Genomic DNA, 144,179 nt, shown 5'->3' with positions numbered 1-144,179 from the left:
TCCTGCTCAGTGGTGACGGCGGAAGTGCTCGCGATCATGGCTCGAAAAATGTCGTTTCCGAATGCAAACAACACTCTTCACTGTCCCAACGTAGTGCTGCAGCCGGTATGGAATTGTATCTTACTGGAGAGTTTTAGTATTGCGCATAGAAGCAAACGCAAGCGGTGTGCATTTGCGTTATAGTTGCGTGCCCCACGTGGTGCGTGCGCCTCATCGCCATGCGCCATCCAAGACCGCAATTTTGGGCTCCGCGCACGCGCAGTGTGGAACACGCAAAGCTGAAACAAACAAAACACACAGCGCTTCCGTTCGCTCGTATACGCAGTACTAAAACTCACTACTGTTTCACCGGCTTCGAAGGCCAACGAAACGTGCTGCAGCGAGCAGACGTGCAAGCAGGTAGGCGTTCCTTTGAACTGGAAAGGCTGAGATTGGCAAAACGAAGGAGCGTAAAAATGAAAGTAATTCAATGTTATAAAAATTTAATAACCAAAAGAGCTTTCTTTTTTTCTTTTTTTACTTTGGGGCATTTGGTCTGAAAGGATATTGGCGGCGACTTTGGACGTTTTGCGGAATGTCAGAAGTCGCGACTTTGTTAGCAAAATATACCTTACCAAATAATGTAATTTTACATGGAGTTCTCACATTAGCTAGAAAGTTTTCATTGACATTAGACTATTTTTATTTTATTACTTGGTAATTAAGAATGCTGCAATTGGCACAAGTGATTATAATTAGCACACTTTTGATTGTCATATTTGTTCGCGCGTTTGAAATTAGAACAAAAGAAACAAATTATATTAGAGCTTGAAAAAGTATGTATTAAAATATCTGAATTTTTATACTATTATTATTTTTAATACAAATCGCGGCAATGTATGCACCCATTTAACGCCAAGGTCACGAAAATGCGCCATTTAACCATAAAAGTCTTTTCCAGAAAGGTGTAATTTTTTTTTTCTTTTTACCAAGCAAAAAATGTTAACATCATTATCAAGCTAGACAAACTATCAAACACTGGATGTAAGATAAAGTACTATGCGTCAAACGTTGCTATAAAAAGCACACACACAATTCAGCTGTCTGACTCGGATTCCGTCTTTGGGTTTTCGCAGTGAGAACAGCGTTTATTAATTTATACGTTTTGTGGACATAATCTAAAAATTAGAATTATTCTCTTATTCTTGTGCTGGAAATAATGTTAAACCAAATAATTATCTTAATACCCAAAGACCCATTAAAAGGCCCGCAGTTCATTATTTCCGATTACAATTATCTGAGCGAGAAAAGGCAGCGAGAACGGACAAATATCAGCGCTGATTTTTTCAACAGCTACAAATATCAGCCTAGATCGAACATGTATGTCACAAAATAAATTTTCTGCGAACAACTTCTCTAACTAAATAATAACGTTGTGAGACGCGGGTGTGTTCAGATAAGGACGGTCATGGCGGGGTCATGCCATGACCGTCCTTATAAGCAGGGGATCAGCCTGCTTATAAGGACGGCTGATCCCGTGCTCACTGTCAAGGAGTGAGCACGGGATCAGCCGAACCATGCGGACCACTACTTTTTTTCATCTTGCTCGTACAGATTTCGGCCTTCCAGTTTCCGGTGCCTGAGTCCCTGCCCAGCCGTGACGCCGCCGTTCTCGTGAGCGGTTCCTCGGATCATCGTGCTGGATAGCCTCGATATCGGCAGGCTGCCACCTATCTGTGGGATAATCTGTAAGCAATCTCTCCTTGTTCCCTCGACCTCAACCGAGCATCGTCAGCGACACTGTCATCTGCGCCGCCTACAAACGCCCATATAAGCAGTTTGGAACGTCTTCAGCCCTTGAGTGAGCACGGGATCAGCCGAACCATGCGGACCACTCATTTTTTCATCTCGCTCGTACAGATTTCGGCCTTCCAGTTTCCGGTGCCTGAGTCCCTGCCCAGCCGTGACGCCGCCGTTCTCGTGAGCGGTTCCTCGGATCATCGTGCTGGATCGCCTCGACATCGGCAGGCTGCCACCTATCTGTGGGATAATCTGTAAGCAATCTCTCCTTGTTCCCTCGACCTCAACCGAGCATCGTCAGCGACACTGTCATCTGCGCCGCCTACAAACGCCCATATAAGCAGTTTGGAACGTCTTCAGCCCTTGAGTGAGCACGGGATCAGCCGAACCATGTGGACCACCAATTTTTTCATCTTGCTCGTACAGATTTCGGCCTTCCAGTTTCCGGTGCCTGAGTCCCTGCCCAGCCGTGACGCCGCCGTTCTCGTGAGCGGTTCCTCGGATCATCGTGCTGGATCGCCTCGACATCGGCAGGCTGCCACCTATCTGTGGGATAATCTGTAAGCAATCTCTCCTTGTTCCCTCGACCTCAACCGAGCATCGTCAGCGACACTGTCATCTGCGCCGCCTACAAACGCCCATATAAGCAGTTTGGAACGTCTTCAGCCCTTGAGTGAGCACGGGATCAGCCGAACCATGCGGACCACTCATTTTTTCATCTTGCTCGTACAGATTTCGGCCTTCCAGTTTCCGGTGCCTGAGTCCCTGCCCAGCCGTGACGCCGCCGTTCTCGTGAGCGGTTCCTCGGATCATCGTGCTGGATCGCCTCGACATCGGCAGGCTGCCACCTATCTGTGGGATAATCTGTAAGCAATCTCTCCTTGTTCCCTCGACCTCAACCGAGCATCGTCAGCGACACTGTCATCTGCGCCGCCTACAAACGCCCATATAAGCAGTTTGGAACGTCTTCAGCCCTTGAGTGAGCACGGGATCAGCCGAACCATGCGGACCACCAATTTTTTCATCTTGCTCGTACAGATTTCGGCCTTCCAGTTTCCGGTGCCTGAGTCCCTGCCCAGCCGTGACGCCGCCGTTCTCGTGAGCGGTTCCTCGGATCATCGTGCTGGATCACCTCGACATCGGCAGGCTGCCACCTATCTGTGGGATAATCTGTAAGCAATCCCTCCTTGTTCCCTCGACCTCAACCGAGCATCGTCAGCGACACTGTCATCTGCGCCGCCTACAAACGCCCATATAAGCAGCTTGGAACGTCTTCAGCCCTAGAGTGAGCACGGGATCAGCCGAACCATGCGGACCACTCATTTTTTCATCTTGCTCGTACAGATTTCGGCCTTCCAGTTTCCGGTGCCTGAGCCTCTGCCCAGCCGTGACGCCGCCGTTCTCGTGAGCGGTTCCTCGGATCATCGTGCTGGATCGCCTCGACATCGGCAGGCTGCCACCTATCTGTGGGATAATCTGTAAGCAATCCCTCCTTGTTCCCTCGACCTCAACCGAGCATCGTCAGCGACACTGTCATCTGCGCCGCCTACAAACGCCCATATAAGCAGTTTGGAACGTCTTCAGCCCTTGAGTGAGCACGGGATCAGCCGAACCATGCGGACCACCAATTTTTTCATCTTGCTCGTACAGATTTCGGCCTTCCAGTTTCCGGTGCCTGAGTCCCTGCCCAGCCGTGACGCCGCCGTTCTCGTGAGCGGTTCCTCGGATCATCGTGCTGGATCACCTCGACATCGGCAGGCTGCCACCTATCTGTGGGATAATCTGTAAGCAATCCCTCCTTGTTCCCTCGACCTCAACCGAGCATCGTCAGCGACACTGTCATCTGCGCCGCCTACAAACGCCCATATAAGCAGCTTGGAACGTCTTCAGCCCTAGAGTGAGCACGGGATCAGCCGAACCATGCGGACCACTCATTTTTTCATCTTGCTCGTACAGATTTCGGCCTTCCAGTTTCCGGTGCCTGAGTCTCTGCCCAGCCGTGACGCCGCCGTTCTCGTGAGCGGTTCCTCGGATCATCGTGCTGGATCGCCTCGACATCGGCAGGCTGCCACCTATCTGTGGGATAATCTGTAAGCAATCCCTCCTTGTTCCCTCGACCTCAACCGAGCATCGTCAGCGACACTGTCATCTGCGCCGCCTACAAACGCCCATATAAGCAGTTTGGAACGTCTTCAGCCCTTGAGTGAGCACGGGATCAGCCGAACCATGCGGACCCCCAATTTTTTCATCTTGCTCGTACAGATTTCGGCCTTCCAGTTTCCGGTGCCTGAGTCCCTGCCCAGCCGTGACGCCGCCGTTCTCGTGAGCGGTTCCTCGGATCATCGTGCTGGATCACCTCGACATCGGCAGGCTGCCACCTATCTGTGGGATAATCTGTAAGCAATCCCTCCTAGTTCCCTCGACCTCAACCGAGCATCGTCAGCGACACTGTCATCTGCGCCGCCTACAAACGCCCATATAAGCAGCTTGGAACGTCTTCAGCCCTAGAGTGAGCACGGGATCAGCCGAACCATGCGGACCACTCATTTTTTCATCTTGCTCGTACAGATTTCGGCCTTCCAGTTTCCGGTGCCTGAGTCTCTGCCCAGCCGTGACGCCGCCGTTCTCGTGAGCGGTTCCTCGGATCATCGTGCTGGATCGCCTCGACATCGGCAGGCTGCCACCTATCTGTGGGATAATCTGTAAGCAATCCCTCCTTGTTCCCTCGACCTCAACCGAGCATCGTCAGCGACACTGTCATCTGCGCCGCCTACAAACGCCCATATAAGCAGCTTGGAACGTCTTCAGCCCTTGAGTGAGCACGGGATCAGCCGAACCATGCGGACCACTCATTTTTTCATCTTGCTCGTACAGATTTCGGCCTTCCAGTTTCCGGTGCCTGAGTCTCTGCCCAGCCGTGACACCGCCGTTCTCGTGAGCGGTTCCTCGGATCATCGTGCTGGATCGCCTCGACATCGGCAGGCTGCCACCTATCTGTGGGATAATCTGTAAGCAATCCCTCCTTGTTCCCTCGACCTCAACCGAGCATCGTCAGCGACACTGTCATCTGCGCCGCCTACAAACGCCCATATAAGCAGCTTGGAACGTCTTCAGCCCTTGAGTCAGCACGGGATCAGCCGAACTATGCGGACCACTCATTTTTTCATCTCGCTCGTACAGATTTCGGCCTTCCAGTTTCCGGTGCCTGAGTCCCTGCCCAGCCGTGACGCCGCCGTTTTAGTGAGCGGTTCCTCGGATCATCGTGCTGGATCGCCTCGACATCGGCAGGCTGCCATTTATCTGTGGGATAATCTGTAAGCAATCCTTCCTTGTTCCCTCGACCTCAACCGAGCATCGTCAGCGACACTGTCATCTGCGCCGCCTACAAACGCCCATATAAGCAGCTTGGAACGTCTTCAGCCCTTGAGTGAGCACGGGATCAGCCGAACCATGCGGACCACTCATTTTTTCACCTTGCTCGTACAGATTTCGGCCTTCCAGTTTCCGGTGCCTGAGTCCCTGCCCAGCCGTGACGCCGCCGTTCTCGTGAGCGGTTCCTCGGATCATCGTGCTGGATCGCCTCGACATCGGCAGGCTGCCATTTATCTGTGGGATAATCTGTAAGCAATCCCTCCTTGTTCCCTCGACCTCAACCGAGCATCGTCAGCGACACTGTCATCTGCGCCGCCTACAAACGCCCATATAAGCAGCTTGGAACGTCTTCAGCCCTTGAGTGAGCACGGGATCAGCCGAACCATGCGGACCACTCATTTTTTCATCTTGCTCGTACAGATTTCGGCCTTCCAGTTTCCGGTGCCTGAGTCCCTGCCCAGCCGTGACGCCGCCGTTCTCGTGAGCGGTTCCTCGGATCATCGTGCTGGATCGCCTCGACATCGGCAGGCTGCCACCTATCTGTGGGGTAATCTGTAAGCAATCCCTCCTTGTTCCCTCGACATCTACCAAGCATCGTCAGCGACACTGTCATCTGCGCCGCCTACAAACGCCCATAGAAGCAGCTTGGAACGTCTTCAGCCCTTGAGTGAGCACGGGATCAGCCGAACCATGCGGACCACTCATTTTGTCATCTTGCTCGTACAGATTTCGGCCTTCCAGTTTCCGGTGCCTGAGTCCCTGCCCAGCCGTGACGCCGCCGTTCTCGTGAGCGGTTCCTCGGATCATCGTGCTGGATCGCCTCCACATCGGCAGGCTGCCACCTATCTGTGGGGTAATCTGTAAGCAATCCCTCCTTGTTCCCTCGACCTCAACCGAGCATCGTCAGCGACACTGTCATCTGCGCCGCCTACAAACGCCCATATAAGCAGCTTGGAACGTCTTCAGCCCTAGAGTGAGCACGGGATCAGCCGAACCATGCGGACCACTCATTTTTTCATCTTGCTCGTACAGATTTCGGCCTTCCAGTTTCCGGTGCCTGAGTCTCTGCCCAGCCGTGACGCCGCCGTTCTCGTGAGCGGTTCCTCGGATCATCGTGCTGGATCGCCTCGACATCGGCAGGCTGCCACCTATCTGTGGGATAATCTGTAAGCAATCCCTCCTTGTTCCCTCGACCTCAACCGAGCATCGTCAGCGACACTGTCATCTGCGCCGCCTACAAACGCCCATATAAGCAGTTTGGAACGTCTTCAGCCCTTGAGTGAGCACGGGATCAGCCGAACCATGCGGACCACCAATTTTTTCATCTTGCTCGTACAGATTTCGGCCTTCCAGTTTCCGGTGCCTGAGTCCCTGCCCAGCCGTGACGCCGCCGTTCTCGTGAGCGGTTGCTCGGATCATCGTGCTGGATCACCTCGACATCGGCAGGCTGCCACCTATCTGTGGGATAATCTGTAAGCAATCCCTCCTTGTTCCCTCGACCTCAACCGAGCATCGTCAGCGACACTGTCATCTGCGCCGCCTACAAACGCCCATATAAGCAGCTTGGAACGTCTTCAGCCCTAGAGTGAGCACGGGATCAGCCGAACCATGCGGACCACTCATTTTTTCATCTTGCTCGTACAGATTTCGGCCTTCCAGTTTCCGGTGCCTGAGTCTCTGCCCAGCCGTGACGCCGCCGTTCTCGTGAGCGGTTCCTCGGATCATCGTGCTGGATCGCCTCGACATCGGCAGGCTGCCACCTATCTGTGGGATAATCTGTAAAAATCCCTCCTTGTTCCCTCGACCTCAACCGAGCATCGTCAGCGACACTGTCATCTGCGCCGCCTACAAACGCCCATATAAGCAGCTTGGAACGTCTTCAGCCCTTGAGTGAGCACGGGATCAGCCGAACCATGCGGACCACTAATTTTTTCATCTTGCTCGTACAGATTTCGGCCTTCCAGTTTCCGGTGCCTGAGTCTCTGCCCAGCCGTGACACCGCCGTTCTCGTGAGCGGTTCCTCGGATCATCGTGCTGGATCGCCTCGACATCGGCAGGCTGCCACCTATCTGTGGGATAATCTGTAAGCAATCCCTCCTTGTTCCCTCGACCTCAACCGAGCATCGTCAGCGACACTGTCATCTGCGCCGCCTACAAACGCCCATATAAGCAGCTTGGAACGTCTTCAGCCCTTGAGTCAGCACGGGATCAGCCGAACCATGCGGACCACTCATTTTTTCATCTCGCTCGTACAGATTTCGGCCTTCCAGTTTCCGGTGCCTGAGTCCCTGCCCAGCCGTGACGCCGCCGTTTTAGTGAGCGGTTCCTCGGATCATCGTGCTGGATCGCCTCGACATCGGCAGGCTGCCATTTATCTGTGGGATAATCTGTAAGCAATCCTTCCTTGTTCCCTCGACCTCAACCGAGCATCGTCAGCGACACTGTCATCTGCGCCGCCTACAAACGCCTATATAAGCAGCTTGGAACGTCTTCAGCCCTTGAGTGAGCACGGGATCAGCCGAACCATGCGGACCACTCATTTTTTCACCTTGCTCGTACAGATTTCGGCCTTCCAGTTTCCGGTGCCTGAGTCCCTGCCCAGCCGTGACGCCGCCGTTTTAGTGAGCGGTTCCTCGGATCATCGTGCTGGATCGCCTCGACATCGGCAGGCTGCCATTTATCTGTGGGATAATCTGTAAGCAATCCCTCCTTGTTCCCTCGACCTCAACCGAGCATCGTCAGCGACACTGTCATCTGCGCCGCCTACAAACGCCCATATAAGCAGCTTGGAACGTCTTCAGCCCTTGAGTGAGCACGGGATCAGCCGAACCATGCGGACCACTCATTTTTTCATCTTGCTCGTACAGATTTCGGCCTTCCAGTTTCCGGTGCCTGAGTCCCTGCCCAGCCGTGACGCCGCCGTTCTCGTGAGCGGTTCCTCGGATCATCGTGCTGGATCGCCTCGACATCGGCAGGCTGCCACCTATCTGTGGGGTAATCTGTAAGCAATCCCTCCTTGTTCCCTCGACATCTACCAAGCATCGTCAGCGACACTGTCATCTGCGCCGCCTACAAACGCCCATAGAAGCAGCTTGGAACGTCTTCAGCCCTTGAGTGAGCACGGGATCAGCCGAACCATGCGGACCACTCATTTTGTCATCTTGCTCGTACAGATTTCGGCCTTCCAGTTTCCGGTGCCTGAGTCCCTGCCCAGCCGTGACGCCGCCGTTCTCGTGAGCGGTTCCTCGGATCATCGTGCTGGATCGCCTCGACATCGGCAGGCTGCCACCTATCTGTGGGGTAATCTGTAAGCAATTCCTCCTTGTTCCCTCGACCTCAACCGAGCATCGTCAGCGACACTGTCATCTGCGCCGCCTACAAACGCCCATATAAGCAGCTTGGAACGTCCTCAGCCCTTGAGTGAGCACGGGATCAGCCGAACCATGCGGACCACTCATTTTTTCATCTTGCTCGTACAGATTTCGGCCTTCCAGTTTCCGGTGCCTGAGTCCCTGCCCAGCCGTGACGCCGCCGTTCTCGTGAGCGGTTCCTCGGATCATCGTGCTGGATCGCCTCGACATCGGCAGGCTGCCACCTATCTGTGGGATAATCTGTAAGCAATCTCTCCTTGTTCCCTCGACCTCAACCGAGCATCGTCAGCGACACTGTCATCTGCGCCGCCTACAAACGCCCATAGAAGCAGCTTGGAACGTCTTCAGCCCTTGAGTGAGCACGGGATCAGCCGAACCATGCGGACCACTCATTTTTTCATCTTGCTCGTACATATTTCGGCCTTCCAGTTTCCGGTGCCTGAGTCTCTGCCCAGCCGTGACGCCGCCGTTCTCGTGAGCGGTTCCTCGGATCATCGTGCTGGATCGCCTCGATATCGGCAGGCTGCCACCTATCTGTGGGATAATCTGTAAGCAATCCCTCCCTGTTCCCTCGACCTCAACCGAGCATCGTCAGCGACACTGTCATCTGCGCCGCCTACAAACGCCCATATAAGCAGCTTGGAACGTCTTCAGCCCTAGAGTGAGCACGGGATCAGCCGAACCATGCGGACCACTCATTTTTTCATCTTGCTCGTACAGATTTCGGCCTTCCAGTTTCCGGTGCCTGAGTCTCTGCCCAGCCGTGACGCCGCCGTTCTCGTGAGCGGTTCCTCGGATCATCGTGCTGGATCGCCTCGACATCGGCAGGCTGCCACCTATCTGTGGGATAATCTGTAAGCAATCCCTCCTTGTTCCCTCGACCTCAACCGAGCATCGTCAGCGACACTGTCATCTGCGCCGCCTACAAACGCCCATATAAGCAGCTTGGAACGTCTTCAGCCCTTGAGTGAGCACGGGATCAGCCGAACCATGCGGACCACTAATTTTTTCATCTTGCTCGTACAGATTTCGGCCTTCCAGTTTCCGGTGCCTGAGTCTCTGCCCAGCCGTGACACCGCCGTTCTCGTGAGCGGTTCCTCGGATCATCGTGCTGGATCGCCTCGACATCGGCAGGCTGCCACCTATCTGTGGGATAATCTGTAAGCAATCCCTCCTTGTTCCCTCGACCTCAACCGAGCATCGTCAGCGACACTGTCATCTGCGCCGCCTACAAACGCCCATATAAGCAGCTTGGAACGTCTTCAGCCCTTGAGTGAGCACGGGATCAGCCGAACCATGCGGACCACTCATTTTTTCATCTCGCTCGTACAGATTTCGGCCTTCCAGTTTCCGGTGCCTGAGTCCCTGCCCAGCCGTGACGCCGCCGTTTTAGTGAGCGGTTCCTCGGATCATCGTGCTGGATCGCCTCGACATCGGCTGGCTGCCATTTATCTGTGGGATAATCTGTAAGCAATCCTTCCTTGTTCCCTCGACCTCAACCGAGCATCGTCAGCGACACTGTCATCTGCGCCGCCTACAAACGCCCATATAAGCAGCTTGGAACGTCTTCAGCCCTTGAGTGACCACGGGATCAGCCGAACCATGCGGACCACTCATTTTTTCATCTCGCTCGTACAGATTTCGGCCTTCCAGTTTCCGGTGCCTGAGTCCCTGCCCAGCCGTGACGCCGCCGTTCTCGTGAGCGGTTCCTCGGATCATCGTGCTGGATCGCCTCGACATCGGCAGGCTGCCATTTATCTGTGGGATAATCTGTAAGCAATCCCTCCTTGTTCCCTCGACCTCAACCGAGCATCGTCAGCGACACTGTCATCTGCGCCGCCTACAAACGCCCATATAAGCAGCTTGGAACGTCTTCAGCCCTTGAGTGAGCACGGGATCAGCCGAACCATGCGGACCACTCATTTTTTCATCTTGCTCGTACAGATTTCGGCCTTCCAGTTTCCGGTGCCTGAGTCCCTGCCCAGCCGTGACGCCGCCGTTCTCGTGAGCGGTTCCTCGGATCATCGTGCTGGATCGCCTCGACATCGGCAGGCTGCCACCTATCTGTGGGATAATCTGTAAGCAATCCCTCCTTGTTCCCTCGACCTCAACCGAGCATCGTCAGCGACACTGTCATCTGCGCCGCCTACAAACGCCCATATAAGCAGCTTGGAACGTCTTCAGCCCTTGAGTGAGCACGGGATCAGCCGAACCATGCGGACCACTCATTTTTTCATCTTGCTCGTACAGATTTCGGCCTTCCAGTTTCCGGTGCCTGAGTCCCTGCCCAGCCGTGACGCCGCCGTTCTCGTGAGCGGTTCCTCGGATCATCGTGCTGGATCGCCTCGACATCGGCAGGCTGCCACCTATCTGTGGGTTAATCTGTAAGCAATCCCTCCTTGTTCCCTCGACATCTACCAAGCATCGTCAGCGACACTGTCATCTGCGCCGCCTACAAACGCCCATAGAAGCAGCTTGGAACGTCTTCAGCCCTTGTGTGAGCACGGGATCAGCCGAACCATGCGGACCACTCATTTTGTCATCTTGCTCGTACAGATTTGGGCCTTCCAGTTTCCGGTGCCTGAGTCCCTGCCCAGCCGTGACGCCGCCGTTCTCGTGAGCGGTTCCTCGGATCATCGTGCTGGATCGCCTCGACATCGGCAGGCTGCCACCTATCTGTGGGGTAATCTGTAAGCAATCCCTCCTTGTTCCCTCGACCTCAACCGAGCATCGTCAGCGACACTGTCATCTGCGCCGCCTACAAACGCCCATATAAGCAGCTTGGAACGTCTTCAGCCCTTGAGTGAGCACGGGATCAGCCGAACCATGCGGACCACTCATTTTTTCATCTTGCTCGTACAGATTTCGGCCTTCCAGTTTCCGGTGCCTGAGTCCCTGCCCAGCCGTGACGCCGCCGTTCTCGTGAGCGGTTCCTCGGATCATCGTGCTGGATCGCCTCGACATCGGCAGGCTGCCACCTATCTGTGGGATAATCTGTAAGCAATCCCTCCTTGTTCCCTCGACCTCAACCGAGCATCGTCAGCGACACTGTCATCTGCGCCGCCTACAAACGCCCATATAAGCAGCTTGGAACGTCTTCAGCCCTTGAGTGAGCACGGGATCAGCCGAACCATGCGGACCACTCATTTTTTCATCTTGCTCGTACAGATTTCGGCCTTCCAGTTTCCGGTGCCTGAGTCTCTGCCCAGCCGTGACGCCGCCGTTCTCGTGAGCGGTTCCTCGGATCATCGTGCTGGATCGCCTCGATATCGACAGGCTGCCACCTATCTGTGGGATAATCTGTAAGCAATCCCTCCCTGTTCCCTCGACCTCAACCGAGCATCGTCAGCGACACTGTCATCTGCGCCGCCTACAAACGCCCATATAAGCAGCTTGGAACGTCTTCAGCCGTAGAGTGAGCACGGGATCAGCCGAACCATGCGGACCACTCATTTTTTCATCTTGCTCGTACAGATTTCGGCCTTCCAGTTTCCGGTGCCTGAGTCTCTGCCCAGCCGTGACGCCGCCGTTCTCGTGAGCGGTTCCTCGGATCATCGTGCTGGATCGCCTCGACATCGGCAGGCTGCCACCTATCTGTGGGATAATCTGTAAGCAATCCCTCCTTGTTCCCTCGACCTCAACCGAGCATCGTCAGCGACACTGTCATCTGCGCCGCCTACAAACACCCATATAAGCAGCTTGGAACGTCTTCAGCCCTTGAGTGAGCACGGGATCAGCCGAACCATGCGGACCACTCATTTTTTCATCTTGCTCGTACAGATTTCGGCCTTCCAGTTTCCGGTGCCTGAGTCCCTGCCCAGCCGTGACGCCGCCGTTCTCGTGAGCGGTTCCTCGGATCATCGTGCTGGATCGCCTCGACATCGGCAGGCTGCCACCTATCTGTGGGATAATCTGTAAGCAATCTCTCCTTGTTCCCTCGACCTCAACCGAGCATCGTCAGCGACACTGTAATCTGCGCCACCTACAAACGCCTAAATAAGCAGCTTCGAACGTCTTCAGCCCTTGAGTGAGCACGGGATCAGCCGAACCATGCGGACCACTCATTTTGTCATCTTGCTCGTACAGATTTCGGCCTTCCAGTTTCCGGTGCCTGAGTCCCTGCCCAGCCGTGACGCCGCCGTTCTCGTGAGCGGTTCCTCGGATCATCGTGCTGGATCGCCTCGACATCGGCAGGCTGCCACCTATCTGTGGGATAATCTGTAAGCAATCTCTCCTTGTTCCCTCGACCTCAACCGAGCATCGTCAGCGACACTGTAATCTGCGCCGCCTACAAACGCCCATATAAGCAGCTTGGAACGTCTTCAGCCCTTGAGTGAGCACGGGATCAGCCGAACCATGCGGACCACTCATTTTGTCATCTTGCTCGTACAGATTTCGGCCTTCCAGTTTCCGGTGCCTGAGTCCCTGCCCAGCCGTGACGCCGCCGTTCTCGTGAGCGGTTCCTCGGATCATCGTGCTGGATCGCCTCGACATTGGCAGGCTGCCACCTATCTGTGGGATAATCTGTAGGCAATCTCTCCTTGTTCCCTCGACCTCAACCGAGCATCGTCAGCGACACTGTCATCTGCGCCTCCTACAAACGCCCATATAAGCAGCTTGGAACGTCTTCAGCCCTTGAGTGAGCACGGGATCAGCCGAACCATGCGGACCACTCATTTTGTCATCTTTCTCGTGCAGGTTGGTCCACCTCCCTCGTTATACGCTAACAAAAACAAGCGATATATGGTTATTGCTGTTTCCGTGGTCACAAGTGTTTCAAAAAACTGTTTGTGACTCAGTTGATGTGGTGTACCTTCTACTAAAAACTTCCGGAGACGTGTAATCTAATCCCGGACCGATGAACGAGGCCCAACTTAAACTGTTTAACGAGATGCACTCAATGCTGACAGCCGTTAACGAGCTCTCCCTTAGGATGGATCAGGCTCAATCGGGTATAATTGCTACACTTAACGAAGTTAAAAAAGTCAAGAATCTATCAAGGGGGCCATAACGGAAATAAAAACGAGACTGAACGAGGTTGAAAATAAAACTGCTGCAGTCCCTAACCTTCAGCTTGAAGTAACCATAGCGCGAAGCTTGGCGGAAGAAGTGCAAAAAGAGAACATAGTACTAAGAACACGCCTAGATGATGCTGAAGATCGTTCACGCCGTGGTAATTTGGTTTTTTTCAGGATGGCTGACATAATATCTGAATCATGGGCGCAGACAGAACAAACAATTATGAACATATTTAGACAGTCCCTTAATCTACAAGTATCGGACGAAGCTAGTGTTCGGGCCCATAGAATCGGCACGTTCTGTCAGAACAAATGCCGCCCAGTCATCGTGAAATTCGCGTCTTACAAATTGAAAGACAACGTTCTTCTCTCAAGGGCCCCCCTGAAAGCAAAACGCATAACAGTAAGCGAAGACTACTCAATTGGGACACGTATCGCTCGAAAAAAATCTAATCGATTTCGCGAAAGAAAAAGGCGGCCCTTTTAAGCTTCGACATAACAGAATTCACATTAACAATAAATGCTATGCTTTTGATCTGACCACCGAAAATGTGTACGAGGTTGGTCCCTCTACTACGCCGGTTGTTACTGTCCCACATAATTCCCTGCCGCTAATGACTCATCTCAGCCATCAACATCGCAATAACAGGCCGCGAGGGGTGAAGTGTCTCTTTCACCTGTCTCTGTAGTATCAGTACTTTATACAAATATTAGAAGCCTCGTTAAAAAACGAGACGACTTGTGTTCTATTGTTGATTCAACAGCTGCTGATGTTGTTTTAACGGAAACTTGGCTCACTGGGACGGTGCGTGATTGCGAACTTTTTTATGGACCTAAAAGGTACAATATTTACAGGAACGATCGGCAAGATAGGTGCGGTGGGGGCGTTTTAGTTGCCATTGCAAGTCATATTGATTATTTTTGTTTAAACATAGCTAGCGATTTGGAAATAGTTTGGGTATGTCTTGGTACTAATCACATAAAGTGGATCATGGGAGTTTGCTATAGGCCGCCCTCGTGCTCAACATCTTTTATTAAAGCTATGCAGGACTCCATAAATCTGGTCGTCATTCGCTTTCCCAGTTCGCCAATTTTCCTGTTGGGAGATTTTAATTATCCTGATATTGTGTGGACAGGTAATAACCCACCAACAGGCACACCCTCATCTGCCTCATCTGAATGCAATGATTTTGTTAGCCTCTGTTTAGATTTTTGTTTCACGCAATTAGTTACTCAACCAACCAGAGTGACCCCTTTGACGGCGAACGTATTGGACCTTGTTCTCGCTACTCATCCTGAACTCGTTTCAACCATCTTCTATCTTCCAGGGCTTAGTGATAATTCCATATTGCATTTAATGTAAAAGCAGCAGTACCAAAACCATCAACTAATGTAAAGCAATTTCGAGATTACGCTAAAGCTAACTTTGATAAAATTAATCTTGACCTTGCAACTTTCCTCGATGAATATTTATCACTCTTCTCAAGTCGCTCAGTAGAAAAAAACGAACTTTTTCAAAACTGAAGTTAATAAACTAACAAATCAGTACATTCCCTTAAGGAGAGTTATCGAAAACTCAGTCACACTGGTTCACCAGAGCCTTAAAACGCTTATCAAACAAAACAAAACGTCTATTTCGCGCCGCAAAATTATCCACGTGCGAGCACCGTTTGTTGCGTTATCGTACTGCTGCTGAAGTGTACAAAAAAGCAATAGAAAACGCCAAACTAGAATTCATGACTCATACCCTACCCGCAATGTTGATCAACAATCCAATAAACAAAAAGACGCAGTCATCTATCACACTAAAAACCGCAAATGGTGATTGTATAGCCAGCGATTAGTGTATAAATTTATTAAATAGTGCTTTTGCAGATTCATTCTCTGCTGATAACATGCACGATTCCCTTCGCTAGAGAGTGCCGATTACTTGCCCATCGGTCCTCTTTTTCTTGATTACGTTGGTGTCGGTCGTATCATAGATAAACTCAAACTGTCATCTTCAGCAGGAGTGGACGGTATTAATTCCAAGTTTTTACAAAACACTAAACAATACTCCTCAATTATTTGAACAAAATTATTTGAACAATCTATAGAAGACGCTGTTCTCCCATCAGACTGGAAGGTAGGAAGGTGCCAGGTGGTACCCATTCACAAGGCTGGAGATAAACATTCCCCTCTTAATTATCGTCCGATCTCAATAACCAGCATTCCTTGCAAACTTCTTGAACATATCATTTTTTCTCACCTCGTAACTTCTATGAATCTAACAACTTCTTCAACAATGCCCAACACGGTTTTCGAAAAACATTTTCATGTGAGACCCAACTACTATCTTTCACGAATGACCTACATCACATTCTGGACCGAGGATCCCAGGCGGACTGCGTTTTCCTGGATTTCGCCAAAGCATTTGACAAAGTTTCTTACAATCTTCTGCTTCTAAAACTTTCCAAACTTAACATAGACAATAACGTTCTCGCATGGATACAGTCTTTTTTTAACTCAACGCTCTCAATTTGTCACTGTGAATAACAATAACTCCTCTTTTGTCAAAGTTGCGTCAGGGGTTCCGCAAGGGACAGTCTTAGGGCCGTCGCTATTCTTAATTTATATTAACGACCTACTCACTAGTGTCTCTTCGTCCGTGTCTCTGTTCGCTGACGACTGTGTACTTTACCGTCAAATTCTCAATCATGACACTTGTATACTCCAATCAGAAATTAATGCTATTTACCGTTGGTCTGACTCGTGGTCTATGAAGCTTAACACTAACAAATGCAAGGTCATGCGTGTGTCTTGCCAGTCCCAGGACTGTCCTATTTCCTTAATAATGCTCATCTAGAACCGGTATCTTCGTACAAATATTTAGGCTTACATATAGACCGTTTTATCGTGGGTAGCGCCATTTTGAGAGCGAGAGAGAAAAGGGGAAAGGGCTACCGGCGCTTTCCCCCTTTCTAATTGTGTAAAAAGAGTAAAAGTCCCGGATGGAGAGGCTTGGCCGGTGTTGGGTGTCTGCTGTGCCCCAACTTCTTTCGCGCGTTCTTTTCTGTTTTAGACTCGCAAACTTAATTAGTGCCACGGGCTTCGATGGCAACAGTGCCCCGGTCATCGGGACACCATTGCTCGGTCATAGGGTGCACGAATAACGACAGAAAGCGTCGAATGCCACCCAAGGACCTCGTAGCTTTCATGGAATTCGGCAAGGCCCGTGCGGCTGCAATGTTTTGAAGTTCCACCGCTTTCCGCGTGACTGGAAATGATGAACCATTCATGAATTTTTGCTTGCAATAGGCCCATTTCAACGCAGCCGTTTTTAGTAATGAACAAGCGATACACAAAAGGGGAACCTCAATTAACTTTTGTAAACACCCGGAGCTGCTACATATCGTTTTGCTGAGCTGCTTTTATCTTGCGTGTCCGTGTTCTCATATTTCATTGTGGTTGAACGACGAAGACGTTCTAGATGTGCTTATATCGAACCGCAGAAAGCGACAAAGCAGCCACGAATTATTTTACTATTTGATGCAACATTTTGAGTAGTAACCTCCAATTTCTATCACTGACACGTTCGCTGCCGCTGTTCCCCCGTTGCCGCACTGGCGGATGCCTTGACTCGGACAAAGAAACGTACACACTGGGCTCGAAGACGCAGATCGCAACACACGAGTCGTACCCTGGAGCGACTATCCAGCGCTTCAAAGCGCCCAATCAACGGAAATAACCCAAAAAACTCACCAGCGGCACTCCAAGGAGCGCTTTTGCCGGCTCTCTGGTATCGCACAGGGGATCGCTATTCAGGAAAACCGATAGAACTACCTTTTCAACAATTTCTAGCCTCACCCGGCGGCGGAAATAAGCCTTCAACTAAGTGTTGTAAGTGATGAAATCGAGTCAGTCACCACTGCAAATTATCAATATTAAGATAAATTCAATTACAAAATTTTACAAGCTGAAACAGCAATTATCACGAGAAAACTGGCACGCACCTTGCGAGCGTACCCCATGTTCATCGGCGGTACAGCGTTCGGTGCGTGCTCCATTCACAAGCTGTTCGAGCACAGTCGAGAAGGTGGTGTTGAGGAAATGTCTTTTCGGTTTACGAACGCAACCCACTGCCCCCAAGACCGGGGTCATGTGGAAAGCGATGGAGCTTAAAGACATTGCAGCCGCTCTCGCCTTGCCGGATTCATTGCAAGCTACATAGGTCCTCGGACAGTATTCGACATTTGCCGTCGTTATTCGTGCACCCTATGACCGAGCAATGGTGTCCCGATGACCGCGGAACTGTTGCCATCGAAGCCCGTTACTCTAATTAAGCTTGCGAGTTCAAAACAAAAAAGAAAGCGCGAACGAAGTTGGGGCACAGCAGACACCCAACACCGGCCAATCCTCCTCATCCGGGACTTTCACTCTTTCTACACAATCAGAGAGGGGGAAAGCGCCGGTAGCCCTTTCCCCTTTTCTCTCTCGCCCTCTTTCAGTAAAACGGTCTATAGGTGACATTCACTTGACGTCACTCGCTAGGTTCGCTGGCATCGCCCACCACGGTCGCCATCTTCGAGGTCTCTTGCTATCGCGAATGCCATCTGGCCGGACCTTTTGAGCGTGGTTTAGCAGTATTTTACAACTTTAAAGGGTCTTTTTGATCGAAACTAGGGGTTATTCTTATACTTTGGTGCTTTTGGAGCGCCGTCGGAGTATTGTTTGTGTGTTTTAGTTAGTTTTTGTCGCTATCGGACTCGTTTACCGCGACCGCGTTGCTCCCTCGGCTCCATGAAACGCTCCGTGTCGCCCGCCGTGCCGACGACTGTAGCTCTTGCAAGAACTAATTTTTCTGCTTTGGCGCTTTCGTAGCACGGTGTGATTACTCTTTGTTTTGTTTTGCTAGTTTCTTTATTGTTTTTCTCTAGCGGATTTTCTGTACTACGGCCGTCTAACCGTGTTGCTCCATCGCCGCTGTGTCGTACATACGTCGTGCCTCCGGTGTTCCTTCCTGTGCAGAAATATACCGTGCGGCTCACAGAGTGCGCAGCTTATGAAAAATGCGGCGCATTTTTCATTAGCCCAAGCGATTTAAAAACCGCGTGTAAGCGATTTGGCGTACGGGAAGAAAAGCGACGGCGACCCGCTTCGCTGTCGCTCGTCTCGTCCCGTCGCTCGCCAAATTGCTTACATGCGGTTCAGCCTTTACACACGGTACTCGGCGGCAACAAGGAAAACGGGGTGGCCCCGAGACCAACTTTTCTTCTCTCTTCTGTTCAACGAAGCTTCAACGATATGAAATTAGCACGCACTAGCAGCGGACGACCGCGTAGCGTACCCAAGAAAGTCAAACCGAGACCTCGAAGATGGCGGATCGACGGTGGCGCTCCCTGGCAAAATCGAACCTGCAGGCTCAGTGAATACCACCTATAGCTACTAACCTTTCATGGAAAACACATATTCAGCATATTTCAGCTAACGCTAACCGCATGTTAGGTTACATCAAGCGAAATTTTTCATTAGCCCCTGTCTCACTGAAATTAACTCTTTACAAAGTTTTAATTCGTCCCAAGTTAGAATATGCAGCTTCTGTCGGGGATCCCGGACTAGTCACTCTCGTATCTACATTGGAAGCCGTTCAGAACATATCCGCTCGTTTCATCCTCACAAACTATCACCGCACCGCTAGCGTCACCTCTATGAAAACAACCTCTCTCGTTACCACCTTTAAGCGCGATCCAAACCAACGCTCCTTTTTGCGCCTGTAGGTCGTGCGGCTGCGGATGTGACGCATTTCGTGGCGTTTTTGCTGTTTCCGGGCGCGCTTTCTGAGTCAGAACCGTGCGCTTTGGTTTGGACGGGCGAAACTTCGGCACGAGCGCACAAGCAAAGTGCAACTGCGCCAGACGCCGAGAGAAAGAGAGAGATCGCGTTGTCATGTTGGAAGAGAATAAAAGGGGGGGAGGAGAGGGCAGCCAGACGGCGAGAAACGCGGAGCCGGAACTAGCTTGCCCTCCACCGATTGGCCGGGACACAGGAGCGTCCTACTACGTCACCGCGCGTTTTTGTGCGCGTTGAGAAGAAGTTGAAATTATCCAACTTTTTTGTGCGCGCCCGGAAGGAGCGAAGAAGTGGCGCAACGTCACGAAAATACGTCATATCCGCAGCCGCACGACCTACAGGCGCAAAAAGAAGCGTTGGTTTGGATCGCGCTTTATCCCTACGTCGTAAAATTTCTCCTCTTTCCCTATTCCATAAAATGTATCACCATAATTCTTTCCTGCGCGACAAAATAATTGCTCGGCCTGTCTATGTCTCCTCCCGTCTTTATCATCAACATAAGGTGGGCATTCCTAACTCTATCACAACCACATTTTATTCATCTTTCGTTTCCCGTACATCCCAGGAGTGTGTGGTTTTCCCCTTTTATGGGGAAAACAGAAGGTTCCTTGGGTCCGGATAAAGACGTGTTTATTTGACTTAGATGCCGCACGCTTGCCCGAAGGCCAACAATGTTGCAGATGACGGCGCTGTCTCTTTTGACAGGATCACCAGTCGGAGTCCGCGCTGCCGCTATTGACAGTATCACGGAGGGGGAGGATCAGAATAGGATATGAAGGCTCCGTCGAGCAGAGCGTCCCCCAGCGAGAGTCACGCCCGTTGGATTAGGGCCTTCTTATATAGCCTGCTGGAATGGACGCGCCCGGGGTGGGTCGGATGTAGGTGGCTCCCCGGAGGGGCGGACGCGTCCAAGTCATGATCCCGGGGGGTGTGCCTTAGGCAAATCACCCGAGAAGGACGAGGGAAGGCCGTCCACCAGGGAATACGGCTTCGCCCTCGCATCCGGGACGCGCCCCCACGTGGCGGGACGCGGACCATTCGTCACATGTCGATTCGTCATAGGACGACTTGTTAACAGGACCATTCGTCGCAGCGGAACATTCGTCATAGGATAACTGGTAACAGGACCATTCGTCACAGCGGAACATTCGTCATAGGATGATTCGTCCACCAGACGATTGGTCACAGACTCACAGCGAGTGTTCTGGGAATGGTATTAGTTTTTAAACCGTAATTTTAAGCAACTGACTATCTTCGCTGAATTGCAGTAACAATAATATCAAGCTATTGTTCATTGTATGTTTGGCAGTACACACATTTGAATTTAAAGACCAACGTATGTATAATAGCATAGGACGGGCGAAATTGTTTGTTCAGTCCGTTGTGCATTGGAGCATGAAATGCTGGTATCAGGCGTTCCGAAATACATGTTCGGAAGACGGAAGACTTGATAGAACAATTTTATTGGAGAGAATCAAAAGGCAAGGTTTCGCGCAAGCGCCCTCAGGCATTCCATGCGGCGGGTGCTGCTGTAGTTTTCGACGATAAATCTGATGCGCTTGTTACAGTCCGCGTGCTTATTTGAGACTCTTGTTAGCGTCGTCCCGCCTTGAGCCTGGGCAATCTTCATCTCGGTCAGAGACTGCTCCTTCTTCAGGCAGTCCAAGAAGAACCAGAGGTTTGGCGCTGTAGAGCCCACGTTCCTCTGAAGAGAAAAAAAAAATCAAAACGACGTTATATATTTAAAAAGTGTAAACTTTAGGACGTAGGAGAGGAATGGCGCATTGAAATTAGCACTACGTGTGCCCGGTTCGTCTCCCTGTTCGCTGTATTCTTTGTGATGTTTCCATTTTGCCGCCAATGTTATGAAGGTAGTACAAAATTGAACCAGCTGGTACACACAAGGTTATCAATATAATTTCCCCCGCCACAACAACTTCAGTATGCATAACCCTAAAAAAGACAATTTAGAACCCATATTCCCATGCAAACAGCATATCATGCTTTCGCTTCTGTCCTCGTTTGTTAATGTGGTAGTTAGCATTACGTACGCATGACGAGTCTCATTATTATGCAATAACCATTCTCACATATACGTATAGCTGGTGCGTAACACCCACTTGCCCAACCTTAGAAAACTTACCTGGAAACCTCTGTGCCACGCCTCGACGCTGTTATTCGTTCTTGGTATGTCCTCCAAAGTCGACTGTCTGATGGACCACACCTACGGCGGAAAGAGTGCGGAGCACAGGCCATTCCGTCGGGGTCTGCCGACGTAGGTGTCCTCAAAATAGTTCGCCACTGGAACTGCCTCCACCGGGATTACCTCCAATAAATCTTGAAAGGCTTCTGGGATTTCAGCGGTCGGGAGAAATGCCAGCGATGGGAACATCCTCATCTGAAGAATGAAAAGAAGAATATTGCTGTATTGGGATTGACATAAAAGAGCTCTCATATCATATTCATCGAAGTTCAGGTCACTCACCAGCACTGCAAAGTCCTCTTGTGTGTCGTATGTACCCTGCAGGCCGGAAGCGGAGACCCTCCGGTACACCGACTGGCTCAGATGGAGAAAACACCCTTGAATCCTGGCGCTAGGTATAAGATCTTGGACGGCATTCATAGCCGCGATCTCAAAGTCCGAGTACACGACTTCAATGCTGTGGCGACCCATGGCGTTGAGAAGAGCAGAAAAAAACCTAGCAAAAGTATAAAAAAAAAAGTTTCCGTCACAAAATTATTTTAAGTAATTATTTCCTACCGCAACCATTTGCTCACTCTAGACAGGAAAACTGCTGTAGGAGAAACGAAACCACTGGTGATACTGCAAAAATACGAGCAATTACCTTCTGTAAGTGTCTTCTGACTTGCTAGGTAGCAGACCGTATGCCATTGGCATTACCACTTCATGAAGTACAGCGTGCACTGTATAAAGCTGGTAGAATAGAGGTGGCGTCACCTTGAAGGTCCCGTCTACTAGCAACACGGTAGACTGAGCCAAGTGGTGCAAGTTCTCGGTTGCGAAGATGAGGATTCTTGCTGAGTCGCCATCTCCACTATCATGCAGGGAAAAGGACTCGCCTTTGCTTGCCACCTGCAATGAGATGCAAAAAGCATTAAGAAAAATCCATACCGCCATCGATCACCAGGTCATTACCTTGAACTCCACGGGGACTTTGATGTCTCCTCTGGTGGACGGAATACTGTAGCTGAATGTCGCGCGCTGCCTAAATTTGCTTCCGTATGACTCGCCGCAGGTACGACGGGGCAGGCATCTGAGAAGCGGTGTCGTCACTGACGGCAGATGCAGCGTCTAAAAGAATTTGGTGTGGAGTTTCGCGGCTCCCCACTGTGACGAAAAAAAAATTGTTAAGAAACCTAATTTTTTTGTACTAAAAAAACTTTTCGGCACAAACCTGCTTTTTCTTTTATCCGATGACGGGTCCTGAGCAGGTTGAGTTCCGTTGGGTCTCCCGCGTGCGTGTGGCTGCTTGAAATGGCAATGATTCGACTGGCATCCGGATCTGTTGTCATTTTCGCCTTGCATTCACCTCTCCTGCGACATATCCAGTAGCACGTTGACTCGCTCTTTCCGCTAAGCATGCATGCGCCTTGTCATGAATTAGATTGTCGTGCATAGCGGCATAGCTCCACAGGGAAAGATGCTGTTTTGGACCATAGGCGGAGAATCCTCAATGTGCTCTGGAGCGGACACAACCACAAACCTGTGCATCAAACATGTTTCGTACATTCGTAGAGTCTGATAGCACCGGCAAGACTCTCCAGGAGTCCTTGCCCCCCCCCCCCCCCCCCCCGGTTTCGCTCTTCCGTTCTCTTTGTTTGTTCTTCCGTGGGAAGGGGCTGTTGTGCCACCACACGAGGAATGACTTTGGTGCTTTTTTTTTACCATCGCCACAAGCCCGGCCGGTTATGTTACACCGCGCAGGGACGCCGCCGGTGTCGCGTATCGCAGCCACGAGTGGGTGAGATGCGATTGCCTTTGCGCGTCGCGTGCGGGTGTAACCTTCGGCCTCCTTTACTGCCATAGGGGAGGGGGGGGGGCTATTACTTATTTTTTTGGCAAGTCTGCCTCAAGAAACACTTGTTTTCCTCCGGCGCCGTCTTCAATTATGCTCCGGCTTGGAGTCCAAATACACCATACTAAACAATGCCATAATATAGCAACGGCTTAACCTTCCGTTCACCCCACACCCTCCCTCAGTCGGGAGAAAAGCTCCTGTAACATCGCTCAGTCCTAGCGGTGCCTAAAACGACGAATCAGATTATTTTGTCAATCAAGTACTCATATTAAATGACTAATTTGAAAAGACAGCAGAACGCACTAATAAGGACCGAATTCGCCGTAAAGCTCAGTATTCATTGGCAATACCAGCGATATCAGCGATTATTTTTCGAGTGCTTCATGGCACATGGGCATTAATATGACCAAGTACGGATACTGTGGCATGCGTCGCCCCTGTACCACAAGTCGTGAAGACAGAAACGCCCCTGCGGTAACTAAGCGACCACGACCTGGTCACACATTTATTTATTTTTCTTTTAAAACAAAATAATGCAACATCTCTTTGCAGATTTGTAATTACTGGTCATCAAGGGCCCATCGGGTAAAATTTAAAGAAAATCGAGAATAATGATTTTTTTTAATTGCCGCACCAAAATCGCAACATTTTGTCTTTTTCGACTATAACGAAATTTACGGGCGCAATGCAGAAAACACTTTCAACAGTATAACGCTAATTAATTTGTTAAAAGTTCACAAAGCACGAAACACTCGACACAAAAAGTTTCAGCTTTAGAACATATATTTAAAGCGACTTAAAAATTTGCTTGAAATCTATAGTCAAATAAGTTAACTTCAACTAATTCTGGAAGACAAGTATGCTTGACTTAGACGTAAAAATGTTGACGGTGTAGAAAGCTGTATTCTCTATTCCTCCGGCCTTCAATGTTGCGTCATCGCGCAGCTGGGAAAATCGTTTTTTCAACCTCCCCTCGAATGAGATTTTTCTCTCGAATACAATGAAGTATCTTGCAATACTAAGGTCTGTCCCGTTGTGTGAACAGGTTTCGCTACTTTATATAAACATTTTATTGAAAACAAAAAATAGGCATGACACCATCATGACCGTCCTTATCTGAACACACCCACGCATCTTGAGTTATGAAAGAATCCGAAATTGAGACCTATAGCGAGAAATTAAATCCAAAATAGATGTTAGTTTCGGTTTCGCTTCAGAATTAAAACGCGCATCCTTCCGTAAATATTCCGCTAAACACAGCTCTTGTTTTCAGGTTAAAGAGGTGACCTGCGCTCATAACACCCTAGCTTACTCGTACAACAAGAAATAATTTGTGTCGCTCAGTGGAGCCAGCACACTAGACAAGCTCAACAGTGGCACGCATCTCCGACCCTCACTATAACCGCCATTTTGGAAAATGAGTCGCGCCACCTTATTTAGTTGGAGGTGCGAATAACGGCCACCAGGATTTCTTAAATGTTTTGCTTTACCCTTCAAAAAAGTTTGAGAAGTTTTTCAAAGTTTTCTAAGGCGTTTGACGTACTCTTTAAGAATTCCTACATGGTTGAGAGACCCCGTCATGATTTTTGAGAGACCACAACTCCCATAAAAATCGTTCGAACGAGTATGTGAGAGAGATCACGTGACCCTACAGGACACTTGCATCGGGGAAGCCGCTTGGCCATTTTGTATCGGGCGTCAGCAACGTCTCTGGGTGTTCTGTGTATGCGCTTCACGGGCTGGACCAGGGACAGCCAAGGACGCGTCCCTACGCACCCTACAGACCAGTGTCCGCGCCAATTCCAGGGCGCCGCCATGTTTATCTACGCTCGCGCCACCACGCGGAGGGAACTGGCAGGCAGGAGGGGGGGCTGCGTTGGCGGCGGTGCTTTGGGCAGCTGGATGCTGCAGGCTGTTCGAATGCACCGGCACATCGTGAACGATGTCTTCACCAGAAGCCTCCGCGACCCGTTCTTCAACAGATAAGATGTCGTGAACATTCGAGAACCCATCTCGATCAAGAAAACAAGAGAAAACCTTTCTTGTCTTAAATGTTCTCGGTGCCTGCTGACCCTTGACATTCGCGTTTCAGTCCGGGTTCATTGCGTAGTAAATATTTCGCTACCGCTTTCTTGTAGCTTTCAGATGCTTGATTGTTGGCTTCTTGTATACGACATTACATTCGTGGCACGTTTGAGACCGATTTTCGCGATCTGCTTGCCTTTCTGTGGCAGCGCGGCTCTGCCGAGCCGAAATAAGTGGGAGGCGTTCACTTGATCGAACGCCGTTTTAGCAAATGAAAACGAGACCACGACGTTTCATCGAATGACTAGCGAATGGGTCTAGTTACACAGACAGCTCGGATTAGCTTTCTTTTGTAATGTGGCGCCTTGTCTGCCGCTGCGAAGCGGCGTAAACGAGGGCTCTGAGTATGTTAGCACGCGTTCCCCCCCCCCTCTCCCACACACACACACAAACACACACTGCGAGCGTCTGGGTTCGAAACTATTAATTGCCATGCAGTTCTAAAGGATGGTACTTACTTGAAGTGGGAGCTGGAATTCTTCGAGGTACCAGGAGACACTTACTATCGGGCAACGAAGCACGGTGCCTGTGGGGGCGGAGTCTAGGAACGCTACTGATTAATATTGTGACAGGCGATCAGTTATGATAGCAGACAAAACTTCGACTCGTTTGTTCAGAAGTTCGCGGTGATATTTTATTAGCCCTCGTTACAGTACACCAAGGACCTTAGGCAGTGAAATTCACATCACGCAGGCTCGTCCGTCTTAGTCAAATGAGCGCAGTCGACGATGAGGTGTAATGAGCTACTAAGCTTCACAATGAAAATGCGCGTGAGAAAGAGTTTTGAGGAAGTCCAAAACACCGATCCAGCAGACGCACGTACGTACGTTTGCTCCGGACTTCATGAACCCGACGGCGCAAGATCAAAGAGCACCGCCGCCATCGCCACCCGGTTTTCTCTGCACTTTGCGCGACGACGGCACTGCAACGAAGGGCACTCGCCTCGGCGTTAACAATCCGCGAAATAGAATAATTTCCCACTCTTGAAGCCATTCCAAATGATAAATCAAAATACCTCGGCGTTGTTGAACGTCTGACGACACAACCAACACAACTGTGCCGCTGGCTGCGTGAGCCTGACACAACTGTGCCGAGCGCCTGCTCGGCACCGTTTTTGCTTGTGAAGGCCTGCTTATTTGTAGTTGAGACGATGATTCCACATATTTCGTGGTGCTTGCAATAACTTCGAAGGGCAGGGGAACCTTCTCACGAGGACGTTGAAGACACTCAACACCGGAGCCACCAAAGCAATCGCACAAACCGTCGCCATGTTTGCTTCTCCTTCGTCACTCGCGGTGCGGTCAACTCGTCGCGAGATGTTTTCTGGCTCGGCTAGATGGAAACCAACAGCGGCAAAGTGGCGCATGGACACACGGCTCTCAGATTACGGGCACTATACTCACATACCGCGGTAAACAGGACCGATGCCGGCGAAACGGCAGTCGGCACACCAGCGAAGAAGCCCTCAACGGGAAGCGGCGGCGCAGGCCGACGCAGCCCCCCCTCCCCGTGAGCGTCTGGGTTTGAGATTATTGTTCGCTTTTGCTCCTTGCGGTCGAGGCTAAAAAGAGCGAACTCATCTTTGTTACGTCACGGCGCGGTGGTGGCGCGCCGGTCGCACTTCCGGTCTGGAGCTGTGGGCAGAAGTCCCCATGCCAGACGTGTATTCCTGCGTTGTTTTGAAAGGAACGAGACAAAAACTTGCCTTCTTGTCAAAACGCCGCGACTGGAGCCGTACCAAAAGTGTCGAGAAAGGTTTGAAGGTCAGTTTTCACGTGCTCGGTTAGTCTGAGAATATAGATATGTGCCGTGAAAAGGGAAAAGCAGACGCCGTCGGACAACGATTGCTTTGGCGGGAAGCACTTTGGGTTGAATTCACGGATACTTATGGTTATCAGATTTATTTGTTTTGTTCCAACATGAGCGCCAGAAAACCGTCAAGTTGTGCGGACCACCTGCCGACTACGTTCAGTGCGTCTTCAAGTTCAAACGGCCACCCGATCGTTCGAATTGTCGTCTGCTCTTTCAAACGTTTCTGCTTGTCGTCTGCTCTCTTAGACGACGCCGGCCCGTAGACCAAATCTTGGCCCGGTACTTGCGATAAAAAGTAAGAGCACGCTTCGAAAGACTTAAATTTGAACGTTGGTAAGCAGGCTCGATATAAACAGCAGATACTAGATGTTCATCATTGTTACCAGTGACCATCACCGACTAGCTAGGCCTGATTGGCATGGTCCGATTCTGCTTTAGATTTTCAATATCGACGTCGACCATCTCAGCTACGGTTCACGCTTTTGCAGCCCTAGCGACGTTGCGACTGAAAATTACGAGCGAAACCTCATCATGCGAATCAGGCTTTAGCGTACATTCTGCGGCGTCCACGCGGAATGAATCGCCGCATGTTACGTTATTGACGCGGAGTTTTGCGGTGTGGCGAGCGAGCCTTGTTAATTTCGCTGAGGCCGCTCAAGTAGTCAGACATTGCCAGGAAGACGTAGTATCAACAATTCGAACGCGAAAAAGGGCAGGGGGACTCACACAGACGCCGATAACATCGCATTTTAATGGTTTGTTTATGGGCGACGGCGAGCTTCTTGCCCCCATCGCGCATGCGCGGCGCCGGTGGCGTCCGCTAGGGACGCTTCGGTTTGTTTGTAAACATGAGTTGGTATATATCCCTCGCTCACGAGGGAGAAAGGATGCTTGGAGAAAATGGGAGAGGGACGTTTTGCCGCTTGTTTGGAGAAAAGCTGTTTAAAGCGCGAAACACATGTACGACGAAACCGTCCGATCCGACGTGCGAACTGCCGTTATGACCTTCGGGGACGAGGGTTTTCGTAGCACCGTAGAGTGTTGAAAACCCTCGCCTTCGACCGTCGTATTGCCTGGTCGGACGTCGGATCGGACGGTTTCGTTGTACATGTGTTTCGCGCTTTAGTCAGTCTAACAACAGACATCTTCAGAAGCTGGTAGCCCTGTGTTTCACTGTGAACGAACGCAAACTAAAGGCGGAACAACGAGCGGCCGCTGAGTGTCGTCTTCCCGTTCCATGCGTAGGACCTATCTTCTAGAGCAGCTTGTGTGCGCGGATAAAGAAAACCTTCTTTTAATGTCCTGTTTCTTGTACATCTTCGTCCGCACGGCATCAGAGGCGTCCTACGAGCAAAAAAGACGCCGGAGACGCCGCCGCGACGGCATCCGGGACAACACCGTGATTGCCCTCAGGATTTCTCAACGGCGGCGGAGGTTTGTTGCGCGTTCGGGGTTTTCGCTAGACGTGCTACTGGCAGTGTGTATGTGTGCGTGTGGTGCACCTGTTCAGGTCTATTAGTGGAACTACCGTACATCTCAGTAATTTGCCCAACGGCATTGTGAGTACCTCGAAATATGTTTTTTGTGATACTGTCTGAGGCGGAATTACGGTCTGTGCGCAGGCGAACTGGTGGAAGTTTACCATGATGATTGTTACCCGAGTCTGGCGCAGCAGGACATTTTTTACAGTGGAAGAGAAAGTAACAGGAATAGGCAGCGTCTTTATAGAGAAGCTGTCTGTCCCTCTTACTTTCTCTTCCACTCCAAAAAAAGGGCTCCTTCGGCCGCAGTTTCTGGTTAAAATCATCATGATAAGCTTCCACCAGCTCGTACAGACTCTTTCTGTCCCTGTTGCTTTCTCTTCCACTCTAAACAAATGCGCCCGTTCTGTCCCAGTCACGGGTTAAAATCATCATGGTAAACGTCCACTAGATCGCAGAGACTCTTTCTGTCCCATTTACTTTCTCTTCCACTCTGAAAAATTTCCACGTTCTGTCCCTGACTTTGGCTAAAATCATCATGGTAAATGTCCACCAGCTCGTAGAGACTCTTCCTGTCCCTGTTACTTTCTCTTCCACTCTAAACAAATGTCCACGTTCTTTTCCAGTCTCGGGTAGAAATCATCATAGTAAATGTCTACCAGCTGCAGACTCTTCCTGTCCCTGTTACTTTCTCTTCCACTCTAAAAGAATATCCATGTTCTGTCCCAATCTCGGGTTAAAATCCTCATGGTAAACGTCCACCAGCTCGTAGAGACTGTTTCTGTCCCTTTTACTTTCTCTTCCACTCTAAAAAATGTCCACCTTCTGTCCCAGTCCCGGGTTAAAATCATCATGGTAAACGTCCACCAGCTCGTAGAGACTCTTTTTGTCCGTGTTACTTTCTCTCCCACTCTAAAAGATGTCCTCGTTCCAACCATGACTTTACTTAAAATCATCATAGTAAATGTCCACCAGCTCTAGAAACTCTTTCTGTCACTGTTACTTTCTCTTCCACAAACAAAAATGTCCTCGTTCTGTTCCAGTTTCGGGTTAACATCATCATAATAAACGTCCACCAGCTCGTAGAGACTCTTTGTGCCTCTTTTACTTTCTCTTCCACTTTAAAAAAAATGTCTTCGTTTTGTCCCAGTCTCGGGTTAAATTCATTATGATCCGAGGTGCGTTTACTTCCTGTATGACGGCCGTTCAGATTTCTCATACATCAACTGTCTTTAGATGTGTTCCAAGCAGACACACGTATGTCTGAAGCAAGCATGCTTCGCACATGCCTAAGGTGTGTCCGCAGGTCTCTTCGTGGCCTCAGCGAACACCGTGTCTTTGGTACGATTCATGAGCGGCCTGACTGCGCGGTCACACTCGCTAAGTATCAGCATCATCATGCCACGTGACATCACCATGTCACATCATGGTGTCACCAGACGCAACAGTATCACGTGACGCCAGCATGTCATGCGACTAAGCGTTACGATGCCGCGCACGGTGTCGTGTGCCGTCACGTGACTACGTGACTTGACGTCAGATATCGGTACCTCACACCGTGAAGTTGCAGTGCCTGGTGACCTCATTCTGTCACTTCAGAGCACGGTGTCAGTCACGTGACGTCTCCGCGAGACGTTAAGCCATAGCGTTATGTCACGTGGCGTGAAGATGCCACGTCATTGTGTCACCTGACGTGACCTGACCACGTGACATTATGTCTCGTGACAGTACGATGACGCGGTGTTGCGAACTCATGGTTTCACGTAATGTCCCCGTGTCATGTGTGTCATGCTGTCACGTGACGTCGCAATGACGTGCTGTTGTCGCGTCATGGTATCACGTCACGGGATGGCACAATGTCACGTCATGTAGTAACCTAACGTCGTAATGTCTCGTGATTTGACATGACGATGTTTTGTCGTAGTGTCACCTGAAGTCACGTGACCGGGTAATGTGGTGTCAGGTCCAGTCATCCGATACCATGACGTCAAATCGTCATCTGACTCCATGGTGTCACGTGACTTCACAGGATACCTAAATAATATGCTTTCATGGCGTCTTTGGGATGATAGCACAATCTTACAGACATGTAGAAGTTACTCAAAAATGTAATTAAGTTATTGAGTATTGGCTTTAAAAGTAATTTGAGTAGAGTAGAAATTCCTCAAATGGAAATTAATTTAGTAAATCACTAAGTACCCTAAAAAAGAAGCGAATTACTTTTGAAGTTACTTTTATATTTTTTATGGTAACAAGAAAGTATATAGGTTTCTATCTGTTAGCGAAATTTTGCTAGCCAAATATAGAGCTGCTTGAACTTTTACAGATATGCTTTCAAAACTGGTTCTACCTCGGCGTGCCTTATGGTTTTGCTACTTTGTTTTGTTTTTTGGCCAACGATGTGCTGCGGATCTATCACTTCTACTTTGAGGTTTAGCACTACATGAGATTGACTTTGCAGACAGTGTTTCTGCGTAAAGTACATCTCACAAGTACTTGAAGTAAAGTACAAAGTCAATGAGAGGTTTTGTATTGGGTGCCTTTGAGAAATCCGAACCCTGTTTTTCGCACCGCAAAAATTAACTAGTCTTCGCGAAGAGCTCAAACTCCGTCAGAACATAGCCCCAGTCGTTTGAGCAAGATGCCAAAATTCCAGCACCAACCGTTACCTTATTCAAAAGTTATAATAAGTGATTTTCAGAATTTTTTATGGTGAACTGGGGCCAATTTTTGCCCGTTTTTGGTTTCTGGCGTCTTAGAGCGCCATGTATTCGAAAGCTCCGTCGGCCGCTAATTTTTCAATCAAGTTTTCAGAAAATAATTTATAACTTTTGAATAAGATAACGGTTGGTGCTGAAGCTTTGGCATCTTGTTCGATCCGCTGGTGCTGCAATTTGAGGGAGTAAGAACTCTCCGCAAAGTCTAGTTGTTGTGTTGTTTTTTTTTTTTTTTTGCGGTGCAAAAAACTGGGTTTATATTTTTTCAGACTGCCGGTGTTTGCAGTTCAATAGTAAGTAAACTCGGTGCAACGTACTTGAAGTAAAGTTCTATAAATATAGTGTACCGTTCAATGTAAAGTACAAGTACATTTTAACACAATCTTTCACGGTGCCCTTTAATTTCCTATACAGTTTTTTTAGGTTTTTTGTTTTGTTTTAACTGCTATGCATTTCTCCAGGGGTATTCTGAGGTGCATCAGTCGTTTGTTTGTTTTTCTCTTTTTTTTTCGGGAATAGCGGGAAATATGCGGAGGGCAATTTCGTCAACTTCTTTCGCAGTGGTTGTGGTGGCGTCAGAACACCGAGCTCTGATAGGTTCTGAACGAAGGATAGTGGGTAGACCTCAAGGCAGCTTGCTTTGAGGTCTACCCAGTATCCTTCAATTAGAGCCAATCAGAGCTCTGCGCCGTTCTGACGGCCCCACAAGTCCTGTGCAAGAAGCAGGCGACTTGCTCTCCGCTTTGGATGAAGTCATATCGCCACAGAGTAGTTGCTTTACTCTCGCTGGACAGACTATTTAACACAATCAACTTGTAGGCACTTATTTCTTTTGGTGTTACAGTCTCCATTACTTAGCTCGGCGAAATGACCAGATGACGTCTCCAAAGCCGATAGCATGTTTTCACATGATGATACGCCATTTTTTTTTCTAAATTTGGGGAATGTACTTTTAAGTCGTGAGTTCAACTGTCCACGGAAAATTCCAGAAAAAATACTTTAGTACAGTACAAGTACATGATCAGAGAATGTACTTCAAATAAAGTACAAGTTCCTAAACCTACTTGAAGTAGCACTTTAAGTACCATGTACCCATAGTGCTTTCTAACACTCTTTATTTATTTTTTTTTTGTAAACACGGCGGGGTAATAATTAAGATTTCTCGAACGACCTTCGAATCTTGGAAGACCTGCAGATTCTGATTTTTGGGAGGAAAGGCAACGCAAATAGGTTGCCTTTACGTTGCCCTTTAGCACGTTATTCTTCAAGTAGAGCACAAACTACGAGAGCACCAGGTGAGCATCAGAGCGGGTGCTGCATTTTATTGTTTCCTCTGAGTGAGGATGCATGTGTACACTTCCTCTAGTGTGCGAGAGTGCCTGCGTCGGAAAGAAGCGAGGACAAGCCCTTTCTTCAAATGCGTCAAGTCTCCTTCAGCTTCGGGACACAAAGAAACGCCAGCCTTCGGCTTTTCTCCCGCAGTTACTGGGTCTCACTCGCGAAATGTATGTCTGCTCCCCGCGCCTCGTAGCAGTGTTGTTGCAGTGAGGGGTCGTGAAAATTTTAGGGGTTTCGGACCCTCCAAACCATCCTTCCCCCCCCCCCCCCCGCCCCCCCCCTGCCTACGCCACATGCTTCCCACTTTTTGCGAAAATGAGCTAATCTTCCAAGATCATATATCTTATTGTGCAGGAATGTTTGTTGGTAAACAAACAAACCTGCCACTAAAAATGGCAAGTAATTTGTACTTTCAGTAGAAATTACTCGGAAAAAGTAATTAAAGCAAACTACTAATTACCGAAATAAAAACTAATTGAAAGTTACTAAACTTCTCAGAAAAGTAGTTAAACTACAGTAACTTGAGTAGAGTAGTAGAATTACGTACAAGTCTTCAATCTTACGTGTCACTGTGACGTTATTGAGGCTATATCCACGGACCGGAAATCCCTAATGCTGGTCCTATAAAAGCAAGGTCAAGAAATGGAGAGGCGTAGAACGGCAATATCTCGCCATCTGAAAACCTCAAGCCTAATCAGCCCTACCGAGTCTACGATCAAAATGTTCCATTAAATTAGCTCTTCATATGGCAACATAGCAAACTGAATTTTCAAGTGGTATGATTTTCGATTTTTTGTCTTTTATTTGCGTCTCCTAGTGTAAAGGCTTGTGCGATCTTTAAGGTTATAATGAATTCATTTAATAAAATTATTGCAAACCCTAAATGACACTAAATTACGAAACGTTTATGTATTTTAATTATATGCAACAAAACTTCATCCGTATTTCCAAGTTCTGCTGCTTGTACAACAATTTAAAACTTCCGCAGTTGTTAGATATTATAAGATAACTGTAGGCAAATTAACGGCCACGTTCTTAAAGGCGTAGGGTATGTACATATGCAAAGGTTAAAGAGGCAGAGTGGGTGATGCACGCATGCGTTTTCGCCTGCTGTTGAGGCATAGGCGTATAACTGAGGGAAGCTCTCCTATCAGTAACACACTCACTCCGAGGGAACGCCGCGGGTTATCGGAGCGCCGGTGAGCAAAGTCCAGCGGCACTCCTGCAACAGCCAGGTGCCGGAAAAGCAGCGCGACGCGGTGACGCAGTGGTGTACTGTAGCTTTTGCTTCGAGCCAGCAACCGTGCCGGTCGCATAAACATGGTTTCCTGCCGAAGCTCCTCGAGACTACTGTGGCCTACCGTTGGTGCAATTGGGGTGCTCGTTGGATGTCACGCAGGAAGCGCGGGTGAGTAATTCGATGATTTCTCGTGCAAAGTGGCCTCGTTTGGCTTTATGAACGAACAATCAGCCACGACTGCTAAAGCTAGTATTGATATCACCGCTTTTTGGCCTATAAAAGGCGTGGCAGATATGGGCTGCAAGTTTAATTGGCATGTTTTGTAGTCCCTCTGAATTTTGCTATGATTATTCCTGGAAAATAACATGCGGAAGATACATATCTGACCATTATTTGTGGTCTGCATGATCGGCTTTCTTTTTATTCATGTCGTCCAAATTTTACTAGAATCTTCCTAAATGTGCACGATTTGGGAATCAATACAAATTACGTAAATAATAATGTAGCGAAAAAAATTTTTTTCGTTTTTTTTTTTTTTTTTTTTTTTTTTTTTTTAGGGGGGATTGGTTGGGATGTCCATGACTTGGGACGCGGAGAGGGGGAGGGGGGTCAAAAGACAGTATATATTATAGGGTCGGCTGAATTTTGGAGGGGAGGGGGGGCGGCTGAAGCCCCAGAAGCCCTACCCCCCCCCCCCCCCCCCCCCCCCCGCTGGCTATGCCTCTGGCGTGGACTGATGGTGTTTGTTTCAGAATAAAATAAACAAAAAGTAGAGCATCACATATGCATGGGCACTCAAATATTTGACGGTATAGATGGCAACTACTTTCTCCTGACACAATTCGAAACAGACGAGAGAGACATTCGAAGGAAATCGCTATTCGCTGGTTGCTTCTACAACTAAACAAGCGTCCTCTTCCGTTTGCAAACCAGATAACTAAACATAAAGCTTAGGTTTTAAATTGGCGTTTTTTTTAAATTAATGACTTCGTGTTTTTTTCCACTGTCAACATTATTTATATACATATGTTTACTATCTGATTATAAGAGAATTACGTTATAGCTTGAAGAAAATTTCAGCTTGCAAAGTTGCGACGCACCAGCTCAATTTATGTTTTCGATAACAATTAGTGATTATGAAGAGATTGATATGTATTAAATTGTTAAACCAGAGGTACCACCTCCAAAGCCCATCTCCCACCGCCGGGTGCTCAAGAGGCTACATTGGGGGTAGGGGAAAGGACGGGGGGGGGGGGGGGAGGAATAGTGTTTCCCGGTTTTGCTCGGAAAAAAAGTTAATAGCAACAAGTTTTTTTTTAAATTAACAGTGACTTGTTTTAATTAAAATCAGTGATTCCTGAGAGAGCATAACGTTAATTTTTTGCAATCAAATATACATGCTAACTTGATACTCGCAACAAAAAACAGCCCTAGAACCTTCCATTTTTCACATGACAAACAATTCATAGCACGGGCAAAGCGAAACCCAACATTTCGGACGATAATTACTAGGCGCTGTTCTCTTTTGTATTATTACGCGATTCTTATAATATTTCCTTAAACAAAATTTATCTGCGGTTCTTGGCATTTCGAGTATAAAGAGAATTAAACTTTGTTTGGTCGGATAAAAATGTATGAATTAGGCAAACAATGAAAGTATCAAAACACTATTGCTACCCAACAAGAAAATGTGACACACTCCAGATATTAAGATACTTGCATTTCTGCAGATAGATGCGAGGGCACGGTTATTTCAGTCGCGCTCTCAGAAACGAAGGGAACATATATTCCTCCATAAAGGGAGCAACAATCTTTTAACCTATGTTCATTCACAAACAGGGAAACTTTCGTACTCGTGCAGCTGCTTCGCAGGCATCTGAGCAAGTCGCTGCGTTCGGAACGAGAGGAGCAGCAAATAAAAACATGCCACGAGATTTTCACCAACTGTAAAAGTTGTGTTGTGTATATGTTTATAGAACCTAGAACTTCGTCTGCCTCAACGAGCGACGAGTCTCCCAGCTGTAGATGAGAAATTTAGAAAGTGCAGTACAACCGCTAGCCTGGGGTCTTTAACATGCATCACACAGTAGTGATACACGACCACACGCCGGTACGATGCTCATCCATCCCAAACTGTACTTACTTCCGAAGCCAGCTTCCCGCACAGGTAAGGAAACTTGCGTTTTGAACGCAGCTACTCAGGCATCTCGCTGTCAACACCTTGAAGTCACACGGATACAACCGAATCCGGTCCACTTCGAGCACTTCACATCTCACCTTTAATATTCATCGAGCCATATATCCTTCGTCAACACCGCACGTCACGAAGGGGTAAACCATTCGCGAAACCAAAAACCGCTCTCACAAGAGCTAATTCAAAGCAGCCTACAGGTATCATTGCACCGTGCACGGCAACTGCATAATATTGAGACACGTGAAAGAGGCTTAAATGGCTCGCCACCAGATGGCAGGGTCACGCAGAGTAGCTGCAAACAGCTACTATAAGTGGCGCTAGGTACCGTCCAATTCAAAGGATGGAAAAATAACTTTGCTTGCTCTCGCCGCCATTACGCTTCCAGCACCTTTATATTACACAGGGCATAAAAACACCGACATGAACCCACATTGATCTAAGCACTGAATGCGTACACTGCGCTTCGGCCTTTTACACTCGTCGTTTTGAAGGTACGAATTTTTTTCGGTGATCACCTAAGAAATACACATTGTTCCAAGTTTGTTGATTTTTTCCCAGTATGGTCATTGCACAGAAGGCATTTGATACAACCCAAGGTATGAATCTCTTAGTAAACAGTAGACGTTCATGCCGTGATTATTTACGACAGCCGATAATATTCCGCGCTCAGCTGAGGTTCTTAGCAGTCATTAGTTCGCTCCTCCAAAACACATCATAGAAAGGTGCAAAAGAGCGTTTTTCTATCGAATATTTGCTTTTTTTCTTTGTGATATTCATATGCTGCTGCAATGGTCGTCTTGACATAATGTCTGTAAATGGGGTATTTACTCAGCTGAAAGCGATGCTTCACAGGCAGAAAAATCACTTTTCGACCAACCTGAGTGCGGGCAAAGCCGCAATTTGCGGCAGGGGTTTTGTGCGGCTAGCTAAGCTTTGGCGAGTTAGAAACCAAGGTTCTCGGTCACAAGTCGACTCTCGACTTGTGACCGAGAACTAACCAGCTATAACACAGCGCAAATTTACGTAGCACAACATCGGCCTTTAAGTTCGATTTTGCGTAATTGCAATGTACCAAGGTATGAATATGAGTACTTGCCGTCATATTTTAGGCTTGTTGAGACCTTTCCCGAGAGCGCAATCGCTGTCGTAGAGCAGACACCAGGACATAGCTGAGACAACCGTTTGTTGGCCGTACGTTTGGAGCTACGGCTCAGACCAGCGCTCAAACACTCCCAAGCGGTTTTCTTAAACACCTTATTGTAAAGCAGAAAACCAACCCGTAACGGTAAGCGTGATCTCATCTTGCTGTTATACCACTGGTACGGGAAACACCAGATGACGACAGCGACGATTCTATCTTTGTCCACAACGCACTACACTGTCATGGCAATGTTGGAGATACGCGGAAATGCAAAACCACGGCGATCGTCGATTGTCACTCGGCAACGTTGGCTCTGGGTAACAGGAAACAGAACCGATCGTAGTAGCACAAAAGACGTGTAGGCACACGGCAGAAAAGTCCGCCTCTACGAGACACAAAGCTCCCATATGCCCTTGCCCAGTCGTTGCGGAGTTGAATTGCGAGTTTCGAAGACGGCCATTTAGCCCAGTGTACGTAGCACTACTCCAGAACTTCGCTGTTTCTAACGGCTTCGTTTTGCTCGTTTGACAGAGCAAGTGCTAAAAACTTCAATGCAACCAAGATGCTCTGCGTGTTTGGATTAAGAGACTGAACTACAGGAGGCCTTCGCTGCCGCTGACTCAGAATCAGCAAAATATTCTTTACTAAACATTGCGTGCGACGTTCCCGGAAAACGAAACCAAAAGTAGATGAGGCTGGAGGGCGGACCTTTCCTCCCGTCTGCTTGGAGAGGTAGAAAAATGTCTCGTTCCTCCCTTCTTCTGTCCGTTGGGGGCGCGTCAGTAGAAGAAAGGAAAACCCACAGTTCCTACCTTTTTCTTCTTGTTTTCTTAGAGTGTCGGATGTGCGCTCCCAATACTCACTTACTCATGATCAACCTTATTATATCTGCTGTTCAACTCCGTGTAAAGATTATCTTTATTTTATGACAGGAATTTCCAAACCCTCACCCGCGGACAAAATTCAGTCAATGGAGGTCTTCCAACCCGCTCGTTGCTGACCGCGATCCTTTCAATGAAGCCTGGCCCGATGCCCGCTTCCAGCAAGGCCGCAGCTACACTCCCAAAAATACGTTCTTGAACGGTTTTTCGATACCCCATGAACTCCTTTAATTCGTGAAGGACGGTTTCGCCTCAAGCACTATCGCTCCCTGGCGCACTAGAAAGGCAACTGGGCGATGAAGAACTCTCATCATAGATAGGGCTTAAAAGAATTTCTTACAGATTTTCCACGAAGAACCATTTTAGGGGGTGCTTAAAAGAGATTTTTAGGGTGCAAATTATGGACAAGCCGAAGAGCCCCGAAAAGTTTCTTTGCGACCAGATTGCTTTCAGATTGTACTGGCGCAAAAGCGCACGTAATGAATCAATGCCCCAACATAAACGAAGATACAAAAAACAAAAATATAGAGAAAACTGCTTATAGTAAGGCGTGTCCTCTCGTCATATCACTCAGTGGACAGTTTCATCGCCAGCATCACCATTCTTAGTTCTGTTTTATATCTCCGTAACTACGTGTTGGCAAGATCCCTTTGCGTTCCCATGTGTATTGTGCTTCCAGTCCGTTGTCTTATATACTGCATACTGTTAACCACATTTCTATCATTTTCACCAGGCTTCTGACCTGTGTGAACATCTGAAAGCTTCTATGCGCTTTGATTTATGCGTCTTCGGTTTTCCGGTTCTAAATTATTGTGTGTCATTATAACGTAAAATGAAAGTATTCATGCACCTTTGATTTTTTCACCCTAATTTTCATTTTATATTTATTCGGATATCTAGCATAATTAATTTAGTCTTCCATCGTTGTAAAAATTCATTTACCCGCCCTCGAGACAACGAAAAATCCCAGATCCGGCCACTTAGCCAACAACATCTGGAGATCCCTGTTTCATAACCTTGATCATTCACACCAAGAAACCACATTACATATAATTAAATATGTTTTGTGGTAAAAAAAAATAAAAGCATTTCTGAAGACAGCTAGACGACCCGTTTTATATCGCTCACGCAAGTCGAAAATTTCCGCTACGAGCTAGATTTCATTTTTCATCGCTAGACGAGCATTTCACCCCATGAAATGTAGTGCGCGGCTGTTCGATGGACGTTTCAGGTTCACTCGTGTCTTGTCCACGTTTAAAGAAGAGCGGAACACGTGCCATTACAAGCGAGTCCTCCGCTATCCTATGAATTAACGATGAGTACAGGCACACGCCAATGCGCTTCTCAATAAGAGGAAAATACGCTTCTTGTAGGTAGGGCTTTCGCACACTGCTGCCGTCTAGCGTTTCGTTCTGCATGAGCTCCGGGAACGCCACCCTCGTACTCTGCCACACTAAACTACAGCAAAATGTGCGTAAAGCGTAAAGGTGTTCATATCGTATTTTACAACCGAGAAACTCTATCGCATCTCCAAGTAATTTACACGGTTACGAGCCTACAGAGAAATCTTAGGGTGCATCATTAACCAGTGAATTTCATCACCCCTGTACATCAGGTTTGCTCTAAACGAGCAGACGGCCTCTTTTTTGCGACATAAAAATAATTAATTTCAAATAACTTTATTCGAACCTATTTCTTGACAAGAGTCACTAATTAACACTATTATCACCATGTGATACAATTCTGACGCGTTCCTTCAAACAAAATACGCCGAACACTAACGCAGATTGTTCACCAAACTTCACAGTGTAATAATATTAATAGAGCATAACGTTGCAGTTAATTACACTGTATGATTCATGGCACCGGCTCTCGTCGTTCCGGCTCCCAGCGAACGGGAAGCTTTGTAGTTCTCTCTATGTCTACAATGCGAATAAAACATCCGTGGCACGTTTTTGATGTTGTTGTTGTTGTTGTTTTCATAATTTTTCTTCTAACTATACCCTTGATCATGTGCACTATGTGTGCACATAATCAAGGGTATAGTTAGAGCAACCGATTCGTGATGGGTGAGAATTTTTAGTTGCCCAATTTTTCACTATCCAAACTATTTTTTTTTTAATTTTTAGACTTCTTTTTTTTCGTTTTTTACAGAAACATTAGTCTGTTCGCCGTTCCCTATTGTGCCTGTGAGCGACCTGGATTACGCAAGGGTAAGTTCTATGTACACTATTCTTAGCGGTGATATAAACAGAGCACAAAATGTGGACTCGTCGCTTACGTCATCCAGGGGCCGTGGCGTTCGCCATTTCCGTTAAATTGAAGGCCCTAGGAGGAGAAGAGTTTACCCCATAGGTATTTGAGAAAAACCTGCGAGCGTTCTTAAACACATTTTGCTCAAGCACCCCTGCAAGGGTCATCTCGGTGAGGGGGTGCTTCGGGGTACCGTATATCGTAATGTTTGTTCAAGAAGAGTTCCATCGTTGTTGGACCTAATCTTCTCTTCTAATTGTTTTCTTTTTCATTTCGTCTTTCGTTTTGTGGTTGTCACTTTTTATGTATCGTCTTATTTTATTATCTAATGAGTAATCACTACAAAATCAGTGACTGCTGAACGCGGCTGACTATAAATGACGAGGGATTCTTTTGTAGTTTCTTTCAACTATTTTTGCAATACCAATTGATTTTCCGAAACATCTGAAGAAGTAAAATACTGCCACTGAGAAGATTGATGAGTATTTTGTTTAAACACAGAGTAAAAAACGAACCTATCAACGCCCGTTCTGTAAGCCAGTTGGGCAATCTTAAAGATGACGCAAAGCCCCAAACTCAGCCCCAAACTCAAGTAAAGTTTACGAGCGGAACACCATTGATAGAGCCGTTTCGAGGGAACGCTCCCGTCTTCTTCAATGTAATCTGACACACGCCAAGCCACCATTTTCCGATACGAATTAGGCTGCTCACGTTTCTTAGGACGTCCTCCCAATAATTTAATATTGTCCTCGCTCTTTGCTTATCAAAGAAACGTATCCGCTTAGCACTTGAAAAAACTCACATTCTAAAAGCGCATTATTAAAAATAATATGTCTGGTGTATATGTTTAGACGCCGGGAAGTTAGGAAACCCGAATATGCGTCTCGTGTCTCCCTGTAGATGACGAATTCAGCCAGCGCAGTACGCGCCCTAGCCTGGTTCTTTGACTTGCATCAGGCAGGAGGGATACACGACCACACGTTGGTACGATGTTTATCTGCAGGTTGAAACGGGCAGGGGTCGGCATTGAACAAAGGATCCCTGGGTTAAGCAGCGCCCGCTTCTGCTCCACGTGCCCCAAGCTGCGGTGCGCTAGAACGCTTGGCCGTTGACCTCCCCTAACAATATCCCAAAATAAAACAGAACAAAAACAGTTTGTTGTTTACAATTTCACTTACATCGAGGATGTGTTTAATCATGCGCGAAGCTGTGGCCCCTTTGCGCGTTTCACGAGTGGTTGTTGTCCCAGCTTTCAGGAGACTGGCGAGAAATTCGAAAGACTCAGAGTCCTGTTTCCGCGTTGCGGGGAAGGTGGAGATTCAACTTCTCCGAAAACAAGTTTGACTACCATGCTGCATTCATAGGGTGAGCAACAGAGAGTAGTCTAGCTAACAGGGTAAGGGACAAGGATAACGATAAGGAAAGAAAGATAAGTATAAGGATAAAGATAAGGACAAGGATAAGGATAAGGAAAGTACCGGGTAAGGGCAGGGAGGAGTTTCAGCTGCCCGCCCGCAGCGCGAGATTTTTATGTTCGATGGCGTTTGATAAACGCTTCGGAAATCCTTGTCAGTCTCGAGCGTGCATCCACAGCTAAAGCACGGCGAAAGACGACGAATGCGTTTTGGACGACGTGCGTTTGTAAATGACGCCCTGCCGGTCTTACCATTCGACTGACTCTTGGAACATGAAGAGATTTGAGACCTGGCATATCCTCAAGACATGGCCTCAGCTAATCTCCACTAGAAAGATTATATTTCTTAATTTCGAATGCAGTATATTTCGCACGCTACTAATATAAAGGTCACATTGGCAACTGTTTGTCGATGAATTTTCTTTGTGCCAAACATCGGGTCGTCTGAAACGTATTCGTTTCGCTTGATTTAAATATCTTTGATCAAAACCCCTTTTTGCAAAATGTACATTTAAAGTAACAATACACATTAACATTTGTAATACAACACGCCCACCCTGCGTAAGCCTGATTTGTCCTATATAAGACAACTTAATAACAATTCCAATGAAGATTTTAGTTTAACGTGAAGACTATCGCAAGAATTTAGTTGGACTCTTACATCTAAAAGGTATAAATGTACATTTAGAGTAACAATACACATTAACATTTGTAATACTACACGCCCACCCTGTTTAAGCCGGATTTGTCCTATATACAACTTAATAACGATTTAAATGAAGATTTTAGTTTTTAGCGTGAAGACTATCGCAATAATTTAGTTGGACTCTTATATCTAAAAGGTATAATAGATTTGAAAACAAATCATGAACCGAAATATTTTAAGTTTTTTTTTTTGTTGAATAATCATTGAGAGCCTTCGTTTTCCTTGCGTTTGTTTTGAAGGGATTCTGGAGGTAAAGGTTTCTGAACTGGCACGGTGAGATTAAGCATTCCGGTATACTGGATGCTGGTCGCGTAATTCGAAGGTCAAATGCTTAACAAAATCCCGTTTTTCGTAAATATATTCCACCAGACACGCTTTTGATAAAACAATTTTCACAATAAGAACAAAAAAATATTGTTACAATGTATATTATTCACAGAGCCAAAAAAAGTGACAGGGAGTTGCTCCAAAATTAGACAATTCAAAATTGGTGTTTCGAGCATACGTTTCACTGTGACTCTCAGCTTTATTACGAAGATTTAATAAACAACTCAAGAAAATGAAACCCGTAAGGCAGATTTCTCTTACATTTTCACATTCCTATACTAAATGGCGTATATATTAAAATAGGCTCATATATTTATCAATTTATACTGCCGCTTTGTTAAAAGTCAGTTTTAATTCTTAATTAACTTTAGAAAACCATAATATGAAAAAATTATATATAAACTAAATCCGTTTTCAAACAGTCTTTAAAGAATCTAATTGTAATATTGAGCCTGTCATGTGCATGCATACTTAAGCACCGTGCTCGCGTCAGACCACGTTTATAACTGAGGCTGAAACATTCCCAATGTGAAGACTTGACAAAGGCCATAGAGCGAAAGCTCGGATAAGTTTTTTTTAATAATTGCTATCTGCTCCCTTTTTAAAGGCATCCGATTCAATGCGAAACAAGATTGGCACTCCGTTTTTTGAATTATGGTGCTGAAGACTTGCGTACTCTGCATCATCGATTATCCGTACGCTTTTCTAAAAATTGTAAAATCATGCCTGTTGTCAATATTAGAATTAATAGCGCTGATGTTCAAATCTCAAGAATCTCAGTAAAGCGGTGTTTCGCTTATAATATCTTCTCTTTGTTCAGTGCTCAGTTATACCAAGCAAGAAACCCTAGATTAATCAACATTTCTGTGAAGCAGATTTGGATTTGGTCACCAATTTTGACACTTTCTCTATGAGTAGGTGAAAAGCCTTATGAATCTAAAAAGATAAACTATTTCCGACGCGAGATTTTGTTTAACGCACCGCCCTGACTTGTCCGTGGTTTATTGAGAAAACTAACTCCCTCTATTTATTGCAAAAACAAAAGTGATCGGGTCCAGTTAAAATGCCATATTATTTAGTGAAAGCTGTGCTTCGGTTATCATGTCGTCCCACCCGTAAAAATCATGCACATCAGCCATGCGATATTACGACACTTCGCGTTTGTGTGAACCGCTTTTATGCGACTCCACTACGACTATATGTACTAATGCGTTTGTAAGTAACGTTTTGTAGTATTCCAAATATGTGCAAAAACTTCTTTTTCTTTTGCTTTAATAATTTACCTTAAAGTAATGCCAAACGTCAATACGTCTTTTTTTGTAAATAATAAAATAAATTTGTTTGTATTGAATACCATCACGAAAAGGTCGCGTCGGGAACATACCTTAACTTGTATAATGTTAACCCCTCAGGAATCGCAGCTGCGCTGCTTCCATCAAAGGAGAAGCCACCAAGGTTCTTCCGAACAGCCAGTATGAACTGGCATATAATTTCCTCGGTCAGCATGTAAAAGGTATTGTTTCCTCGCTAATTTGTGTTTCATGAATCTTTGTACATACTGTTTCAATGTTTGCGTCTGCATTCTGTGATTGTGCGTTTTAAATTCTACATGTGGAGTTGACACTTCAACGTCATCAATGCGTCCTATTTGATGTTGTTATTCTACTAGACGTCGTGCGCGATATCGTTCTGTCGACACGTAATAAGTGATAAAAATTTCCAGGAAAATTATGGGGGAGGCCATTTTTTGGTTTTGCACGGAACAGCATTTTGATGTTTTTGTCGCACATTCGCCCCCACTGTCAGTATCACTGAGGTATTCTGTATGGTAATATGTACAGATATTAAAGCGTCCGTAACAATTATGCTAAGCCAGACGTACATTGCCATTGCCGGAGTCAAACACCTTGGCTGTTTTGCTTGCTTGAGCTGCTTGCAAGCATATCTCTGGCAAAAAAAAAGAAAAAACAGCACGCGACAAAACAGCACGACGTAAAAAAAGCATAGTGAAAATTGAGTAAACATCGAAACCGCAGCCGTCAAAACAATCAAATATCAAAATAGCCCAACGACAAAACATCACACATCTGAATGGTGTCGCCTTCGGACAGTGTGCCAAGAAGTCAGAAATTTTCTCCTATCTCATTACACACTTTTTACGTGTAATTGAAATAGACGAAAGAAAACAAAACGTTATTAGGTAGCTTATCCCAAACAATGCGAGTTGTTATCGCTCTTGTCATTAATTATTAATGCGCTGGAATTAGTACCTACCCGCGAACAAAACAAATGGAAAAGGAAGCGCGCCGCGTAGAGAGGAGGAGAGGAGGGAAAGACAAAGGCGACAGGGAGGCGACGTCACGGGGCGGGAACCAATGCGCGCCTTAAAAACCGGTGAAGAGCGAAAGCAGTGTCAGGTAGCGCATGCCACTGCTAAGCGTGCAAGGCGGGCAAACGAGATGGAGGAGCGGAAGCAGGGCCTAGCTCGGCTGACCCAAATACGGCTCAAAGAGCGCCAAGCCGACGCGGGTCTGCGTGCGACAGAGGCTAGGGCGAAGCGGGCTCGGCGAGCCCGCTTCGCAGGGGTGTGCGCTGCCGCGGGAACGGACCCTATTATATCATTGAAGGTAATATAAAACTGCTTATTCGATCTGAATTATAAGTTAACTTTGAAGTTATGAAACTGGTGTGTGGTACCAAATGCTAACACTACATGTCTGCAGAAACGTGGAGGCGTTCGGTGGGGCGACGCTCATTTATGCGTTAAAAAAAATACGCTTATATTTGTTTCCAAAATGCTCACTACTTTAGCTAACTAACAGTGCGTTCAGATAAATAGGTTTAAGTGCTTGCGGGAACACTGCTTGTAAGCTCAATTAACAATTTGACAATGTCTCTGAATTTTTGTGCTATAAACATTTATAAACTATGTATTATATACATATATATATATATATATATATATATATATATATATATATATATATATATATATATATATATATATATATATACGGTAAGAAGGTTCAACGGGCCGGTTGGACGTAAAACGAAAGTGGAGGAGATCCAGGAAAGGCCTTTCTTTACTGCACCGACGTTTCAAGCGGGGACCGCTTTTCTTCAGGGTGAATGGTTGTGAAATGTCCTCTTCTTCTTGTTGATGTTCCTTCCGCTGCGTTAAATTCTTGGGCGCGTAAGCATCATTCAAATATGACATAAATACTTCATAAAAAACCGCCACGGCACCCTTGCGTGGTCTAGATCTCCGCTCCCGAAGCGGGGCTAATCCCGAACACATCCTCATTGCTACTTTTGTGTGCGCTCCGGTTGCTCGGGGGTGATTGTGCTCAGGAGCTGTAACAAAGACTGTGCCAAATACTACAAATCAATTTATTTCGTTTTATTGAATTGGATTAACATTGTTTATAATTACTAATTTCAAAGATTTACGATAATTTTTTTGCTCCTGTTCTGAATATTTTTAATACCCTTCATAGTAACTCTTCCTCTTCCACATGAACATCAACAAGAAGAAGAGGACATTTCACAACCATTCACCCTGAAGAAAAGCGGTCCCCGCTTGAAACGTCGGTGCAGTAAAGAAAGGCCTTTCCTGGATCTCCTCCACTTTCGTTATATATATATATATATATATATATATATTAAGATACATCACGTGAAAGAACTATTAGAATACATGTGCTTCGTATAAAATATAGTTTAGATGGATCATCTAACCAAAAATCTTGTTTGTTAACTTGGTACACAAAGCAACTACTCAATGATTATTTGAATTTTTTTCTTAGTGCTGCATTTCACACAGGCTTTCTAAACACCACATAATTCCAATAGGGGCTCTTTTGCGGCTGCGCGGTTTACGCGCAGGGTGTATTGATGCGTTCTCTTTTGACGCATATTCTTTCACCCTCGAGATTTTGAAACAGTGCTCAATAAACATAGCACTACACTGCCGTGATGCGTTTTGACTGAGTTGTTTTGTTTCGTATGGTTTCGCCGTGGGTGTTTGCCCTGCTTTGCCGTCTTACAAACCTCAAGAATTCAAAGCACCATTCACCGACTTTATCCTTTGTTTTGTTTTTTTCCCCATGTCTCTGCAAACGCCTCTCCTTATTATAAAATATACTACTCTCAGTTCAAATGAGCTGCCGAAAACATTAATGTGTGCAAACGCCTAATTAAGTTGAATCCAACGCTGCCTCATTGGATACATGCGCAGCATGGGCAGCTACAAAGGAATATATCCGTCGGCTCATGCAAATTTGATGTGTATTGACACATAACGGTTTTAGTACCAGATGAGTTGAACATCTATACCCTAGCGTTTTATGCCATTTAGTTCAAACGTCCCCAACAATGAGACAGTAATTAGCAAGAGCCGTCCACTCTTTTAGCCAATGTGACTGCTTGACCACTGGACCGCAGTAGCGCAGAGAATGTACGCTATAAGGGTTACCTGAACTCTAGAACACATACCAATCTTAACCAAATTTTACTCATACGACCTTATGAAACATGCAGAAACTCTTACCGTGGTCGCCACGGACTATGAAACCTACCTCGTGGTGTATCGCTGCGAGAACACGGCGGGCCGCTCGGCTGCACCCGGGCTCTGTCTCCCTCACGCGGTCCACGTGAGCGTCCTAGCGAGGCACCCTCTGGACGACAGTACGGCACCTGACATTCGAAAAACGCTACATAGGATATGCGTTCCAGAGGACACCCTCGCCAACCTGGAGCTCAGTGAAGGAGGTAAGTCACTGTTGGCGGTTTTCACTCATGAGGAACTGAAGAAGTATCGTGGTTCACCTGTATGAAGGAAATAATTTTCTTCCTCAAGATGGCGACAGCCGTCACTCTCGCACCAGTCACCCAAAATGCTTGAGAACGGAATCTTACATTTATACTAAGGTTCATTGGTACCTGAACAACAAAAATACTCCGCAGGAAGCATCAGCGCCTGTTTTGGAGATATATGAGGCGCTTTATTTTGAGTTTATTCTTTTATTCTTGGGTACCACGCCGCTCCTCTTGATGAAAGTCGCTCTCTGTGTATATAGCTTTGGGCAAGACAGGCGAGGCGCTGCAGTTCCTGCCTCTCCACACACAGCTGAACTCCATCGAGCCGGCTATTCAATTCACGATCTAGCACGACTCAGACGGCTGTCTCCCATTCCTAGACGTCAGTGCAGCGAGAGGTTCCGGCCGCCTGGACTTCCATGTGTATAGGAAACCGACACACACGGGCCGATACATGAACTTTTCATCGAGCCACCCTAGGACAGATAAGTTTTCCGTGGCTTCGGCACTCATCAGACGTGCGTGCGATCACGGTCTGCTCATCAGAGGAGACCTTCCGAAAAGAGATCGACACAATAAAATGAGTCCTCCGGAAGAGTGGCTACGCAGCTAGATTCGTAAGCAACATAATCAAGGAACTTCGATGCACCCCTTCAATCCAAGGCGCCGCCCCTCCCTCCACCCGCGTGTGTGTACCCTCATCAAAGGCACAAGCGAGGTTCTCCCCCAGTACTACGACGGTACGGCATAGCGGTCTCACACAAGCCAGTCTCGACTATCGGCGGCCTTCTCCCTCTACGGAAGGATCGCCTTCCGAGGGAGAGGGCACAGGGACTGGCTTACAAATTGCCCTGCGGTAACTGCCCCGCGTCGTAATTTGGGGAAACAAGGAACTATCCAGAGCGCCCGCGCTGCCACCGCTAGGACATCCTGAAGTAAAATGTGGAGGGAAGCGCGTTGGCTGAACAAGTCAAGAAGACAAACACTCCATCGACCTCGACAACAGCGCCATCCTCGGAATGGAGATAAACTGGCGGAAGCGACTCCTGTTAGAGTCGTGGCATATTCAGTGCACACGTGGCAATGTAAACCGGTCGACGGGGACCCTTCCCAGCAGCAACGTTTCAGGGGTAAGAGGGATAATCTGGAGAGCACCCGGGGGTGTTCGCGTTTGTGGGCAGGCCGTTCGGGGGGACAGAAATAGTCGCCCGCGATCAAGGGCCGGAGCTGGCCCCGAAACGTCGGGATCTTTGCTTTTATTAAAGCGTAGCTATAGCTCCAGATACTTGTGTTATAACGCAATAGACAAAGCAATGTGATTGTGTGCAGACTGCCTGTAACAAAACAAAATGTGTGAGTGCCTTGAGTGGATAGGTTTTTCCTCAGGTTAAGCCAACGTGACTTATCGTTCAAAGGTAGCCCCGCTGGCTGCACTTGGAGAGCGCCTTCACTTCTCCAGCAAACTTTAATACATCCTTCTTGCGGGAGACAATCCGAAAACAATAATGAAAACCTGCAAGAGTAAAACGTCATACTTTGAGTAACGTCAACTGGTCATCAAGTTGGTGTACACGTTCTCACCTAAACAAAATTAAGTTCTGCGCCCTCTTCATACGCCGCGTACAGTATCTCTTACAAGATTTGGTTTTCGGAGGAAGAGTCGTTGCTTTTGGCGTTTGAATCGTGTACCCTTTGATAGAGAACAAATATATTATCTGAAATGCACCCACTTATATCTTAATTATGTACATAAAGGAGTAATTTGGTCATGTTTCGCGAGCACCCGGACTTTTTTTATTTTTTACGATGGTTCCTGAGTTGAAAACAAATATAGGTGTAGATTGTATGCCGCTCCTCCGTGCGGTCGAGTGGACGGAGTGGTTTCGTCCGTAAACGGCATATCACACGGCACATAAACGGCGAGCAACTCGAATAGAAGAAGTATGTTTGACTCCTGCGCTGTATGCATGTTTACACGACAGGAAGCTGTCAGGCATTCCGCCTCCCGTTAGTTGAAATACACGGCGTCCTCTTAAGAAACTTTTGACACAACCTTCCCTGTGTATCGCCAGTCGAGCAAAGTCATAATCAGTAGTCTGGAAAGTTTTCTGTATCAGCGTGGTTCGGCCAGGCCGACCATCCGATGTTTATGTCAAGTTTGGTTGAGTTTGCTCCCAAAACTGCGTTGACTAAATTAACTCTCGCGCCTGAAATCACAGTCAGCTTTGTGCTAACACTGAGAAGACAACCACAACTCCACTTTCAATCGCGCACATGCCGTGCGTAGTTAGAATCGTGTGCCTGAACAAATCACCGACGAATTGTAATTAAATTACAATTACAACTACCTACCGCCAGACCGACAGATTATGAATAGGCTTATTATTGCGGGAAAAATAATAATCGCAATTACCCGCTAATTTTATGAGGGAATTTCATTCATTTCTTATCAATTCCGCTTCGAACATTGAGTGCTGTAGATTTTTCCTAAAACGATTTATTTTGTTCTTTCTTTTTTACGCGGTTTCACGATTTCATAAGGTGTATATTACCTTATCATTGTTAAACTTTCCGTCTTTGTTTTGGTGAGAAGCTCTCAGGCGCTCGTTCCCGTGTTTTGCAGCCTCGGTGTCGGCGTCGCCGTCAGCGTAACTGGAGAAGGAGGGGAGGAGGGGAGAGGGGGAGGAAGAGGACGAGGAGGAGAATATGGGAAAAGTTGTTTCTGTTTTTGACCAAGAGCATCAAGTTTATTTCTTTTGTTAATAAAAGCGATCAGATGCTCATATTCGCTACTACAGGCTGACACGACACTATTTGTACCGTGTCAGCCTAATATTTTCTACTATTGCTATTTCAGTGAACACCACCTTTTTACTCTAACATTTCTCATAAACATCTTATATTTTATTGCAGGAGGGTGCGAGATAGATCAAGAAAGTGATCCAAACACAAGTGAGCCGACACCTCCCGCGGGTAAGTTAAACTTAAATATTTAATTTTTATTTGTTTAGAGGCTAGGACAGTTAAGTAAAATAATTCTTCAGTCACTACTCTACTAGCCATCGTGACACGTTCTAAAAGAAATATACTTTAATGTCACCAATTCAATTACAAATTTCAACCTGAATTTTTATTATCTTCCTTAACCATATAACGTGGTCTTCTAGTTAGTATACAGTCGACCAGTTTGAAAATCGGCACACACCCTCTTGCTGCTCGCCTGAGGGAGCCTGAGAATCTTGAGAACTGTGTCTCTTCTTCGCACAAAGAGGATAGATATCAACGGAAGCCAAAAGAACTGTTGATGAAGCGTACCATACGAGCACACCCTAGAGAAGTCAAAGACTGTGAACAGTCCCTTTTCCGTTCCCGTAATGCCATAGCGCTCGGGTGGCTTTAGCGCCAAGTCCAACGCCGAGCTGCTTTGACAGATTCACTGAGCATTAGGCCCGCCAAATTTTACGCAGCACTGGTGTTGTGTGTCTGCGCCTGACCTCGCCGGCACAATGGCGGACTGCTTTCCACAGGCTATTCTAGGTTGTGTCGCCCTTAAACCTTCGCCACTCTTTTTATTTGAATTAGTGAAAGAGTAAGACATCGATAAACATTGGTCAGATATTGGATGCCCTGAACAAGCGTGCGAGAAAAAACTAGGCGTCTGTAGCAGACGACTAGAAATTAGCGCCCCCTATTGGCTGGAGCTAGTCACGTGAAGACCGACTTTCTTCGCGCTTTCCCAGCGATCGTGAATGCGTTAATGTGCGGACACAGTACACCGCTAGCGGGACTATCGTGTTTGCTGCCCATAATGTCGTCTACTCGGCCGTAGCTGTTCAGGGCACTTTTTAGTTAAAAACGAAACTTCCGAGTTCGTGTGCAGCTTACAACGCAAAAATAGAGTATCTAGTTAATAATGTTTTGTGATGTTAAGAGCGGTTCTGATGGGATACATACACTGTCCCTCGAGCAAGCCAAATGTTCTTTTTTTTTCCTATCATTGCACTTTTGTGCGAAATTACCTGGAAACACGTGGGCCTGACACGCTGTCATTTCAAAAAACATCCATTTACTAATTTACAGGTTGGTAACGCAATAAACCTCAATTTTTTAAACTCTCCCTAAAAATAGCATTACTATTACTTGTATCTGTTTAAACCGTACTTTGTGCGGCTTAATTTACTTTCGTGCGTTTTGTTTGTTTGCTTGTTTGTTTTGGAAAGGGGAGGGGTTAGTGGATCACGCTTTACCTTAATCTTTCTTGGAAGTGAACGCCATTTGCATCGATTGAATCATTTTTATTTTTTTAATTTTTTTTATCCAGGGTAAGCATACTTGGCAATCAATGAAGCAGGGGCAAAATTACCATCGTTTTTAAATATATTTGTTTGGCGAAAAACAAGCACGCCTATTTAATCAAACACGACCTGCCTAACTAAGTCACGCATTTAAGCAGCGAAGATTAAGATGTTTTGCTGCTCCTACCTACGTCATGCTCCCAGCAGTGATCACTGAATGTAGTATTGTACGTAGCAGTTGCCGGCAGTAGGCTTTCTTTATACCACAAGAAAATTTAATATTTCGGACTTACTAGGTAAAGAGAACATATTAAATTCATTCTCGCTTTCTCTCGTGTACTGTGTTTACTTGAGTAAGAGACACACTCCTTACGAACAAAGCCTCTGACTCCTTTTTCCCGTGGTGCACGAGGACAGCCAAATGTTGCGATCGATCCGAGAACCCCTGCGGCTTGAGGGAGAGAGATAACCTCCTCCATAGCCCCTTATTAACTGACAAAACCTTGCAGATCGCCACGAGAAGCGGCCACCGAAATAAAAAAAAAAAAGGTAGAGCGGCAGACAACGGATCAAAGGAGAGCCCCGTGACTTGCACCGTGCTGCGGCGAGACGCCGAAACACATTTGTCCCGAGCGAACAAGTGTGTTTCGGGTCCTCGCCACTGCAAAAGCTGCGCGCTGACGTCCAGGTTTCCTGAGAAATGGCTCTTTGATGCACTGTGCTACCAAATCCTTGCGCGACAAATTGGCGACCTTGCACTTTATGGCTCCGTCGTCAAACTGTCAGGCTTTGTGAGTATAGGGGAGGCTATGCCTCCTCAAGCGAAAGTTCTATCCTTGCAGGTTGCATTTGCGCGCGCAGCCGTTTGCTCCACCAAGTTTATCCGTTTGCTACATTTTTTTTATATATAATTGGTTTTATGTTGCTTTACGTGAATCAGATACGCGGGCCTTGTTCCTAAACAGTGTGTCCATAACTCCTCCTACAATCGTAATACGCTCTATTTCCAAAAAGGCACCGTGCCTAAAATTACTTTTTCAGCTCAATTCAATTTTGGATAAAGCCGTTTTACCTCGGCTTTACGGTAACAAGCAATCGGGAATGGTACGATGCTATTGTCTCAATGCTCACACAACACGATTGCCATCTACCTGAACATAACAAAGTTGGCGCGTCGTAAAACATAACGTTTATTAAATTCAGTAGATCGTATTATTCAAACGTATATAGGTGCAGCACAAGCAGTGTGTGCAAAAGTTATTTTGAAGCATGAAATGCTTTTAAACGCTACACCCAATTCAGAAGTGTTGTCCGTCCGTCCGAGCGTTTCCCACAAAATATAGTGGGGAAACTGAATTGGTGTTTAGGTCGCGCGACGTATGTTGACGTCCCGTGACCTGGTGTTTTTGAGGTTCTACCGGGCACTAGGAATATGAAGGGAAAAAGAAGTGCCAGAAAAAAGGGGGGTACGACGTTTCGACCAAACGGTCTTCTTCAGATAAGTATACTAAAAGACGGGGTACAGAATAAAATTTATGTACAGCGTATATACAAAAACGTTCAGCCTTTCCACTCTTGTGAAGAAGGAAGACCAGCGGAGCTGTACTCGACACACTGTGTGCTTCTTCTTCCTCGTCGTCTGTTTTTCGCGCTGTTTCCTACGATGAATTCCCACCACAGCTGGAAAGGTTGCCACCATCTACGAGCGACGGCGGAGACAATACTGGTTGTATGCTTGCCGCCGTCACTTATAGATGGTGGTAGCTGTTCAGGTAGGTTTGTGTCGACATACCGGACACGATCCTGGGGAACCTAGCCCTTAACAGCTCCGCTGTAAAAAGGCGGTGGAACAGCTGACAGATGTGACGTCGTGGAGTCAGAGAGGGAGGACGTAAAGTTGTCAAGTAAGTTGCAGGATGTCTGTAAGTCAAAAAGGGATGGAAAGCGGGCGACGGGAAAGCTCAAGGCACCCCGCGTGACCACCCAAGTTATTGTAGCAACCGGCTGTTCGGACGAAGGAAGGAGAGGTGGACAAGGGAGAATGAGTTTAGAGGCGAAGCTTAGAACACCGGCAGCTCCCTACCGGACTGGACGTGTATATAATTTTGCAAATAGAAATAGGCAGGGAACTTTGTTCCCTACAATTGGTTACCCGGACATGGACCGAAAGCCACCTCCGTCATGGCAACCGATGAGGCAACGTCGCTGGACATCTCCGTCGTCCGCACGCTCCGGCTTCCCAAATTCTGGACAGCGGACCCACAACTTTGGTTCCCGCAAGTGGAGAGCCAATTTACAACCAGCCACATCACCTCGCAAGCACAGAGGTTTCACCGTGTGGTAGCGGCGTTGCCTCCCGAAACTGCCGTTGATATTCGAGACATCATCCTCGAACCTCCAACAACTAACCCGTACGACACGTTGAAGGCTGAGCTCATCAAACGCACCTCGGCATCCGAGCGTCGACGGCTCCAGCAGCTAACATCTGAAGAGCTGGGCGATCGCATACCATCCCAGCTACTGTGACGTCTTCAACAACTTCTTGAAGAGCGGGCAGCGATATTCGACTCCGCCCTGTAGCGGGAGCTTTTCTTGCACAGACTCCCTAACAACGTAAGACTGGTTCTTACTTCTGCATCGGGACTCGCATTAGTTCAGCTTGCCCAGTTGTTCGACACCATGATGGAAGTCGCTGCACCGCAAGTCGCTCCTATTGCGGCCATGCAATCACATCCGCTCGGTGCATCGGCGAACATTTCTGCTTCCGAAACAACGGAGGATTCTTTTAGCACGGATATCCAACAAGCGATTGAGGCCCTCACCGCCCAAGTAGCCGTGCTCACTTCACGTTCACGATCGGGACATCGCCAGCGATCCACGTCCCGCCCCCGATACAGTTCGCCCTCCAAAGCCCGAGCAGTATTAAAGCACTCAGATATTTGTTGGTACTATCGGACCTTCGGCGACCAAGCCCGAAACTGCGTAGGACCATGCTCTGCTTCGGGAAATGCCTGCACCCACCACCAGAGGCGGCGAGTGGTGGAGGTACGCAGATCAGCCGCTTGTTCTTCATAACTGATCGCGGCTCCAGTTTGGGATTTTTGGTTCACACCGGCGCGGAGGTGTGCGTACTACCGGTTTCTGCCGTTGAAACCAAAGGCAGGCAGACACTTACCACCCTACACGCAGCCAATAAGACTCCAATCGCTACTTACGGTGAACACGCTTTGTCCCTCAACATCGGACTGCGTTGAGTATTCCGCTGGGTTTTTCTCGTCGCGGACGTGCCTTATCCTATTATCGGCGCAGATTTTTTACGACATTGTAACCTACTGGCTGATATACAACGTAAACGCCTCGTAGATTGGCTTTCTGATAATATACTGAATAATGAGTTAGTACTCAACCATGACTTTGCGATTTTTAGAAACGATAGGATACAGTCACGTGGTGGTGGAGTCCTTATTGCTGTCAAAAGAAATTTGCCTGCTGTTCCCATTCTAATGGATGACAACATTGAAATAATCTGGGTGCGTGTAAAGGTTGCTTCCTCGTTCATTTTAGTAGGTGCTTGCTATCGACCGCCGAACTCTTCGTCTGATTTTGTTGATCAGCTGTATAGCTGTATTGGAAATGTAACCTCTCGTTATCCAAGCTTGCCTGTTTTTCTTGGAGGTGACTTTAACTTTCCCGGGATCGAATGGACCACTGTTAATGTATCTGACGAATGTCGCAACAATTTGCTGACATCCGCCTTTCTAAACATCTCGCAGTCATTTTGCCTGACCCAAGTAGTACTTAAACCCACTCGGGACGAAGCAATTTTAGATTTATTGATCACTTCTGTGCCAGAATATTTAAAAAAGGTCACGTGTCTTGACAAGATCAGTGACCACGTGGCTGTCCTGATTAACTTCAGTATATCTATAAGAAATGCTCCCTTACAGTCCAAGGAAATTCACGACTTCTCTAAGGCCAATATTGATGGTATAAACAGTGTTTTTATAAACGTTTATTGGAGAATTTAACTCCGATTTCTTTTCTCGGTCAGTAGAAGAGAGTTGGCAAAGGATCGAAAATAAGTTTAAAGACATACTTCCTACATTTGTTCCAAAAATTACTATAACTGATGCACCAGAAACGCCGTGGTTCACATACTGACGAATTATGGTCTCAGTACGGTACTCAGGCAAAGCTGTGCAAACGTGTAACCAAGGTTGTAAAATCCAACTTTTACGGCAATGGTCTAAAAACCTTGATGCAAAAAAATCCCAAGAAATTTTGGAAAATAATTAGCCCACCTAAAGGCACAATTCCTAATTGTTTCTTAGACCAGCATGGAAATGTAATGTCACCAACGGATTGTGCAAACAAATTTAATGAGTACTTCAGAGATGTTTTTACCGAAGAGTCTTACCCGCTGCCCCAGTGTGATTTTGCACAAAACCATTCTTTATTATCGAAGATTAAAATTGACCCGGATGGTATTAACAATATAATACAAAGCCTGCCCCTCCAGTCTTCTCCTGGTGCCGACGGCATCAGTTCCAAGCTACTAAAACTTACACAGCCATATGCCGGGCTTCTTCTTGCACAGCTTTATCAACAATCCTTAGACCAGAGCATTATACCGCATGACTGGAAACATGCAATCGTTACTCCAGTTTACAAATCTGGTAGTAAATCGTTGTTTTGTAATTATCGACCGATATCTCTCACCAGTGTTTCATGTAAGATTCGTGAGCATGTTTTTTACACTCATATAATGAACTTTCTTGTAGACAATGATTTCATTTTCATAAATCAGCATGGCTTTAGGAAGAACCGGTCTTGCGAAACCCAACTTTTTGAATTATTAACAGATCTACACACAAACATACATTAGAGAGTTCAGACTGACACTATTTTTATTGATTTTTCTAAGGCGTTTGACCGCGTGCCACATAAACGCCTACTTAAAAAACTTGAGTGTATTAATATTGATAGTTCTTTAATTAAGTGGATTCGGGAATTTTTGACCAACAGAACACAGGCAGTTTCTTTCCATTGTAATGTTTCTTCTAGTATTAATGTGAAGTCTGGAGTTCCTCAGGGATCAGTTTTGGGCCCCTCGTTATTCCTTATCTATATTAATGATATTGCCACTAGCATTTCCCCCACAGTCAGACTCTTTGCAGACGACTGCGTTATTTGTAGAACTGTCAAAAACCAGACCGACTGTCTCTCACTTCAGCAAGACTTAGACTTATTTACTTTCTCAACAAGAAAGTAAATAACTACAAATATCTAGGAGTTATTTTGAGCGGGAACCTACACTGGCAGGACCACGTAAATTATGTGGCTAGCAAGGCTAGTAGGTCATTAGGTTTTCTAAGACGAAATTTATATCTGGCACCTCCGGACGTTCGTTAACTCGCTTACAAATCATATGTTCGGTCTCAATTAGAGTATGCTTCTATCATATGGAATCCTTCTCAAGACTACCTAATTCAACAAATAGAGTCAATTCAAAACAGGGCAAGCAGATTTATTTACAAAGATTATTCTCGACACACAAGCGTATCTCACTGAAAGAAAAAGCAGACTTGCCACTCCTCTCTACCAGAGGAAAACTTTCTAGGCTAACCTTCATCCATAACATCTATTATAATAACCCACTCCTCAAGCTTGAACTATTAAAGCCGCCACACCGTATTTTTCCTCGATTTGATCACCAGCATAAGATACTATTACAAACATCACATACTAAACTTTTCCAGACATTACCTTTACAGTTGGCAATTTCCGACTGGAACAAACTTCCAGCCAACATTGTGTCTTTAGTAAGTGTCGACGAATTTAAAAGTGCGTGTGCTCAATACTGCGTAAATTGAAATCTATGTTTTCCACGTGTTTTCATTATATTGTTATTTTTGCATGACTTGTGTTCATATTTTCGCTGTTCTGTTTTCCTTGTATACTGTTGAATTTCCCCCCTCATGTATGCCCCCTTGGGGCGCTTGTGAGGTACAAATAAATGAAATGAAATGAAATACTACAGATATTGTCACACACCTCGCATGAAAGCCAGGACGACCTCCAGACAGGCCTAACTGCTCCAGTCCAACTTCGCCATACGAAAGTTGGCTACGGGAGTTCGGGTCGACCACTCGCCCTACAAACGTTCAGCGTCCAGTGAAGCACAATGTTGCCCAACACATCGTGACTACTGGGTCACCTACTCACGCTCGACCACGTCGGCTTCCACCAAACCGCTTGAAGATCGAGCGAGATGAATTTGATCACATGCTAGAGCTTGGCATCATTCAACTATCATCAAGCCCATGGGCGTCTCCACTGCACATTGTTCCCAAGAAAAACCCTCGTGACTAGAGACCGCGCGGGGACTACCGTGCTCTGAACAACGCCAAAGTCCCCGACAGGTACCCGCTGCCATACATCGCGGATTTCACGACCTCCCTCTATGGCGCGGAGGTTCTTCTACAATAGATCTAGTAAAGGCGTACCACCAGATCCCAGTTGAGCCGAGTGACGTCCCCAAGACGGCCATCATCACACCTTTCGGTTTATTTGAACATCTTCGGTTGCCTTTTGGGTTACGAAATGCAGCTCAAACATTTCAGCGCTTCGTTGACCACGTCATCTGTGGACTTCCCTTCGTTTATGCCTACGTTTACGACCTGCTAATCTACATTCATGGCGCTGAAGAACACATTCAGCATCTTCGACTGCTTTTTCAGCGCCTTGAAGAGCATGGCCTCGTAATCAACAACCAAAAATGCGAGTTTCGAGTCACACGTTGAAGTTTTTAGGCCATCAAGTGGATCACACAGGGGTCCGCCCACTTCTCGAAAAAGTCGCAGCAATTAAGGTTTTTCCACAACCAACAGCCATTCATAAACTCACAGATTTCCTGGATCTCATAAATTTCAATCAGCGTTTTATTCCCAACTGCGCTTCATCACTCTTGCCGCTAACTAATATGCTCAAAGGCGAACACAAGGACTCAACACGGTTAAATTGGAGCGACTCGGCTTTTCAAGCTTCAGGCGCATAAAGAAGATCTCGCTAACGCGACCCTACTCGTTCACCCCTGCCAAAAGCTTTCCGTGAGTGTCATGTTCGACGCCTTTAATATTGCTATTGGCGCTGTCTCCTGCAGCAGCTCTCCGACAAGAACTGGCAGCCCATTGAATTCTACTCCCGAAACCTCAGCGCAAGAGAGTCGCGCTACAGTACATTCGGTAGAGAGCTCCTTGCGATTCATCAAGGCCTCAAACACTTCCGGCATTTCCTAGAGGGTCGCCATTTCGTCGTTTTCACCGACCACAAACTCTTAAAATACCCACTGAAATCAGGAAGTGACAATTTATTCCCCGTGAGATCCGTCAAATGTTATACATATCAAAATTCACGACAGACATCCGCCATGTCAAAGGCAAAGACAACCTGGCTGCTGATGCGCTTTCGCGTGTTAACATCACTCCCTGCTGCAGCATGGTACCCGTGACATTTGATTTTGAAGCCATGGCTTCAGCTCAGCGAGGTGACACCGAGCTTCAACAAGTTCGTTCATTGCACTGCAGCCTGAATTTGCACGAGGTAGTTTTGCCAATGTGTGGTACACCACTCATCTGCGACCACACCACAGGCGCGCCCCAACCCTTAGTACCGCTATATTTCCGTCGTCAAGTTTTCGACTGCCTACACTTCATGGCACACCCTGGAGTTTGAGCAACTCAGCGGTTAATCACTGAACGCTTGGAATGGCCGGGTCTCAACAAGGACGTACGAAACTGGACTCGCTCTTGTCTGGCCTGCCAGCGGTCCAAAATTCAACGTCATACGTCAGCACCATACGATGCCTTCCCAACACCGACAGCGCGCTTCGAGGCCGTACACCTAGACATTATGGGTCCTCTGCCAACATCTGGTGGAAGCACATATATACTGACATGCATCGATCGCTTCACGCGCTGGCCTGGAGCATTTCCCATTCCTAACATCACCGCCGAAACCACGGCACGGACATTCGTCGAAGGCTGGATTGCTCGATTTGGTGTGCCTTCATCGGTTACCACCGACCGAGGGAGACAGTTCGAGTCCGCTTTATTCCGAGAGCTCATGAGACTACTAGGGTGCTCCCGTATTCGGACCACGTCATACCATCCCATGGCTAACGGCATCGTAGAGGGCTTCCATCGCACGCTCAAGGCTTCTCTAATAGCACACGATGACCGTGTTCATCGGAGTGTCCGCCTGCCATTGGTGCTTTTGGGACTCCGGACCGCTTTTAAAGAAGATATCGGTTGTAGTGCTGCCCAGCTCGTATATGGCGCACCCCTTCGCCTTCTAGGGGAATTAATCATCCCGGCTGATCACGGCGCCAATACGCCTCGCAAGTGGGCTTATTTTCGTCTTCTGCGCATGAGAAAGGAAGTAGCGGTGACGTCAGAACGCCGAGCCCTGATTGGCTGATCGCGACCCCCTATCTCAGCGTCGTCTGCTCGCAACATCGTCTGCGTCTGTCTTACCTTTCCTGCGACTTTCGGAAGTGCAGGTCTTTACGAGCGAGCTCGACTTCGCCTTTCAGAGAGGGCAGAAGAAATAACTCGAGCGGTACGTTGTTTTCGTTTAACAACTAGAAGACGCGCATCAAGGAGGGAATTCAAAGGACTTACTGGCGAGGTGTCCCGAGGCGCTGAGGTTTGTTCGCTAAGAACCGAGAGTGAGCGAGCGCGTTAGTGTCCGCAAGTTCCCTCCTAAATACTTTTTCCCTCCTTTCCTGTGCGGCGAGACCCCTCATTCTTTAACGGCGTCGGCAAGTTGGCGCAGTTAACGTCGTCTGCTTTACGTCTGCTAGTCAAAGCGATGACTGCTTTACCTTTCCTGCGTCTGTCGGAGATTCACCGCTTTTTCACCGGCGAGAGTCACCGTTGCCTCGGGAAACAAGGAGATAACAAGAGGAAGAAATTTACCTCTTAATCTGAAATTGAGGTCAGCAATCAAAATAGAATACGGGAAGTATTCACAAGAGTCGCGCGGGCATATTCCATTCAGCACGCCAGCCGGTCGTGGGCACACGGTCGCCGAGTCGCGGAGTGCCTGCTAGGCCTAACTGCAAAGCTCGCTTCGTCGCGTTCGGTGGAATCGTGGACGTTGGAGCTTTTCCCGGGTGTTTGCGGATCCAGCGTTTTTGTTCGTCGTGGTCTGCTTCAAGTAATTTTGTACTTCTTTCTTGCTGCTTGAAGTCGGGACGCGTGAGAAGCGCACGTAAAAAAATAAACGTCCATGGGTCGTCGCGACTTGATCGTAAGAAGTGCGTAAGACAGCTTCGGAGCTGTCGTAGGATTTCGTCGTAACCTGCGCAAAACTTACGATAATTTCGTTTCGTGAATACGAATTTGTTCTTAAGTTTTGTCTTACGCACATTTTTGGCGTAAGATCGTTTCGTGAATCTAGCCTCTGCACTTTCGAAAGTCGCAGGAAAGGTGAGACAGACGCAGACGACGTTGCGAGCAGACGACGTTGCAAAGGAGCAGACGACGCTCAGATAGGGGGTCGCGATCAGCCAATCAGGGGTGCTATGTTGCGCTTTTTGGACTCCCAGGAGACTAGGAAGAGGGAAGTGCCGTCAACGACACAGCAAACGTAGATTGGGTGTTGATTTCGTTTTCTTCTGTCAACATCCAATCTGCGTTTGCTGTGTCGTTGACGTCACTTCCCTCTTCCTAGTCTCCTGGGAGTCCAAAAAGCGCAACATAGCACCCCTAGGCTCGGCGTTCTGACGTCACGCTACCCCCTGCGCAAGAAGCAGACGAACTTGTCCTCCGCATAGCAATCCCGCCAGCTATGCCACGCAACTCACGACGGCTATGCGGGCCCTCCGAGCGACCCCTCCTCGTCCACAACAGCGTAAATCGACGTACGTTTCGAATGAGCTCGCCCACTGCACTCACGTATCCGTCCGCCATGATGTGAGTCGCCAATCTCTACAACATCCGTACGACGGCCCATTCAGAGTAATTGAGCGTCGGGACAAATATTTTCTTCTTGATCTAAAGGGAGGAAAAGACACCGTGTCAATCGATCGCCTCAAGCCAGCCTACCTTGACACTCCTGTTGCATCTACACTTCCAACAACCTCACTTGAATCAAGGATGCACACCGGGAATTTCGAAGGACATCCACCAACACTTATACCTACTACTACCGCAAGAATTGTTTGCGATAACAAGCCACAAAGGCATCCTGACCGGCCAAAACGCCATGTCACTTGGGCACCTCTACCACCACAACTCGGCGTTTTCCAACGACCTCCTTGTTGGAGGGGGAGTACCTGTAGCAACCGGCTGTTCGGACGAAGGAAGAAGAGGTAGACAAGGGAGAACGAGCTCACAGGCCGAGCTCAGAACACCGGCAGCTCCCGACCGGACTGGACGTGTCCATAATTTTGTAAATAAAAATAGGCAGGGAACTTCGTTCACTACATTATTCAAAGAAAAGGAGGGAGAGGGGGCGAGAGAGAGGAGCGGGCGAAAATGGAATGTTTAATAGCCGAATGAAAGTTTCTTCTTTAGACCCTTAGGAAATTCCGTTTTAGAGCGCAGCTCTTAGGCGCCCGTTTCCGGCTTGAGCGGCGTTGGCGTCGCCGTCGCCGTCGCCGTCGGCGTAACCGCACGGTGCATTATGGGTAAGTTTCCCCGCTAAATCTAGCGGAAAAATTTCCCCGCTAAATTTAGCGGAAAAATTTCCCCGCTAAATCTAGCGAAAAAATTTCCCCGCTAAATCTAGCGAAAAAATTTTCCCGCTAAATTTAGCGGAAAAATTTCCCCGCTAAACCTAGCGGAAAGAATTCCCCGCTAAATCTAGCGGAAAATTTCCCCGCTAAATCTAGCGGAATATTTTCCCCGCTAAATCTAGCGGAAAAATTTCCCCGCTAAATCTAGCGGAAAAATTCCCCGTTAAATCTAGCGGAAAAATTTCCCCGCTAAATCTAGCGGAAAAGTTTTCCCGCTAAATCTAGCGGAAAAATTTCCCCGCTAAATCTAGCGAAAATATTTCCCCGCTAAATCTAGCGGAAAAATTTCTCTTCAGGTCAGGTGACCCCCCGAGGTCACGTGACCCCCGTGGTCGCGTGACACCCCCAGGTCACGTGACCCCCATGTGACCTTGGCGAGGGGGTCATGTGACCCCTCCAAGGTCACGTGACCACCCCTCCCTCCCGATAACACGTGAACCTCAGTACCCTTCCCTCCTCCTCCTCAAGAGCTACGCTCTAATTCGGCGTTACAGGAAGTTGTAAACGGCTTTCATTTTTATAGCGCAGCTCTTAGGGGCCCGTTCCCGGCTTGAGCGGCGTCGGCGTCGCTGTCGGCGTCGCCGTCGCCGTCGGCGTCGGCGTAACCAAGGTCATCCCAAGGTCACGTGACCCCCAAGGTCACGTGACCCCTCCAGGTCACGTGACCCCTCCCAAGGTCATCTCAAGGTCACGTGACCCCACGTGACCCCCTGAAGGTCACGTGACCCCTCGAGGTCACGTGACCCCTCCCAAGGTCATCCCAAAGTCACGTGACCCCAAGATGACCCCACGTGACCCTTTGAAGGTCACGTGACCCCCAAGTCACGTGACCCCTCTGAAGTCACGTGACCCCTCTGAAATCACGTGACCCCTCTGAGGTCACGTGACCCCCGAGATCACGTGGTCTCCTCCCCAAGGTCACGTGACCCCGAGGTCACGTGACCCCTCCCAAGGTCAAGGTCACGTGACCCCAAGGTGACCCCCACGTGACCCCCCAGGTCACGTGACCCCTCCAGGTCACGTTACCCCTCCAGGTCACGTGGGGGTCACCTTGGGGGTCACGTGACCTTGTGGTGACCCCCACGTGACACCCAAGGTCACGTGACCCCTAGGTCACGCCTCCCCGAAGTCACGTGACACCCCCCCCCCCCTCCGAGGTCACGTGACCCCCCCCCGGAGCAAATTAAAGAATGAGGGGAGGAGGAGGAGAAGGAGGAGGGGTCTACCCTCCCCTCAGTACCCTTCACTCCTCCTCCTCAAGAGCTGCGCTCCAATTCGGCGTTACAGGAATTTGTAAACGGCTTTCACTTTTTACGCTGAAAATTAATCTTTTTTTTTCCTTTTTTTTTGCGGGAGGTGGGTGTGTGAGAGCCTGATTTGATGACACATATTCGCATGTTGAGTTTAGAATAATTCGTGGGGTAGAAGTGTTTAAATATGTGTGTAGAGAGGTGAAGGAAGCGTTCGGTGGAGTCGGCGGTCTGTTTCGCCGATATATATTAAAGGTCGGAGGAAATTATGTATATCAGATTAGGAAACTTACAGGTATGTTTGTCATGAATTCTCATTAGCAAGTTGAGAAGACGACCGGTGTGTTTTAACGTAAGGCATTTCGGGGCGCCGCACAGTGTGGCACCGGGGAGCAAAGTCGGAGGTTTCGGGGACCGGTGTCTGCGTACTAAAAGGGAGCGCAAGTTGGGCTGTCGACGGTAAGTTAGGGCGGCACCTTTAGAAATAGCTTTAGAGTCTACGAGGTGGGAAGTGGCGCTCATGATTAGTTTGCCGAGCTGGGTATGGAGGGATAGAACGTGAAGATGAAAGGGTTGCACGGCGGTTTAGACCTTGGTTTCGGCCATAGGACGTCGTGCCGGGAAATGTTAGAGACGCGACTGCTCGCATTGCGCAGAAGGCCGCATGGGTAACTACGTTAGAAAAGAAAGGCGGTCATCTTCTTAAGCTAATGGCGAAACTTTATATCGTCGCTGAAATTTCTACGGAGGCGGAGGAATTGTGAAAAGGAATATCGAAATCCTCTGTCAGCTTCCTAGACCTAAAAATCACTAGTGACGGTCACAAGTTTCCAACCTCTGTGGACTATAAACCCACTGGCAGCCGTAGCTACCTTCTTTACTCCTAGGGCCATCCTAGATCCCAAATCAACTCCATTCACTTTTCACAATTCCGCTGCCTCCGTAAGATTTGCAGCGACGATATCGATTTTCATCATAAGCTTGAGACAATGACTGCCTTCCTTGTCGAACGTAGTTGCCCGCTCGGCCTTCTGAGCAATGCAAGCAGTCGCGTCTCTAACATTTCACGGCATGACGCCCTATGACCTGAACCAAGATCTAAGAACCATGCAATCCGCTCATCTTCACGTTCCATCCCTCCATACCCAGGCTAGACAAACCAATCATAGACGCCACAACCCTCCTGGTAGACTCTAGTTATTTCTAAAGCAGCCGCCCTAACTTACCGTCGGCAGCCAAACTTACGCTCCCTTCTAGTATGCAGCAACCAGTCCACAAAACCTCCGACTTTGCTCCCCCTTACCACACCGTGCGGCGCACGCGAAATGCCTTCCATGCAAACACACCGGCCCTCCTCCGAACTTGCTAATGAGAACCCCTGGCAATCACACCTGTAAATCTTCTAATCTCGTATATACATCATTTTATGCACACTCTCTTTGACCTCATTATATATCGGCGAAACTGAGCGCCGACTCCACGAACGCTTCGCAGAACCCCGCAGACTTGTCACACTAGAAAGAGCGGGCCAACGCAAACATGATCTCTCCACACACGTATCTGAACATTTCTCTTCCACGAATCATTCCGAACTCAACATGCGAGTATGCGTCATCAAATGAGGCTTTCACACACACACCTTACAGAAAAAGGAAGAAAACAGAGTAATTTCTAGCCTAAAAAAGGAATTCCCTTCCAGTCTAAACAATAAACTTTCTTTCGACTTATTAAACATTCCCCTTTCGTCCGCATCTCTCTTTCCTTTCCCTTCACGGTATTCCTTTCCTGGTCGGAATTCGACGTCAACACCGACACGGAAGGGCGCTTTATTATGTGCGATTTTTTATTTTCAGCAGTTCACTGGCGGCTTATACCAGTACGGTGAAAGACCGAGTTTCCAGTTTTGGGGGCTTACACCGTTTTCTAGATTGCAGAAGAACAATTGTGTTGTACGGGGATTTTAACTGCGTTGTTTGAGCGAATGATAGAACGCCGCCTCGGCAGTACACTGATCGATGTGCGACGATTTTAGGCGACTTGCTCGAAGATATTGAGCTAGTTGACGCTGAACCGTTAGGAATGAGGCGCGTGAGATGCGTTTCACCTACTTCCAAGCGTCATCCCACATCCGCCTGGATAGAATCTACGTTTCCGCCTCTCTTTCTGCATTGTTAGGCAAATATCGGGTAACGCCGGTTTTTTTCTCCGATCACTGCCTGGTTGCGACAGTGATCGGTGATAGGGCGCCGACGAAGGCGAGGTTCGAGTGGAAGCTGTGGAAGCTTAACACCAACCTGCTCGACGATGTGTTCTTTCTTGCGCGTATAAACAGAATGTTTAAATCGTACTTTGAAAGCACGGGAGGGGGTATTTTTGAGAAGTGGGAGATTGTAAAGCAAGAAGTTAAGATGCTTGCGATAGAAAGGTCATCTGTTTTGGCCTACGAAGCGCGTTGTGCCGAACGCAGTTTAAACGCTGATTTGCAGGCGCTCTCAAGAGCGGAGTGTGTAGCTCCCAGCACGTGTTTGAAAGACTTAGATAGCGTAAAAGAATGGCTAGAACTAAAGCCCCTTTCTACTGAAAAGTAGCGACATCCTTTGAAGAATGCCGCCTCCTATCTTAGGCCAAACCAGGCGGCGCTACTGTCGACGCGCGGGTGTAAAAAAGCAAAACATAAAGATAAAGGTGTGCGCGTAAGAGGAGGATAGAGAAGATGTCGCTAGCTTTTTTATTCAGGGGCATTAGCTAGAACAGCTTCACCAAGAGCGTTATTACGGAGCCGTGGTCCGAGCGCGTGCAGAGAAGTACGTCCTGGGCGAGCAGCTAACGAAACGGGCTTTAGCGGATGAAAAGCGATACGCGCTGTGAAAGGAAATAGCTGAAATAGATGTCAACAGCGTTACGAGCACGAGCCAAAGTAGCATACAGCAGGCGTTTGTGGCACACCATAGGCAGCATTTTGAATCGAAAAGTCAAGGAAGAGAGGACCCAGGCTTCCGTCTGCAAAATAGCGAGTCAAAGGTTATCAGTTATGCGGAGGATATCGCGGTGTTTTCCAGTGACAAGCTCAGCGTTAGTGCCGCTGTCACCTTGGCTAAATGTTTTTGTGAGGCTACACTGGCGCCGCTATAAATTGGAACGAGTGCCGCGGGGTTTGGTACGGAGCACGGGCCACAACTCCTTCAGAGTACGAAGGCGCTAGCCGGGATCGCGTGCCGTGCGCATGCGTCGGCGTGCCTTCAAATTGTTACCGCGAGAACAAAACCTATTGATCTGGGTTCGCAAACCAACCTGGCCAGCCGTGCTTCCCAATGGAAGTAAAGTGATCTGTCCATCTTCGCGAAAGCGACAGTTTGCAACATTTTTTTTTTCTTTTTCAATGATACGGTATGTTTTGAAAGCGATCCCCTGCGCTCGCATGAACGTTCAGAAATTTCACTGTATTTTCGTTTTTTTCATCTGGGGATCTAATTGGGAACGAACGAGGCGTGACAACCTCTTTCACCGGGTGTGTCACGGGGGACTTGGGTTTTCATTAAGCAACTCGAGTCCCGATTCTTTTTTCTTCGAGAACAGGAGCATCCCTTCATTCGAACATTCATCCAGACCAAACTGCCACCTCATCTGCCATTATTTCTTGTTTCCTCATGCGGTAGCGAGTCCACTCGACTCGTGGGGTTTCAAAAGGAGGTCATTGACGCAGTGGGGTTTTCGTCTGCTCGTTTTACTTTTAAATATTTGTCTCTCGTGAGTAAGAAAACGCTGAAACGCGATTTGGTAGTGAGTTTGATTCAGACGCCATTTTATAGAACTGTTTTACATGCCTGAATGTACATACCTGAATGTAGACCTGTTTTATAGAACTGTTTTACATACCTGAACGTACATACCTGAATGTAGACCGCGAACAAAGTTCGCGGTCTGCATTCAGGTATGTACGTTTGGAACTTGAATATTACAAGACATCCAAACTGTTCGGCTTCTTAGGGCCCCTTATTTATAATTGCAACAATGTGCCATAAATTAATCGGATTTATCTAGAAGTTTTATAAACATTTCAGTTGCAGTCAAACTACGCGACGTACTTGTATGTTGCAGCACCAAGGCCTCTGCAGGTTCTGTCACTTGCGAGATAAAATGGTACACTCTTCATATTGAACAGCCGCTATACTCAACCCACCTATAAGCTCACGGGTCAGATAAGGCAACATGCTTGAGCTAGCCCTACACGCTTGAGCCAGCCTGCTTTGAAACATATCTTTCCATCGCAAGCAGTCGTTCTGCAAAAGTTAGGTAGCCCACGCTTGAGCTAGCCCAACACGCTTGAGCTAGCCTGCTTTGAAGTACATAACTCTATCGTAAGCAGTTGTTCTGCAAAAGTAGGTTTCGAAATATCAATCCCGTGCCTGTAGAGCGTCCGCTTCCCTTTAAGATAGATGGTGAAGAACGTATAGCGAAAACCCTGCCTGTATCCTTTCGGCTGCACTCTCAAAAGCATAGCGTGTCTATATTTCCCGCAATGCACTTGACAGAGCCAATCGTTACAATCACGAAAATAACTGGGCGCACGAGGAGTCTGGAAAAATGTTTCGACCTAAAATAAAAACTGAACTGCGACGCTGAACACAGTGTAACCATGCACGCAAAACATAAGGCCCTTGAGTAAGAAAAGTAGCGACATATTCTTCCTTTTCCTCTGGCACGCACACTCTGTATCTTTATTATTTGCTATTCCGCACCCGCGCGTTGAAGGTACAGCCGCTTATCCGCTCCAAGATAGCAGGCGGCGCCTTTCTTTACTTGGTTATAACATGAGTCAAAGCGCAGTAGAAGGCTAGAAAACACACAAACACATGCAGACAGACTAAAAGTCTAATGTCATTGTGTACCTTATACTCTGAATTGATCGAGCCACAACTCAAAGAAAAGCGATGAAATCCGTGACGTTGCCCTGTCGGCGTTGATAGACATGTGCTACTAGCGTCCACTGCAATCTGACAGCGTTTCTCCACCCTCCTTGTGGATCCTTCAAGGGAGGTCGTTACTTTTGCGTGTAGAGCAGCTTTAGCGAAACCTCATGCTCGCTGGTACAATGGAGATATGTTTTCGATGTTCAGGGACATTTTTAGCGTGTGCTCCCGAAGATCCCTCTGTAGATGCCAGCGTTTGGCTGTACGAATCGTTGCCAGAAAATAGATGCTCCAGATTTTTGTGTTGTTATTTAGTGCCAAGCTGGCTACCCGTTGAGGATCGTTTTGAAATGCGGTTCGAGCAAAATATCGCGAGCAAACATAATTACCGCAAGCTTTATTTCTATAATAAGGCAGGTGTGCATAGAATGAGAGAAGTCAATATATCTTATGCATGTTAGTAAACGGTGTCCTTCATTTCGAATAAATTAGTATATAAGTCTTGTGGTGTGTTGAATAACTGAATTCATGTGTTCCCGCTCAATTGGTCAGGTAGCGTTATAATACTATCAATAATTATTATTATTTATTTTTTGTGTCCCCAAACCACTTTTCACTCTTCACAGTGGTGGACGCGATATAGTATAGAACAGCCAGATTGTTGAAACAGAACACAACACCAATGGCCTTGCCATATTTAGGCGATAGACATCCATTCGCGAACAAGCAAGGTAAAATATAAGGCACATTAAAATATACAGATGCTGTTTCTACTCTTGCGCAAGAACCTAAATGGGTTTAACGCTTCAATTTCCAGATTTAATTCAATGGGAAACGCTTTTCGCAAAATCTAAAGAGGAGCGTTCCTTTCTTGCTACACTTTTACGCTCCTTACGGTTTACGTTCGACAATTTCCAGACGTCCCCGAGTTAGACAGTCTTCACAAATGCTTAAACATTCTTCAGCTAGGGCAACGCCTTCGTCTAACCTTGAACTATTTTTAGAGCGAAAATCTTAGGCGTCCGTTTCCGGCTTGAACGGCGTCGCCATCAGCGTAAACGTAACACTTCGGCGTAACGCTTTTTCGTGACGCGTCGGCGTTGCCGTAACGCATCGGCGTAACATTTTTGTTACGCGTCGCCGTCGGCGTAGCCATAACGCATCGGCGTTACGCTTTTTCGTGACGCGTCGCCGTCGCCGTAGCCGTAACGCATCGGCATAACGCTTTTTCGTGACGCGTCGGCGTTGCCGTTACGCACCGGCGTAACGCTTCTTCGTGACGCGTTATCGTCGCCGTAACCGTAATGCATCGGAGTCACGCTTTTCCGTGACGCGTCGGCGTCGCCGAACGCATCTGCGTAACGCATTTACGGGACGCGTCGCCGTCGCCGTAGCCGTAACGCATCGGCGTAACGCCTTTTCGTGACGCGTCGCCGACCCCGTCGCCGTCGGCATAGCCATAACGCGTCGGCGTAAACGCGTGGTGCATTATAGGAAACGTCACCTAGTGAGCCAGGATGACGCGCGCGTTGCATTATGGGACGTTTCCCATAATGCACCGCGCGGGAGGGAGGAGGGGGAGGCGGGGAGGAGGAGAAAAAAGGAGAGAAAAGGGGGACGAGGCGAGGAGCAGGGAGGAGTAGATGAGGACGGAGGAGGAGAGGCGTACCGTTCCCTCCCGTACCCTCCCCTTCTCCTACTCAAGAGCTGCTCTCTAATTCGACATTACAGGGAGTTGTAAACGTCTTTCACTTTTTTTAGGTACAGAAAAATGTTTCCAGCCCTTCGATGCTGGTTTTTGCCAGGCCAAGCACAGCAGCTTCTACTACAGCCAGGCAACGGGCAAATGCGAACCTTTCACGTACACCGGCTGCGGTGGCAACAGCAATAACTTCCAGAGCCTAAAGGAGTGCCAGGACACGTGCCAGACACCCCTTGAGGCCGCTACTGCGATTACAGGTGCGTGTTGCCGCAAATAGTTTTTACATGCAATGATACAGTTTATAGAGATGCATAGCATTATGAAACATTTTCTGTCAAACTTCTAGCACTGAAAGACTGCGATTATAAAAAAACCGCTGATAGTTTACATTCTTGCAGCACCCGAGACAGCCAATCACGGTGAACTAAAGAAAAGAATATTGTTGATTAATTGTACTTCAGCCTGTGCTAAGAAAAGGCAATAGCAACAGTGTCAGGTATAATTAATCATAGTTAACCTTCACCAGCTTGCCAGCAAATTCGCTATTTTTTTTTTCAGGAAACTGAAGCGGTTCTGCATAAATACTTAAATCACCTTTATTTGGCCTCCAGGTTTGCGAATATCAAAATTATATTTCAGACTGATGCGCCAAGTAGCCAAAGCAGCACTTTCGAAATAGCGATGAAGCCCCTCCTTCCCAGTACGGTCGGTGGAAGGAGAGAACCGTGACGTATTCATACAGAGAGCTCAACCTTTCAACGCCTTCCCCAATCCTTACCCGGGCAGTCGAAAGCACCGCAGACGTTCCGTCGCAAGCGGCACTCGCAAGGCAGTTGAAACCTCTGGGTATAACATCACACCCAGCAAAGTTTTTTTTCGTTTTTTTTTTTTTATTATTACGTTTGGGCCAAATGATTGTGATATAAAAATTCACAGGACAGAAGCATGCTAAAATTCATCTCTAACTCGATATCTTTTTAAGAACCTCATCAGCTTTCTTTTAAGAGAAGAATCAGAGTGAATGACGAAGCGTAAGATATTATTAGACGAACCGCGCGGAGACAATCAACCTGTCGTTTCCCTGGCGTACCGCGCATTCGCATAATAGAAAGTTTTAGGGAACCGTTTTTGCACATCGCATAAGGTACGATGGACCTTCTGCGCACGTGCTGCCGCAGAAGACTCGCCAATGCGCAGTGCGTGCCGGAGGGCCAGGCGTACCGTATCGGATGGGCAACAACGGTTCCCTAAAACTCTCGAATGAATTGCTCCTCCGATCGAATCGCACGCTGAGCTTCGTCATTGGCCGAGTTCCTCCAGTTGCTCGCCGGGACTGGCCCTCTCCGTGTGATACGGGAAACTGAATTCACGGGCTTCTCTTCAAGTATAGGCCTTTTCAGTCAATGCACACTTCACAGAGACCCCTGTATTCATTTTTGTGTGCCAGCTAGTGGGAGTATATGCAGTAACGGACAGCCTTCTTACGATACAAAGGGCGTAATGAGTACAGGGCATCATTTTAACGTTCCGCAGCCGATCACGTTTGCGGCATTGGAGAAACGGAACACCTAGGAACGTCTCTCCCAAAATAGAAGAGGCATCATAAAAGGTCACGCGCCTAAGCTTCTTCACCTCCAAGTAATTCTAAGGGTCTGAGGAGGACCCGGGACTCCTTCCACTCAGTTTGCATAACGTGCTATTGAGAGGACAACTGTATCTGCCATATTATGCCAATCGGAATACCGTAAATCAACCTACGCAAAGCAGTTTTCTTTTTTTTAATATGGTTACGAATGACGAGGCAGTGAAAACTGAAGAAACTAAACGTTGAATGTGGCGAACTTGTGCCAAAACAAAATGAGAATGAATGTCGAATAACGGTCGTCAATGACGGCGTAACAGCAGGAGCGAGCGCATGCGAAAAAGTGAGGTAGTGCGGCGCGGGCGGCTTCTTTTGAACCCTTTCTGGGTGTCTAAGGGAATTCTGCCGAGAACATTCCGGAATTGCACATACTAAGCTTGAACAAACTACATCATTCTCAAATCTTCTAGAACATTCCACGTTAACATATATAAATATAAAACGACGTGCATTGGCGGGTATCGAACAAAAAACGCATTGAAATCCTGTCGCTACTCACGTGGACGTAACGTTCCAGTTTTACGTAGTCGCCTGCTGAGTTGGACTAAAAAATAATAAAGCAAATAAAAACTTCTGTTCAGACTTTTAGCACATATTTCCATTTCGAGTTCGGCAGCTTGAAACCTCTGTTTCGTTTCAACATTAGTTGGGGAAATCGGAACGAAAGAGAAATCAAAAATATTTCTTCTCAAAAAACTTTTTCTACAAACATTTATTACCTCTTCCTTCTTCTAGTCGGTCAAATATCGGCTTTACTTCTTTTTAGCTTTTTATAACCTTTCAGTATTCTCTATCTTGTATACAAAAGACTATATCATGCAAGAAAATGTAACTATCTCTAATAACATGGGTGCAGAAGCTTTTTTTTTAATTTCTGGATGCGTTTATTTTGAGAAATATTGTTAAGAATATTAAGCGGTATATTAAAGAGTCGTTTGTTGCTGCAGGAATATTTACGAGGTACACAATTAGGCGCCGTACTGATTTACTACTTGGAAATCAGGCAAACAATTCTTATACACAAACTTTTTTTTTTTCTTAAATTGAACTGGGCAAGTAAGATGTGATCTAAAGGCAATATCTTACTCTAGAGCAGCGGTTCTCGAATGGGGGTCCGCGAAGACAATCTAGGGGTCCGCGAAGCCCTGCCTCATTAGTCAAACCCGGCAATAAAATTTTTATTTTTCTAGATTGAGAAGAAACGTTCCAATTTTCGAGTGCGTTTTCTCGTGTGTATGCCAATGATAGAAATCTAGCACTTACTTATATTGATTTATTAAATCATTATCATAATTACCCCATACTTTTCCCTTCCCCTCACCACGAACGGGGTCCCCCACCATCTTCGGCGATCCTCAAGGGTCCCCGAAACATCAATGGTTGAGAACCACTGCTCTAGAGATTTTGTAACAAGAAGGAATCGAACACAATGACGTGCACAATAAAACAATTAACTTGAGGCACTCAGCACTCCATAGGTACATTTATTACTCGACTTCATAATTGTGCGAACTCATTATAGAATAACCTGAGTGGTATCAAAAGTGTCTACTCCTACATCGAAAATGTTCCTGATGGCAACAATTTTTTCCGCAGTAGAAACAGAGAAGAGTAGAAAGCAACCGTGAAAAGGACGGATTTGAAATATTTATGAAATTAGAATACGATTGCGCTGTTATAGCGTACATTACGAACAATGCTTTGAGAAATAACAAGCAGCTATAAAGAACTAAAACAATTATGAAAATTCCATAATATACACCTACCTTTCGCCAAAGGAAGCAATGTCTTCCGCGAAGCGAAGGGTATAAGCGGAGAACCGGCTGTCCCTGTTAATATTTGAGAGGAATGATTTTCAAATCCATGGGTCATATTGTGATGGTATGATGAGGATACATATATTATGTGAACCGGCGCTACGACCGATCAAAGCTAAAAACAAATATATCGCCACGATCACACCCCTCCCACACCACGGGACTTTTGTGATGCCACAAGCTTTCCATTTTATGTGCGCAAATATTTGCACACAATTGACGCTGAACCTTTATTGGACAGACAATATAGTCAGAGTGAATCAGCTGCGATAGAAACCATAGCAAGAAAACGCATGTCAAAAGGAAAGACTGTACATAATAATTGAAGTGAGCCTGTTAATTAGACCACAATCCTTCGAAACGAGGCCGAAGTTTAGACACCACGAATCTGAGTTCGGGCTTGATGTTGAGCTGCGGCCCGTACTTTTCTTTCGTCGGCGTTACCGTTAAAATGCCAAGTTTAGAGTTTTGGAGTCTCCGAGCCTCCTTTGCGATCCCCCGCCAAATCTTTCGCCAGCCTTTTTCCGGTCGCTACCCACAATATAGAAAACCCTGATGTAAGCCGAACCTTTGTTATTTTTATGTCAAGTTGGGTTATATAGCGTTGAGGCAGGCAAATGGGGGAGCAATATATTAGCTTAGGTTACCTTCAATTTTGCCAGGTTCTATTAGTGTGAGCAATGAACGAATGCTAAGAAAGCTGGCGGATAGAGCTAGATGAAAAAGAAGTTTTGAAGGCATCCAATACATTTCAGATTGTTGCTTTGCAGTATTTATTAGAGTAGGTAATGCTACTTAACGCATGATGTAGTTGCTCTTAAATTACGTTTAGCATGGTTTATCAGTTCATAGTGCACCTCTTTAAAATGAAAGCTACTCGCTGCTGCGCCTTCACGTCACATGAAACTCTGCCGTGTTGAATACAGTGCTAAAACTAACCAGACCGTTTTTTGTTTTGTTTCTATAAAAGTTCATTTGATTGATGAAAAGAAACTGGAATAAACAGGTGAAGCCATTACTGCACATGCTTTTTTTTTTTTTTTTTTTTTTTTTTTTTTTGTCAGCATCCGGTTTTTGTAAAGATCCAGTTTCCGTCCCGGTTATACTTTCTGTATTACGCAGGGTAACCAGCCTTTCATCATTTCTGTTCGATTTTATTATTAATACATTAGGAAAAGGAAACATAGATAAGAACAAATCTACCACCATGTACTAAAATATCGCAAGTGTTAATTGAAAATCTCCTAATATATCACACTGGTCACTTCTTTCGTAAAGCTATGTGTAGCCGGTGAGCCCACGTATCCTGAAAAACTGCCGGCTCCAAGACCTCATCTAAAGCATGTCGGCAGTGGGCTAAGGCCCGAGGTTTGGACATGCCCCTACCACTCGTACTCTGTATTTTTACAGCAACAGGTGGTACGGGCAATCCTTCCCCAACTCAAAAGGATACAGTTGGGGTTGTAGAGCAACCTGCGTTGGATATTGCATTTTTTTATCTAAATAAACCTGCCGCGGGTTTGTACATTTGAGGAAAGCAGTGTGTCACTCTCCGAGCAGACGTTGGCGATGGCTCCTCCACATAAGGTCCGAGGCACTTGAGGACCATAAGGTTCTGAAAAGGTGTCGCAGCTTTTGCTGACGCTTTACTGCGAATTTGTACAGGACTGCTCACTTTTAAATATATTTCTACCATCCGTCTGCAAAAAAAAATCAAATATTCCAGTTGCAGGTTTCCTTGGAGACAGAAGTAACTTCCCGATATGTCAATCTCAACTTCTAACTAGAATGTACTTTTGTATGATTAATTTATTCATTCCGGTAGAAATATAAAAACGCAAGCATCGTAGCCCATGCTCTTCTTGACCTTCCTTGTCTGCTCAGATCTCCAGTCAGTTGAGCACAGCGTTGAAATTGGGGACCGCAGAAAGTGGCTACGCGAAGACTGCTCCTTCATTCTGCTGAAGCAGATATTCATACAATATCTGCATCAGCCGTTTTTGCTTTCAAATCCTAATTATATGGCTTCCTGGGGAAACTCCTTCACGGGCTCTGAAAACAAGCTCTCAGTGGTCTAATCATCAAAGCAGAATCGAGCAGCTTCAAACTATGACAACTAACGCGAAGAAATCGCATAGTAAATTTCTATCCCAGTGTAAACGAACCAGATTCTTTCCAGCATGTTTTGTCTCCGTCTCTTTTACTCTGCTGTCTCCTTAGTATCTCCACACGCAGGAATCTTCCTAATTGCAAAAGTGAAAAGGCGATGTCGTAGGTTTTATTCAGCAGGCCGTTTGCTCTACTCTCGTCTAAATCCCTGGTTAACTCAGCTGGTAGTGCGCTCCACTTGTAATAGAGAGGTCCCGGGTTCGATAACCGGACCAGGCGGATTTTTTCGGTCACACAACAGTCTCCTAGCTGTGTCTGTATATTTTTGTTTGTCCTTTGTCCCTCTTGTTCCCCTTCTCCAGGGATTATATTCATCATTCTTGTCCAGCTCGCTTGCGCCTTTGCATTTAATTGCATTGTAATCAGTACTATCTTCGTGTATTTTGCACAATTGCTTACTTAGATACAGCGTAGACCCAGCGCCGCGTTGACCCTTTGGGAGGACCACATGGACATTTGTTTTATTTACAACATTCGGATATAATTTTGCACAAATATACAACTGTACGTTGAATGCTTAAGCAAAATTATAATTCGATTAGTTTACTTGAGCGAAAAATAACGAGAAACATATTTTTTTCCCGCGGGATAAGTATATTTCGCGAGAGACCATTACCTACCTGGTGGCCCACTGTGGCGATTACATTGGCAAATTGAATGGGACATACTTGGAGCCAAATTTATTACGTACATGTATGCACAATAAGCGACACTGGGCGAAAGAAAGCGATCGCCGTTTCTTTATTTTTTTTGTCGTTGTTTTTTTTTTTTTTTTATAAAAATGCTTTTATTAAGATCACCAGTGTGATTTAAAGTGCTCAATTGGGGCACTAACTTCAGAAGTAAAACAAAATGTTTTTGAGTACACTTTTGAAGTAAACTCCAAAGAAAGCACCAAAAACGTGTTCGCGCTAAGAGTGTCACGCAGTCACGTAGTAAGCTCGAGAGCGATATGTTACGAAATCAATCTAAGCTTTCTCTTCAAAAGACCATCACACCATTGTTCTCGCTGTATGTAAAGTTAGTCTAGTAACACGTGCATATATTAAAATCACAAGTGACAAAGTATGGAGCTACGAGAAAAAGGGAAATTCTACGAATAAATACGAAGCAAATATTGCACACCGTTAAAAAATAAAAAAAAAATACACTTAAACCTCAACTACCCCGAGAGGGGAACTTCACTTCCGAAACAAACAAAAGCACATTTTAGAATTGTAGCTCGTAATATTTAGGTTTTCCATTTCTGCAATAGTTTTTATTCAGCCGAGAGTTTCTTTTTCTTTTTTTTTTTTTCAGTACACGTATTTTTTACAATATTTGACATTGTAAGCCAGGTTTCAGTAAATAACCGGTTGGAAACATCGAGACGAAATGTGAGCACGATTCAATCAAATGCTTTCTTTAGCAGCTGCTCCAGTGGCCTGGATCTCTAATTGCTCCAGCACAGCGTCCTGTGGCCTTTCTTGTCCCTCGTGCTGTTCTTGGGACCAAAATACCAATTGCATCGTCTGCCACTGCGAGCTGCCAGATCTGGGTGAATCTTTCTTCTAAACAACGTTTAGAAGTATAGGTTGACACTTTCAAATACATTTTAAACAGTGATTCAAGACGTCTTTCTAAGCTTTGCAAATTTAAACTATTCTAGCGAGGAAGAAGAGAACAAGGCTGAGCGCGCGGCAAGATTGAAACAGGACATTGTCTAACACGAAACCGTTTTGTAAGCGGCGCACGCCTCAATATATATGATTACCCGTTTTTGCTTGGCGGAAATTTGTATATTAGTCATTGTCACAATCTGAGCTTTTTCCAACCAGAAAGGTTAAAATGATAAATAGCTCGAGAGAAAATAAACTACGCGCAAGCTCACAGACATGTACCAATGAAGAGTATTTCTGCGTTTCTCTAGCCCCCTGCACGGGAGTGATACCATCTAGAGGTTTAGCTTATGTTGCTGACACCTCTATTTTCGAAGTCGAAACAATCGGCTATAATTGAGCGGTACGTCTGCTGAAAAATAATTCTGACGTAGTTCCGTTTGAATTAACCAAACGTTTTGAACCTAATCGCATAAACAAGCAACGTATGTTTGTTTGCTTTTTGCTTCAATTCAGCATATTTTTTTTCGGATAAGTGCAGGTTGGTCTACGTATAATTTATTGCAAAAAAAAAAAAGCCATCTTAACGCCCTCCCAACTTTCTCATTGACGTCCTTCATTCGAGCTCGCACTAATACTAGGCTCGTTTAAATTCCGGTACATACACCCTCAGAAAGGGTTCTTCCGAATAAATTATCGTTTAACTAAAAACTACTGCGTATAAATAAATACAAATCCGCAATATTTATTAGTCAGACCTGCTTATTTGACTTTCTGCCCAGCAGGCGTGCAGAGCGTGTCTCGATCCACAGACAGAGTGAAGCGATAACTCATTTTTCAGTACGTTTTCAAGTCAAATGTTAAAGCTTCAGTATTGTTTACGAAAATGGCCAGGTGAACGGAAATGAACCTACACACTACGATTTCCTTTGAGGTGGCCGTTTCCGTAAGCATCATGAACCAACTAGTTCGGCTTCAGCTTGTTCAGCATTTCGTATAGAAACAAACGTAAGCGGTGTTCGTCTGCGTTAGCGTTGCGTGTTCCAGGCTGCGCATGCGTGACGTCGTCATGCAATAATTCAACATCGCAGTTTAGGCTCCACGCAACAAATTGTGAAACACGCAAAGCTAATGCAAATGTAACAGGTTTGCGTTCGCTTGTGTACGCAATACTAAAACTGTTGTTTGCGATGTAGCACCGATCAGGACTGTTGACGGTTCCAGAGTTCATCACAACTCGGATTACTAAGATCAAAGGATTCCTAAGTCTTACGCGCTTGGACTGCGTCGTCTACTCCTAAAAAATGGCACTTCAACCCAGGTCCTAGATTGCGCCCAGCCAGCTGCATAACGTCGCCAAGTGACTGCCCTGTAGAGTGTCAGAGCAGCAGCAAGACAGACACCTGCTTCGACTGCAGCTGCCTCGCCCCCAATGGAACGCTTGTACCCGCACTAGGTAGGGACGCTCCCACCATTGAGGCGGTTTGGTAATAACATTGTCAGAACATGCCCTTGACGAAGAGAAACAGGGCCAGGCAAATAGACACATATAAGTGTTCTGCTTCTCAATTTAAGTGTTTTTTCTCACTTTTGTTATAAACCATTAACGTTTTCGGACACGTCTAGGAAATAGTTGTTATCGAACCATTTTTTACATATTTTTTCTCTCTTTCACCTCCTCTTGTTGAGTCAAGCAAAGGCGTCGGGCCGCGAATCGCACGGTCCGGGGTTCGATTCCTACTAAGGCGCTTGTTACATCTTGCTTTTTACATGTAAATATAATAAATTATGAGTATATATGATTAATTATGACTAAGAATGCCTTCTACTTAGATTCGTGTACGCACTGGCTATTATGGGCTGTGTATGCTTTACGTTGCCTTGGCCTGTGCGTAACGTTTTTTCCTCATACTCGGCAGGTACACGTTTTACATAAAGTCCAGCCCATAAAAGCATTCTGTGTTAAAATAAAGCGGATAAGCACTCAATCAACTTTAACCGGTCGCGGCAAAACGAATGCTCCTAACTTATCATTGGCTTTACTTCTATGTTTTTCTGTCGCCCTTTTCTTTTCTTTTTTCTCTCCAGACAACCAATGCAAGCGCTTCCGGTTTGCTACGTTCTACTCCCGCCGTTACCTCGCCCCCTTTTGCCTAATGTAGAGATCAATGTGCCTCATGTAGGATTGAAAGCAAGAATTACGAACTGGTCTAACCAATCTGATTGGCATAAATTATCATCAAACTAGAAGTCACATCATCAGCAGCCGCACTGAGTCGGCAAAATGTACATCTCTCTCTCTCTCTTTCAATTCTGTTTATGAGCATAAATCTCAGAAGTGCGGCACACCAGTGAAAAATAACGGGGAGGCCTATCGTATGCTTCACTTCTAACGAAAGGTGACCCCTAGTGGCATGGCTTTTTCAGGCAGTTCGATACCGCTTAACGAAGAAGACATTGACCTTGTGACTATTGCAGTACTCCGGAAGACAATGCCAAGGAACGCCTATAATTAAAATGGGCCTACTTCCCTTGATTGTGGATGGCTTCCTGAACAACGCCACCTTCTCTGTTTCAGAGTACGTTCCTTCTGAGGAGCCCTTCTTCTGTCCGCCTACGTGTACACCAAAGACACTCCACAGCGGCGAACGAAAGTGCCACTGCGCTGACCACAGTAAGGCATTCTCTCGGACATTCACACTTGTATCAAGTGCGTTAAAACACACAGCTATGTATGTGGATTATGCTGTAAGGCATTCTATCGGACATTCACACTTGTATCAAGTGCGTTAAAACACAGAGCTATGTATGGGGATTATGCTGTAAGGCATTCTATCGGACATTCACACTTGTATCAAGTGCGTTAAAACACAGAGCTATGTATGGGGATTATGCTGTAAGGCATTCTATCGGACATTCACACTTGTATCAAGTGCGTTAAAACACAGAGCTATGTATGTGGATTATGCTGTAAGGCATTCTATCGGACATTCACACTTGTATCAAGTGCGTTAAAACACAGAGCTATGTATGGGGATTATGCTGTAAGGCATTCTATCGGACATTCACACTTGTATCAAGTGCGTTAAAACACAGAGCTATGTATGGGGATTATGCTGTAAGGCATTCTATCGGACATTCACACTTGTATCAAGTGCGTTAAAACACAGAGCTATGTATGGGGATTATGCTGTAAGGCATTCTATCGGACATTCACACTTGTATCAAGTGCGTTAAAACACAGAGCTATGTATGTGGATTATGCTGTAAGGCATTCTATCGGACATTCACACTTGTATCAAGTGCGTTAAAACACAGAGCTATGTATGGGGATTATGCTGTAAGGCATTCTATCGGACATTCACACTTGTATCAAGTGCGTTAAAACATAGAGCTATGTATGGGGATTATGCTGTAAGGCATTCTATCGGACATTCACACTTGTATCAAGTGCGTTAAAACACAGAGCTATGTATGTGGATTATGCTGTAAGGCATTCTATCGGACATTCACACTTGTATCAAGTGCGTTAAAACACAGAGCTATGTATGGGGATTATGCTGTAAGGCATTCTATCGGACATTCACACTTGTATCAAGTGCGTTAAAACACAGAGCTATGTATGGGGATTATGCTGTAAGGCATTCTATCGGACATTCACACTTGTATCAAGTGCGTTAAAACACAGAGCTATGTATGGGAATTATGCTGTAAGGCATTCTATCGGACATTCACACTTGTATCAAGTGCGTTAAAACACAGAGCTATGTATGGGGTTTATGCTGCCATCACACGTCTCGCAGAAGTTCCGAAGAGACAGACGAACACAAATTAACGTTATTATTCCTCCCGGCCAATAGCTTGCGCAAACCTATCCTATCCATATGCCATGAGCGTGTATATTACTGCTGTCGATCGAATTAGAGTAATGCCAAACACTGACTTCCATATATGTATGGGGAATATTTCCATTGTAAAATAAATACTGCGCCTAATACAGCCACTGCTATGAGGTTCCTCTTTGGCGTAGTAGATGGCTATTGATTTTTTGTTGTTGGGTTGGTTATAGTCCTGTACAGGATACAAGGGTAGGTTAACGTCATCAAATAATTTGCTGACGCGACGGGTGCAGTTAAACTTTTGAGCCAGCGCTGGACCAATTGCATGACATTCCTTGACTACTCATTCAGATATTTCCCAGCTTGATCCGCAAATTTTATTCCCGGTAAAAAAGTATTTGCTGTAGATCGCCTTTACTCGCGAAACGCTCGAAGCCAATCTTTTTGCAGCATTCAAGCTCCACGCTGAACATTTGTCCGCACGCTTACGCGTGGTGCAGTAGGCACAAAAATATTTCAAAACTGCACCCAAAAACAGCTATCTTCTGTAATTAAAAAAAGAATCGTATCGACATGAATGATACTTTATTTTTGTAAATTTAAGACTGAAATAAATTAAAAATGTATGGACCTATAAACCTCTATAAGGCTATTCAAAATGCCCCGTAGTCCGCACCGTCTCTTATGTTCAACTAACTCACAACTCCGGTCCCTGCAACTAGATGTGTGCAGTATGCCGCTTGTCGAAGGAAGCTGCAACGAGGACATTCCTCGGTACTTCTTCAACACCACTTCGTCCCGTTGCGACGTGTTCCAATACAAGGGCTGCACAGGTAACGACAACAACTTCGAGACACACGAAGACTGCCTCGCAGAGTGTGAAGGTGAGTGTCAAATACCGGGTAAGCTTCAGTGTCTTGAGCTATTTGTCTTACTACACAAGACATTCGTCCTGGGCAATTTGACTTCATGGGGAGGTTCGACTATTACATCGGTTTGGTTTACATTCCGAACACCGTGACATAAAGCAATAGACGAAACGCTGTCATCTGAACTCTACACACTAAGTAATGCCTGGACGTCTACTTACCCGCAAAACACTCAGAGAGCCAATCTCTGCGATCTACGAAATCAGCTCAGCGAATGATGAGGCGGAACATCCATTTAGACCTAAAAAATGAAGCCTGCGCTGTGGCATTACGCAGTGCAAAGCGTCATGCTTGCATTGCGTAATGCCACAGCATAGACTTAATTTTGAAGTCTAAACAGATGTTCCGCCTCGCCATTCACTGAGCTGATTTCGTAGATTGCAGAGATTGACGCTTCAAGTGCTTTACGTGTAAGTAGACGCGCATGCATTTCTTACAGTGTATAGACCTCTTTTTTACATACGCAGGAAGGAGGCGCAATCGGCCACTTATGTCCCCGCGAAGTTACGGTCAAATAAGAGTACAAATATCATAACAACGCGTCTTGTATTGTTCATGAAATATTTTATGACCACTTCTCCAGGTGATTAGCTAAAGGACCGGCGAACGAGATATTCGTTGGAGATTTTTTATTACTTGCGTAAGACGATCAATCCCCCAATGTGTTTAATAGCACAAACTAAGGGCCTTGCTAAACGTTGTCATGTTGTGCTATTAACGAGACTTTGTGATTTACGGAGAATTTCCGCATTGTCGCACTATGGGATGTCACAGACGTACACATCAATTTAGTTACTCCGCTAAACTTTGCGGGGAATTGAATTGGTGTATAGGTCTGTCGTGCCCTATAATGTACTGAATTAGGGTGCCGATGTGGGGTAGTTGGTCCATACAATCTAAAGGAAAACAGTGCGCAAAATAAAGGACAAAGTACAAGTGCACACAGGACAGGCTCTGACTCTCAACTGAATCTTTTGTAAAAAACGAAATCATCAGTACCGAACACATCCCGGGGCGGGCAATCAACGCGAGTTTAAAATTCAATCCCTTTGCTGTGTAAATTCAGCGACGTCTGACTGACGTATTTCGTGCCTTCTCTTTTTATTGCGTAGGCTTCCGAAATTTCCCTCGTCATTCGGTCTCTGACCTTGCCAATGATTACTACCTTTTCGAAGAAGGGTCGACACCCACACCTTGCATAATGAAGGCACAAGTGCCCCCCCCCCCCCCCCCCCACACAGACACTTTCACGTATGACAGTAACGACAAAGCATGCTCCCGCAATCTGCTTTGTTCCTGTTTTTTGCGCGCTGTTTTCCCTTTTGCCCATAATCAAACGCGCACAGTGTTCCATTCTAAGACTTAGGCACCCGCTCCGATCCCGTTCCCGCATATAGCGGTTACGCCGACGCCGACGCCGATGGCAACGGCGACGCAGACGCCGACACCCACGCCGCTATATGCGGGAACGGGCGCCTAAGGGCTGCGCTCTATAAGATTACTTTGGGGAACTTAAGAGGGTGGTCGCCCTCCGCTCCCACCCTCCTAAATCCGCCCATGTCGTACCGACAGCTTCGCACAACCGCATGTCTCGGTCTGCTGGCTACAGCTCTTCATTCCGTTCGTCTTTCCTCGCCTTGAGGAATGCATCAAATTTGTGTCTATGGCAACTCTTCGGTGTATTTTGGCTTTTTTTTGTAGATATCCGAAACTAGAAACTTAGGCTTACAACCTAAGTTTCTTGGAAAGAAACAAAATGCTAGAAGTGCTATTTACAATTATTTTCTTTTTATGACAGATGCTTGACTCAGTAGGAAGCTGCAATAATGTTTACGTAAGGACGCAGCGTATCACTAAATAACAAATTACACCATCTGTTTAATGAATGCAGAATTCAGATATTTAAAGTGTATCACACGTCTCTCAAATTATGCTCGAAGCGTGCTTTTTCTTTCACAAAAGTGAAGGAGCATAATGCGTTTGATGTATTGCTTGTTCTGAAGGGAAGCCTGCTTTCGCTGTTTGCATTAATTCTGAATTTGGACTTACCGCAGGCAGTGATATGTTGTATGACTCGATACGAAATCTACGTGTGCAAGTTTTTGAGCAGGAATGAGTAGGTTGGTGAAAATAAGTTCACACTATGGGTAAGAGTGACAGCTATTTTTCATTACAAGCTCATGCTCCCAAATAATGTAAACCGAAAGCACTTGCTTTTAATGAAGGGCTGAATATGCTGTGCAAAATAGATCATAAACGTGCCTTTCATTTGGTGCTTCGAAATAATTGTAACGTAAACATCATTATACTTGTTTGTGTGAAATATTTATCGAAGTGTGTTCCTCGTTATTACTTTCTTTTAACAATTTAAGCTATCGCGCTGTCCATTTTTTCATAGATTATTTTAAGCGGTACTGCGGTTCATCTAAATATCGACATCCACTGTGTTGGGATTTTTTTTTCAGCGCCGTTGTACTGGGTGGTTCTCATTTGAACCCGTTCGCATTTCTACCTTCTCGTTTTTACCTTCTCATTTCAACCCAGTGCAAAACAACTTTCGCGTTTCTCCCTTTCTCATTTAAACCGTTCTCAAAACAAACTTTCGGGTTTTGACCCTTCTCAAAACGACTTTTCTCATTTTAACCTTTCTCATTTCAAATTTTCTCAAAACATACTTTCTGGTTTTGACCATTGTCAGAAAGATTTTTCTTATTTTAACCTCTCTCATTTCGAACCCAAATTAATCCAACATCATGATCTCGCAATTTTTCTGTGGTATTTATGGGGAATTCGGGTAATTAATTGCCTTCGAGCCCTTGCCTGTGGCACCGGCGACCAAAAACGCGCCAGCGGCGCATCACGTGACCCTCTCTACCCGAATGCAAAGCACAATGAACTGGCGTTTTTATTTGACTGGGTCGCGAGTGAGCTCTGATAACTTCTTCTTCGATCATTCTATGGTACCATGAGCACGCTGCATACGCCGACAACATACATTACGACTCTTTGAGATGTGTGTAAACAGAAGCGGCTTCACAAAACTTTCCAAAATATTGGCATTACCACAGTCCGTACAGCTGACAGAATATTAAAATATAAAATCAATGAAAGGGCAGATGTATAAATCAGTGTGGTACTGCCCGCACGCGCGTCAAATTTCCATAAACTTTATTTGTATTTCCGATTAACTGTTGCCACGGAGGCTTGCCAGCGTCGCTTTCCATATTCTGTTTACTGTTAGTAGAGAGTTTTAGTAGATCGTTCCCACGACTCCGATAACGATACCCGATACTACACCACCGCCTCCCTTGCGCATGCATAGTATCGTTATCGGGGTTATCGGGGGTATCGGAACGATCTGTAATGCGTGTTCAAGTCTCTGATCTGTAAATTGTAATGCGTGTTCAAGTTTCAAAGTGCATCACTATGAATACTTTTTTTTTAGCGGTGTAATAACTTGTTATTACAGTGTTGTAAAATAAAGTGATGTATGATGCAGCCCGTGTCTCAGAGCAAACATACCTTGCTCAGGCTGGATAAATTCTTCCAAAAATGTTGACTTTCTTTGAAACATAAATTATATTTCTCTTCGATGTTTTTGCTATCTAGTCTCAGAGCACAAAAGGGTGCCTGTCTCGATGGCTTCGTTTGCCACTCGAACCCGCTATTTGCCGCCTCAGCGAGCATTGTTTCGTTTGGTTCCCTATCCCGATTCGGATGTGACGATACCGGATACAGTCTGGCAGACAAGCTGCCCGACCTCTTGGAGCTCGGGAAAACTTCTGCTGGTAAATTGCCGGTATACGCCTAGGAAGCGCAACCCGAAAAGCTTGCACCCGCCAGCCTTTGACCACGCGAACGCCCTTGCCAAAGATATGAGGAAACTTTTTTTCAGGGAAAGTGACCACCCGAATTGGCCATTACAAGCAATAACACACGACTGGCACAATGATCCATCCGCTCCACACGACGACATCTTAACGACATACAGCGACAGAAGAGAAATGAAGTACCACATCTGGGCTGGCACTTTTGAAACCATGTCACCATGTGACCACGTAGCTACGTCAACAGAATCGGGGTGGCACGCAGGCATAAGGAAAATTGTTTCATGTGCCATGCAAGAGATGGTGCCGCTTCGCTTCATCTTCAACCTTCATCCTCAACTGTTTTTCCTTCTTTCTATACCTCACTACGGTGTTCAAATGACAACGGGTTCAAATGAGAAAGGGTCGAAACGCGAAAGGTTAAAACGCGAAGGGCGTTTTGCGAATCGGTTCAGACGAGAAGGGTTCAAATGAGAATGGGTTCGAATGAGACGGGTATAAATAAGAAAGGGTCGAAACGCGAAAGGTTAAAACGAGAAGGGCGCTTTGCGAATGGGTTCAAACGAGAAGGGTTCAAATAAGAATGGGTTGTTTCGAGATACACCCGTTGTACTAAGTGTTATCACCTTGTATATTTAGAGGTATTTTTTACGGAAGTATGTATTTCTGAGGTTTAGTTTAGTCATAAAAATAATAGAAGTTAGCAACGTGAGAATGTTATGATTCATTCTCTCGAACAAGAGAAACAGATTATATAGGAAACGCTAACGCACTATCCTTGTAATCGTAATAAGCAGTAATAACGTGGGTCCTGCGCACATGATATCGATGCCGCTTTCTGGAATCTGCTCGCATCACTTAATAAATTCCTGCATTAAATTCGCATCCAATGGCAAGCAGAGTGCGCTAATTATTGCAAGAGGTAATCGTTGCATAGAGTATCAAGAAACAGTGTAGGGACACTAAAGACCACGCTTACAAGACGGGCAACTCGTTTTAACGTATGCATATCCTATTAAGCGGACATGGTGCAGCTTTGCTTCATAAAACAATCGATCTGTTCCTAAAGCGAAAACGGGCAAATTCTCGGCATTGTAGGGCAAATCTTGCTGTTCAACATCAAGGGTTGGCGCGTTACTTCAATTAACAACGGCATCCAAATAAACACGCGATCGGGTGTGCGGCACAATTTTAGAAGAAGCTGGCTCGTCTCAGTCGCCGAGTTCTGGGGAATTTCGGGAAGAAGTCCGAAACTTCGAAACTTATCTTGTGATCTCATACCAGCCGCCGCAATGAAGCGTCTCACTAATCTTTGTTCGCGGTCGCTTATACCCCCAGTGTCATAGAACTTTGTAGAAACGAGGCAGATCGCCACAAATGCATTTGAAACTTATCTACCGTTTTTTTGTCAAAAATTACAGGATACGGAGGATGGTTAGCTTGCATTTTTACTTTGACTAGAATATTGTGTTACGAAAGATGCTAGTTTTTTTTTTTTTTTCTCTTGGTTAAAGTTTTGTTAGGTACATTTTTAAATTTGCTACTTTGTGTATATTAGTTTTTTTTATGTTCCCTACAGTTGCATTGTGCCCAGACGCGTAACGAAACTTCTAAGGCTATATTTTGAATTACAACCATGCTTAATTTCAGTTCAAACTGTGAGAAGGTAGATTAGACGTCCAAACGGCTCCGTATAAACACAAAACCATTTTTGTCTGCGAAAACGTATGCGCTCATGGTTCCTTAAATATCATATTATAGTTATATGAATCGCAGTTTGACTACTTCATAAAACGTCGTGTAATGTTTACCTATTGAGTCCCTTGAAGTTGCGAGATCAACATATTTTGCAATGGTTTTCCTTTTGCCCGCAGGCTATTAAAGTGCCAAATAATATATCTGATATGACATTCTTTGCTGAAAACCGAAGACGTGGTCATAATGCTCTGATTTACATCCCATTTCTGCGCTACACAACTCAGTATTACGCACGTGGCTGTTCATTGCTCCACCACGGGTGTTCTTCAGTCATTTAGAGAGAACACAGTATAAGCTGCTCTCAGATGCTAAGAATGTGGTTTCGAAACACGGACTCGAGCACCGTAGTGTGTCCTGTGTTCTTTAATTTTCTTTTCACAACAGCGGTGTGTTAATCAACGAACGGTACCATCCAGCTTTACACTTTGGAAGAGCCTGCAGATTAACATCATCTGAAAGCCGAGCATGAGGATAACAAAAAGCAGAGACTATAGAGACCAACACAGCTGCACGTTTGACATAGTGGTTGTTACTTGCTAAAAAAAACCCTCACGTGGACTGGCTGGCGTTTGTAAATTCCACGTTATTAATGATTTAAATGTCCCCCAAGTGGAAGTGGAAGTTTGAGCGTGAGCCATGAAGCTGACAGATATGGTTAGTTACGCGGCCCTAACAGCCTGCTTGTTTTGGTGAGGCCCTCTAAAGCTCAAAGTAGTCGTGCCCTTAATCCGGTACTTTGGAACGAAACTACCTAAAAAAAAAATTATTTACAAAAAAAAAAATTGCATCGCTGTTAGGCATTATTCCAGAGATTCGGTATAAAAAAGCGTTCTTCACACATACCTCAAAAACCTTTAACGTAAACACTGTCTATTAACGCAGCCAGTACAATAGAAGGTCTTATCTAGAAACCTACTAAGATATATATTGTATTTTCTAGTATTCAAAGCCAGAAAATTAAAATAATATTCATCAAACACAGTTTCCAGAATTCGTCAGGAACACATCCCCTGGCAATTTATGCCGCTCATCAATTGTCATTGGGAACAAGGAATAAACGAAAACATTATTGTAAAAAGAGTATTGTCGGATTTTTTGGGTGGTCAGCTTTTCCAAACATGTGAAAGGGTTCGTGTAAAAACGTCTTTTTATTAATTAATAGTTTATTTATATATATATGACTTGAATATTTCAACCTGAATGTTTTTCTACGTTCGCTAAGTATCTTTCAATGCAGGATCTTTTTCAGGCGTGTGACATTGTCTCTCAATTCATAATTATTTAACACGAATCTAGCACCTTGGTTTTGTAGTCCTTCAAGTGTATCTATTAAATAATGATTGCGGGGGGGGGGGGGGGGGGGGGGCTTATACAACCGATGCGCATTCAATACATGGTAGCGTACATGTTAAATATAAAGTTACCTTAAGCTTACTTGAACCGTGTCTAAAATTTCTACACATAAACAAGCGTGCCCAGAGCTTTTAGGGCAATCATACGACACGATTCTTCCAAGTTAATTCACCACCCAGCATAACGTTCAAGTATTTTACGTTTCAGTAAACCTTTCATTAAAACTATATTTGCAATTCAGAAAGAAGGAACGGGATTTCTTTTCTTAGTAGATCACATGTGTATGCATTTTTCCACGCTTAAGTTCATCATCCAGTTCTCACGCCATACAGAAGTTTTGTCTCGGTCACTCTGTAAAATGCTAATATCATTGGAATCATTAATTGACCTATAATTCATAGTCATCTGCAAAAAGTGTACTATTCAATTGTATCTCCATTGCAATAGCACTCATATAAATAGGAACGAACAAAGGACCCAGAACAGATACCTGAAGGACACCTGAAGTTACTGTTACGTATTCACATTTTTGAACCATTGAATACAACACATTGCCTTCGTTCGCAAAATTAGTCCCTCAGCCAAGCTAATACATAACTGGCAAGTGAAAGGGAACTAACTTCGTAAAATAACAAGTCATGCTTTACAAAGTCAAACATCCTTCTGAAATCTAAAACCTAACACTCTAGATCGTTTCCGGTATCAATTGCGCCAGTAAGAAAGGGAAAAACGTCTACCATCATAAGGCTATAGGACGCTCCAGTAGGAAAGCCGTGTTGATGTCGAATAAGAAAATTGGCAACGTTCAAGTCAAACATGAGGTCACTATAAGTTACGTGTTTGATAAATTCGTAGCATTAGCTTGGTAAAAACAATAGGCCTATAACCGTTTACACAGTTTTTGACTCCTGATATGTGTATATGCAATACATTTGCCATTTTCCAATCGAATGGAGGCTTTTGATTTTTAAGGATATGTTAAAAAGCAGGCATAAATAGCTTCCCAACTCATTGGAAAATATCTTCAATATCACTGGAAAACTTTTATCTGGTTCGGTCGATTTTTGCAGATTAAGTTCTCGTAATAGCAAAGCTATCTTATTTTAGGTTATTTATATTGGTAACATACCACGCTGCATCTCCGCTTGTGCGTTTAGATAGTGACATAAGGAAGTAGGATTAGAAAAAACATTCAAAATACTCATTGAGACTCGTAGAATTTCTTTGTTCATCTGCGATAAAATTCTTCAGGATATATGAAACTTTTATAGAATTGCCATGACCGACATGTTTTGAGTGGTGATGCTATTTTAAGCCTGATTTAATGATATTACATTCCTAAAAAGCATTTGCAATCGAGTTGAACAAAACGGAATGCTATATCTTTTTTGAAACTAATTCATTATAATTATTGTATGACAAAAAGCAACAAACATAACACTGCACAAAGCATATCTTGATGAATGCAATTCTATAAACATTTATAAGTATAAATCAGTATAAGTAAATAAATAAATAAATAAAATAAGTAAATCAGTAAATAAGAATAAGTACAACTTGATAACTGCATCACAGTATGGATTTATAAAACACAAGTCGACTGATTCTGCCTTACTTGTTCTAAAAGAATTTATTTTACAAAGCTTTGAAAACAAAAATATGGTTATTGGAGTCTTTATAGATTTTACCAATGCGTTTGACTGACTCAATCATAAAATTTTACTATCGAAATTAGATAACTATGAAATTTGAGGGCACGCTTTACAGCTAATAAAATCTTATCTGGAGCATCGAACGCAAAATGTTTATATCAATGGGAATTCCTCCTATATAAAACCTATCCTTTCTGGTGTACCACAGGGTAGTATATTGGGCCCCTTCCTCTTTAAGATATACCTGAATAACATAGTAAATATTAATGTAAGCGCAAACTTTGTAAACTATGCTGATGACACGAGCATACTGTTTTCTGCAGATAATACTGATCTGCTATTCAATACGGCAAATCTCTCACTCTCTAGGTTACAAACGTGGAGTCGTAACAACGCATGAAAAATAAATGTGAATAAAACCAAAGCCACGCTTTTTCGTCCTAAAAATAAACTCGTTACCATTAATAAGGACTTAGTTTTGAATTCAACCAAAATCGAGATTGTGAATTGTTTTAAACTCTTAGGTGTCACCTTCTCTGAAAATATGGCGTGGGAAAGTCATATAAACTCTTTAATTCTAAAGCTATTCCAAACTGTGGGCATGTTAAATCGTCAACGTTATATTTTACCAACAAGCGTTAAATTATTAATATAAAGTTCTCTATTTTATTCTCACTTAAATTATTGCCATTTAGTTTGGGGAACAACAACTTTAACAAATCTAGAAAAGTTACATTATTGCAGAAAAAAGCACTGAGGGCTATAGCTGCCGTCTCGTATGATTTTCACACAGCTGGCTTATTTCAGAAATTTCGCATCATAAACGTGCATACATTATGTGATTATAGGCTTAGCACCAGCCTTAAACTAGAGCAACTTAAAGACACAACAGATATTGGACACTTATCAAAAAATGTTCATGGTTACCCTACCTGTGGTGCTGAATGTTGGGAGGTGGCTACACCAAGAACTAACTATGGCAAACAAATGCTTAAATACACTATCCCCAATCTGCTCAATTCGTGTATGACTAAAAGTATGGATTGGGATAAGTTATCCCTAAGAGAAGTAAAATCACCATTTTTCTCCAGCAGCTAGAGGTACTTGCCTTTTTTTGTAATCTTTGTGCTTAGTGTTTGTATAATTTTTTTCTCTGCTGTCCGTCATGCCTCAACCCAAAAAAAAATCTAAAATTTTCGCTTAAAATGTGTGATAGTGACAATCTTTGTACATTTTTTTTCTCTTGATTACCGTTCTTCCTGGCTCTGTTGCTGCTTTCTGTAGGCGGTCAGGGACCCGTCAAGCTGTACCTGACAGCTTTTTTCCCTGATCGCCATCATCTAATGGTGTAAATAAACATTAATATTATTATGATATATTCTGAACACTTTTACGCTAATGACCCGTAAGGAGGACTAGTAAAATTACAAAGTTATTGATAACTCAGAATCTATTAGACATATCTGAAAACTAATTCCATCTTTCAAATCATCACTGAGAAATACATCGGTATACTAAATTTCAGCCAGCACAATAAATAAAAAAATAAAAACGTTAAGGACCAGCATTTTCTTTTAAGAGAGGAGAAAGAAATATATCACCGTTCTTATTTGCTTGAAGAGTTTCCAGATTTCTTTAGAGATCATTGTTAATTTTGCATTTAATTCCTGTAAGATTTTGAGTTGGAATATTTCATTGAAGTTTTAAGTAGAGTAGAAACATTTTTCAAGCTCGCTTTGTTAAGTGTTCCCCTTATAAGTTATTTCTAAACCGAAGGTGCGTTCTTCGTTTTCCTTTAGTAATTTTACTCAATATATTTGCTACCCAAGGTTTGCTTTCAGTTCTCTAAGAGTGCATTGCGGAGGGAATATATTTCTCAACGAGTCTGTAAAGTTTTCCTCCAAAGTGAACCAATGCTGGTCATATCTGACTGCATTAAAAACGAAAAAACTGGATAGTTCTCTTCTTATATCTTCCTGTAACAAAGTAAAACACTTTCCTTTTCTGACACTTGGTTCTATATCTTTGGATAGACTAATGTCGCTGTCACACTCGTATGATCAGAAATTTCAGGTAACACGCAGACATCGTCCACTGCTCCCGGCAAGTAGCCTAACAACAAGCATAATATGTTCATGAACCGCGTTCCCTCGGTGACGTACTCTGTTAATTCGAACAGCTCTACGATTGTTTGAAGTTTAGTGTGAAGCGAGCTTCCTGAGGACACCTTTCCAAGTTAAATATGGGAGATTAAAATCATTTCTCAAGACAACACCCTCTAATGGCCGCAAATAGTGAATCCGTTAGTTCTTTCAAACCCTTGCCGCTTTTATTTGGGGGACATTATTAACAACTACCGAAAAAATGGTTGATAATGCAGCAGTGTGTGCCTTTTTTTCTCCCCTTCTCTGTTTCCCCCTCTACCTTCAGCTGGAAACCTTCAGAAAAATGTTTTCCATTTAAGCTCATCTGTCACAACACTTCGTCTATGTTGCCTTTTGTGGTGGTCATAGGGCCACTGGGAATAGGTTTTTCAGCTAGAATGAAGACACCTCCGACTTGAAAATTTATATCCTTTCTGTAAACTACATAAGTATTATAAAGGCTTCGCTGGAACATACTGGCATCAAACCGTGACTCCGTACCTAGAACAAATGCAGATGTAACCGTTTGCCATAAGCCTATGAATGCGTAAACTTTATTTTTTATACTCCGGCAGTTTACAACCAGGACCACTCCAACGTCCGAGTTTCTCGTGGTCATACCTTGTTTGTGTGCCCTTTGTTTATCACGAGTAATTGCTTTAATAAAGTGCGCAGAGCAACCTGCAGAGTCATTTGCCCTTATATAACTTTATTTGCCAGATGACAATCCTGACGCCGAGACTTTTTCAGGAAGTTCTCTGGATTGTCTTGCGTCGACCTCAAGCACGCTGTCAGTCTCATAATCAAACATAAAGCATTTTTCTTTAAGATCTGCTCGGTCAATTGTTAACCTGAATAGTAAGATTTTTGTTTTCGTTACCTCGACGAGCTTTCTTCTTGCCAAATGAAGTGGCTTAGAAAAGTCCTCGCTAACAGCGAAGCTGCTGTTGTTATGCTTGTAACCGGACTATTTTACCGATCCTCTCTGCTTGAAAAGGCAGAACTTCACGGAAATTTATATATTTATTAGCGTTGCATTGATAGGGCGCACTTATGAGATGCGCCTTATCAATTGCCTGAAGGTCTAAATTTATTCCCATTTTTTTCATCATAAAGTTTGACGACAAGGGATTCTGTCTTTGCCCACGTTCCCTAATCTTTATCCCCTAACCCAAAGCACAACATGTTCGATCTCCGTGAACGGTTTTCTGCATCATTTCTTGCGAGATTTCAGAACTGCAAGTTCAGCATGCGCCGTTTCTAATCTGGCGTCGTTTGTTTGTTTGTATGTTTTTTTTTGCGCTATTCGTGAGCCCGACTTTGAAGCTAGAAGTTCCTTTTCAAGCGTGCACACTCCTTCTGTCGATTCAGATACTGTTCTGTCTTTAATAGTACGCTCCTCAGAAAGTGTCTTCATTTTCTGGGACAGTTCGAGACGACTTCAGATGTGTAACAGTTGCCCGAAGGCAGTTTACAAATGCATTTTAATTTATAATAGTGGTACCTGGAGTTTTATTGACATCCCCACAAAGCATTTAAAAAACCTATCAAACGCTTCAAAACTGCTTTTTGGGCAAGGCAGCACTACCAGAAATAAGTTAGTGCTCTTTACAGGGAAGTACTGCTTTGCACCAACCTGAATAGCAAAGAGTAACGGCGTGTTGGGCGCTTTAGGGGGCAGCGCAGCCGTGCCCATGCAAAGCACTCAGAGGTGATATAGCCAACTATACTTCGTTTCACCTTAAGTCCAGACGGGGCCGACACTACGAGCGGACGGTGCAAATCAGACAGCGTCAAAAGTATACAATCATAGTATTCGTCATGCTTGTTGACGTGTTTTATCATCGCTGATCCCAGAAAGCAAGAAAATACTTAGTGACTTGCGATTTCGACGCTACTTGATTGGTATGATTACCTTGTAGCATCCGGTGCGTCTGGACTTAAGCCGAATCAATGTATGACTGCAAATTGCTAAACTTTTTCCGTCTTACTAAAATTGCGTATTTATTCGCTAATAGTTCCTTCCACGTAAACAGAAAATGAGAAATGCGCATTTTGTTTTTGATTTCCCGAAAATGTATATTTATTCATGCGTGTACACGGATATATGATCTGCGTCTATATCAACAAAATTTCTAGACTGGTTGCATAAATAATGACAAGAATAATGCAATATTAAACCGCTGAAAATTTACATAGACGTTTATTCTACTTTTGGCAAACATTTAAATAGCCTTAAGCGTCGATTTTTGACTTTTTGAATAGCAAGAATCAGGAACTTTATATGTGAAACTCGCGTGAGATCACAATATTTACTCACATACAGGACATAAACGAAGACATAAAATGAATTGTATGTCTTTAAAAAAAGACGTTTTGCTGTAAACATATCTATTGTAGCAGCTAAACGCTCCAATAAAAGTGTATTCGGTATCACAACATGAATGAATACTCAATGTGTTTTCAGATCTATGCCACATGCCCAAGGATCCAGGAGCCTGCACAACTGACAAAGCTCTCGAAAGCTTCTACTACAACTCCCAAACGGGTCGCTGTGAGGACTTTGAGTATAGTGGATGTGGAGGGAATGACAACAGGTTCGAAGACATCGACTCATGTAGAACACGATGTGAAGGCATGTATTGTATTTACTCGGATGTAAAACTAGTTCTTTTCCCAAAAAATTTGCGCTGTAAAGCCACCCTCACATCATAATTGGATGGCCCCCAAATTAACCTCATATGTCTAATGAAGTGTTCAGCCTCATGCTGGCAGAATAAACCTAATAATTCTTGAAATTAGATCCATAGAAGCTATTTACTTTTTTATACAAAATCTATTAACGAGTTGTGTAGTATACAAATACCTACATCAAAATAGGCACAGTATAGTTAATAAAATAGCTATGTAACATAAATTTTGAAACATACTTTAGGTCTAGAACCAAACACATCAAAACCAGTTCTTTGCGCAAGTCTCGTGCGCTCTAAAAAAAGGGTGTCGTCGTACACCCTTTTGTTCCATATAATGCACCTTTAAACTCAGTTCGAAGTACAGGGCACTATAGCGAACAAACGCTCCCAAATTTTACGATGTGCTTGATAACGGTGAGCTATAACTTCTTAAAAAGCTAAAGTAGGTGTATCAAAGACCACACAAAGAAAACACTGAAAGTTTGCTATCAGACCGAAAAAACAAACTTTTTTTGTAGTTAGTAAGACGTACATTAGCTATTTTAATAAGTTGTACCAAACGACTATCAAGCCTTTTGTAAAAGTTGGAACGGTCAGTTTGATATCAGTGCACTGTACGTCAAACTAAAGTTTTGGGATGTCTTACGGGTCAAAGGGTGTAAAAATACAGCCTTTTTCCGAGAGCTTGTAGTTAGCCTTCTTAGGGTAACTCGACCAGCTCAACGGTTTCTATATTTTACCGCAATAACTTCTAGCTTTCTTTATTTTTTTTTTGTCTCCTTGATTTTACGATGTTTGTTTTTGTTAAGAGTTCTAGTCGAATAAAAAATTACCCTAATAGTACTTTATTATATATTGATTTGCATCGCGTTACTTTTGTGGCTTTAAATGGATGCTGAACCGAAATCTGGATTCCACAAAGCACGCGGCAAAAGCGTGCAACAGGATGTTACAAACACAGAAACATCCCTCATCCATCGATATCTCGAACGGATGACTGTATTTTTTTAAAAAAAAGGGAGGCGCATTTGACAGAAATGTTCACGTCATGTTTTTCCGAGAAGGAGAGGGCACAGCCTCGCGTCTTCTCCGCCTCGCCGCCTTGAGGGGGCGAAGCGAAGAGAGGAGTAAACGAGATATCTTCACGTAACGCGCACCGCCGGCCTCGTTCAATCTCGACCTCTTTTTCAAATAATACGGCCGCCCATTCGGAGATATCGCCTTACAAGTAGTGTTGTAGGGATTGTAGCGTCCCACCTATAGCTCCAACATTATTTTCTGAAATCCAAATTTCGATTCACCATCCCTTGAATGTTTTTCCCAGCAGGGCAATATGATAAGTTGCAGATTTCCACCTCGCGTTACAGACGTGGTTGTGCTGGAATCGAATAAGCACGGAAACTATATTATTAATACCCTTTAGAGTTAAATATGTATAGGGTATGCTTCGAAATAATACGTTTTATTTGTAATTAAAACTTGCTAGGTACAAAGATGCAGAAACATTAGTAGAGTCAAAAGAAAAATAGCTAAGACTAAGAGTTTTCATTAATTAAATTCAGTCCATTTATCTTACACTCCTTTTTTTACAAATATCTAATAGCTTAATAACCTAGGCTTGTACTATTTATAAGTGTTATTGATTATTTCCCTATATGCAAAGTGTGCCAAGAAACGCGGGCGAAATCGCTCCTGCCAAAAAGTACACATCGCACAAAAAAAAAACGTTGATGTCTTCACATAAGGGTTACTGCCCAAGCGAGCTGCTGAACGATCCTAGTAAAAAAAAACAAAAAAACTTGAGATTAGGAACAAAAAAAAAAGAGAACAAACATAACACCGTCTCAAAACTCAGCTGAGTTTTGAGACGGTGTTGTGTAAGTCCCCTTTATTTGGTTCTTTGTCTCAAGGGGTTTGTTTTTCACTTGATGTCATACTGGCCTCTGCCAAAGTGCCGATCTACGAAAATTAACAACATTATATGTGGTTTTAATTAGCTAAATTTTAATTTGTAAACTTATATGTATGGTTTCAATTAGAAACTTTCTGGTAATCGTCAAAAACCAATAAATCAGTGCACCCTACAAATGGGCAGCATTTCACAGGCACTTTTTTTAAGCTTAGGGAAAAGAAATAATTATACACAATATTACATGGTTTACGTTTCGAGAAGGCTTGTTAATTTAGCAGATCCGCGCTTACAACCAAAACCCCAATTCTGTCTAAGTAGGGACGTCCTCAATATTAGTGTACAATTAAGAATCAAAAGCATTGGTTACGCAAATATTAGTTCAAATTGCTACGACCACAGAAGCATGGAAGTGCGCTCATAGCCTAGAAGAACTTGTACTTGCAGCTTGATGCTCTTACGTTTTGTAAATCTGCCCGTTTCAGCACGCGCTTGAAATATTTTAAAGAATGTTATGAGTGCATGAGCACTCGTCCAACCAATAGTATTAGGTTACAGAAATATCTTCACTTGAGTTACTAAGGTTCCTTAACTGCGCTGTGCGCAGTAAACTGTTCCAAAAGTTGTGTCTACCACTTAATACTCCCTGAATTCGGTTTAGTGTCAATCAGACAATGTGTATTCTACTAGAATTTAGAGATGCCGAAACTTGTTTGTATTAGTACCAACGTTATGAATAGTAACAAAACGATCGTGAAAAATAATTACGCTGAGAGGGCGCTCAAGCTGCCAGCCGTGTTCGTTTCTTCTTTTTTATATATCAGGTGATGTTAGCACAGTCGGAAAAACATCTATTCTATTATTTGTGTCGCCGACTTCATTACTGCTAGCTTTATTTTCGCCTGGCATGAAAATTCGTCAGTCGTCAGTTTTTAAATTTACTAGAAAAAATTTACTCCGGCTGCTGGGGGTTTTAACGTTTAAGGAGAGTTTGTTTTTAACTGATAATTTGTATGCCTTCAGTAGAAAACAATACTCCTGTTAACATTGGGCAATAGAGCAAAATTGTTCCACATAATGCTACATCGAGTCTCGGTTAGTCCACGAATATTTCTTCTTAATGATAAGGGAAGCGTTCAAACTATGATCGTTTGCTATGGAACCAGATGTCTGTCATCAACCAAAGTATTCTGGACCATGCTACGCCTACCTGAGGCGGTTTTACTACAACAGCGAGACAGAGCGCTGCGAGCCCTTCATCTACGGAGGATGTATGGCCAACGGAAACAATTTCTACACCATGGACCAGTGCAACAGGCACTGTCGCGGTAAGCTCTCACTTCGTCTAGACAATTTAGCCTACTTTTTTCGTAATATTCGGGCACTCTGTTTATGCTCGTTTGATGCGCTCACGGCTGATATTGCAAAAGGATATACCTATACATAGCCTGACTATAACCATAGTATAACTATGCTGCAGGTATAACTGGTGTGTGTTAAAATGAGTGTAATTCTCGTAACCTTATAATGAAAAGTGCTATTAATTGGATTTAATTTGAAGTTCACAAATGTGTAGCATGTCAAACGCCATAACGTGTTTTGGCATGATATACAGTACGTAGAGCTGTAATACGGCCATCGCGATCAAAGACGGCACTGCATGCCATCCTGGGTATCCAGTATACAGTGTGGGGTATTATTCAAGCCGGATACAAAACAAAAATAAACAATGGAACTGAAGCATTCCTACAATAACATTATGGACTGCGGCGAGCACAAGGGCGCGCGAGTTCAAAGAAACCATTGGTGGCCTGATTGACTAAAATTCGCTAATCATAACTGTTATATTTGGTTGACATACCTAAATTTAATATTTCCGGCCAGTCAGTAATATTGCCACATGTGTCGGCGAGCGAGTACGGGCGTGGCGGAATGGTTACCGTGCTAGGCTTTCGCGCGGAGGCCCAGGGTTCGATTCCGGGGAATTACGAGTCTTATTTATTCTTTCAGTTTAATGTTTGTTCTGGTGAATTCGAAAACTCTATCCCTTGTTCGAGGTCCGAATGTTCTTGCAGCCGAACGTTCTACGCCGATCGTTCCAGATGCCAACGCGTGTATATTGTCACAAATGACAAATAATGGGGCAAAGAGTGACTGAAAAAACTAAACGTTTAATGAGGCGAACTTGTGCCCCCCCAAAGAAATAGTAAGTTAGCGTCGCAGGCGTCGATGTCGGTGAGACAGCGGGATTGACCGTGGCTCGCCACGCGGAGCGTCTTTTGTAGCCACCTGGGTTTCTGGAACATTCGGCCTTGAACGTTCGGCGCGTAGAATATTCGGAACTCGGTCAGACGAGAAGGTTCTCGAACTCACGAGAACACCAAGCTGAAGGAATAAATAAAAGAACATCCCGCTCGCTGGAATCGAACCCAGACCTTCCGCGCGAGAGTCAAGTGCGGTAACCACTCGGCCACGCACGCGATCGCGCGGCGACGCGCGTGGCCATATAAGGGGCTCCGCGTGGCGAGCCGCAGTCAGTGTCGCCCCAGCGCTCGATCCCGCTATCTCGCCGACATCAACGATTGCGACGCTAAACTTATATTTTGTTTTGAGCACAAGTTCGCCCCATTAAACATTTAGTTTCTTCAGTTATTCTCCGCGTCCTCACCCGACCAAACCGACGACGAAGTCGCCACGTGCCGACGCGCGTGGCGGAGATGAGGCGGTGAATAAGTGAAGAAACTAAACGTTTAATGGGGACGTTCTTGTGCAAAACAAAAAAGGTTTAGCGTAGCACGCGTCGATGTTGGCGAAATAGCAGGATCGAGCGCTGGGGCGACACTGACCGCTGCTTGCCACGCGGAGCCTCTTATGTACATACATTGGCTTCTGGAACAATCTGAGTAGAAGGTTCGGCGGCTAGAACGTTCGGACCTCGAACAAGACACGGGGTTCTCCAATTTTCCAGAAAATTAAACTCAAAGAATAATTAAGAGACGCGTAGCTCCCATAGATCGAACCCTGGACCTCCGCGCGGAAGCCAAGCACGGTAACCATTAGGCCACGCACGCGCTCACTCGCAGACGGGCGTGGCAATATAGGCCAGATGAGTCGTTAGATTTTAGAAAAACATTTCCTTCGAGTTATCACGTGGCGAACTTATTCTACTTCGGGTGAGGTGCTCTGACGTTCTGCGCATTTCGTCGTCTTAGTCTCATTTTCACACCGTTGTTGCTACCGAAATTGGCCACGCGGGCAAACGAAAACCTCTGTGTCACTATCAATGAAGTGGCTAAAGTATTGAACATAATGCATGGCGCAGTGAACCGCAACAAATACGATATTCTGTAGTACAATAGAGTTTCCGCCAGGTGTGCACCAGGACAACTTATGCCAGACATTACGGAGTGGCATGTGTATGCGCGCGAGATGCTGCTCCAACGCCATGAAGCTGAGGGAGATGATTTTTTTTTTATGCATTTTCACTTCGGAAGAATGTTGAATCCACTATGCCCAATGAGAGATCAAGCGGGCACGCAGAGTTTGAAAGCACTTCGTCCCGAAGACCAAAAAGGTTGCGGCCAGTGCCGACGCAATATGCTCGCGGTATTTTGTATCAAAAGGGACTAATAGTCAAACTTTATGACCCAGGAGACTCAGTGCCAGCAACAGATTGGGTTCTGAACTGCTCGAGAACATTTTGAAATCCGTGTTCAGGTCAGAGCGTCGTGGTTTGCTTAGTTGCTCCAGCACGACAGTGCACCCCCCCCCCCCTCCCCCCTCCCCCTCCACGTGGTGAATGATGTTGATTGGGGCGAAGCTCTGGTGGTGCTGATGATGCTGATTTTATCGTTCGTAGATAGTGCTGATGGTGCTGATTTTTTTTTTTTTATTGCTCATAGGTAGTGCTGAGTTCCGGGTTGCGTTTCGACTTCATTATTACTGCTTTATGGTCGGTGAAATGCAGAGCCAGTGGTTCTTCTAGCGGATCAGCTTGGATCCGCTAGAAGCCGTGGGAACGTTTCTTCACCGCTTAAGTCAACGGTCCGTGTCAGAAAGAGAATGTGTGGTATGGAACGTGGTTATATACGCATTTGAGCATTTGACCACAGCGCCCTCTCGTCTATAAACGTTGAGCCAATGCACGCAAAATTTAACGCGATTTTATACGCATTTGACCGCAGCGCCCTCTCCTGTATAGACGTTGAGCGGCTACATGCAACCTTTCATTCATGACAGAAACCCCAGCTCTTGAGTTACTACCACATCTCAGAGCCCCCTATTCCTCCCGCAGTCGTGGCCGAGTGGTTAAGGCGATGAACTAGAAATCCATTGGGGTCCCCCAGCAAAGGTTCGAATCCCGTCACCTGCGCAAACAATTTTTTTTCTTTTTATGTGAGCACGGACGCCGTCCAGACGGACAGACGGACGGCCCGACAAGGCTAAACCCTAAGGAGCTTCGCCCATAAAACATCAAAGGCCTACGTTTTAAGTGCATTCTGCATTTGCCACATTAAAAGACGTGGCACCGAACGAATTTAAGTTAAATGTTCGGACCCTTCAGCAAAAATCTTGGAGGAATTATTTTGGGCACAAAAGAGCTGAAATCGGTGGTGGCTTCCTGGCTTCAGAGTCACTGGAAATGTGTTTTTTTTTTTTTCGTCGCATCCGCTTGGTGGTGCATTAGCGCGCATATGTAGAAAAGTGACGAATTGGTTTCATTCCTGTCTTTATTACAATCAGATAAAAACATTTCTTGTCGCTCTTTACTTTCCTCGTACCATGGGATCGGCAGAAAAGGCGGCGAACAAAGCGATATTCTTAAAACAATGAACCTAGTTAATATTTATCGTGTAAGTGGGGCACACTTTGTAACGCAGCATTCATATTTAATTTGGATAATTTTGCAAACACGTTACTGGATATCATTCATTTTAAATATATTGACAGCGCGATGCCAATAAATCCCACGTTCCCGTGGCAACAATATGTTTCTGTTACACAAAGGTCAGATTTATTAAAGTAATGCGAGGATTTTACATTAGCCTATGCCGCTTGCCTTTCAGGACCTTGGTTGACAGTTTTAATATATAAAAAAATAAAGCAACGCCTCGCACACGAACTAAAAAAAAACGCAACTTTCTACATCAGCATGAGCTCGAAATGAGTATCATTGCCATACCTTGAGCATAGGATGCATTATGCGTTGCGAGCATGAGTAATTCAACAGCTTAGAGAAAAATCAGTATTCTATTTTTTTTTAAGACGAAACTACGCTTTGAAATGCTTGTAAATATACACGACCACTAGAACACAAGCTCAAGTAAAATTAGAGTTTTTTTGGTGTACCTTTTTCTTTTAATTCTTACTCATTTCACTCCGTCTGGAATGTTTAGCTGTACCTACTGCCCTTAGACTGTGTCACACAAATAGCGCTAAGTTTGGCGTTTCCTTAAATAACCCGGAAACTTACTGTTTGTGTTTATGAACACGACTCAGATATTCGAGACAAAGTTACTGTCAAGGATATATCCCATCTATGGACTCAACACTCAGCAAATATGTTAGTTTCTCTGTAGTGCGGCTTTGCGTCCTTTAAAGCTAATTACCGAGGTATATTCAGATATAGAGGATTACAAGTTAGTGCTGTAGTTACTCAAAGATTGCATCACTGTTAAGAAACAGAACCCGCCTATCTACTTTCTCGCAGAGAAAGAGGAGCTGATTTCATTGTCATTTACAAAAGTTATTTAGGAACTGCGAGATCCAGGACATGCTTGTTTTTAAAGGGGAACTCCGGGCGTTTTTCGAGCTGCCCAAACATTGCACTTTTTGACTACTCGAACTTTCGTCTTCAGGGTACGCTATTTATTTTCGTGAAAGTAAAAATAGCAATTGAGAAAACCGTAACTCAAGCTGATGCCGAGACTAGCATTCAAATTTCCACGCGCTCTTCAGTGGTGTGACGTCACAAATGGTACAGACTTTCAGGTCTTGAAGGTAGTCTGAAACAGAATATTGAGTGTTTTTTGTGTGCTAGTCAACTTTCCAAGGGGGAGAGGGCAGAGGGGACCGGTCAGGATGGTGACGACCGATGATGGTGTTCGCCCGATGGAAGGCCCCCGGGAAGTCGAATAAGAAAGAAAAAAACTAAAAGTTGTTCGATCCCGCTGGACACATTACGACGTGGTTGGTTTACGATGGCCAGTGTGGCCACGTTTATTTTCAAAGCAAAACGACAACAAGTCAACAATAATTTACAGAATTCCCAAAATTAAAACCCATACTTTAGTCCCCCAATCTCAAAAGCCGAATCCCCGAGAATCCTCTCGGCAGCCCTTTTTTAGACTCTTAGGGGCCTCCTTTCCGTCCAGAGACAGACCAATCACTTCAAATTCCACCACTCACACGTGGTACTGTTATCCAATGGTCGGCGAGCTGTCAGCCTGGCGCTCCAACCGCCAAACCTAAATTCCTTGTAGAGTTGTTCTCTGCAAATTCCCCAGTCTGACTGGCGCCAACCGCTAAGTTATTGCATCGGGCAAAAAGCGACAATTTTACACTAAGCGGCAAAACCCTCTATATGCAGGCACATTCGGCTAAAAGCCACAACCAGCTGCAAGAAGGGATCTGTCCGAGCAGACTCCCGAAACCCGAGACGTTTCTTAACGACCGTGGGGGAAACGCTCCCACCTCCCGGCCGCTCTGCCCACGCAAATGCTCCCTCCAAAACGCCGACACTCACAAAGAAAGCTAAAAAAAGAAACGATGCCGACGCAACTGTAGAGAGATAGACTTTTCTAAAACAAATCTTACTTATTTCTAACAAAATCCTTCGTTACTTAGCAGTGCTATGCAGTGAATCAGCTACCAAGCATTATTTTCTCACTGTCAAACGTCTTGTAATCAGTTGGGAACATGGATTACTGCCCATTTTGTACCATTTCTGTCGTCACACTTCAGTGTTGCCAGTAGGGGCTAGCGGTTTGAGAAACACGATGAAAACAAAATTCGTAAATTCAATAACCTCGCGCAACGTTTTTCTTTTCACACAATACTTGGGGAAATGGTACAGTCGTGTCTATCGGTATGTTGAACCAATTTTGAGGCATATCAGCAACCATAAAAAACTCGCCGGAGTACCCCTTTAAAAAGAGATTTGTTACAAATGCTGGCCATGTGAAACAGCGTGCTTACTATTAGAATGAATTTGATTATGTCATCATCAGCTGCATCATAATGGGCTAGATGTGCACTCTGAAAAAAACAATCAAGTACCAAAATGTTTTGAGCAAATCTGTTATTCCGTTGTCACCAAAAACGACAATGCATGCATAGGCAGATACCATGCATAATTGCATAGGCTGTCAGTTACGCAACTTCATCATCCTATGCCACTTATAATATTTCAATATATCTTACGTATGTTATATTATACTGCACAAAAGATTTGTCAGCAAAAACGCCCAAACTCTGCAATTAATGGACGCCTATAAGGAGCCATACCGTTAGCGTATTGTTATCTATGCTATTTCTCCTCCGGTTAGCAAACGCATTGAAACACAATGTGTTCGCGCAAGCTAAACGGGTATTGTTAGCGTAACAAAGCCCGAAATAATTTCCAGGCGGCGGGTTGTACATATATGTACGAGGCTCGTTTCAAAGGCTGAATAGAATTGTAAAATTTAATAATTGTATGTTTTGTCATACCTGGCCACAATAATTCACACAATATTAAATCGGTAGTGCATTTCATTGTTGAGAGATTCACTCTAAAAAGGGAGTAAAATTAGAAGTCTCATCACGTATATTCGATTGGGGTTCCCGTAAGCCGTTGAAGCATGCGACGCTGGTTTGTTTCGTTTTGGCAATCCTTAATCGCAACTTGAAATAGACCATGACTTAGAGTAAAAATAAAGTGGGTGTGATATACTGTCTCCAAAAACGTGCTCTCGCATAAAACTAAACTCAAAAAGATTATGTTTTTGTTACAAGGCACAGCGGAATCGTTACTTCATTACCCGGAAGTAACGGATGAAAACCAGACTTGGTATGGTCACCATTTTTCTGAGGAACTTGGTATTTTACAAATACTTTTGAAGGTAAATATTTAGTACTCTAACTTAAATACATTTTTGCAAGTAACTTGCACTCACTTCGTAAGTTACACGCAAGTTACTGTTCAATTTGTTAACGCGCGGGTGACCTCCCTTCCCAGTCTTCGTGGAGCGCCTGCTTTGCGTCGGCAGACATCCGCTCAAAAACACTAAAGAACTTAAGAGCATCTTAAAAGTATCGAGTTATTTTTTTCCAGTATTTAGTACTGTACTCTGATACTTTTCAAATTTCAGTATTTAGTACTTTATTCAGTTACTTTTCAACCTGTTATACAGTAACTTAACTTAGATACTTTTCCTGAGTATATTGTACAATCCAGAATAGAACTAACGCGTTTGTTGTAACACACCGCGTACAAGTTCACCCCACTATCTCGTGACACACCCCTGCTTAGAGCGCTTACCGTGGCCCAATGACTACTATACGACGAGACACTGAGGGAGAGAAGGAGACGAAAGCGCGCGGGGACGTCAGAACGCCGGGCTATGATTGGATGGATTAGTGGGTAGACGCAACACTAGTTGCCTTGGTTTCTACTCGGTGTTCGAACGCGTTCGAATGCGAACGCCAGGCACCAGATGCCTGTGCTCTGAAATCGAGCGCGTTCGACAAGGGACTAGTGACATGGGCTGCTTGCTTTGCCTCTATTCACTAATCGTTCCAATCAGCTGGAGCCCGGCGTTCTAACGTCTCCGTGACTTCTCGTGTCCTACTTTTCTCGTCGCATAGACCTGTTTCGCTAGGTCAAGGGGCGCGAGCGCGCCCGTAAGACGCGCCCATCTAATGCTGAGCCCAAATCGTCACTGCAGCGTTTCGATCATAAACGAGCAGTGGTCGTTTACAAGCGTGCGTCAGCCTATGTCCACACGTGGTAACAGAGCGTCTAAAAAAAAACGAGACAAGCTTAAATAAAAAAACAAATTGCGCTCTTCTATCAACACAACAAAAGTCTGTTTCTTGAAGCTTTCTTGTTCTTTTTATTTTTTTTACGACATTGTTTATCCACCGAACAAAATCTGTCAGCTTAGCGTCCGCGAGCGATGTGAACGCTCGTAGCGTGTAAAGCATGACGTTCAACCAAAACGTAAACAAGAAATATTCCATTTTGCTCACCAGGAGGCGCAGTCCATACTTGAGAACTACAGGTAATACAATTATCTAATAATCGTAGTTTCGTTGTGTGTTTGTTTAAACAGCGGGAAGTAAATCAACCCCAGCGGGCGTCTGGTACCTCCGCTGTCGAGAAGAAATCTTTCCCGTGCAGTATGACTGGTAGCCTGGCGTCTTTAACGTGCTTGACGGAGTAGTAACAAAATAATGCACGCCGTTACGATTATCTCAAGTAGTGCAAACTTTCCAAGTCGAAACCTTCTCGTAAAACTTATGGAATAATTCTTGGCACTAGGCAAAAGAATATTGATTTCGACGGTTGATTGATAACGGCGTTCGATTTAGGATTCCGACGCTCTGGTGAAGCTTGGACTTTCTATCGAGGTTAAATGTAAATAATAGGTAAAATAATAATGACTCTTGTTTTACGACATCTGCTAGAAAACAATTACCTTCGGAAAAAGTTTCTTCCAGCAATATTTTTGTTTTGTTTCTAATAACGTATAGTCTCAGCAGAAACTTTATATTCTGGCTGAAATAGCTAAGTTTTCTTACCAAAATGTGGAACAGAAATATACGAGTTGTAGGCGCGGAGCGTTAAGAAGAGAAGAGGAGCGCAAGGTCGGGTAGCGCGCGACACTCGACTGAGCGTGCAGCACGGCCGACAATCTCGGTGGGTACCGAAAATATCCCTCCCGACGTTAGATATTGACGCTATGATATCCATCATAGCGTAAGATATTGTAAAGTGTAAATAATGTAAATAAATGTGTAGGACGTACACTTGGTCCCTACATATTTGGTGACCCCGCTACGCACGTATTCTTAAGCGTTTTCGCCGCCCTCGTACGAGGCATGGCCACTGGACAACCCAGCGGAGATGTTGGTGCGGTTCTTCTTCGACTCCCACCGTTTTGGCCATCTAACCCCCTCCTATAATTAGCTCAAGTGGGTGCTCACTTTTCCACAGCATAGATCACGGGACAACTGACGAAATTCCACCAAGACATTGCACTTTTGTCACCAGAAGTACCAACAAAGGTCCGGGACTTTATTTTCACGCCACGAACTCAGAACCCGTACGACACCCTCAAAGCGGTGTCGTACGGGTTCTGACTTTCTAAACAACGAAGACTACAGCAACTGCTGCTTCGAGAGCTTTTTCTCCAGCGGCTACCGGCGACTGTCAGGATGGTGCTGGCACCAACAACGAACATCACCATCGAAGCTTTGGCACAGCTCGCGGGCAGAGTCGTTGAGGTAGCCTCACCGGCTACATCAACGGTTGCTACAGACTCTCTGGCTGTTAGCAGGTCGCAGCAAGAGGACAGCGAAACAAGAAAACCTCTGGTCACAGATGTCATCGAGGACACGTGGATGCAGATCAACCTGTTGACAACGCAAGTGGCCGCACTCATGACCGCTGCTCCATCTAGACCTCGCCAGCGTTCAAGGTCTCGATCTTCACAGTTCGGACGTTCTCCACCACGACCCGGATCCCCTCCATTAGGTACCTGCTGGTACCACTGGAAGTTTCGGAACAAAGCACAAAAATGTCTAGCTCCATGTACAGCGTCGGAAAACGGCCCAGCGCGCCACTAGAGGCGGCTAGTCGGAGCGCTCACTCTACCTCCCGCCTGTTTTTTTGTCACAGACAAAAACTCTAAACTACGATTTCTGGTAGACACGGGTGCCGAAGTGAGCATTCTCCCCGCTCCGCCCAGCATATCTTCGAGCAAGAGACAGCCATGTACACTACAAGCAGCCAACAAGACACCTGTTCCAACTTACGGCGAATCTTCCCTCACCCTCGACATAGGGCTTCGCCGAACCTTCCGTTGGATATTTCTCGTCACGGCTGTCTCTTACCCGATACTTGGCGCAGACTTCCTTCGTCACTACGATCTCCTGGTAGACATGCTTCATCTTCGGCTAATCGATGACACCACTCGCTTGACTGTGGAAGGCATTGAAATGAAGTCGCCACTTCTTCCACCGATCATCTCTGATCCTCCTCTTTCACCCTACGACAACCTTCTCAAGGAGTTCAAGTGTCTCACATTTCCGAACAACTTTTCCCGACCATTACCATATGACGTGACCCACCATATCGTAACGACGGGCGCTCCCACCTATGCTCGACCAAGACGACTTGCTCCAGAACGTCTGAAGATCGCCAAGGCAGAGTTCGAGCACATGCTGGAATTGGGCATCATTCGTCCTTTTTTGAGTCCATGGGCCTCGCCTCTGCATATGGTACCTAAAAAAGAGCCCTGAGACTGGGAATCTTGCGGCGGCTATTGTGCCCTAAACAACGCCACACTATCAGACAGGTATCCGATACCACACATCCAGGACTTTTCACTATCCCTTCACGGCTCAACCATTTTTTCTAGGATAGATCTCGTTAAGGCCTACCACCAGATACCGGTAGAACCTGCAGATGTTGCTAAGACGGCCATCACGACACCGTTTGGGCTGTTTGAGTACCTTCGAATGCCCTTCGGACTCAGAAATGCAGCCCAAACCTTCCAAACGTTCATCGACACCGTCCTCAGAGGATTGCCTTTCTGCTTTGCATATGTCGATGATTTCCTAATCTTCAGTCGAAGCGAGACTGAACACATCCAACATCTTCGACTACTTTTCCAGCGCCTCGCCGATTATGGTGTTAACATCAACAAAGGAAAATGCCAACTCGGGGCATCACATCTAGAATTTCTAGGCTACGAAGTAGACCAACACGGCATACGGCCCCTTCCAAGAAAAGTGCTGGCGATCACCAATTTCCCAACGCCCACAACCATCCGCCACCTTCGCGAGTTCCTTGGACTGGTGAACGTTTATCGGCGATTTGTTCTCCAGAGTGCTGAGATTCTGTTGCCCCTCACTTCTCTGCTGAAAGGAACCAAGGCACCCTCGTCTCCTGTGCAGTGGACACCGATCGCAGAACAAGCTCTTAGCCGAGCGAAGCTGGAACTAGCAAATGAGACGCGTCTGTCACATCCCCAGCACAACACTCCAACTAACCTCATGGTAGACGCCTCCGACGTCGCCGCAGGAGCTGTCTTACAAGAACTAATCGGCACTGTCTGGAAGCCAATTGCTTTCTTTTCAAGACAACTGACGTCGGCGGAACAACGTTACAGCACTTTCGGACGCGAACTCTTAGCAATATACACTGCAATCTGCCATTTTCGAAATTTTCTCCAAGGAACAGAGTTCTTCGTGCTGACAGACCACAAGCCCCTCACGTATGTTCTGCAAAATGGCACAGATACACACTCACCTCGCGAGACACGGCACTTGGCTTATATTGACGAATATATGACCGACATCCGCCATGTCAAAGGCATCAACAACCCTGTTGCTGCCGCTTTGTTCCGGAGCACTCCAATTTCCTGCGGAGTGGGTTTCCCTTCTGCTGTTGACTATGATGCAGTAAGCGTTTCACAACAACAGGACCAAGAGCTTAAACATCTACGCAAATTTCCTGGTCGGTTTACCTTCGAGATTACTTTATCTTCATCCACCACAGCAGTAGTCTGCGACGTCTCGACCGGCACACCAAGACCATTCATACCTGCTAACTTTCGAAGGCAAGTTTTTGCCTGCGTACATGGCTTATCTCATCGCGGTATTCGTGCCACTCAACATCTAATGATTGAACGCTTCCTCTGGCCCGGAATCAATAAAGATGTCCGAAGCTGGACTCGAACCTGCATTCACTGTCAAAAATCGAAGGTTCAACGTCACACTTCTGCGCCGCTACAGGCATTTCCAACCACGAAAAACCACTTCGACCACATCCACATCGATATCGTGGGACCCCTGCCACCATCTGAGGGTAATCGATATCTTCTTACATGGGTGGATCGGTTCACCCACTGGCCAGAGGCATTTCCCAATCAAGTTATCTAAGCAGACACAGTAGCACGCACTTTCGTTTAAGGATGGGTGTCCCGATTTGGCATCCCATCTACTCTCACATCCGACCGGGGACGTCAATTTGAATCCGCGCTCTTCCGACAACTTCTATCACTCTTGGGAACAAAACGAATACGAACGACCGCCTACCACCCTTCCGCAAATGGTCTCGTCGAACGTTTTCATCGCTCATTGAAAGCGGCGCTGATGGCACAATCCAACCCAAATAGCTGGAACACATGCTTGCCGATCGTTCTCCTTGGACTTCGGGCAGCTTTGAAGCGAGACCTGGGCTACAGTCCAGCCGAGTTGGTATATGGCTCTACCCTACGCCTACCCGGAAAATTTTTCACATAGGGCCCGTTTGCTCGAAGCGCTAACCGCGGCTAAAGTTAACCGCAGTACCTAGGAGAGGAATTTTGAAATCATGGGACTGGGCACGGTAGGGATGCGGGGAAACATGGCGGTGCCCCGCTGAGAGAGCGCCGCTCGCTTTGGAACAACTATGTCGTTGTAGCTGCAATATCGGGCGCGGTGGTCAGTAACGAATGGTGCAGGAGGCTTTCGCTTTGCCTTACCGCACTTAAATCGCAAAGCACGAGCAATGACCTCGCCGCAATTTTAAGATAGTCTTTTGATTCTGGCCATTCCTAAGCTTAAATGAATACGATAATTGTCGGCATGGCAACTTCTTTGGAAAGTGGATTGCCTTGACTCAATCGGCCGGGTATTGATAGCACAAAATTTCACAAGCGCCGAGGTGCATGCTACGAGTGTAGTTACACGCGTTACACCTGCTGGCGTCTGCAGTAGTAAATGTTCTAAAGCAAAAGTCTAAAACAAATTTGGCCTTACACGCGCGTTCGTCAAAGTCTTATTATGATTATTTACTTCGAATCTTTTATAAGAGGAAGGCCAGCGCGCGCGGACCATAAAATTACACTTCCAGCGTTCTCCTCGATGCTTGGGTAATTTAGAAAAAGGTCTATCAATTGGGACGCTGTCTGCTTTTGTGGGCTATCAATACCCGGCCGATTGAGTCAAGGCAATCCGCTTTCCAAAGACGTTGCCATGCCGACAATTATGGCGTTAATTTAGGCTTAGAAATGGCCAGAATCAAAAAACTATCCAAAACGTGCGGCGAGGTCATTGCTCGTGCTTTGCGATTTAAGCGAGGTAAAGCAAAGCGAAAGCCTCCTGCACCATTCCTTGCTGACTAAGCCGCCCTCTATTGCAGCTACAACGACATATTAGTTCCAAAGCGAGCGGCGCTCACTCACCGGGGCACCGCCATATTTCCCCGAATCTCTACCGAGCTAGTCACGTGATTTCAATATCCCTCTCCTAGCTACTCCGGCTAACTTTAGCCGCGGTTAGCGCTTTGAGTAAACGGGCCCTGGTATGGAAGAGCCAGCTCCTGGTCCTAAGACATATGCCAATCAGCTGCGAACGATAATGCGAAATCCCCGACCCACATAAGCAAGCAAGCACGAGCTCCAGTATAGGTATCTAACGACCTTGAAACGTGCAGCCACGTATTTCTACGCATGGACGGCTCTAAAAGATCGCTTCAACAATCATACACCGGGCCGCCTAAGAGAAGCCAATACTTTTACAGTCGACTACAATGGGCGCCAAGAAACCGTTTCCATTTACCGCTTAAAACCCGCTCATCAGGAACCGCTTGGTAATCCAAACCATGCCATTTATGCTTCCACCATTCCCGCTCGACCAACCACTGATCTCCACTGCCTCACCTCAAACCGATCCCCTCGACTAATCAGACCCACACAGAACACCTCCACTGCAGACAAGCACCTCAAGAATTCAACAGACCCAGCTCTGCTTATTCCGAAAACAACCGCAGAGACTCCTGTAAGTTTGGATCTAGACTATCAAACTCTCCGTCACACACGACGATCACTATTCACCGCAACCAAACAAACGCAGGCGATTATCCCCGAGCTCAGCCTCGCCAAGTGACGTGGTGTTTACCACCATCGCACGGTCATCCTAGCAAGGGGGGAACGAGAGAGGGTAGGGAGAGTATTGTAGGCTCCGAGCGCCAAGAAGAAAAGAGGAGCGCAAGTTCGGGTAGCGCGCGACACTCGACTAAGCGTGCAGCACGGCCGACAATCTCGGAGGGTACCGAAGATATCCCTCATAGCGTTACATATTGTAAAGTGTAAATAGTGTAAATAAATGTGTAGGACCTACACTTGGTCCCTACAGAGTATATGAACTCAAGCATCTGGAAAACATCGACATCACTCTAAATCATCGCTCATATTTTTTTATCTAGCATAGCTTCTAAGCGAAAATGAATTATCCAAGTGAATTTTGCCTATTATGTTAAAGTGCTTTTTTTTTATTAGCTCGTTGCAGTATTTCAACATGTAAATAGCGAGAAATTAAGGCACAAGTTTTAAGGACCACACAGAGAAATTTACAACTTGTCTTACTGGTTAATGTTTTTATTTTTTTTATTTATTTTATGATTGTCTCTAAGTAAAGTTCTAGTAAACTGCAATGTCTTACCTCAAGATATGTAAGAGACATTCTTACCCAAGCTGTAAAAGTAATGGAAGTCAACTGTGATAATATCGTGTTAATGATTCTTGGCATAGTTACGTCGACGCACCGGTAACTTGCATTCGAGAAGGAACATCTCACCCCTATGATAACTATATAGCTCCATACAAACATGTGGCAATGTAGTTAGAAACGTATTAAACGTTGAAAATCGGTGAGAAAATGACTGCCCAGAGAGCGCAGTTTTTGGTCAAACTTGGGTTCTTGTCTGAGAATGCAAGGCCTTTAAAAGCCCGAAGAAGACAAGGTAAAACCAAAGTTTACCCATTTGGCCAAAGCCCGGGTTCCGTGACCCTAATTCCCCTAACACGTACCAAAGTTATGCCTCACTACACGGTAGTTTCGCTGTCATTTGACACCTTTATGCCTAAATCGCCAAGCAAGTGTCAGATTTACACTCTAAAAAAAGGGTGTCACCGTACATTCATTGTTCCATATAATGCACCCCAAAACTTTCGTTCGACGTACAGCGGACTATAGCCGAACACACGGCCCCAAATTTTACAAGGGACTTGATAACGGTGCGATATAACTTTTTAAATAGCTAAAGTACGTATCAAAAACAACAGAACGAAAACCCTGAGTTTTTGCAGTAGAGCCAAGAAAACCCCGATTACTTCTTTTGTAGTGAGTAACACGTACATTAGCTATTTTAATAAGTTGTACCACAAGCTATCAAGCCTCTCTTGAAAGTTAGTACCGTGAGATCGACGTCAGTGCGTTGTACGTCAAACTGACGTTTTGGGGTGTATTATACGGGACAAAGGGTGTAATAATACGCCCTTTCTTTTTAGAGTGTAGGCTTCACTGCTGGTTCTCAGGTTTGCACGTGGTATCCTTGGCTGAAGCGTGGCAGTTTCGTAATTATGCGGTGAGCCAGAGGAAAGCCGTAAAAACACCAACAAAAAGTACGCGGGCACTAACTAACGCCTTGTTTTGCAAGCTTGTGCAAAACTAGGCGCAAGCTTGCAAGTCTGGCGTGCTACCTGGGCCGGTGGTGTCGTCAAGCCAACGTCAACCTTTATAGAGGACTTCTAATTCGGCACTTCAATCTTATATTCTTTTTGATTTTATGACGGGCTTTTTAGCGTGTTAGCTATTAGTGACTCCTGATCCTCTTCTGTTCCTCTGTCTCACTTCGTAACCGCCAGGATCTTCATTTTTTTTTTGCTGCATACTGGAATAAGCGCCAGCTCATAGCTTCTTTCCTTCATATCTTTTCCGCTAGATATTTGCCTTCCATGGAGCTGAAAACAAACATTGTCGTCTCTAGGAACATGACAGACCGATATGTTTTGTTATCCTTAGTAAGGTTATAAGGAATAAAAATACTGACAACACGCATCATGTTGAATTCAAGTCACAAAAACAAGTCTCGCTTATATATGCATTTCTGAACCCAGATATCAGAGTTTAAGGCATTTGTGGACCGAGATCTTAAGAAACTAGGATGGGTAGGAAAATAGTCTACACTGACGAAAAAAAGTGGGCAGTAAAAATACTGCCTTGCGGCATAGCGAAATATATTCTAAATAATGGAGAAAAAAATGTTAGATATGCAATTTTTACTTCCAACGATAGGTTCTCGAAAATGTTGACAAAAAGAGGACCAAACAAAATCCGATTATTATTATTGTTCTAATTAACAACTCTCACCTAAAGATTATGAGATACTCTGATTAGTAACTATAAGATATATTTATGTCTCTATACTCTTATTACACCTTGCATAAAAATTGATTCAATCACTGACTAAGTGTGACTAGACGTTTAGTGATAGGGGTTGTACCTGGTGGGATCAGTTATTCTTACTATGACTTAATTGTTTTTTTAAAGCGACAGCTTTGAAATAGATGCGTGGAAATTATAAACAACCAATCCCACAAAGGATAAAAGCGCGACCTGCTACCGCAAAATATTTAAATATCCTCGAAAGAAAAAAAAATTGGTTGCGACTAAGTTTAAAGGTAAGTATGTAGACATTCGGCATAAATGACGTTAGTTTGCTAACGCCTCTGCGTGCAAAAAAAATTGGGTTAACTTTCATTCTACGAAAAAATTTAAATTGAACAGAACATTCCACGCTCTCGCGACAAATTGGGGTGGTCACCCCGTAGCTAATGTCTCGATTTGCGACACTGTACACACCAGAATTGGGCCCGTACACTCGAAAAAAAAGGGTGCAGCAATTACACCCTTTGTGCTATATAATACACCCCAAAACTTAAGTTCGACGTACAGTGCACTGGTGTTGAACTGACGGCCCCAACTTTTATTAGAGGCTTGATGACGGTACGATCCAACATATTAAACAGTTGAAGTACATATTAAAAACTACAGGAGAAAAACAAAAAAACTCAAGTTTTGCAGTATACTGCAAAACTCCGATTACTTTTATGCACTTAGTCACTATTACATTAGCTATTTTAATAAGGTGTAGAACGCGGCTACTAAGCCGCTCTTGAACGTTGGTGCCGTCGGTTTAAACTCAGTGCGGTGTACGTCAAATTGGAGATTCGGGGTTATTATATGCAACAAAAGGTCTAAGAATACACCCCTTTTTAGTGTGTACTCGCGGAAAAAGACTCCCCACGTTAAGTGACCTTTTTAAGTGTTTTTGACATCCTTTTCCAGATTCGAGAAAGAAGGTGGAGGGGCCTACTCCTGACAGAGGTAAGAGCATTTTTATACATCATTTTTTTTATTTTATATTTTAGTATTCTTGCATTTTTTAGCGTATTTCTCGCATCGTCCTGGCTTGGATTGAAAAAAGAATTCACATTTTTTTGTGTGGATCCAAAACTAGCCTTGTGGTTTGGATCCAGATGTCATTCACAGCCTTTATACATATAAAATTTACGAAATAAAAACCTTCTTAAAAAAAAGCGTTTCCCTATGGTTTTAATTTTGGGAACTTATTAAAGTACCCACAATTTAAATACAATTATCCGATGTAAAAATTTTAAAACAATGAGGGCGCGAGCCAAAAATATACAAAAACAAAAATGGTCGTTGACGTGTGGGATAACAACGGGGAGCGTAATTTTTTCGCAAATTTTGAAGACATAACTTTAGTGCATTCTTATTTTCCGGCGCATAGATATAGTTGTTTATTCTCTTTTACATTTCGAAATATCTTGAGAGTACTATGATAAAAAAAAAGGTGATAGTGTGCGCGCCGAAAGAACGCTCGTTGGCCCACTGGTCTTTATTGCGGTTACTTGTTAGAAAAAACCTGAAGCCCTTCCCCTGTGAAGGAAACTTAGACTGATGATGAGCTTTAAACACCTGTTTAGACCCAAGTAAGCGAAACGCCCATCTATTCTGTTTCTACCCTGGCACTCCTCGTCGTCCTAATGCTGAACAAGGAAAGAGCGTTGCGCAAGCTCTTCATACATTTCGTCTCGAATCTTAATATTAGCCCCTTGTTGCCATCTTCTTAACTTGTTCACCGCAAAATAAAAGCACAGAGACGTCATTTATAATTTTCTTACCAATACAACGAAATGAAGAGCGTCAGCTTACGCACATTCGTGCTTTAGGTGACCCGTCTTTGACACTAACTATTTGATCAGAGACAGGCATTTGTCATTAAAACTGGAACCATCGGTGACAGATGTTTCTGCTAGCTCTGCCCAATGTTCTGCGTCAGCCTATTGTAAAAAAACGTACAAACGTTGAGAAAGAAATTTGTCCATCTCTACAAATCCCTCAGATATTGGCATTTCTTAGCCTGCTAACATTTGATAACTTTTTTTTTCTTCTTCTTTTTGTCCTTTTTTGCTTCAAAATTTTTAAATAATAAATTTGTTTTTATTTATTCTTGATGCTAAAAGGACAATTCAATTGCGCTATGTAAACTCTATGCGATGAGTACTAAGGTGCCATATTTCTTACGTTTCACTGATTAACTTTTTGGCCTTTCACACCGAACGTGTACAAAAATAAACCTCTAACATGCCTGCACTAAATGAAATAATTATATATGGCTAGAATAAAACGCATGCAGCCCCACACAATTTTCATAAAAGGCAAACAAATTGAAACTACACGAAGCAAACAAACACAGCTCTGGTTTACTTAACATATCCAAACATGTCTCCAATGTTTTCAGCACTCTGCCACCTCCCACTAGATGAAGGTTCTTGTGATGGCAGCGAAACTCGGCCCGAAACCAGGTTCTTCTATGACGCTCAAAAAGAGGACTGCATCAGCTTCATCTACGCCGGCTGCGGCGGGAACGACAACAACTTCAGGCTGCTCGAAAACTGCAACCTCACTTGCTTTGGTATGAAACAACACATGCTTCGTTTTAATCTTCCGTCCTTCATTACTCTTTATTTTAATTAATTTGCTCATAACTGTTGTTGTTTTTCAACACGTGACGTTTGCCCAAACATCAGCGATCAGTCAGGGTATTTAATAGTTTTTACGTCAGACAAAAACTTGACTCTTGTTTGCTCCAAAACAGCAGCCTATATCCCGAGAGAAATCACCACTATTATTTTTAAAGTTTACAAACTGTTTGAATACAAAGATTTGCGAAAGATAAAAAGTTGTCTAAGCTTAATAAACAAAAAACATATTCACTCAGTATTTTTTTACTACAATGTTTGAATATCTTACCATATTCCTGCACTCCTACCCTTAGTAACTTTTTTTTTTTTTCGGTGGGGTGGGGGGGCTTTGTCATTTTTGTTTTCTGGCGCGAGAAAGCCAGCCTAATTGTGGAAGATATTGTTAACCTTTGTTCATATAGAACAGAACTGGCCAGGTTGCAAAAACTAGAAATCTTTGCAGTTACCCTCCACTCCCTCACATTTGTAGAAATAAATAAATAAATGTTTCATGTTTAACGGTGCGCAACGATAAGGAGGCGCAAAATAACAAGACTCCCTTCACGCCTTTTGTGATATGTCTGGTGGCCCTTTTTTTTTTTTCTTTAGTCTTGATTGATTGATTGATGAGGTTGATGAGGTTGATTTAGCGTATTGCCTACATACAATTCTGGGTCATCTAAAATTGGCATAGTGAACCATAAATATTTCATCAAGAACCTATTGGTACAATTCACTCGTGCTCGTTCTATAATATCCTACGTCGCACCACCGGCGACGAGTCATTTTGAAGGCGCATTTCCTGCTCCCGCTTTCTCGCAGCTCTTGCCTTCAGGGTTTCAAGCTACGGTGCGAAGTGCTATCGCGTCCACTATGAGCTGACACTCCACGACGTGTTGCGCTCGGTACTACCAGAGCCGTCTGTCGCTTTGTTCGGCATATTGTGCAGCGCGCTTAAGGCAAGACCACCGACACCCGTTGGGCAAGTCCACCGACACCCGTTGCGCCATCCTGCGCTTCCGTGTCGCCAGCTAGTCAGCAAGTGGAGGCCAAATTACCTAGTATCATCGACCAGTAAACCATATTCATGACACAGCATAAATTTATCGCGAACATTCTCAAAACACTTTCTGTGGCACCCTGACTTATGATTACCTTCCACGTGCTTTTTCACACCGCCTGCTTTTGTTATTTCCGTTCCTGCGTTCAGGGTCCGTACCTCAGTCAACAGAGCACTCGGCTTCCATGCCGGTGATCGGAGTTCAATCCCTGGCGTTAAATCTTTTTTTTTTAAAGATTGTTTAGTATTTGTCGACGATTCACATGGCGGGGTTATCCACTGACGGAGTGATCACTTTACGAAATGTTTGCTGATCGCTCGTCTTCCAATCGCATCCCTTCGGAGGAGGCGACGAGCAGACGAGAGAAACACGGACCGAACGTTTTTGCGACTACGCCGAAAAACGTCAACATCGCACTGTGGCATTGTGGTCAAAGAGAGAAAACGACCTTTTGCGCTACTGTCGCGGCACTACCGCAAGAAATAATCGTGTGCAGACGCGCAGAGCGAGACAAAACACCGTGATAGTCTTAGCGCGAAGCGCCACTAGCTTTACTAACCCAATGCATGACAAAAGCATCGTTCTGCTCGAAGAGTCTTTGACGTAGAAGAGACAAGGTCCTAGGCACTCCGAGGTCCGTTTGGAGATGCCTTCACGCACGGCTTTACTCATCAAGACATCAGTAAGAAAGGTCTTGCAAGATGGTAGGCTAAACGGACGAGCAGAAAAGGTCGCAGCATGCTAGACGAGTTTTGACAGAAGCTTCTTGACACGGCCCCGGAGGATTACGAGCCCCTTCGACGCGTCTGCTGGGCAAAGTTCCAGCATCTTCTTTCATCCGGGGAACCAAGAATCGCGCCACAAAACGAACCAGCGAACGCACAAACACAATCATACGCAATCTTTGTTATGTTCGCAAAAAATTAGCAATAAAAAAGTTGTATTGTTACTACGCTAAACGCTTTTAAAGTTAATTCCCCGTTAAAAATCCGCGAGTGGAAAGACGTTCGATCAGTTAAGTTTGCGCGACCGCGGACGATGCGTGGATCGCAGGTACCGGTGACGTGATGGTCACGCTGCACACTGTCCGCGGACGAGAATTGCGATTAGGTTCGTTGTGTGAAATGACCATTACGGATTGACCGACGTAAACAGCCGGTGCTTACGCGGCTCCTGAGGTTGGTAGGCCCTATAAAGATACCGCTTTCATAAAAAAACATGAACGCCAGGCCTTGCCGCTTACTCGTCAAGTGGTTTGTTGCTTCACCTCAATCTACCGCGTCTCCCAAAAAGCGGCCAGGCTCTTTAAATCGACCGCTTAAATCGGTTCCTTAACCTATCGCGTTACGATTTCGCACAGCGTTAACCACAGGTGGTGTGTTTTTTTCTATAAACTTCCAAAGAGCGAACTTTCCTGAGCAAAAAGTAAAAAAGGAAAAAAGGCTTAGTTCCTATGGAAACAAAATGGTGAGTTGGGCCAGTTGGTTCATAATGGAAAAAGACAAGCGCCGAAAGACCAGGACAAGGTAAGAAGACGACGACACAAGGCGCCTGGCTGTGCATTGCAACCGACGTGAGTGCACACCAGTTTTCAATGACGTGGCAATCCTGGGGCGATACAGCAAAAAGACTACAAGGGAAATTCATGAGGCGTATGCAATAAGGAAGGGTGCAGATAAGTGCATAAGCGAGCCTTCAGTGACTCTGTCAGAAAAAGAGTGTCTATTCTTGGATAAAGAGTGGGCAAGTGGAAAGTGACGTGGGTGTTTTTTAAAAGTGTATATAACACTATGTTTTTCCATAAATAAATCTTCAGTTGCGAGCGCCTTGTGTCGTCGTCTTCTTACCTTGTCCTGGTCTTTCGGCGCTTGTCTTTTTCCTATGGAAACGCAACGAAGCCACCGGTTTTCAAACCGTAGAGCGCCCTATGGTTAGAAGACCGGTGGCTTCGCTACGTTTCCATAGGAGTTAAGCCTTTTTCTTTCTTTTTTTTTTTTACTTTTTTCTCAGGTAAGCTCGCTCTTTGCGAATTTTATAGAAAAAATGCACCACTTGTAGCCAACGCTGTACAAAATCGTAACGCGATAGGTTAAGAAATTGAATTTTGCGGTCGATTTAAAGAGCCTGGCCGCTCTTTGGGGCTTTGGTTACTTTAGGGATACATTTTCGGAAATATACTCCTATCGCAACGCTTGCTTTTTATGCGAAAGCATTAACTGTCTCATGGAGCGAAACCCGCAGTGTCTGTAACCGCCTGTAGTAGCGAAACAGCAGTTAAATGCCCATTTGTCAAAGGCACAGCAAAGCAGATGCTTCGTCACGAAAGCCGCCGAAGCGCCCAAGGTAAAAGCGGAGGTGCCTCAGAAATAAAACACAAAGAAAACCTAGGCAACGCCTATGCATCGTCATGGAAGCCGTGGAGCCCGCAGGGTTCGCCGCAGCGTGGCGCGCTGCTCGTAGGAATGCGCTGTGTGTAGAAATGTTTTCGCAAACCTACACGTAAGCAATCTTAAGTGTCCTCCAGTATTGTTCTGTGTCCCGCCATATTTTTTCTCCTAATATCAATATAGCTGCTTTCATGTTTCATTGACACTGATCTTAGGTTGGAGTATAGTGAGTATTTTAGGATGGAGTATAGTGAATCGTTTGGCAGAAAACAAACATAAAAAAATGTGTTATGTTGCTTACATATTGTCGGCGATAGGTTGAGCATGGAGAGGGACCTCCTCTTCTTCGCGCACTCGTTGCCATCCATCGTGCCTTGGCTACGCGTTACCCAACGAAGAGAGCTCCCTCTCTAGGGAAAGCTTCTACTGCGTTGTGGCCACGTCTAGTTCTCTATAACGCAACTGCGTACGCGCTTATTTCTTCGCCGGAATCGTCTGGTTCAAGCGAGAAGCGTGGACTCCGGTGTTTTGTCTCGCCTATTAGCGACAACAATACAACAAAGTTTGAAACTATGCCACCGTTAATTTGGGAAACCGTCGATTCAATTAACACTGTTTTAAAGGCAGTTTGGTACCGCTGCTCCCGATTTCGTCTCTGGGAACAAAGGGGTCATTTTCGAGCTCACGGTGAATTGGCGATGCTCTGGAAGCGTTCTCTTTTCTATTGACAGGGTGTGCTTGATATATTTGCTAACACTAATTACGACCATTCATACCTATGCGTGTGAGTGTTAGTAGCTTCACTTACCACCCATGTAGCACTAGCATTGGTCCCTGCACATAAGTATTTAGGACTTCACATTATCAGCGACCTCAAATGGAACACACTTCGGTATGTAAGGTCTAACCTTTAATTAGCTTCACCAGAAATAAAGCCGTTAGCCAACACAACCCTGGTAAGGTTACAAATTGAATATCCATCATCGATATGGTGACCATTTCAAAGTTATCCCGCTAATGAGTCGACAGCATCCAGAACAAATCATTAAGTTATATATTTTTTAGATTATTTTTCATATACTGTAAAAACTTTCCTTACAACGTGAGCTTTCCTGATCACCCCTTCATGTGATACAATATTAGCACAATCCGCAGATGAAAACGGCCTTTCTCAACAGCCCCCGGCCGAGTTTCCGCCAGAAGTGACATTAAGCACACATTAATAGTATAATTGCAATTCCGACATGGAATTTCTTGTCAAATAAGTTTCTAACAAAATCTAACACCGCTAAATTTCAAAACTTGCTTGCTGCCTTTATTCAATCATAGTAATTATGATAGCTCTAATTGTAGTAGGTGCTGTAATTTTATTATTGTGTAAATTGTATGCCTTGACGTGTTGTGTTCTTACTGTTTTTTTTGTGTTTCCTACTAAATTTCAAAATTCTGCTAAGACGCACCTTTTTTTATTACCCTGAAACAAACCCTCAAGGTATAGAAAAAATAAAAATAAATATGTTCATTAATGAATGGTTCTAAACTTCATTTGATGCTGAAAATAATACATTCATATTGTATAGATTAAAATCCCCCAGAATGATCAATCCCAAAAATCATTCTTGTACTAGCGCGTAGAGAGGCCTTCAGATTGCGATATATCATATGCAGACGTTTTGAGGCGGTTGAACATATTTTCTTTATTTGACTCCCGAGAGCCTTGGCGTCCTATAGCATTCCCTAGAGAAAATAACGTATGTCAATGTAAGATTGAAATGTTAGCCCGTGTAGTTCATGTTTTTCGAATATTCAGCTTTCTTCCTCTGCGAGCTGAAAACGGGCGAAGCATTATTATATTATTCTATTATTTGTGCTTATATCTGTCTTGTCACCAGGCACGAATTGTCGATGTTTCTCAGAAACGCCGCCAGAAAAACGTTTCAAAACGTGGTTCATTATTTGTCTATTTGTAACCAAGTTATTGTAAATAGATGAAGCACCTTGGCAAATATCCTCATACGAAATATCAAAAAATTATATTGTTTGAAAATTGAAACAACATTGGTAATAGTGGCCGAATTTCAAGCTTTAAGTTGTTTTTTTTTGTCTTTTTTTACGAAAAAGCGGGGGGAAATGAACATAGAAGTATGAAACTGCTGGGCAAAGGCCCCCTGCCCCCACAACAACAGAAGCAATCATCAACTCAAACAAAAACTAAAAAAAATATATGAATTAATAATAGAGCAATAAAGCTGCCCAAATAGCAATATTCGATACATACTGGGGTATTCGGACCAGCGTTGGACTACAGACCTGATGTTTATCTTTCTATTATACCAACCATGAGCGGCCCAGGAAATGTACAAATGAATTTTTTCACCATTGAAATAACTCTCAAGATTGGATGATAGGCACGATGTGACATTGAAAAATTATAATTTTATTCGTAAGAACAGTAAACTGGGCACGCGAACGTCATTTCACAAAAAGGTTTATATCTGTATTATTGAGCTCAACCCAAAGGTGGTGGCTTATTAAAAATGGTGCAAAATCTGCGGACGTGAATTTTCTGTGTTATATACCAGATGTTGATTGACTGCACTTTGGTTTGCGAGAAACACTCAGTTGGGAAACTCCCATAGAGACAGCTTTGAAAAAGTGGCCCCAAACTGTCTCCGAGCACCGAGCTAATGCCGAACACAACGCCACCATTTCTCCCGCAGCGGCCACTCGACAAACTGCACGTGGTCTATTTTGGCTTCAAGAACAGATACAGCGGTAGAGGTTACAGGGGTGCCACCCCCGTCTCCCCGGCGGACGCGCCGCGTTGAGCTACCGAAGTTAAAATGCACCTAGGGCGGGACGTGCTACCTGAAAGGCCCGCTGAGGCATGGTTGTATAAAAACAATATTAATTGTGCCGCAAAACCCTGCAAACTAAAGATTTTAAAAACATAACGCGCCCCTCTTCTGGTACTAAACTCCAATAAATTTCATACAAAAAGAGTCTTTTTCGTTTGTTCTTACGCAAAAACAGGCTTTCAAAAAGCTCAAGGTGACCACAGTACAGACAAATGATAAAGAGTGGCGCTGTTGTCGCATTTAGCTCGGTCTCGGTGGGCGCCAGCGGCCCAGGTTTCGACGGCGAGTTTCCCAACTGAGTGTTTTAGTAACGTTGGAGCTCGCTAACCAGTGAGCAGACGACGAACAGGCTAGCACAGGACATTAAAACTCACGGCCACCATTTTTGCTTTATCTTTTTTTTTATATTCCACGACCTTAGTTCAGCTCTAAAAATTCGACATTAAACTTTTTGCGTAACGACATTGGCGTGCCCAATTTCAGGTATGTAGGTTTGAAGTGCGAAATTTGCAAGGCGTGCCCAATGTGCGGGTTCTTATGACATGACCGTACTTTTTTCGCAATCTTGCGTCGCTACTGCATTCATACTTTTCTCTGGCGACTTCATGTGTATACTGCGTAACGCGTATTCACTTACTGTTTTAAAACAGCAAGATTACACAAAGGTTATTGTGAGTTTTAAGAATTCACTAATAATATGTTTGATAATGAAAGAAAACAAAGCCACAATCGAAAGTGCTATAGCAAACAACAAAAATTTATTTGTTTAGTTTTAATTATTCCAGTGTGTAGCCTTATTTTTGCCGCCGCTTTACGTAAATCGTAAGCCAAGTAAAACTAGTAAATTTGGATGTGAACTGTCGTTATTTAAAAGTAACCTTAAGAGGTTTTTGAATTTTGGAAACATGTGAAATTTTGGGTTTGGGTACCTTACTATATTGTGAGTTATTAAGCAATAATATTTTTAGTGTTGAGATGATCCTAAATTAAGGTTTCTCAATAGCTCTACACACTGTTGCAAGCCGAGCGAAGGAGAACAAAGGAGAAAAAGGAAAACCAGGGAAAGTGATGTAATCGTCATCGGCAGTGTCAGATGAATCTTGAATTTCGGCTGGCTCAGGGAGGCCGTAAACAATGTTAGGACGACTTTGATACACAACATCCGACAAAACGGTTCGCCGCACCAACCGTAGCAATTAACGCGCATGAATTATATTTTCTTTAAAGCAAGTTACGCTACATTTTGACCTATTTAATAATTAAATATTTCAAGTTACAAAAAACTATAAAAAGCTAAAAAAGTATTTTTTCATGTGATTCAGGTTTTCTTTAAAGCGGAGTGGATGCCAAGAGGGTCAACAATGTGTCCGAGTAAAACATGTAATGTTTGTCGTTTCTTCGTAGGTGTCCAAACCCTGATTTCTAAAGCAGAAGCCAGCTGCACGGAAGCAGAATGCAGCTGCGGAAGATTCAGAATGGACGGTGACTGCAAAGTCTGCGAATGTGGGAATGGAGCCGAACGAGCAGGTACATTGACTATTCTTGCAAAACGATTATACAAATTACAGAAAAAACTTGTTTTCGGAATTTGAGATTAAGAATTTTACCATGCTAACTTCTTTCAAACCACCTCACTTTTGTTTTCTTTTTTTTTCTTTTTGTCATCTCATTTGTATGATAGTGGAATATATCAATAACCAGAAGCCAATCCAGAACAAGTTTCTTGAATTATCACAAGTTTACGCCCAGATTATTGTATTAACGCCTTCTGCAACTAAACATGCTTGTTAAACTCCTAAGACTGCAATGAGATTTCTCATAACTGCTATATTAACTTTTTCTAAACTTATTCCTCTGAAGTTCATGGGATCACCGTACAGGGCAATCGTGAATTTCCATTGGTATAATGCCTTTCAGACCAGCTTAATATAAATAAGTTGTAAGCTATTCTATGACATCCTTAATTGTTCAGTTAAGGCAGGATGCCCTTCCTCATTGTAATTGCGTTCTAGTTATTACTGTTAAGCAAAAGAATTTTAAAAAAGTTAGGTTTTTGCATGCTTTTATACCTAAAAAAACATCTTATTATGATTAAAAGTTATTTATCCTTGGCATCCTTTTCCGTAGCGTTTATCGCAATGCTTCTTAAATTTATCTATTTCCAAAGACCCAGTTCTGTTCCGTATAATATCTCCCCTAGCATCTAGAAGGTCCAGTTGATGACTTAAATGAGCGCAGCTTCCGTACCACCAAACGCGATTCGTCTTTTCTTCTACTAACTCACATCTTAAAAAAACGCTAGGCGTACGTGGCTCATTACGATTAGGAGTTTCGCCTCAAATTTCATTCTTCTGCGTTCTTCTTGGTTAGAGGGCAACTCCGGTCTGTATTTTTTAAATTGGAATTATGACTGTTCACAGCTAAAGCAGTGTCCCTGAAATACAGGGAATATCTTCTTTTTCTACATGCTGTGTAGTTATATTAATATTACGGCTCAGTGTTCGGTATCAGCAGTCTACGGCAAAACCGAAACTATCTGCTAGAGGGATGGCAGCACTGATCATTAGCCGTACAGCCGCGATGTGACGTCACAATTGTGCTGCGATAGGCGGTACAACCAACGTTACTAGATTACCTCGTTTGTGGAACTCCCCCGGAAGGGGGTACCCCTCACTCACTTTAGTCTGCCTCTCCTCGTTTCAAGCGCCATCTAAATTTTCGTTTCAAAACTGAGTGTTTCATGCAGCAGAGATGGAACGCCATCTAGGCGCTGTGCTTCGAAACGTACGTCTTCCATAAAATACACTGCAGTTACCATAGCGGCCGTCCGGCGCGTCGAACGACGGGAGGCGAGTGGTTGTGAGTGAGAGGGGTACTGCCAGTGCAAGCAGCGCCTATGAGCAGTTCGATAACTGAGCTAATCTGATAACCAATAAACCGCAGTACCACCGCAACGTGAAGTCGCAAACGTGCTGCGCCAGTGTTCCATTGACTGAAAGCCAACCCGCTTGCCGCCTGCTAAGGAGCAGTTAGCTGGTCGCATCTTTAAAATCAATTTTAGTAAAGTTCGCGGGTTCACCTTTATACTTTTCTATTTTTTTTTTTATTTACTTTGGGTGCCCCAAAATAACCTCATCGGTCTTCCCCTTGGTGCACCAACACGAACAATAAAACCAGCAAACAAACAAAAAATACTAAACACACATAAAGTTACGAGACAAATGTTAGATAATTCAAATGGCGACGGTACATTGTAACAGCTCCAGATATATGAAAATGGGGTGAAGCGATGGCGTTATATCATGACTGAATCCGAGAGAAGTGATGCATTGCACAGTGAGTGAACATAGAAGCAAACAAAATGTCTAGTTAGACGTGAAGGAACATGAAGGTTCACCCTTTCACGGAGTTGCGGAGAATCAAATGCACTATTAACAACCCTAACGTAAGACGTAAGATTCCGACTGTGGTCATATTTAGTGCCACTAAAACGAGACCAGTCATTTATTTGGGTTTCTTTTTCGACCAGAGTTGCCCTTTAATACCGCAAATTTATTGGCATAGGAGCGATTATGAGATGCTTGATATTCGTCACGCACAGAGCGTTTCTTCAGCCGCCAGTGTCTTTAGAGATCAGCCTGGTAGTAACATCCCCAAACTGTTCACAAATATAAATTATACAAGATACCTCAAATATTTGTCAAACTTTTTTGATTCGGGCATTCGTGAACCAAGGCTTTATAGACCGTTTACGCTGATAGAAAAAAAAAAAAAAAAAGATTTGTAAACGACTTACTTTTTGCGGACTCAATATTTTGCGATTTTGGTAAAAACTAAAGCTTTGGAATAATTCGCGGGTTCTAATTTTCGCGAAGCAGTGCGATCTCATTATACGTAGATTCCAATGAGTTTAACTTTTACCGGAATGGTTCGCGGGAACTATTTTTCGCGAATTGTAGGTGATTCGCGAAATTGGCAAAACTTAGGTACTCGCAAAAATTAGGTTGTTTACAGTATATATAGTCATAGGGCGGCCTTTCTAATATTCGTAATAAATTTTTCCGATTTCATTATTTTTCGTTTCAGGTCCAGGCGTCTACATGCTTGTTTCGTTGCTCTGGGCAACGATTTCAACCAGGGTCATCTGAACGTCGCGTCCCCATGCAGAGTAACCGATAAAAGCGGCCATGCACAAACCAACATGTCTTTAATTACGCATAGAGCGGTTCGCGAAATGCTGGAGCGTTCTATCGAGCCGGTGTTGCCAGGGCAACTATTCTCATCATCCCTTATTACCGGCAGACCTCTACGTAATCAGTTAGTCTAAGATAAACCGCGGAGCATGTTGGTGGCAACATGGATGCGTTCAAAACATAAAAGTACCAGACAAACGGGAAAAGCCGTGCCCACCCTTTCGAGGTACAAAAACATATTTTTCCAATACTTCATCAGCGGCAAACTCATCCGGAGAATTCGAGATGATTCGAGATGACGCCATTTTTTTTTTCTTTTTGACAAACAGAAAGTGATTTCCCTTTCCTCTCAATACATTCTGTCTTTTTTTCTGTTGGCATTAGACATTCTCCTTTTGGATTTGGGTTCCCGTTCATCCATATTTGAAAAATAATAAATATCTTGCTAATTTAAAATCTCGTCCCGTTTGTTCCATGCACGTTTTCTATTGCGTTATCCGTCGATCTTCCTTTTCTTATTTTGCTTGAATAATCTGTTGAGTATTGTAAGAAAACGTTCTGGGGCTTCGCAAACTCACATAGTATTAATAATTTATGTTAGTGAAGTCGCGAAAACCTCTTGGTCCTTCCAAATGAAGTATACTTGCCTTTGTTCCACGACCTGCTCATTTCTTTTTTTCCCGGCCTATAGAATAATCAAGGCCTGCGAACATGTTTTCACCTCCCTCAATGAAACGCCATTGCAGTCGGATGTTGCCCACTCAGCAACTGGACACGAGCCCTGTGCCGAACGCCCTTCAACGCGTTGGGACACGAAGCTTAGCCGAACGCTGAAACAGAGGTTGTGTCCAACCTGTGTCTTGGCTCGATCTCCTTCGGTGAGGTAGAAATTCTAGTGCGCAGGCTTTGAGCATTCTAGGTGGTGTTGCTCCAGCTTTCTCGTAAACAACTGAATCGCAAAAATGAGCTGCGGTCGCGGCCTAAATATTTGAGAAAGAAAGTGGTTGTTGCAGTCAAACAGGAGATTTTACTTGTGTTGTTGCTTGTATTGTAGTTGAACTTCGTCTTGCTCTACGCCGGCGTGATTAATCGCCATCTCGCCCATGCTGTTGGCACACTTCGTTCTTCTCGGGAAAGTGATCCGAAGTGTCCGCGTTTATTACAATTTTGGCACTCACCCTTTCTTGCGATGGATTTTGATAAATTGACCCAATGCTGCGTTGAGTCGCATTTGCAGCACGTTCTGTTCTCCGGTGGACCTTGGTTAGAAGCATCTGTACCAGCCTGGCTGACTTTCCCGGCCAAATTTGGCTGTTCATTGCGTACCACTTGATCTGGCGCAGAACTTGTCGATATATTATTCGTGAGCTGGGGCCCTAAACTCGTCAAACACAAAGTTTGAGCCGAAAGTTGGCGGAGCACGCCGATTGGACGCTGGCGAAAAAAGCGCGAAGTCATCGTCGTGATACTCCAATCGGCTCGGTCCGTGAACTTCGTCCCAAACTTTGTGTTTGACGAGTTTAGAGCCCTTGGTCTTTCCTTCTGCGTTGCTACACCTGGTTGGCCAGTAGGACGGCCCTGTCTAAAGTGAGCGCAGAGCCCTTTAGCAGAAGGCGCTCTTGTACAAAGGGTAGCGACCCTTCTCGACCAGTTGGTTGCGTAGAGCCTCGTCCAGAGTCAAAATCTTCGATCAGCCACGACGTTTTATGACTCGGCGTAACTCGTTTCCAGTGGAGACATTGAAGAGTTGTATTCAGGTGGAGCAATCGGTGGCTTGCCTTGACCATTATCTTTTTCCCGTGTCCCCATAGTAGGCGTAAAAACTGTAGCGGGCGTACCCAGTGGCATTGCGTAGAAGATGCACTGCCCCTCCGTGCCTAACGGGTAGATCAACACAGCCTGTTTTCGCTCGGGGATGAAATCGCCGGTGTCCACGACCATCAGGTAAATTTCGAACACTCGGCGCCGTTGCTTTCAAGGTACGGGAGCTTTACCTCGATTCTCATGAAACAGAGGCGACGGCGGAAGGCTGCCGGTGTTCATTGTAGTACATCGTTGAACGGCCGAACCAGCAAAGGCAATGCTTGAAACCTCAACATCCTCGTCGCCGAAACTATGTTGTGTCGGGAAGAACAATCAAGTAATACATCCAGACACGTCACCGTTCCATCTTGAGCTCGTTTATTCACGCGCGCTTTATCGTTTAATCCTGCGTCTATTTCACGATGATCATTATAAATCTATCGTCCGAAAAGTGGTGATACAACACGTCACAGGTCAGTTTGGTGTCTCCGTGTTTTTGTCTTGGTTTCCACTCAACTGCGCTGGATTGCACGAGTCAAGTGAGCTACTGGCGTTATCTCGACAAGACTCGTACGCCTGATGAACCAGAGCAGCCGCCTCGGTGGCTCCGAGGCGAGAGCGCCGGCCTACGGATCCTCAGGTGGCGGGTTCGAATCCCGACCGAGGTGCCCGCAATATGACGGAGGCTTATTGCGGAGAAGGCGCCGTGTAACCGAGCTTTCGGTTGCACGTCGAACGATCCCCAGGTGGTCGAAATTAATCCTCAGTCCTCCGCTGGGGCGTGCCAGATGCCCGTCGTAGGTTTGGCACGTAAAACCCCCAAATTGGAATTTGATGAACCAGACGCGGTCGCCCGGAATGCCGGAAAAGACCTTGAGGCTAGATGGCGTGCTAATGTTAGAGTGAATTAGAAATCAGAGTAAAAGCGCATGCGAGCTGGTGCACATTCATAATGAAAAACCTCGAGACAAGGAACAGATAGGACAAGGAGGACACCGCATCAAATGAAGATGTTGTCCTTTTCCTCTCTGTTCCTTGTCTCGAGGTCTCTAATTGTAAAATAGAGTTCAGAATGACCTCATGTATAAGCTGCTTATGGCCATGTGCTCATACGTTCCGGCAGCCGTTCATGTTCAAAAATTAGAATTCCAAGGGTCGATTTGTCGTCCAAACAGAATCCGGCAGGCGGATTGGTAACGAGCGCGGTATTGTGATATTTTTCAGCCCGCATTTGTGTAATACCCTGAAGAAAATAAATGCTTATTTCAACCAATCAACTCCATAATTTTTTGTTTATCTGTCATGGTGCAGCCACCTACTTACCCGAATCTCTGCTTCGATTACACCGACCAATCAGCAGAAGGGGAAAACAGTGTGGAGCAGAGCCCGCTAGTCTGCGGTGGACTCAGTTTCGCCGGGCTCTTAGCGCGACGGTACCAGCGGGGCGCAGCGTAGTAAAAGACGTCGGGACAATCGAGTTCGGAGCCTGAATCTAGGACGATGCAAGGGGGCCTATGGCGACGAGGCGCACCCGTCCTCGACGCACCAGCCATGAACCCAACCCGGAGCCAATTTGTCAGCCGCTTCTCTCCAACCCCCCGATCAGTTAATTTTTCATCATACGTCACGGTGCTGAACGTTTTACTTCCTTCTGTAATCTTATTTTGCTTATAACTCCCAACATAGGTTTCATTTTCAGAACAAACAAGTTTTTCCTCCCTGTTCTAACGTTACATGAGCTCCCTCTCACTGCAAATTCCGAACTAGTACGAAAAGTATTAATGCACGCCTTTAACGTAATTTTCTGGCTTTTCTGTTGGATCTTAGATTTTTTTTTAATAATTTGTCGCAATTGTAATTTTTTTGCCAACGGGAAGCACTAACATTTATGCAAATATCCTGCCTTGATGCTATTTTTATGTGGTTTAGACTGCGTACATTTTTAGAGGTTTAATGTCAACGAATGTTTCTCATTGTGTTGGAGGAAATTTATATTTTCACACTGATCATGGCGATCTGGGATACTTGTCGTCATTTTCGTAGTTTTTTAGTTAGAGCGTCATAAACAGGCTGCGCTTTCCTAGCAGTCAAAGTGCCGTTTCAACACACACAGCGCAGCCCACGGACGCCACTCCCCGAAAATTTTAAAGAATATTATTTACAGTAGTATTTGGGCACACAATTCTTGGTGTAACTTCGAGTGACGCAAGAACTGCCATTATGAAAAACAGCAACGGATATATTATAGGCATCATACCGTCTTTCGTTCTTCTTTTTCTGTTTTCGTTTACCGGTTGTTCTGAGCTTCCGAGTATATATGCACACTTTTTGGTAAATATCTGTGAACATTACCTGAATTTTCATGCTATTCATTTTAGGCTTGAACGTAGCGACTGAATAATAAAAGAATAAATACAAAGACAATATCTAATATTTTACGTGAATTAAGTAATCATTTAGTAAAAAATAACTATAAAATTTTCTCCACCTCTTTTTATACCTGTGATAATTGGTTACCTTTTTTTCTATTTAATAATGCGTTATCACCTTACCCATATTTTATTGGTTTCTGTAATAAAAACGTGTAAAGCAAAATAAAGCTGTTAAGAAAATCTAGAGTTGAGAAGTAGGAATCGCAAATGGCATTTTAGAACAGGAAATACCTACCCGCGTGAAATATAGAAAACGAAAATATTTGTATATTTACGAAGTGCGGGTCAGCATTAAACTTACATTTGTTGCAGTGCGGTTAATACGACGACCATGTGGTCTCGTCGTGCGGATGTGAGGTTGGGAGTTGGATCGTGCTGGAGCATGAGCGTGGGCAGGCGATCTTGATTGCCTTTCGGTTTTGAACCGATCGAAGGTCGGGCACGCCGGTGACTTGTTTTCAAATACATTCGTCTTGCCCTAGTGTTGTCAAGCCGGTGTTGGTTAGTGCTTACGACCTGGCAGTCCATTCTTGTTTGGGGCGTGTCTTAAGCGCCCAGTCCTGGCTGCTGGCCTCTGGCTGCTCCGCACTGACTGATCAGGTCAAGAACACAATGCTGCTTCGACCGGAGTTATAACTTCAGAAGTCGAGTCATATGTGGTGCCATCGGCGCTGACGGAAAAAAGCTCCAAGCGAAGGTAACACTTTTTTCTTTGCCTGTACGACAATTTTTCGGCCGCTGTGTAACTGCAATAACGCTGAAACATAGGCTAATTGGTACAACTTTATTGGTTACCAGCATTACGAGCAGGTACGGCCGGAGATGGGAAACAGAATCGCATTGGCCATGCTACTTCCTCACGCAGAGCCAGCAGGCGGAAAGAGCCTTCCTTCACAATGGAGAGGGCGCACAATGTTGCCAACGGCGCACACAGTTGTCACGATTTTGAAAGGGGTCTATTACCCTTTAAAGGGCAACTCCGCTTCATTTCTGATATTTAGAAAACTATGCATCCCTTTTCAGTATCATATAGGAAGACCCCATGCAAAATATTACGATCTAATTCCGTCTATATATTTAATAAACTGGCCAGCAAACTTTAAAATCAGCCAAGTCGCCGAAATCTGCAAACTCTAGCGTGCGACGTGAGGCGCAATCGTCAGCGCAGTCAGTGCGACGGAGTTGGAGCGGCCAACGTTGAGCCACTACGTCAGAGGCATGACTACGTCATTCTCACGTTTGGTTTGTTTTTACTTCTCAGAGCAAAATTGAACGATGACGTCATGAGTTTCTCCTCCCGGTGTTGGCTGAACGGCGTCCACGTGATCACCGTAACGCGGATGCGCTAGTTTGCGCTGCCCTGCGCGTTTATCCCATGTCCGGTTTCTCCGTCCCTTCCCCTCTCCTCTTTCATCTTTTCCCCTTCCCCCACTTCCCCGTGCCATCACCGTCCACGCCATGCGAAGCAACCTGCCCGCGTCGCGTGTCCTGTGCCTCGCCCCCACGAAAGTCACAAGACCACGTGGTTCGACGTGACGTGGCCATGACTCTGACCACACGAGACCAATGTTGCCTGACGCAACCGAAGTTTCGGTTTCGGTATCTGCTGATGTTTAAATGAAGACTACACAAATAGTATTCCACATTTCGCGAATCTGAAGACGTAGAGCTGTTTAGTAGTGCTTTGTGAGATGGAATAACGTGCAAGATTAAATTTTTGGGAATTGAGCGGAGTTGCCCTTTAAAAGGTTTAATACATTCTAAGCACCTTCACAAACGCATAAACCGGTGTAACTACAGCTCTTTCATACGCGCAATAGGTGTACCAAAGACATTATACCTATCATAAAAAGGCAGAGGTCAAATGCCTTAGCAATCAAGAAGTTGGCCGAAAATGTTCAGATCGGGCAATCCAAAATTCGCTCTTCGTAGCGTTGATAATGATGCCATGTTTGGCGAGCCCTTCGATGAGAAGACGGAGGTGTGCAACGTGCACTTCTGGGGATGAGATCACGTCTCCCAGGTCATTGGCGTGTGCGAAGACAAAGGATAAACCCCGCGTCACATCGTCGACCAATCGTCGAAACGATCGCGCCGCATTACTAATGCCAAAAGCCATGCGGAACAATTCAAAAAGGCAAGAAGGCGTAGTCACAGCTGTTTTGGGGATGTCATTGTTAGCTACCGGAATTTGATGGTAGGCTGGGGTGAGGCCAGTCTCGGAGATTGATGGTGAAATCCTGGATGTTGGGGAGAGGGAGCCATCAGAGAGGGGGTTTTGTTCAGAGCTCGTTAATCTCTGCGTGGTCGCCAATCGCAGTTCCTCCTGGAGACCATGTGTAATGCATGGTTTCCAGGAAGATGCCCAATCAATAAAAGCTTACTGGTCAAGCGGCCAGTCTAAATATAGACTATTCCGATAATTGTTTTCGTTATGCTGCGCAGGTGCTGCAGCGAGCTTCCAAAGCATTCGTTTGATACCACGAAACTGCGTGTAATAAGTTAAAAACAGTCTACAGTACAAAGAGTGAACCCAAGCCTTTCTTTCTCACTAGAAACATTCTCATTGTTTCTAGTGGATGCTTTCACTTAAAAAAACACGGTGATGATCAAAGTTGTAAATGCAATAACTCTCCGAAAAAAAAATTATTTGGACCCAATTTTTGGGCACTATTCTAGTGATGCTTGTTGGTGTGCCCAGCAAATTTTCAGGCGAATCGGGGACTACGTAGAAAACTCCCTGTGCCCTTAAAGTCAATAAAAAGTAAATAAATTAAATAAAGTTACTGCCGCAGATGCTCTGAGAGGAATTGATATAGGATCGATATCAAATATCCGTTGGAGCAGAAGGTGGACTCCACCTCGACAATAAAAGCAACAATGTAGGAAACTCACGTGCCGTAAACAGCAGCTCTTGCACTTTAGATGGGGTTATTTTGTGTTTTTTTTGTTTGTTTTTTTTTTGTCCTTTTGTTTGGATTATTTTGCATCCACGTTCCTGGAGGTACGTGAAGGAATTACCGTACCTACTCGAGTAATAGCCGCCCTGTTTATGAAGAAAACATGAGGGTTCGCTTTTCTGCGGAGCACGCGGATATCCAATCACCGCGATCGACAGCGTAATTCCAGCGGTTTGCAGGACAGCGATAACGTCTTTGCGCGAAGATAGTATCTGTGAGGCTTACATTTTTATGGAGACTCCTGTTCTCGATCTAGTTATTCGCTATGTTATTTATGCGCAACGCGATGATCGGCTGTACATAGTGCTTTGCGGGAAAGTAGACACAAGGGCCTTGTGCATAAATAGTGCGGCTATCGCTCGAGTAAACACGGTATGTTTACGGAAAGCGCAGAAGAAGAAAAAGAAAGTTACGCAGCTGCCTTTTTTTGGTGTCATCGGCCCGTGCGTTTTTCTACGTAATAAACATTGAAGTGCGTTTCGAAGGACGTCAAACTTTAAAGGGGTTTGGCAGTCCCTGAAATCTTTACATTTTGAGCTTCTATACCTATTGTTTTCTTTTTTTCTCTGTTTCTTGTTTTGATATTTCAGTATATGCCGTCACGAGTCAACGTGACATTGCTATATGTTTACGAAATGTTGCTCTAGCGTGTAGAGCCATAATGCCACAAGTTTTTTTTGTTTTTTTTTTTTTTAATCTTATATCAAATTGATAAACGATGTTCGGCACGTTGCATGTTCCCGGTACCATTTTAAACGTTGCACGTTCTCGGTACGGTGCCCCTTTCCGGTACCGGACACCGAACATCATTAGATATTTTAGGCTATAGTAGGTAGACTTAATATTTAAAACTAAACCAGTTTTAAAAATTTCTTCATAACCTTTTAGCACAAAAACGGTAGGTTCTAATGCCTTGGTATCTTGTCCCAACCGCTAGAGCAACATTTGAACGCAGACGGAGCGTTCGGCGACAAGTAGTGTATTTTTGCGCTGATGAAAATACGGCTTTTTCTACAGTGATCTGGAGGAGCTGTGGTGGAAAAAGAGGCGGCTGCTCACAGTGGGCCGCGTGAAGAGGAACGACGTTCAAATCCGCAAGTGTGAGACCGGGCGCTGCAGTCGAATTCCCCAAGAGAATCAAAGCCGGACGCGCTTGACGAAGCTTAGAGGAAATGCAACTGGTGTTCCTCCTCTTTCGCAAACGCATTATTCTTGGCGACATTTCGAACGTGCCCTATCGTGCAGAGTTTCTTTATATTTGTTTTTTCGTCTGGTGACCTGAGTAATATTAAGTAGAAAAAGTCCGACTCACACTACTTTGCCCTTGGACGGAAATCGTGTTACTCAGGTAGGCAGCCACTGGGAGGTTGAAGGAACACCGAGTCCCGAAGAATAGGCCGAGTTCCATGTGAAGCGGAGAAATCAAACACTTCGACAAAACATCTTCGGTGTGCTAGGAACATTTTCAAACTCATGTGATCATTCACGACTGTTTTCTAAACAACTACAAGGTTGCCCTTAGAAAATGGGAAGTCAAAATACAGCACGTTTTTGCCGTTGTAGAATAAATACGTGTTCTGCGATTTCCATAACATCGTGTACGTCTTAAATAACATGTTTTCCGCAGTGGGCCTTTAACGCGTACCTTTGATATAGGTATGCATGCACCGTTTCGCTTTATATACGGAATGCTCTTTTGTAATGTAAAAAACGCGGTGTTTGATAATGTTTTGAAAACTACTCGTGCTTCAGAAAAAAGGCGATCTGATCCATCGAATGTTTTAGTCAAAACGATCACACATTTGCTTATTTTAATAGACATCGCTTGCTTACTACAGAGCAGGAATAATGTTCTTTTTTATTAAAAGGGACACGAAGTCATTTTACACGCAATTTTCCTGAAGAGATTCTCACTACAACTTAAGACGTGTGGAATATGCTAGAGTTCAAATAGATACGAGTTATGACAAAAAAGAAAAACAAACATTAATACCGCGAATTTTCCAACCTATAAACTTTCATCCTCAAATTCTGGAAATGGCTTGAAGAGTGAAGTCCATACACATATTAAGAAAAAAAAGAATAAGGGAGTATAATTCGGAGCATCAAAATTATATGAATAAAAATGTGTAAACAACCTTTATCTTTTTGTTTGTGTGTGTGCTTGCCTTGTGACTGTTGTGCCGCTCTAAAACCTGGGTTGGGCACGGGACTTTGGTCAGGTGCTATTAAGTACCTTTTGCACCTTCCACCCCACTTCAAAATGGCTAATAAAATGGAATGAAACGAATTTTGTTTCGTTCAGGGTGACCATCGCCTACACTGTGGGACAAATTAAGCGCGAAGATGAAACTTGTGTTTTTGCGCCTTTTACAGAAAAGACAGTTATTAAGGACCAAAGTTTATCGTTTAGGTTTCTTCCCCAAACGAACACGTTAAACTACGCTAGTAGTTTGCTGAAACGATGAATATACGTGAATAAACATAAAATGCTGAGTATCACGTGTTCGAGGTAAGCATCGCGCTATGTACAAAAATAAATACCGTCTTCTATGCGTGTTTATCGGGCTCGGAAGACAATAGGGAGTTTAAGCAAAACATTCAGGCAGGTTCAAACCCTTGCATCCGGCCATGACCCAGTCAAACGAAACGGGGTTCAATGCCGCTTATAACCGCCGTCGCGGTTACGCGAAGCGGTCTAAAGCTGTCGGAAGAGGCTTAAAACTGGCTGCAGTCACACTTGGTCGAATGCAATGCAAATGGAAGGACCACACCAGTCCTTACCGTGTGCTGTGCACCGCACAACCGGAGTCTCAATCCTGCTTTTAACTCGGCCGGGTGATATCTTGGCCGTGGGACGCGAGCTTAAAAGCACGCTGTAAAGGCTCCGGTAGTGTGATACACGGAACACGGTAACCGTTTGCTTGAAGTCATTATTATTAGAGAGCTTTAGGGAACCGTTTTAGCACATCCGATAAGGTACGATGGGCCCTCCCGTACGAACTGCGCATGCGCCACCACCCGTCGTACCGCATTGAATGTGCAAACGCGCTTCCCTAAAACTCTCTAATGGTGGCCGAACTTAGTACGGTTCTAACCTTTCTGTTCAGCCTTTGCATGCCACCCAGGGTAACACTCTCGTGGAAATAAATATTATTATAACAGTCAGGGTCAGTTGAAAACTTCACCAAAATATTGTCGTGCTTTAAATATTAATGTTATCTATTAGTGGCTAAATGAATTGATTCCATTTGCAAAAAGCAACCATCACAATTTATTGATTTTGGAGCAGTGACCGTATAGGTCTTTCCTCGGGTTTCTGCGACTGGTTCGCTAGTTATCTTAGCGAACGCTCTAACATGTTTTCCTACTTTGGGTGCAAATCGTTAAATTATCTGTTGAAAGGGGTACCACGAGGGTATAACCTTGTAACTTTTCTTCTTAATAATTATGTAAATGATCTTGGAACTAGGGTGAGTGACTCATGCAGTGACGCTCCAGTTCGCTGATGATGTGAACATTTTTTGTGGTACCCACACGCCTGTGGACATTGAAATGTTACAAAAAAAATGTTAATGCAGTTCAACTGTGGCGCTGTAATAATTGCAGGTTTTAAACCCCACAAAAACTAACGTTGTATCTTTTTTTTTTCCCCGCAAGGCGCAAATGCAGTTGTTCTTGTTAACGTAGCAGTTTGGGCGAGTTGGCAGCTGAAATTATTACATACTACAGCCCACTACCGCAAAAGTACACTCACACCCTACACTCACTCCTCACACACAAAAAATAAAGAAATTTTTCTTTCTTTTTCGCGTGTAAGGAGTGAGTGTATATTGGGAGTGCACTCTTGGGAGTAGTGCGGTGTTGTGTGTGTTAAGCTGTTATTCATCCTTGCACATTAGACGGCTCTGAAATTTCTGGATCATCTGTTGTACTTGTTCTTGGCATTTCGGTCGACTAACGCCTGAGCTTTAACTATCATGTTTCAAAGGTTATCAATGATTGCTTACGCATCCTGGGCGTAATTGCACGCATTATGCGTGACTTCCGCAATTACAGCTGCACACTGAGCCTCTTTCGGTCTTTGGTTCTACTCCGGTTGGATTTTTGTTCTAAAGTATGGACTTCTGTGAGTGTCACTCAGGCGCTAAGGTTGGAGTGCGTACAGAGACGACTTCTGAAAATTGTCTACGGTTGCCACGTTGCACGGAGTATTTTTTATGATTATGAGCTTTTTTCGGGCACCCTTGGTCTATCGCCGCTTTCGCCGCGACCACTAGTTCGAGACATGGTGTTATTATATAATTTGCTGAATGCTGTCATTGATCCCCAGATGTTATTCAGTATAATTTCAATACATGCCCCCTGTGAAAAAACATATCTGCCTTTTTTTTATATATATTTCTCTTGCTTAAAATTTACTCCTCCTCTGAGACGGATGATTCTCATGTCCAAGTGTTTTAGCCCTGACGTGGACTTTTTCACTTTTTCTGAAAAGTTTGAGAACAGTCAAGTACTGAGGATTGCTGTGTAGTATGTAAATTTTAGTTGCGTGGATGTGTAGCCCTCATAAGGCCCTAAAGCTGTTGGGACACAATAAAGCTAAGATTGCTTGATTAATTATAACTTCACTATACAATCTAGATTTTCATCGCCTCATTTTGAAAATGGATAAAAAAACAAACCGAAAGCGCTTGTCCCCGATATAATAATCTGCCGATCCGCACACAGTGAAGAAATTATCTGGCCGTGTTACAAACGTAGCCTTTGTGAATCGTACGAATTAAAAATGAACACCAACGGGTGCTTACATTGTGAGTGGTGCTCACGAAAATATATATATATATAAATATATATATATATATCGTAGTTACTTGAGTAATAGCCGCACTATTTATGAAGAAAACACGAGGGTTCGCTTTTCCACGGAGCACGCGGATATCCAATCACCGCGATCGACAGCATGATTCCAGCGGTTTGCAGGAAAGAGATAACGTCTTCGCGCGAAGATAGCATCTGTGAGGCTTACATCTTTATGGAGACTCGTGTTCTCGATCTAGTTATTCGCTATGTTATTTATGCGCAACGCGATGATTGGCTGCACATAGTGCTTTGCGGGAAAGTAGACACAAGGGCCTCGTGTTTAAATAGTGCGGCTATTACTCGAGTAGACACGGTAAGTTTTAAAGTAAATTTACAACGGAAAGCGCAGAAGAAAAAAAAGAAAGTTACGCAGCTGCCTTCCTTGGGTCATCGGCCCGTGCGTTTTGCTACGTAATAAACAATGAAGTGCGTTTCGAAGGACGTCAAACCTTAAAGGGGTTCGGCCGTCCCTGAAATCTTTACATTTTGAGCTTGTACATCTATTGTTTTCTTTGTTCTCTGTTTCATGTTTTGATATTTCAGTATATGCCGTCACGAGTCAACGTGGCATTGCTATATGTTTACGAAAAGTTGCTCTAGCGTGTGGAGCCATAATGCCACAAGTTATCTTTTTTTTAATTTTATATCAAATTGATAAACGATGTTCGGCACGTTGCATGTTCCCGGTACCATTTTAAACGTTGCACGTTCTCGGTACGGTGCCCCTTTCCGGTACCGGACACCGCACATCATTAGATATTTTAGGCTATAGTAGGTAGATTTTATATTTAAAACTTAACCAGTTTTAAAAATCTTCTCCTTAACCTTTTAGCACAAAAACGGTAGGTTCTAACGCCTTGGTATCTTGTCCCAACCGCTAGAGCAACATTTGAACGCAGACGGAGCGTTTGGCGACAAGTAGTGTATTTTTGCGCTGATGAAAATACGGCTTTTTCTACAGTGATCTGGAGGAGCTGTGGTGGAAAAAGAGGCGGTTGCTCACAGTGGGCCGCGTGAAGAGGAACGACGTTCAAATCCGCAAGTGTGAGACCGGGCGCTGCAGTCGAATTCCCCAAGAGAATCAAAGCCGGACGCGCTTGGCGAAGCTTAGAGGAAATGCAACTGGTGTTCCTTCTCTTTCGCAAACGCATCATTCTGGGCGACATTTCGAACGTGCCCTATCGTGTAGAGTTTTTTTATATTTGTTTTTTCGTCTGGTGACATGAGTAATATTAAGTAGAAAAAGTTCGACTCACACTACTTTGCCCTTGGACGGAATTCGTGTTACTCAGGTAGGCAGCCACTGGGAGGTTGAAGGAACACCGAGTCCCGAAGAATAGGCCGAGTTCCATGTGAAGCGGAGAAATCAAACACTTCGACAAAACATCTTCGGTGTGCTAGGAACATTTTCAAACTCATGTGATCATTCACGACTGTTTTCTAAACAACTATGAGGTTGCCCTTAAAAAATGGGAAGACAAAATACAGCACGTTTTTGCCGTTGTAGAATAAATGCGTGTTCTGCGATTTCCATAACATCCTGTACGTTTTAAATACCATGTTTTCCGCAGTGGGCCTTTAACGTGCACCTTTGATATAGGTATGCATGCACCGTTTCGCTTTATATACGGAATGCTCTTTTGTAATGTAAAACACGCGGTGTTTGTTAATATTTTGAAAACTACTCGTGCTTCAGAAAAAAGGCGATCTGATCCATCGAATGTTTTAGTCAAAACGATCACACATCTGCTTATTTTAATAAACGTCAGTTGCTTACTACAAAGCAGTAATAAATTTCAGTATTACAGGTCATCTTCTTTTATATCAAAAGGGACACGAAGTCATTTTACACCCAATTTTCCTGTAAAGATACTCACTACAACTCAAGACGTGTGGAATATGCCAGAGGTTAAATAGATGCGAGCTATGACCAAAAAAAAAACAAAAAACAAACATTGCACAGTGAGTTTCCCAACTTATAAACTTTCATCCTCAAATTCTAAAAATGGCTCGAAGAGTAAAGTCGATACACATATTAAGAAAAAAAGAATAAGGGATTATATTTCGGAGCATAAAAATTATGCGAATAAAAATGTGTAAATCTTTATCTTTTTGTGTGTGTGTGTGTGCTTGCCTTGTGACTGTTCTGCCGCTCTGAAACCTGGGTTGGGCACGGGACCTTGGTCAGGTGCTATTAAGTACCTTTTTCACCTTTCACCCACTTCAAAATGGTTAATAAAATGGAATGAAACGAAGTTGGTTTCGTTTAAGGTGACCATTGCATACACTGTGGGACAAATTCAGCGCGAACATGAAACTTGTGCTTTTGCACCTTTTGCACAAAAGACTGTTATTATGAACCAAAGTTTATCATCTAGGTTTCTTCCCCAAACGAACACGTTAAACTACGCTAGTAGTTTGGTGAGACGTTGAATATACGTGAATAAACATAAAAAGTTGAGTGTCACGTGCTCGAGCTAAGCATCGCGCTATGTACAAAAATAAATACCGTCTTCTATGCGTGTTTATCGGGCTCGGAAGACAATAGGGAGTTTAAGCAAAACATTCAGGCAGGTTCAAACCCTTGCATCCGGCCATGACCCAGTCAAATGAAACGGGGTTTTATGCCGCTTATAACCGCCATCGCTGTTGCGCGAAGCGGTCTAAAGCAGTCGGAAGAGGCTTAAAACTGGCTGCAGTCACACTTCGTCGAATGCAACGCAAATGGATGAACCACGCCAGTCCTTACCGTGTGCTGTGCACCGCACAACCGGAGTCTGAATCCTGCTTTTAACTCGGCCGGGTGATATCTTGGCCGTGGGGCGCGAGCTTAAAAGCACGCTGTAAAGGCTCCGGTAGTGTGATACACGGAACACGGTAACCGTTTGCTTGAAGTCATTATTATTAGAGAGCTTTAGGGAACCGTTTTAGCACATCCGATAAGGTACGATGGGCCCTCCCGTACGAACTGCGCATGCGCCACCACCCGTCGTACCGCATTGAATGTGCAAACGCGCTTCCCTAAAACTCTCTAATGGTGGCCGAACTTAGTACGGTTCTAACCTTTCTGTTCAGCCTTTGCATGCCACCCAGGGTAACACTCTCGTGGAAATAAATATTATTATAACAGTCAGGGTCAGTTGGAAAATTCACCAAAATATTGTCGTACTTTAAATATAAATGTTATCTATTAGTGGCTAAATGAATTGATTCCATTTGCAAAAAGCAACCATCACAATTTATTGATTTTGGAGCAGTGACCGTATAGGTCTTTCCTCGGGTTTCTGCGACTGGTTCGCTAGTTATCTTAGCGAACGCTCTAACATGTTTTCCTACTTTGGGTGCAAATCGTTAAATTATCTGTTGAAAGGGGTACCACGAGGGTATAACCTTGTAACTTTTCTTCTTAATAATTATGTAAATGATCTTGGAAC

General features: G+C 44.9%; 1 protein-coding gene across 2 annotated transcripts; it reads left to right on the top strand.

Moving 5' to 3' along the window:
- The first annotated feature begins 34,060 nt into the window (after positions 1 to 34,060).
- Positions 34,061 to 129,046, top strand: LOC8025169 (papilin). Of its 2 annotated transcripts, none has more exons than XM_029986182.3 (17): positions 34,061 to 34,250; positions 40,453 to 40,511; positions 41,801 to 41,916; positions 44,411 to 44,511; positions 47,538 to 47,768; positions 50,730 to 50,789; positions 70,834 to 71,031; positions 77,814 to 77,939; positions 79,322 to 79,456; positions 80,579 to 80,674; positions 82,562 to 82,723; positions 95,970 to 96,137; positions 99,271 to 99,432; positions 116,486 to 116,524; positions 117,966 to 118,139; positions 125,899 to 126,021; positions 128,581 to 129,046. In XM_029986182.3, the coding sequence occupies exons 1-17, from the start codon at positions 34,163 to 34,165 to the stop codon at positions 128,640 to 128,642; spliced, it is 2,100 nt and encodes a 699-aa protein (XP_029842042.2). In that variant the 5' UTR covers positions 34,061 to 34,162; the 3' UTR covers positions 128,643 to 129,046. The 2 variants fall into 2 exon arrangements, with proteins under 2 accessions (XP_029842042.2, XP_040066858.1); XM_040210924.1 differs by having other exon boundaries at positions 34,085 to 34,250; positions 77,811 to 77,939.
- The last annotated feature ends 15,133 nt before the right edge of the window (positions 129,047 to 144,179 follow it).

This window comes from Ixodes scapularis, unplaced genomic scaffold (genome assembly GCF_016920785.2).
Source record: "Ixodes scapularis isolate PalLabHiFi unplaced genomic scaffold, ASM1692078v2 PGA_scaffold3__209_contigs__length_174095766, whole genome shotgun sequence".
NCBI lineage: Eukaryota > Metazoa > Arthropoda > Arachnida > Ixodida > Ixodidae > Ixodes > Ixodes scapularis.
Note: the sequence above shows the minus strand (reverse complement) of the source record. Positions and strands in the feature narration are given on the sequence as shown.

Excerpts from the sequence above, each read along its gene's own strand:
- LOC8025169 (XM_040210924.1), top strand. The coding sequence starts at position 34,163 with ATGGTTTCCTGCCGAAGCTCCTCGAGACTACTGTGGCCTACCGTTGGT. Across the intron at positions 34,251-40,452 it reads ATGTCACGCAGGAAGCGCGG|AAACATTAGTCTGTTCGCCG; the intron begins GTGAGTAATTCG and ends CGTTTTTTACAG. Across the intron at positions 40,512-41,800 it reads GCGACCTGGATTACGCAAGG|CTTTCAGGAGACTGGCGAGA; the intron begins GTAAGTTCTATG and ends TTGTTGTCCCAG.